Genomic DNA, 144,179 nt, shown 5'->3' with positions numbered 1-144,179 from the left:
TTCCGTTATTGTAACATGCAACAAGATCTCAATTGAAAAACTAACGATCACTTTTTTATCCTGTTGTTTTTATTTCTCATTCGTCTTACTAGATTGCTGCTCCCTTCATCCTATTAATATTGATGAAGTTTCCATTGTGGGATGTCTCGTATTAATCGCAAAATCTCTCTCTCTCCCTCTGTCCTTTTGTTCAGTAAGACAATAACATAGTATTCTTTTGGATTGCCCCTTATTAATTTGATATTTTTTTTCTCCTAATCAAGCTTAACTTACCTAGTTGCTCTTTGTATTTTAAAAGTATCAAGAATACGACTAACATGCACATCTGTCATTGCATTTTGTTGTTTTAGATGTCACTAGTAGTTAATCATCCCTGGCCATCTTGTCAAGTGCAGATCAAAAAAGTTTCTTTTTTTTTAAAAGATACTGATATCTATTTCCCTATGTAGTCAATTTCGGTGGTATACCAGTGGTATACCGGTGGTATTTCAGTTTTCGGTCCTCCACTGGTATACCGGTAAAGATTTTTGTCTAAAACTTCGGTACCGAGATTTTCGGTGAAATTTACCGAAATCTCACCGAAATCGGTCAAATTTCGGTGGTATACCAGTTTTTCAGTTTTTTTTTATAAATTTTTTATTAAATTATTTTTGTCTAAACAGACAAACAACATAAGAAACACTAAATTTTTCAAGCATTAACACTAACATCAAAAATTGACACTTTTAAGCTTGACTTTGATATTTAGATTGAGTATTAACTTAATATAATTGCTATTTGTGTGTATAATTGCAATCTTTTTGGTATATATATAATTATATATAATATTTTTCATAATATTATGATTACCGAAATACCACTGAAATAATCGATATTTCAAATACCAGTCCTTGACCGAAACACCGAAATTTTGGTCCTTAACTACTTAGCTATTTCCTAAATTCTTTGAAAGTCAAATTAAAAGCGATTGCATGATATCTGTCTTCTATGCAAGGTCGCACAAATAGGGTTATGAAGTATTGAAATAGGATTCCTATGTTACTTTCTTAAACTCATGAATTATCTAAAATCAGTAAAGCTGATACTTTTATATTCTTTGATGATAGAAATAACATATGAAATAATATACTATTAGATAAGTGGGTAGTTATGAGCATTTCATCATTCAACTATCTCTACAGGGTACAATATGGATGGATCAGGACATGGTGGGAGCAGTGTGGACATGTTCTTAAGGAACTATAAGCTTGGGAAGACTCTTGGCATTGGTTCATTTGGAAAGGTGAAAATTGCAGAGCATGTTTTGACTGGTCACAAAGTTGCTATAAAGATCCTCAATCGCCGCAAAATAAAAAACATGGACATGGAAGAAAAAGGTAGGTTTTAGTTGGAAAAAAATGTTGCGTTTTATCCTGCTTATATTTGAAATGCATTGTTTATGCTCTTTACGTCACAATATTATTTTTTATACTGCAATGTATCGGGTTTCGCATGAAAATAACTCACACTGTCTTTATTTCTCTTCACTTTCGCCAGTTAGAAGAGAGATCAAGATATTAAGATTGTTTATGCATCCTCATATTATCCGGCTTTATGAGGTTATAGAGACACCATCGGATATATATGTTGTTATGGAGTACGTTAAATCTGGTGAGCTGTTTGATTACATTGTGGAGAAGGGTAGATTGCAGGAGGATGAGGGACGAAATTTTTTTCAGCAGGTGGTTTTATTCTCAGCATATGCTACATTTGGTTGGTATTTACTTATTTTAATAATGTGGAACAATATTTTACTGCTTGGATCAGATAATCTCTGGTGTGGAGTATTGCCACAGGAACATGGTAGTTCACAGAGATCTTAAACCTGAGAACCTGCTTTTAGATTCCAAGGGCAATGTCAAAATTGCTGACTTTGGTCTCAGCAATATCATGCGTGATGGTCATTTCCTGAAAACAAGCTGTGGAAGTCCTAATTATGCTGCCCCAGAGGTACAGACTACAGATCGGTGATTATGGATTCCAAATGGAGGAGATCACAGTATGGGCAAGTCGGGTAACGGGTCAAAAAGAGTAGTTTTTTGGTACGCGGTGGCTGTGTTGAATTGGAATTTTTTTGTCCAAGATTTCAATTCGTTGCAAATAAGTAGTGTATCAAATATGATATAATAATTATATAATCCAAGAGTATTCTATATTTTACAATAACACAATTTAGGAAGTTTTATGCATATAAAGTACACTGGTTGATTTTTTTTTCTTTTTTTGAACTTTAAAGATGTTAAAGTTACCCGTATTGGCATATAAATATGTAAATGGGTCAGAATGCCACCTCCAGACTCTTGAAGTCATATTTATGTTATGAATCAAATTGAGAAACTCCTATCATTAACTACATTCAAAGGTAACTGATTATATGTTGTCGTTGGTTTTTGCTTTCAAGGTCATATCTGGGAAGCTCTATGCAGGACCTGAGGTTGATGTGTGGAGCTGTGGTGTTATCTTGTATGCCCTTCTCTGTGGTACTCTTCCTTTTGATGATGAAAATATTCCGAACCTCTTCAAAAAAATTAAGGTACTTTCATAGACGTGTATACCTTTTAACTTTTCTGTGTTCCAATTGATGGTCTTCATCATATTCCTGCAATGTTTTGAATTTCATTATTCAGTCTATTGGAAATGGTTTTTAATAATTAATAAGTTGGATGAGGTTTGCCATGCAGGGTGGAATATATACCCTTCCGAGCCACTTATCACCTGGGGCAAGAGATCTAATCCCAAGGATGCTTGTGGTTGATCCCATGAAGCGAATAACGATTCCTGAGATTCGTATACACCCGTGGTTCCAGCTTCATCTTCCACGCTATTTGGCTGTTCCTCCACCTGATTCTGTGCAGCAAGCAAAAAAGGCTGGTCCATCCTTTCAATTTACTGACTAATGACTATAATATATTGCTGCCTTTTCGTTGTGGGAGTTTAAGTAATTGTTTTTCTTTAGATGGATGAAGATATACTTTTAGAGGTCGTTAAGATGGGGTTTGACAGGGACACGCTCGTTGAGTCGCTTCGCAACCGCGTTCAAAATGAGGTAATTCCTTTTTCTTCTTTTAGAGTAAGTTAATGGGATTTGAAGTGATAATCATGCTGATTCATGCATAACTTCCAGGGTACTGTGGCATATTACTTGTTACTAGACAACAGGTTTCGTAACTCAAGTGGCTATCTTGGAGCTGAATTCCAGAAACCTATGGTTAGATTGTTTTTCTGGCTGGTTGTTTTGTCTTTTTAGGATGCGATTAGGCTAAGAAACGAGGGATACTTAATTTTTGTAATTATGTGTGCCAACCTCTGGGGAGCCAAATGGGTGGCTAATTTTTAAGGGTTGACACTGCAAAAAAATTTTGCAGATTGGAATGGGTAAGGATTACCCAAAAGCCAAAACACTTCTTATCGAATACTATAATATTTTTTCTGATCTGGAATAATTGGTGTGTCAAATATTGCTAGAAAAGATATTATCTCAATAATGATATAATTTTTTGATAAAATGATTTAGGAGGGGTGTATGAGAAAGCTACACATCTGGTAAATTTTTTTTATAGTTTGACCCATTAGAAATCAGATGTGACCTGAATCAGCCTAGTCAAAAGTATTGAAGTTGCCACCATGCATCATCTGTGTCCAAATTTCGTGCTTTTACTGGATGCAGGATGGATTCCACCGCATGAGTTCGAATGAGGCCACTGCTTCGACGATGCTGCAGCGCCCTACTACATTAATGGATTATCATGGAATAAATGTTAGAAGCCAAGTTGAGAGGAAGTGGGCTCTTGGGCTGCAGGTTTATATACTCTAGTATTTGTTTATTTAAAATTTCCGTAAACTTATAGTGTTTTGTCATTTGAAGTATTTGTCCGAACAGTTACCAATAGCCATCTTTCATTCATTCAGCTTGTAAAACAAAATAGTTATTTATCCATATCTTACTATACAACTCTCGATTCCTATTAACTACGGGTATTAAGAACTTATTAAAGAAAACAAACAGGCCCAGTTTCCTTGAAATAAGGTATACAAATGGAAATAAAAATGAAAAATTGTTAAACTCAGGCTGACTGCGTATATATTATTATTTTCTCTTGGCTGCTTAGTTAAACTATTAAAGTATTATTTTAAAATTTGACAGTCTCGAGCCCATCCTCGTGAGATAATGACGGAAGTCCTGAAAGCTTTGCAAGAGCTGAATGTGTGCTGGAAAAAGATAGGCCACTACAATATGAAATGCAGGTGGGTTCCTGGCAATCATGAAGGCATGATGAATGACTCTATGCAGAGTAACCATTACTTTGGAGATGAGTTGACCATTGTAGCCGACGGTGCCCTAACCTCCCCCAATGTGGTCAAATTTGAAGTCCAGGTAAAAGCGATTTCCAACCACCACAACCTATGTTCGCATATCATTCATATAATGACCATGTGGCATTTGGCTAACATATAGCTGTAAAATCAAGGACAAAAAACATTTTTGAGTCGACATGATCTTTTTATTATATTTTTTTCTCCTAGGGGGGTGTTTGGGCATGCTAAGTTTTGATACTCATTAGCTTATGCATCTTTCCAATAAGCTCAAAATTTGGGCTTATGCTTATCAGCTTATTTCTTCATAAAGAAGGTCATAAGCTCTTAAACAATAAGCTTTACCCAAATACATTGATAATTCAGCTTATATTTTACAGTCATAAGCAATTAGCTTAAAAGAGTCGCCCTCAAAAATATTAATAACTCTCTTTGACCCGTCATGATAATACATTAATATGGGACACTTGATTGCAGCTTTACAAAACACGGGAAGACAAGTATCTGCTTGATCTACAGAGGATCCAGGGACCTCAATTTCTCTTCTTGGACCTTTGTGCTGCATTTCTTGCTCAGCTTCGTGTCCTCTAGAAGACTAGTGACTAAGCATAATAGCCTAATTTTGGAGACCAGCTTTCTCCTTGAATCCATTTGTACTGGACTGCTTGCGAAGAAAAGCGATGCTGTTGTAAATACCATGTCTTCTTTCGATTAGGGTACTATGTGCATCTCAGCTTCTATCTGTATGCGACTCTTGTGAGCCAATATTTTTTCTGACTCACTACGAGTCCAGGCTCTGCCTCGGTTTCTTAAAATAGCAACTTTACTTTGCTGACATTTTTATGCATGGTGATGTCTGTACAATTATCCTCGCTTGAACCTATGAAGTATGAACGCAATTGCAATAGCCATATGTACATTCTTTGGCTCTCCTGTTCGATGCCAAGGTTCACATTGTCGTTGATGGCTTAGACTATAGATGGTTATTGATGGTGTATGATGCCTTTTCTAGTCTTTATTCATACCATCAGGATCTGTCATTTAATCTTCACTTTAGCATGTGTTGCCACTGCATTTCACAGTGATGAACTTTGATCTATTTATATTTCGTCTTGTCAGCTTTCCAACAATTTTCGTTGTAGAGCAAATGTTTTTCCTGCCATATTGTAAACTAGGTAGTTCAAGCCCCGCATTGCGGGGCAAAATTTAACCTTTTTTTGCGTTTTTATTCTTATATGCAATACCATAAACACAACATCTTATTTGTATTAACTTCCATATTAATAATTTCGCGAAACATAAAGTTGAAAAAAACTTTCAAAAAAGAAATATAAACACAAATACATTTACACAACATATACAAACGTTGTTACTTCATTTCAGACCATATGTTTGTTTAATATAGTATGTTTGCGGCCTTTTTACATGTTATGGCAAGTGACATTGTACCTATACACTATCAAGTTTATGTCACTCAAAACAATGAGGAAGAAAAAATGTTGATAAAATAAACTCAAAAGTCAATAGAAAACAAAAAAAAATTCAACTAAATATATATAAAACAAATAAATATCAAAATTTTGCTAAACAATATAACATAATATTTAGATTTTTTTTTTATAGAAAACAAAATGTTAAAAATTGTACTATTACACAAAAAAAAAAAGTTGTAAAAACCCCAAAAGTAAAATTTAAAAACAAAAACTTAAGAATTTTTTTTTTTATAGAAAGCAAAAAATTGTTACAAAATGTAAAAATATAAAAATTACAAAATACAAAATGTTAAAATAAGAGAAACAAAATAAATTAAAAATTAAAATTAAAAAAAAATGTTAATAAAATAAATATTACAAAACATATATGATTTCATGAATTTTAAAGTTTTAAGGTTTAAAAAGAAATAACAAAGAAGTTAAAGAGTTGCAGTAAGCATCTTCCAAAACAACAGGGGACATTATGTAACTTTTAAAAGTAACAAAAATAAGAAGGTTAATGGTGGGGTGGGGGGACTTGAACCAAAGACCTTTCTCATGTGGGGGAGAGGCTTTACCACCCAACTAACCTCAAGCTTTTATCAAATATTGACATATGTTTTATTTATACTGAAAATGCAGATGGAGACAAAAATGCCACTATTCACATCCACTTCTTTTATTAAAGAAGGCAATGGGTCAATTTGTATGAAATAGCGGGTTATATAATAAAGCATCACAACTTGAAATGTGGTAACAGTAGATATAGCTTATGAATATAAAAATGAAGTAAAATGTCAGCTTTATTAATTTAAAAAAATGAGGGGTTATTTAGCCAATAAGGTAATTTACTTTTTCGTAAGTTCAAATTACTTTCAAAAGTGATATCAAAATAGTTTATGATTATGATTTTAGACCTTATGAGTAGCCAAACAAAAGTCAGCGTCACATCAGCAAAAAACACTTCAAGGAATAATCCCTCAAAATGCACCTAATGCACTCATCTCTCAAGAACTAATCTTGGACCCACCAATTATTTAATTTTATACATTCAAAAAAAAAAATAACAATAATAATCTAACAATAATAATAGAAAGTATATTTATTTAGAGAAAAAAGAAGTTTATATATTGTAGGGTCATTTTTAAACTAACATTAAAGTGTAGGGTAGAAATTGAAAATTTTACACATAAAAGATAAATACATAAAAGACAAATCTGGAACCCTTCTTCTTCATTGAACTTCGGCTGTTGCTGCTCCATTTTCCGACCGCCGAAAAAAATTAAAAACTCACCATCTGCTGCTGCTGCTCTTTCTTCATTAAACACACACACATATATCTATCTATTTATGTATTTATGTATATATATAAGAAAGAAAAAAAAAATTAACACACAAACACTCGTCCCTGCAGGGACTAATCAACTGGACGAGACCCGCGCACGAGCCAGGGACGAGGCCTACCCAACGGTGTGAGGATGCCCAATGAACCCAGGGACGAATCCATTGGGTAGCCTCTAAGTGATGTAGGTATAAAATTTTATTGATTGGTTGAAGGGGTGAAACAGTCGTACATCCTTTTATTTTCAAATACCATCAAACCTAAAATTTGCAACACCCTCGAAACATGATACATACTAGTTGATCATTATGGGCTTATGGCTAAGTAAATGACAGAAAAATATATGACACTTTCATAAAGTATCATATAATTCTATTGTGTCATCAATAATATTTGATAAGTATAATAATCTAAATAAATTTTGATTTGATAATTTTTTTTAAAACAATCATCTATTAAAATTAAAAAAAATCTACAATTTTCTGACTCATGGATATAACGGACAGGCGCGTCATTTACAATCTTCTACTTATGCAATCTACGCTATACATTACTTCAAAACCAAAATTACTAAAGCTACACAATGTGTCAAGTTCTAAATGTGTACATCAGTAAAAACAACCATTCATCCCCAGTGCTAATTCAAAGTACCAAAATAAAAAAATTTACGAATAAAACATGCCAAAATGAAAAAAATTACCAATAAAATCGAAACATGGAGTACTTTTAAATAATTGTCTATCTATCAAAATCTATTCATTAAGCCAATTATAACTATATACTATATAGTATAAAAAGTATGGTTGAATCAGTGATGAAAACCTGATCTTTAGAGACGGAGGTAATAAGTTCGATCCTTATCCAATCAAAAGGTAATAAGTTCTAAATGTGTACATCAATAAAAACAACCATTCATCCCCAGTGCTAATTCAAAGTACCAAAATAAAAAAATTACCAATAAAATCGAAACATGGAGTACTTTTAAATAATTGTCTATCTATCAAAATCTATTCATTAAGCCAATTATAACTATATAGTATAAAAAGTATGGTTGAATCAGTGATAAATACCTGATTTTTAGAGACGGAGGTAATAAGTTCGATCTTTATCCAATCAAAAGGTCGTAGGCATTTTCTATTATTTAGGTAGAACATGAAAGACTTATATACTTGGACTTTATAAAGTTTTAATCGATATGTTCAATTAAACAGAAAAAAAGAAAAACATTAAACACATTGCTTATAGAAATTAGGATTCTAATACTACTCATTAACACTTGCGTACACGATATATGACGACATTTATTTATCTTATATAAATATAAAATAATAAACATAAAAATAAAACCCAACTGAGAACGACCAAATTTCCCTTAAAACGTTGTTGTTCTTTCATCTTATTGTGATCTTTAATTTCCCCCAAAATCAAAATCAATTCCCCAAAAATATCTAAAAAGGAAAGAAAAAGATCATAATCGGAATTTTGTCACCTCTGCTACTTCAGCGGAGGATGCACAAAAAGGTAAACTTCTTATTCAATTATTATTATTTTTAATATTTATTATACGATCTGTTACTTAAATTATGCATTTTTATTACTTGTTTGAAATCTTGATTACTGATATTAAGTTGAAACTAATACAGATTTGAGTTGGGTTTTGCTTAATTTGAAGTTATAGAGGTTGGGATCTAGTTTTTTAGTGTGACCCATAAGGAAAGTTTGATGCCTTTTACGATCATTAAAATTCAAGATTCCGGCAATAAACCGTTGTGCGTGGCGGTTGATGATTACTTTTAAGGGGCAGTTATACTTATGTGTTAGTATTATATAAAAAAAATGTTTGAAAGCAAAATGCTTAAATTTATTAGTAGTTTACGACTAGGCTAAGAAAGTTAATGCCGTTTATTATTCGAGATTTTAGCAATGCAAGTGTCTTCTGGTAAATAACTATTTGTAGCTAGACAAATGCCTGCGCGATGCGGCGTTGTGGCGGTGGTGGTAGTGGCAGGCGGCGATGGGTGGTGGCGGCGGTACTGGTGTGTTTATTAATGTAAAAAGTGGTAGTATAATTATTTGAAGGGTTGGGAGATGTATGTTGTAAATGATTTCATTAGGTGGAGATATATAAATTGGTGAACAAAGGAGAGAGGTATTTTGGGGTTATCAACTACATAGTTGAAAAAATTGGAGGGAGTAAATGCTTTATAATGTAGTATAAATATAGATATAGATATAGATATAGATTATAGATAGATATAGATGTATTTATTTTGGAGAATTGTTTAGTAGAATGTTTTGTAATTGGTAAGGTGTTTAAGTTGTACAAATTGTTATCATGGCATTAGGTGAAACCTATTCTTACGTAAGTTTAGTAAAAAGGATTTTTTGTTCGAGACGATGTGCCACTTTTTACCCTTTGATGCACCAGTTACACAATTGTTGCATTAGTTTGAAAGAAAGTATAATGTATCATTTTGGGAATAAGATAAAAAGTGCATCAATGTGTAAAATTTGGTGCATCAGTTTGTAAGAAGATAAATCTTTTTTACCTGTTTGACATCAAGAATCCTTTTCTTCTGAACCCTACTCTAGGATTATAAGCTACTTGTTGAAGCTAGACTCCGATTACTGAGTATACATCTAAGGGCTGATCTGAATATATGTCATTGATATGATATGAACAAGATATTATCTTGATCAGATGATTTATAGGGAGGTACATAGTATGCGACATATGTTGCATATGAAATTATGAATCTGTGCTATTGTTGGTTTCATCCATTGTTTATATTTCATTGGCATAACTTACCTGCATGTGTTGCTTGTTTATTGGTATATTTGGTCTTCAATTTGTGTTTACATTTAACATTTCTTGTGATTCTTGTTTTTCTTTTGAAGGTGGTTATGATCTGTGAAAATAGTTGTCATATTTATTGATAAAGTTGTCTCATAAATTTTATTAACAAGATGGGGTGTGCAAGTCAACAGTCTGAAGTAGTTACGCTTGCCCGAGACACAAATGATTGTTCCTGTACGCCCCCCAGAATGTCTTCAGCATTTATGGTTAATTCAGAAATCGGTGCGGTTTTAGCTGTAATGAGAAGAAATGTTCGATGGGGAGTTCAATACATGGCAGAAGAAGATCAGATAGAACACCCTTTAATCAAATCTTTTAAAGAAATAAGAAAAAAGGTCTTCTCATGGCAGCGTGAGTGGCATGTTGTCAGCCCCGTCATGTATCTGCAGCCCTTTTTAGATGTTATTCAATCAGATGAAACTAGTGCGCCAATTACTGGTGTTGCCTTGTCATCAATTTACAAGTTTTTAACCCTTGAAGTTCTTGATCTGGATACCATTAATGTTGCCGATGCATTGCATCTGATAGTAGATGCTGTGACGAGTTGTCGGTTTGAGGTGACAGATCCTGCATCTGAAGAGGTGGTGTTGATGAAGATACTTCAGGTTTTATTGGCTTGTATGAAGAATAAAGCCTCGGTTAAGTTGAGTAATCAGCATGTATGCAACATAGTAAACACGTGTTTTCAGATAGTTCATCAAGCTAGCTCGAAAGGCGAGTTATTGCAGAGAACAGCTCGACACACGATGCACGAGTTGGTTAGATGTATTTTTATGCATCTGCCAAATGTTGGCATTACTCAACATGAGCTTGCCAGGAGAGGCGGATCAGTTGTTAGTGAAGAGGTAATCCAAATATTCATGTTTGATTTGAAATTTACTTGATGCCATTCGATTCAAATTGCTTATTCACAGATCATGATTTACCTAGGTCAAAATTCCTTATACATGTAGCTAGAGGTGCCAAGATGGGCGGGTTGAACAGGTCAAAATGGGTCCGGGTTGGAATTGGTGATCGTGAAGTACATGTTAAGACAGATTGGTTGGGCTGACTCACAATATATATATATATTGGTTTTCTATTAATTAATCATTGAAATATTGGATACATTAAATAATGATTTTACACACAATAACACGATAGTTTGCATTTGTTAATTGTAAATTATGCGAACTTTGATCCATTTGAGATTATAACATGACCCAATTCAACCCGTTCTAAATAGAACATAACCCAAAACAACCCTTTAAAAGTTAATGGGTGGAAATTTCTAGCTCTACTTGTAGTTACTGGTGCCACAGTTGGTTGTCGGGAAAGGGTCAAATGTGTTAAGTTGACCCTGTCAGCGTGTTTTTCCTTTCGTTTAAGTTTCATAGATTTCATAATGTTTGATTTCTAAGAAACTAGGGAACATATTAGGCAACATATTCAGGACTGTTGTTAAGATCCATCTTGAGTTCTTTGATGAGTATGGGGTGAATGAGGTTATAGTGATATTATATTCACTGGACGGTGAAGATATTGATGCCTAAGATATAAGTTTGCAGACAATAAAACACTTGGCTATACTTGGAACGACTTTGAAACCATTTTGAAACATTTCCTGTTTACAAAAGTTTTCCTTACTCATTTGACCCGTTATCAGTAAACTGTAACCCAGATTGACCCATTATTCCTTTGCGCAGGTTGGCTTGCCGGATGAGGATCACTCATCAGCTAGTAAGCCACAGGACAATGGATACACAGGTTCAAAGATTGAATCTGTTGGCGGTTCTGTAGACCTTTCCACCGAGATGCCTGAAGTCAAGATGGATCATGAAACTATTAGTGAGGTTGGTCAGAGCAAAAATCATCTTGTTACAGATCCTTTCGGTGTTCCATGCATGGTTGAAATATTCAACTTTCTTTGCTCTCTATTGAATGCGGTTGAACACGTTGGAGTGGGTCCTAGATCCAACTCTCTGGCATACGATGAAGACGTTCCCTTGTTTGCCCTAGGGCTGATCAACTCAGCCATTGAGTTAGGTGGGCCCTCTCTTAGGGACCATCCTGAGATATTAGCTTTGATACAAAATGATTTATTTCATAGCTTGATGCAGTTTGGGCTGTCTCCGAGCCCATTAATTCTTTCAACCGTATGTAGCATCGTGTTGAATCTCTATCATCTTATGCGGGTTAAACTCAAGCTGCAACTAGAAGCCTTTTTCTCTTCAGTTCTCATGAAGATTGCACTTAACAAACATGGAGCTTCATATCAACAGCAAGAAGTTGCCTTGGAAACTCTTGTTGATCTTTGTAGACAGCCTACTTTTATACATGAGATGTATGCAAATTATGATTGTGATATCTCATGTAGCAATCTTTTTGAAGATCTTGCAAATTTGTTATCAAAAAGTGCATTTCCGGTTAATAGCCCACTTTCTGCTATACACGTTCTTGCTCTTGAAGGAATAATCGCCATGATTAGTTGTATGTCTGAATATGTCAGTAATGAAGTTCCGGTCTTAGAACCTTTTGCCTCAAACAATGAGGATCATGAATCATTTTGGAATGTGAAGTGTGACAGCTATGAAAATTCTGATTGTTGGGTACCTTATATTCATAAAATGAAGCATGTTAAGAAGAAGCTGATGATTGGGGCGGATCACTTTAACCGGGACCCTAAAAAAGGTCTACAATTTCTTCAAGGAATGAATTTGTTGCCTGAAACACTCGACCCTATATGTGTAGCAGGTTTTTTGAGGTATACTACAGGTTTAGATAAGAATCTTGTTGGGAACTATCTCGGGAATCATGATCAATTCTGTGTTGATGTGCTTCAAGAATTTGCAAAAACATTTGATTTTCGAGAAATGAATCTTGACATTGCGTTGCGGGTTTTCTTAGAGACATTTAGATTACCCGGAGAGTCTCAGAAGATACAGAGAGTCGTGGAGGCATTTGCTGAACGTTATTATGAACAGTCACCTCATATTTTGGCCAACAAAGATGCTGCTTTGCTGTTGTCATATTCTTTAATTATGCTTAACACAGATCAGCACAATGCACAGGTTAAAAAGAAGATGACCGAAGAAGATTTTATTCGAAACAATCGGCTAATAAATGGTGGTACCGATCTTCCTCGAGAATATCTATCCGAGCTTTATCAATCGATCTGTCAAAATGAAATCAAGATGACCCCCGAACAAGGTGTCATGACCCTTGATAACTGGGTTGGGCTAATTCACAAGTCCCGACAAACTGCTCCATTTATTGTTTGTGGGTTGGGAGAGCGTATCAACAATGAAATGTTTGCTATTTTGTCTGGCCCGACTGTTGCTGCTCTCTCTGTGGTGTTGGATCTTGTAGAACATGAAGACGTGTTGGAAACGTGTATTAATGGATTCATGGATGTTGCCAAGATTGCGGGTTGCTATCATCTTGATGATGTGCTTGACGGGTTGCTGGTTTCTCTCTCCAAGTTTACTACACTTTTGCTTCCAGGGTCTGATGAAGAATCGGTTCTTGCTTTTGGCAACGATGTTAAAGCCCGCAAGGTAACTGTAGCGGTTTTCACCATAGCAAATATGTATGGTGATTATATACGCTCGGGTTGGCGAAACATTCTTGATTGCATTTTAAGCTTGCACAAGTTGGGTCTTCTTCCTGCTAGACTAGTAGCTGATGATTTGGAGTCCAATTCCGAGCCAGATTCGGGTAGATCTCCTTTGGTCTCCCCAGCCAAACCTGCTTTAGCTCCAATCCGAAAATCGTCAGGCCTGATGGGCCGGTTCAGTGAGTTTCTATATTCCGATACGGAAAAACCTGCTCCACAACCATCTGAAGAAGAGGTTGAAGCTCGTAAACGGGCAACAGAAACTGTGAAAGATTGCCATATTGATAGCGTACTTACCGAGAGTAAGTTTCTTCAGTCTGAGTCTCTTTCCAGTCTTTCCCGAGCTTTGATTTTAGCTGCTTCTCGATCCCGCAAGGGAAATGAAGATGAGGATGGTGCAGTTTTTTGTCTGGAATTGCTGATTACGGTCACATTAAATAACAGGGATAGAATTATGCTTCTATGGCAAGGTGTTTATGAGTACATAGCTAATATTGTGCAATCAGCCGTGATGCCTAGTACTCTAGTTGAGAAGGCGGTTTTCGGGCTCATAAGAATTTGTAGACGGCTTCTTCCTTACAAAGAAGACCTAACTGACGACCTTCTTAAATCTCTTCAACTGATCTTAAAACTGGATGCTCGGGTAGCCGATGCTTATTGTGAACATATTACGCATGAAGTTATGCGTCTTGTTAAGGCAAATGTGGGACAGATAAAATCTCACATGGGGTGGCGTACCATCACTTCCCTCCTCTCGATTACAGCCCGGCATCCTGAAGCTTCTGAACCGGGATTTGAGACTCTTGAATTCATCATGCTTGATGGAGCTCACTTGTTACCTGCAAACTTTGTGCTCTGTGTCAATGCGGCCCGCCAATTTGCTGAGTCTCGAGTTGGAGATGTAGCAAGATCAGTCAAGTCTTTGGACTTGATGGCAGGTTCAGCGGACTGCCTTGTGAGGTGGTCACGCGAAGCTGTGGGGGAAGAACCAGAAGCAGCAAATCAACTTTATCAAGATATCGGGGAGATGTGGGTCCGATTGGTTCAAGGTCTAAGGAGAATATGTCTAGACTCGAGAGAAGAAATCAGGAGCCATGCGGTTTTGATGCTACAACGGTGCTTGACGGGTTTGGAAGGTATCCGTCTTCAAGATGAGATGTGGTTACAATGTTTTGATTTGGCAATATTCCCATTAGTCAACGATTTGCTAGATATTGCTGAAAAAAAATCTGCAAAAGAGTACCGAAACATGGAAGGTACTCTTGTTTTATCTTTAAAGCTTCTATCAAAAGCATTTTTACATTCTTTACCAAGTATTTCTCGCTTGATATCGTTTAGTAACATATGGGTAGGCGTTTTAACTTGTATGGATCGTTATACAAAGGTTAAGTTTAGAGGGAAACGGAGTGAGAAAATATACGAATTAGTCCCCGAGCTTCTAAAGAACACTCTGCTTGTCATGAAATCTAAGGGAATACTTTTGTCGACCGATTCTGCTCCTGATGGTATTTGGCAGCAGACTTGGTTACACGTGAGAAACCTAGCACCTTTGTTGCAGTCGGAGGTATACCCTGATGATGAATCAGAGTTGGTAAAGCCACAGACTTTGGTTCCCGAGGCTAATATATTGGTTCCTTGAGGTGTGTCAAACTTGTTGGGGGATTTTGGTGATTAAAGGTGTAATGTGAAGGTGTTGCAGGATTCCAAAAGAGTTATAGTTGAGAAGGTTTTCATATATGTATACCTTAGTAGTTTGTATAATGGTTGGTGTCAGATGAACCATGAACAAGCAAGTGTTTTTTTTTTTTCTTTTCTTTTTCCTTTTTTTTTGTTTGACTTTTGATAGCAGTTGCCCTTTAGGTCTTATCAAAGGGATTATATAGAGCCCCCCACCCCAAACACATTGTATTTTTATGCCCATTTTTTGGTAAGCAAGAGTTATATTTTAGTTCCCATTCTGTTTTCAGTTCAAAAGTTTGTTAATAAGATGTTTTGTGCAAGTATGTGCGGAGAAATAGGCTTCTGCCAAAATTGACCATTTTATACATCTTTATATTCACATGGATTTCAGGCTCACCTATGCATCTTCTTAACCATCTTCCTTAGTTTTTGGGTTATCATGCCAAAGACTTTTTGGCATTGATTTCTTTTATTACTCTGTTTCTTATGTATGTGAGTATGTCTACATTTTCAAGTTTTGGAGTATAATATCGATATTTATACTAATGCGGAATTTCGCGTTTGGGTCTTATAGAGTTATAGATCGAGGTATCCATCTCTCATTGTTTCAGGGCTCGAACCTAACTACAACTATATAGAATAGGAAGTGTCACAAACAATCAGACATTCAGTTCTGATGGTGGTCTGTGACCATCCACTCTTAACATCAAGTTATGAAAAAAGGGAGTCGTGTTGTGTGTATTTTATAACAAATCATAGTGTCAGACTTTTTTTTAAAAAAAAAATTAGAATTTATGTTTTAACATCAAGTCACTTAAGTGCGTTAAATAACCAAAATAAATTCCTAGAGATGGTATGTGATTTTATAACATATACATAGTTTATAATATTCCTAACCAAGATTTTGAATGTCGGAAAAGAAACATCATGAATAACCATGCTTTCATATTATTTATATCAATTTTAGTTTTGGATGGTATTCCATCAACCAATATGTTATGAGTTTAAATACCGTCTATCAGTTTATGTATACATTTTATATTATACGTTTATATAACTATTTTATAAGAATATTATAATAGAAAATTATAATTGATAGTAAAATAATAAAATGATTTATAACTTTATATAGGTTTTGTATGTTTTGACCAAGCTTTTGGATCAAGATTATGTTTAGGACCGTTTTTGTCTATAGTCTATACAAGATCGAGATTGAAAAATCCTACTTATATTTCCCTAATCTATATATTAAATTAAATTAAATGCTTATAGTTTAAACATCATAAGAACATTAGGTATCGTTCAAGGATAAAGAAGCAACACTAGATCAGTTTATTAAATCCCATAACTTACGTGTTGAATAACACACATAATTTTGTAACGACATTAAGCTAAACCCAATGTGCGACTTAAAACTAGAAAATTTTTAGGGAGTTGAGATATAAATGTGCGACTTAAAACTAGAAAATTTTTAAATAGAACACTATATTGGTTTTTCGATTAAAGACTAAACTTACATTTTCTATATCGAAAATCTAATCATAAACAGATTATGACTTCGAAAATCTTATAATAAACAGATTACGAGTTCTATTTTGGTTAAATCCAAACAAAAACCAAAATTTTAACTTAGTTCATTCTAAATTGACTTTAATTTATTTCAAAATTTTAGATAGATTAACCGGATTAATTGAGATCAATATTGAACACCTTGATAAAAACCGGATAAACTTGTCAACGTCGTCGTGTCATTTAATCCTATTTTATTTTATTTTATATTCTCCTCTACTTTCCTTAACCCTTTCAATTTGTATATGAATAAAAATTCAATTTTTATATAAAAAAAATCGACGTCGTCACATCGGAGCCACCGCTTAATTGACCGACCCGCCCACCTGAATTCTTATTATTCCGATCAATATTTTTCAGGTACGTTTATTTAATGATCCTTCTATATATATATATATATTAATCCTTAATCAAATCAAATCAATTCCTTTTCTTTATTTAACACATAATCAAATCAATAGGTAATTTTTCAGATTTATTTTTGTAGTGATTGTTGATTAAACATGAGTGAAACATTTGAAGGATACGAACGACAATACTGCGAAATTTCCGCAACTCTGTCCAAGAAATGCACTTCTGCTTCTTTACTTGATGGAGGTCTTTCCCAATTTCAAAACCCCCCATTAATTATATATATAAATCTACATATGTGTGTGTGTGTGTGTGTATAATGTTTATATATTATTATAGAATTTTAGCAACATCCTAGACGAACCTATGCGATTCGAATTTTACGCTTTAATTGATGTTATTAAACGCGTTGATGGTCCGAGGAAACGTTGGGCTTATGCTGCGGCTTTACTTAGGATTGTCGGGTAAACATGATCATATTTGCAAAGTTTCCGAATTTGGAACCAACTGCCTTAGGGATGGCCAGCCTGTAGGGATTGAACTTTGATCTCCGATCGAGATTTTAAAGCCCACCCGCAACTAATGGGCTATGCTGTTTTATTCTTTAGTTTGAATCGTTTGGCTTTTTATCTGTTTGAATCGTTGAATGAGTATACTTGATTGTTCTATCCGGGTGTTTGGGATTTTGCTCGTTTTGATAAATTAGCATGTACCAAACTGCTTAGTTTATAGTCTTTATGCCTTACGATATAAGCAGGTACACCATCCTTTCAGAATCTTCGTTATCGCATATATGCTTTTAAAGTGAGCAATTAGGATATACACACTTGAATAAGTGATTGGGTATAGTTGTTGTTGTTGCATTTGACTAAGCGATCCTAAACACCCGTTACTTAACTACACACAATTTTTTTCTTCTAGGATATTGTTACACCTATTTTATTTAATTATTTATATATATATATACTCTAGGTCCATCAAGAAACAATATTTCGGAATAATTCTATGTATTTATTCACGTGGTTCACTTTCTCTAAGATTTCTGAGGCTTGTTTCAGGCTTCATTTTACCAAGCGTAGCTGCGTAAGTAATGTATATGTACAATGAATCACTTAGATATGTGGGATTTGACATGAATATTGTTTAGTATGTTGGCATATAAATAAAAGAAAGGTGCATGTGGATTCCATAACTAGGAATCTTCTCCAAAACTTATATACTTACCACCACCTAACATGGATAATACTTGGAGAAGTTGGTTTTTTTCCCGGAAATATTCTTTAGCAATTACAATATATGAAGTTTGAGCATCCCACATGAAAATGTGTTTTTTGTTTGCGCTTACAGCTATAAACCAGAGACATACTTGCATTTTACCTTGCTAGAATTTAATGTGTGAGGAAGAGAGTCTGCTATTATTCTGCAAAACCGGTAGTTGTCCTATGAGACAAAGTTTCTTGTAAAACTTAGAACGGTGTGAAACTGTGAATTGACTTAGTGATTTTATATAATGTTTCCATGAACATCTTGATACTTCGACGTAATACCATGATTTAATTGGAACTAGTTGGAAATAAGACTTGGATGTAAAGGCATATTTTTATATTGTATTTGGCTGCGATAATTTACAATGCTTCTGATCAGTTTGAGGTTGTGGGATGCTCACTTTTTGTGATTTGAAACTTCTCAAAATTTGTTATCAGTTTATCTTTTGTTTTAGGCTCTCGTCTGGTTTTGGATACTATTTTAGTTGTTTGCAGGTTATTAATCATTGAGTCTTTCACTTCAGCATTAGGTTTTTCTAGTTAACTTAGCTCATACTCTCTTAGTTTATTACTTTTCTTTCCGCTTTAACAACTATTTTGACAATATAGAACAAAAGTTGCGACCTTTTTTATGATACCATGATTATCATACTGATGTTTATTGTTAATTTCAGAGCAAAAGAAGCAGAAAATATCTGAAGTAAAAGCTGGAATCGATGAAGCAGAAGCTCTGGTATTGTATTACGGAGTAGTTTATTATTATTGCTACATAGTTGATTTCACGGACATTATATGGTTTAATGTAATCTTTGTTTTCTTAATGCAGATTCGAAAAATGGACATGGAAGCAAGAAGCTTGCCACCTAATGTAAAGGCTGTGCTCCTTGCCAAATTAAGAGAATACAAATCAGATCTTAATAATTTGAAGAGTGAAGTTAAACGAATTGCATCAACAAACTTAAACCAGGCTGCCCGAGATGAATTGTTGGAAGCAGGAATGACAGATGTATCTGCGGTACGATAACTATGCTACTTCTTCTTTCTTAGTAGATGACTATAATGTATTGTTTTTTATAGTTAAGCCACAAACACCGTATATAACAGGTGTCAGCAGACCAAAGAGGAAGATTACTAATGTCAACCGAAAGATTGAACAAGTCAAGTGATAGAGTTAGGGACAGTAGAAGGACCATGCTGGAGACTGAAGAACTCGGGGTTTCACTTCTCCAAGATCTTCACCAACAAAGACAGTCTCTCTTGAATGCCCATGGAAATGTAATACTCTTACAAATATATAGTATTCACACTATATACTGCATGCTTGTAAACTTTGTTTATTGTTTGGATTTTGTATATTTCAGCTTCATGGAGTTGATGAGAACATAAGCAAGAGTAAAAAGATTATGACCAACATTTCAAGAAGGATGAGTCGAAACAAATATATAATTGGCTTCATGGTTGCCATACTTGTTATTGCCATCATCTTGATTTTGTACTTCAAGCTAAAGTAGCCGAAAGCTGCGAGTGGTTTGCTATATTATCTCTTTTGCTGGTTTTGTTTTTACTGCAAGTGTGCCGATTATTGTGGATTTAAGATGCTCGTTTTATTCTCTAAATATTAATTGCTGTTGTGGTTTTTGGGTTTACATATACTGGGAAAAATAAGTTGTTTTGCATGTCTTTCTCTCTATTATTGTACACCTTTAAACGAATTGAATTTAAGTCACTGATTTATTGAGTGTAGTATCTGTTGTATATCTTGATTTAATGTTTGCACTTAGAAAATCCTATACATCATAAGTTGTGTTCGAGTGACTGGAACACATCATGGTAGCTTGTATATAACGATCTTTAGTACCATACTTGCTATGTAAGGTTTAGTGATTTGGGAATCATGCAAAGATGTTTACACATATATCCAAAGTTGAGAGGGCTCTGTTGTTATAGTAGCTACAGAGCGGCTCCTGTGGCTTTCTTAGCATGTCTAGTGGTCATGTGTGAATCACAATGGTGACTCTTCTAAAATATGCAAAAGGCAAATTTCTTTCCAAGTATGATGATTGATATACGAGTACTTGATCAAGTCAGTTATCATTTTTGTATACAATTTTGTATGTGTTGAAGCAAATGAAGATCCATCTAATATGTGTCATTGCAAAAGTTTATGAACACGTGATTGAAATGCAAAGAGTGATCCAAGAAACTTGGAATTTTGAGTTAATAGAGCCATGATGTAGACGAAACATTATAACGAAATGGCATCTAATGCCCTTTTTCTTCAATAAAAAGGAACAATAACAAACATGGCGAATAATAATGCCCATTTGTTCACAGTATCTATTACTTGATGTCTTTCAGACCACAAATGCAACTTTATTGAACAAAATAATACGATAACATTTTCAAATGAAAACTAAGTAGCATTCAACTGACATATTGTTTTGTCATATCAAGATTTTTACAAAAGATTCTCTAAAATATGTCAAATCTTATTGCTATATAAACATTGTTAACACAATGTAAAACATCGGGGATGTAGCTCAAATGGTAGAGCGCTCGCTTTGCATGCGAGAGGCACGGGGTTCGATCCCCCGCATCTCCATTATATAAAATTTTTTCTTCACCTTATATATATATAAGGCAAACCAGCTATATATATAAATGTTAGATTTTTTTGCAAGGCAATATATGTCCGAGTTCTTGTTGCCTGAAAATCCATCATACACACTTTCGGGCCATCAGCAGACAACAATATCACGACAAACGTTGTATTAAAATTCCAACTTCACCTACTTATCAAGCAATCAAAGATAAAGCTACACGTTACAAAAATACTTACATATGGAACAATCAAAGAGTGGGTACATGGTTACAAAAACACGGTGGTAAGTGGTGAAGCACTAATTAAGCAGAATAGGGTATCCGAAGCGCCATTCTCTGGGACAGCCAAGGCCTTTCCGGGTTTGGGTCAATAAAACCATGTGACAAGAACTGTTCAGCCTCTTCCTCCATGAGTTCTCTAGCCCACGTAACCCGTCTTTCTGGGCAACTCCCTGGCCCGAAACATCTGCATAAGTTACCAAACACACTTATCAGAATTGACTCGTGGTAGGATGATTGAAGATCAGTTTTTATTTAATTAGAGGTGGCATTTTTCAACCCATTTTTATGAATTTATCGATTCAGGTTATCTCATATCTCTAACGGGTCAAATGGTACTCCTATATTAAAAAAAGTAGCATAAAAGGAAGAAACTCAAATGGGTCGTACATGACAAACAGAATCAACGTTGACTCATCAACGGGAAGTGTTTGAAGTCGACCAACCTCGTGATTACAAAAATATATTTTATAGTGTTTGATCAGTTACCCAACCCACCCATTTTGCCGCCTGTATATAAATACTTTTACCTGTACTCATAAAAGCAAGCAGTCCTTTCATTTTCAACTTTGCCCCAATTATTCCAACCATGATACTTGATGCATGAATCCAAGTAAGTATATGCAAAAATCACCCTCCCGAAAGGTCCCCATGGGCGTCCAAGATAAGCATAAGGTGAACCTCCATTGCCTGTTATGATGCATCTGTATTGATACCGATGGAAATTAATTACTTGGTGGAATGAAGTAAAAACAAACAGTCGAAATTCACAACCACTGTAAAATGTAGTTGAAGTGCAAACCTTAAGAAAACATAGCCAGTTGTCTCCAGACAAGATTTTCTACTTTGGGCAGTTATATAACCGGCCGACTTGCAATGAATATGACAATGTTCCAGCAGCGCGGTACTATTCCCAAAAATGAAGTCTACGCTTCCTTCAATGTAGCAATCTTTCAGATATTGCTTCCCTGATTGTAAATAAAGAGTACCCTACAAAAGCAATTGGATGTATTAAACAATTACAAGATTTGCAATTATAAAAAGTTAGACTTTGAAAATTCAAAACATGACACTTTAAGTGGGAGTCGACGGAGGTAATAATACTCACCTGCCACCCAAGAAATCTGCAATTATAAAAAGCACATCGATCCGCAGTTACTCTGATAGCCACTGCTTGCCCGGAACCCTGATTGAAAAAGTTATAACAATATTAAAAGTTTAAAAAAGATCGATAATACGACTTATTGAAAAGGAAATTAGTAAACCTCAGGAGCAGAGTTCTCAAATGTAATATTTTCACCAATGAAATCGTCTCCTTCAACAATGGCAGTCCCACACCCAAAGGGTCCTGTTCCGATCACTCGTGGTGTCTGTATGAAGTGTGTTTTGAGCTTTAAAAAACGTAATGAATTATGTAGTATATATAAGATTATACGCATTAAAAATATGCAATAGGCAATCACGTATTGTCCAACTATATCTATATCTATACTGTATTATAAAGCAAATAAGGTTTCAACTTTCAATTGAACATTTACTTTTCCAAAATGCCTCTTCTATCAATTATATATTACCAAACACCATTTCTCTCTCATTAAATCTCAACCAATCATCTTTTTTCTCTCTCATCCATAAATCATTTATTCTTCCAATTCGTTCAAAATCTTTTATCACACAAACCGTAATTATACCATAATTATAAAAATTATATGGGTATTTTTAAAATTTCATGCTCTTTCATTAGATATGTTATTCGATATACTTTTGACGAATTTTTAAATTCGAGGGCAGAGCCCGTACGGCTAAGACATTTAGCTATCACACTCTATGATCTATCACCCATCATCTCACCGCCGCAACGCACGGATACTTGCTCTCATATATACAGAATGCATCCCCTTTTAATTCTGCATTCTGTATATCCAACTTAAAATACCACCGCCTTTCAAAAAATATTTCAACTAACAAGTCATCTATATAAGCTATCAGTGGTACCAATACAACTTGTCATGTCAAAAATATTACTACCACATGTATATTACATATTGCAGTATAAACTTTTCAAGTCCAAAAGACTTGGTACGAAAGTTGAATACATTTTCAAACAATTTCGATGCTACAAAGAAATACCCACTAGATTTATTTTTTGAACAATCAGTCAAAATAAAACCCGAGGACACCTCACCATACATTGGTGAAGCCCAACACGTGTTATAGACTATACGAGATGTAGACCATAAGCAGTCACAAAAAAAATCTCACAAGACTCCAAATAGTCAAACCAAGACCGGTGGGGAAAACTAGGATGCGTCCACCCGTTGAGCTGACCCGATATATTAAACTATATAAGTATATATTATATAATTAAGTGAAGAAACATATATAAAGAGAAATGATAATTGTGTTTGAGAAAATGATTTATCCTCTTAACAAATTAACCTAAAAATCCTCCTAATAGCTTTAGATAGTGATACGTGGATACCATTTTCTAATCTCACCCCTGATTTTTCCACATATCTTCATCTAAAAATTAAGATGATTTTTAGGCTATTATATTGGGAGGATTAATCATTTCCCGTGTGTTTGTCGATATATATGATATCAAGAGTAGTACGAGTATTAATTAGTAGCAGAAAATGATGTCCGACCGACAGACCTGATGGTGATCAATCTTATTGGCGGTGTTATCCCAAGTAATAAGAGTGGTCTCAGGGATTAAGCCTGCAAGTGTAATGAAGTTTTTATTTTTTGGTATATATAAAGGTTGTCTATATATCCCTGGAGATATACGTATCACTGTCCGGAAACTGTTCCCGGGGGGTACGTCGTCTATAGCTTCTTGTATGCTCCGGTAACTAGCCCCGCCGTTTTTCCCCACCGTCAACACCCTTGACATCTTTGTTTATATTGTTTTGTTTGCTTTTATCTTCACTTTCCTCAACATGATGATATATGTAAAATAAATTTATATTATTATGTGCATGAAGTCGGCACTTGAGTTAATTAATGACTGACACGTGTCGGCTAATATTAACCCCAAATTTAGAAACGCAAAAGAACCTGATCCGACGGGCGACCTGAAAATACCCAATATTATAACCCGTCCGGGATCGGGATTTGGGTATGTCTGCCCTGACCAGTGACGAAACCAATATTTATGCTTTGGATGAACCAGAAACTAAACAACGAGTAACAAAATTGTTCTAAGAAACAAGATAAATAAAAAGAGAGATTAATTTACAAAGTTATTTAAAAAGTTTTAACTAGACGTGACCCTCAATCTAAGTCATTGAAATCATCTAAAATTGGATTTAAACTAAAAGTTTCGGCTATTTATTTCTCAAAATGTAAAACAAAGTTGGTAGTAAAACCCATATATAAAAACCCATATCAAAACAATCATATTAAAGATAAGTCTAAACAAATCAAAACACATATCTATAGATATTTATACAGATAACACTCATATACTGTATGTGTGTGTATAGCCGTATAGGGTAGATCAAAGTGATTAAGGAACAAAATTGAATGATTTACTCATAATTTAATACCTATATTATAATTATGAGTGATTAGTTTTAATATTTCATCTCTACATATACAAAATAGGAGATGATATTTAAGCTTAGGGATTGAACAGTCACATATTTACTTTATAAACCATAAAATTCATGAAGTCCCAAACATTTATTTATTAAACAAAAAAAATTAAAAAATATATATATTTTTAGAACGACATTCTAATCTACTCCTACTACTAAATTACACGCATGCTTGGGATGAAACCCAAGACTCTCGAAAAAATCCCTATTAATCCACCCCCACATATGTGGGAAGTGGGACTCGAACCTAGGTGGATCCCCCTAAGATCAAAGACCTTACTAATGGGCCACCAATGTGAGGGGTTTTACACCTAAGCTTAGGTGCCGGACAGCCTTAAATTCCCTTTTCCCATACAAAATATATCAACTAATTTTGTATTGTATTTATATTTCACAACTTGTACATTCATTTCTCAAATCATATAAGCTTTAGTTATTCAAAATTACATAGACATAATTTTATTACTTGACAAGAATAGTTTTGGGCACAACCTATGTTAATTATATGACCTGTCTTAATCTCTAAACTAAGTGGACTCGACACAAATCATTAACTCACAATAAGTTGTCTTACGAAAATTCAAATCAAATAATAGTGAATAAAATACTCAATCAGTCATATGAATTATAATCAAAAAAAACAATATTTACGCGACTAAAAGTAAAGTTCATTATGTAAAATTAACTAACAATTGTTTATCGGAAGAGATTATAAAAACCTTATCAAATAATAAAATTATGTGACCTATCCTATCTAATAAAGTTCATTAATTATATGACCTATCCTATCTAATAAAGGTCGTATAAAGTGTTACATTATATATATAGTGTCCTAAGAAGTCACATAATAGGACACCGCTTTCATAATACAAAATGGTTTTCATTGGACACGAATTGAAAAACAAAAGCAAATAATACTCGCAATTAGTAACTACAATTTAATCACATTTGAGATTCCAAAAGTCACTTCCATAACGAATCTTAACATAGTCAAGTCACACCATCAACACATATACGATATAAAGTTGGTCTCCATGGAGCAGAGATCAAAATAATGATAGTTACAGAATACAACAGTTTCAACACAAAGCCCACCATCAGCTACCACCATTTGCATCATCATATAGCCAGATATTGAGTAAGCTTGATCTACCATATCTTCCCTAGGTAAAAAACGTATATTGCTGTTTCCTATTTGTAATCGCTAGCTTTTAGAAAAGGTGCGCAGATTCAGCATAGACAAACAATTCAACCTCAAAATGTTGTTACACCTTACTACTTAGTAGCAACTGTGAAAATGGATGCCAATCAAATTGCGGAAATAAATATGCCAATACGAGAATGACCTGGTTCATGTACTGCTAAGAGTCACGTTTTCTTGGTAGATACCTATCATAATAAAATAAGACTAAATTATCTTTGCAAGAAACAAAATTATGATTTTCAAAGATTAAAAAAAATCATACTTTTACAGTTTTACTTCACATTTGTGTAGCTCGCTCCCTCTATCAGGAGCACACCCAACTTCTTCTCCAATACAACAATAGCCTTTTGGTAGATTTTTAATTTCTCACCTGCACGGATAGTTAAACATTTAGGTACCATTAACATTTCACAACTCTAGATGACAATGAAATAAGTTAATACTTCCAGAAATTATACTTACAGCATTATTCCAGCCTTATTGACAAGATTTCTTATAATTGCCCTGAAATATCCAACAACGCGAAAGAATGTAAGACCGATTGTAAATGAGATAGAATGAAACAAGAGTACAACACAAATCAAAGAACAAAAACTATGGATGTTGAAGTATCCGACTAGAAACATGAGTCAAGAATATAAAAAAAATATATTAGTAGTATTGGATAATAATAACTTGAATTGGTGTTGGCTTGGTGTGTCCCACAGCTGCAAATGCTAGAAGCAATGGCCTTGAAAGGTGAGGAATAAGATTTACTATCTTCAACACCTACGGTGGTAGGACCTTCATCGTCTTTTTCAAGTTGAAAGTCTTTCGATAATTTGCAGTAAGTTAGTTCAAATATTGTGCCTTCTAGTACTACTCTTTCGTTATAACAAATCTAAATCACTTTCACGAGACATCCATAGAACAAGAATCTACGATGAAATATCATGACTAAGCAAAATAAATACAACAATCAATCGATCCAAAACCCTATCCCTTCCTTCCTGTAACTTTATAAATACAACAATCATTGTAATTATGAAAACCTATGTCAAAAATAAATAATAAAAAACCTTTTTGTTGGGGTTTGAGGAACGATACTCAGTAATTGTTTGGTGAAGAAACTTGAATTATTGCTTTGCATTTAGCTTGATTGAATTATTGAAAAATAAGTATTTAACTTGATTCAGAGTGGGGAATGCCTCTCCTGGAGCTTGAAAATCAAATAAATATTGGGGCAAAATTAGGGGCGGCCTTTTGAGTTTTGAGGGTGGAAAAAATTGAAAGGAAAAAAGGGGCATTATTTTGGTGGTCAAATGACTTTTATTGAAATATTTTGACGGTTTTTAACCTTCATGCCCAATTTCTAAATGGGTAACCACTTTTTTTTTTTTAAAGTGATTCATGTCGTGATTCGACAGCAGAAGGTCTAACATACGTTGTTTTAACCAGGTTCGCGCTAGAGAGCTTCTTCGAAGTAGAAATGCCTATTTCAAATACCCGAAAGGGAGAAAACCCCCTATTAATTCGCCCGAAGGCACGACGATCAATAGAGGTAAACCCTGCCTCCTCAGACTTGAACCTGGATATATCCAAGCCAAGCCTTCATAGAAAGACTTCCTATGTACTTCCCAAGTCTTGAACCCAAGACCTCCTACTTGTAAGGCAGATGCTCAACCACTTGAGCTAACTAGAAAGTACAAATGGGTAACCACTTAGTTGTTTCTTATCGGTCATGAAAAAAAAATCCCATATTGTTAGTTTCTTTTATTATTATTTTTCTTTAAGTATCATTCATGTCAATATCTAACAAGCTTTTTAGAAAAAATAAAAAATAATAAGAAATATCTATATACATCTTAATTTATATATAATTTTTATTATATATAAAATTTTATAGTAAAACTATGATAAATGAAACTAATGTTTTATGACTTAAATATCATGATTCCTATTATGATATACTATAATAATATTGTTATGAATAAGCATTGTATAAAGATTACCTTATAAGACCTAAGTGTTATGTGTCCTATTAGTTATCTTATAATATGACTTCAACAAATAAGGGTTTTATAAAAACTGAATTTTATGACTCAAATATCAAATGTCATATTAGGTTATGTTATAATAGGACCCTTCATTGTCAAGTGTCCTATTACATTACCACATAATAACACCAACAACTAAATGCGTTATAAAGTACTTTATTGAGACTAATATAATAAGTGTCCTATAAATTTATATGATAATAGGACTAGAAAAAATCATTTGTCCTATTAAATAGCTTTTTAGGACACCACTTTAATAGCATGTATTATAATAGAACCTCCGATGCTCAACCAACCTATTAAGTAGTTTTTTTAGACACTATTTTAATAGGGTCCTACACAAAAGGTCCTATAAAGCCTTTTTTGTTGTAGTAATGTTTTATACTTTGAATTCTTGTATTATATGTTATTATTATACAAGAGTAACAAAAATGCCCTATAAAACAAATAAGCAAATAAACATCATGACCTAGTGATTGACCTTTAAAAAAAAAAAGACATTACACAAATGAGTTCAAATAAAAAGGAAAAAAAAACCTAACTATTAAGAAATTAAAAAAGTCTGACCATTGATTTTTTCTCTCAGAAAAGATTTTCAACAACGAGTTAGTGATAAATTTTTGATTATATGAAAGACTTTCTCATAAAGATGGTGCAAAATTTTACTTCTTTGCATTCTTTTCACATAGATAAACTATATATATATATATATTATAGTTTTTGTATTTACTTTAATTTGAATCTTAATCAATTAAGCCCTCAAAATTAATCTCGCTTAAGGCTCCTGAAAAACTTAAGCCGACACTGCTCGTGGGTCGGGTCTTTTGACGGGTCCACATCCCTACCTTAGAGTTGTACTTCGAAAGGAACCATGGAAGCCATTTACTGAGTAGCAACAAGTTCATTTCGTAAAGTTTCTATCTTATACATAATCATCATATTTGTACAGTACAAAATAAATAATTATACAAATGTTACATCATCTTTGATTCCTACTACAAATATTATCTAGCTATCAATGTGGAACTTGAAAGCAGACTTGGAATCATGTAGGATCTTCAACCGACGTGTATAATCATCAGAAACCTCGGAATCAGTGTTAGTTGTTTCAGTTGTCTTCGGAATGAGTTTAGATCCACACCCAATAACCCTATATCCATCATAAAGTGAGTCAATTTCTAGCTGTATAGCAGTGGATGTTTGATCCCACCATAAAGTGTTTCTTAATAACCCAAATGAAATATATATCATACATGTACTTGTATGTTTATCATTACGAGTCTCCTCCCAATACACGTAATCTTGCGTTCTCGTCGAATCACCTGTTAACTTCTCATGCTTCATACAAGTAGTTATCTTTGGAACATAAAAGTAACCATCAAGAACTACGCAGAATAAGAATCCAGAAAAGTGATTGTACCAATTCTCCGGAACTTGCAATGTACATCTCCCCCCTTTTACCACACGAGGTTCAAACCCCCTCGGAATCTCTAACCCTTTAAGTTGAAGGATCATACACCCACTTTTAACTGCCTTTCCCTAACAAATATTCAACACAAATTTTGATTTAACTTAACATTATACAGTAAGTAGTAAAACTATATATATATATTAGGCCTGACAATCCATATCCAAATTAAGAAAATTGGGTTTCTTCGGGTAATTTATTTATAGATTGGGTATAAATGGGCTTTACAAGAAAGAAGGGAGAGGGTCTTATTCCTAGTACCTAAGGCTGGCAATTTAGTACCTGTTAAGACCTGTTAAACTACCTGTTAAGTAAAAAACGTACTATGCAACTTTTTCTATTTTTAAAAATAATTGTTTTTAATATTTTAAAGTTCAACCTTTAACTTTTTTGATACATAAAACGAATAACTGTCAAACTCAAATCATCAAAGGCAAGTGTTAAATGAGTCATTTTCATGTTTAAAAGCTGAGAATTTTGTGCGCACCAAACCTGTTAAGACACGATTTGCCAGTCTTACTAGTAGTACCTGAAACAACTTTATAACAGTAGCGGGTTCAAACAGGTCTTAATGCGGGTCGAGCGGGTCTTCCAACAACAATTATTCTTGAGCGATCATGTATTATACGTTCCAGTGTTCCACTACCATTAAATAGTTCAGATTCTTTTGCGTTAATTCTTTAATCCCCATAATTTCAAATCAATTTTGTTGGCTCCTCTGTTCTTCAAACACATCAATAGGTGGGGTTTTTTTCTCTTTTTATTTTTATTAATTTTTTAATCATACAAAACAATAAACTTTCTTGTAAAATGTCCTCTCCTCAGTCAACTTCTTCTTCATTCGACTTTTTTTCCGTATATTTATAGAATCCCCGAGGTTTGAGTTTATTTATTTTAATTTTTTATATATATATTTTATCTTTGCATTTATGTTTGGAAAGTATGTATGGGGTTTTCTGGTTTTGTAGTCGATGGAAATTGAAAAATTGAAAAGGTGGATATACAAGAAATACAAGATAAGGCCAGATGTACAGTGCACGTGTAATTTCTTTGTGATATTCAGTTTGATATTTGTATTTCTTATTTACTGTAAAAGAAATTGTCATTATTTTTTTTTAATGTTTTAGTTTTTGGAAAAATTTTATATATAAAATAAGAAAAAAAAAAAAGCGGGTCAAACCCGCACCCGTTTGACCCGCATTCCTGAAATTACCCGCTTGGACCCGCACCCATTTTGACCCGTTACCCAAACCCGCCCGACCCGCCCATTTTGCCAGGTCTAATATATATATATATAGGCCCGCTTGAGAATTCAACACAACTAATATAGTAAGAACCCACAAATTAATATAATAAATATATATACCTGAAGCATGGATTCTAGTAGTCTCTCCCCACCAGTTATACTCTTTCCCCCTCCCCATATTGATACTTCACATAACCATTTACATCTTCTATGAGCTTTATCTTTAATCAGTTCAAGTGAGTGGCAATAGTCTGCATTGAGAATAGCTAAACTTGATGCGAGCTCAGGCAATTCAACAAGATAGTGGCATTTACTCAGGTGAAGGAATTTAAGGCTAGTAAGTTTTGAGAAGCTGATATCTAATCTTGTAAAATAATTCAATCCTAGATGTAGCTGCTGTAAGTTGGATAACTCACCAATCTCATTCGGTATGTCTCCATCTTTCAATCCACATTCACTCAGATCCAATTTTCTTAAGAAACGTGGCAGGCGAGAAAGAATAAGTTGTTTAATACTACTATCCAACAACAAACCAAGCCCATCTAAATTTTCATTGAAGAGATCTTTAGACAACTTCTCAAATTGTTTGCAGCCCTTTAATTCAAAATATTTTAGACTTTTCAAGGAATGAAAGGTGCCATCTATGCTCTTTAATTTGGAACAATCTTTCAACTTGAGCAAAGTAAGGTTGGTACAATATTCTCCGATTGGTGAGGGTAGGATTTCTATGCCAACATTTTCCAAAGATAACTCTATCAAGTTATTCATGTTTGCTTCAATCATTGGAAACTCAATAAGTGCTTTGCATTCTGAAATTCTAAGAACTTTCAGTTTGTCCATCTTAACAATGGTCGGAAACCTTGTCAGCTTGTCACAAATACGTACAGATACATGAACAAGATTCGAATGATTTCCAAGTGATTGATGAATCTCTTCTAAACTTTCACATCCCTCGAGTATCAACTTCTCAAGACATTGGAGTCCACCAATATCAGGTGTCTTGACTAGTGCTTTCATGTAACAGAGTTCCATCTCTTTCAAACATGGTAGATACTGATGCATACACAAGCCAAATTAAACTGAATCTCAATTAATAGTGTTGATTTTATGATAAGTATGGGTATAAGGCGATGCAAAAATACATTCTAATACATTGCATATATACATCTCATACACATATTTTAATGTCTATGGTCAAGTCAAGTCTATACAGAGGATAGAGGTTAAAAAGGCGACCCTTTCATATACATGTTGCTCAGCGAGGGGTCAGGGAAGCATATTTGTGGTACAACACACTAACACTACACACAAGTATATATGCTAATCAGCTAATCCCAAGTACTTTTTTTTTTTCTTCCCATGTTTGAGGACAATCTAATAGAGTGTTGAAAGTTTTAGTCTATTGTTATGTAAAGTGACTTTATTAACATAATCTACAAAACACTCAAGAAGTGTAAATTAGCCGGTCATGACTCATGATCATGCATTAACTTTTTATGTTAATATAAAAAGAAAGATAAGAACAAAAGAATAACTGAAGTACGTACCTTGTAACCCTTCCAAAGTTCTCTCTGCAAGCTTGTTTTCATTTTTAAAACGACAAGGTTAGTTGGTTGAAAACTTTCATGGAACAGACTTGCAGGATAACCTTCCCAATCTATATACCTTAAATCATTTGAAAGGAAACTGGGCCCTTCATCAAACGAAGTAGTAGCTACTTTAAGGAATCTTAGTTTCTTCATATTTGAAACAAGCATAATGAAATTGAATGAATGACCATCAGCATGACCTTGTATGGCCTCAATCTTATCATTTTCCTGCGATAAAAGGAAAATAAAGATGGGTTGAAGTATCCTATCGATATGTATGTATCATTCAGTGTTCATCTTGAAGAGCTAGTGTGATAGTTACCATTGTTGCATTTCTGGAACATATGTCTTTGATATCTTCTTCTCGCCAAACCCTACTATGTTTTTCAGGATTGTAAGGATGTTCCCCTCTAACAATGTAGTGTGCCATTTCTTGAACCAGATCATGCATATCAAACTTGCCATCCTTTGAAACAATTATTAGAGCCTTTTGTATCAACACCTTTACCCCTATACGAGGGTAAAAACCACAAGCATCAAGTATCTCCATTGCTTCATCTAGCTTCTTTCCCCTGTAAAAACATGCAATATCCAAGAACAACTCTTTCTCCACAAGTTTAAGTCCATCGTAGCTGATCTTGAGCTTTTGCACAATATCCATTTCTGGATGATATTTTAGCCTATCCAATGTGCTAAGCCACTCATCCTTATCCTTTCCATAAAGAAAAGCCCCTAAGATTTTAAGTGCCAACGGGAGGCCATTAACATAAGAAATCACACGTAAAGAAAGTGTCTCATAATCTTTTACAGGATTATGCTCTTGATATGCATGTCTTTTAAAGAGCCGAATAGCCTCTTCATGTGATAATAAACTAACGGGACATACCTCGTCTACCCTGTGAGATTTTAGCAGTTGTTTATCCCTAGATGTAATTATTATCCGGCTCCCATCACCAAACCAATTATGGTATCCCGCTAAAGCCTCTAGTTGCTCGAGGTGATCGACATCATCAAGAACAATCAACACATTCCTACGACATAACATTTGTTTAATCTTGTGTTTTCCTAATTCAACACTCTCAACTTGCACTTGAATCTTTAAAACAGTTGAGAGAATTTTTTCTTGCAGGCTTTTTAAACCATGTTGTCTGGATTCCTCCCGAATATTTTCCACAAAGCAAAAACCATCAAATTCCGGTGAGATCTCCATGTAAAGAGAAGTTGCAAGAGTGGTCTTACCGCCACCCCCGACCCCCCATATCCCAACCATTCGCACACCACCCAATCCAATTCTTAAATGAGATCTCAGCTGTTGCAATCGAGTTCCCATTCCAACGAGATTTTCATCCTCAACAACAACTGGATCTTGTTGAAGTTTTTCTTTAATGCAATGAAGAATCTCTTTAATACATAGTGCTTCATACCTGCACATTTGAAATATGCTATTTGCATTTATAATAAATAACTAGAGGTGCCAATGGGATTGGCGTTCATTGGGAAGGTATTTGACTTTGGGAGGATCCACCTGGGTTCGAGTTCCATTTCCTATATCTGTGGGCTGGATTAATTAGGGTTTTTCGAGACTCTTGAGTTTAATCCCAGACATACATATATGTAATTTTATGAGTAGGAGTACGATAAATTATAATAAAAATAAATGAAGGGTGTATGATTAAAACAAACACAATGAAGAAAAGATTACCCATCGGCGATGTTATCGGTTTCCCACCCAGCAATATAACTTGCCTCAACAAGTGCGTTTTTCCATGATTCAACTTTCTTCTTGCTTTTACACAACTTTTGTTTGGCGAAAGCTTTACCAAATTGCCCTGTCTGTTTTCTCACATTTGAGGGATCCACCTTATAAAATATGGGAATAACGATTTGGTTGTTATTCTCCTCCTTGCATTTTATAATATGTACAAGTTCATCCAAACACCACGAAGAATCAGCATAGTTTTTAGAAAATATAATAAGAGCAATATGTGTTTCATATATAGCGCTCAACAGGGCTGGGCCGATGATGTCACCCCGTTCAAGAGTTACATCATCCTTGTAAATTTGTATACCATGTTGAAAAAGAGTATAGTAGAGGTGATCAACAAAAGTCTTGCGAATATCTTCGCCTCTAAAACTAAGAAACACATCGTACTTCCATGACCGACGAGTAGACAAAGGTGATGATGATGACGACGACGACGATGATGATGATGACACATCATACTTTCGACTCGTGGAAAGTGATGAACATGAACATCCCATTATTATTGATGATTGACGACGAGTTTGGAATAATTGTAATAATAATAATAGGATACTAAGTGAAAATCAATTTCAAAGAAAATTGAAATGATGATGTGTGTTTCTTAGATATTCCTATAAGACATGAGAAAGATGACAAATACTGTAATAATTAATATAAATGAGCTTCAAGGAGGGTTGTTGTGATTTGTGAATGTGTACGAGTTGAACAATTTCTTGTATAATTCTTAGAAAAATTACAGAAAAAAAAGTTAAAACTGATTTGGATGTGATTGAATTTTTGAATAATGAAAGAATTGAAATGACTCTTTTTGGCAAAAAACTAATTTTTCTTAACAAAATAACTTAAAAATTCTCTTAATATTTTGAAAAGGTGATATACGGTATCTACTAATTCTCTTCTCTAATCTTGCCTCCTAATTTTTCCGATGATTAATCATTTCCCTTTCTTTTATTCACTTTCTAGTTTCTATCTCTCAAAACAGTCAACGCTCGATCATGGAATAATAACAAATGGAACCTTTTTCAAAAGATAAAGTAAATAGAAGTAGCCGGGAAGCTTCACTATAAATATCCTATATATTTTGTTTTGTAATTTTCTTTCTTTCTTAATGGCATAAAAAGAAAGGAATCTCAAATCCTTGTTTTAACTTACGAGCGTGGTACCCGTGCAATGTGGCGGCAGTGGTGGGGAAGACGGTCTGGCGGCGGCGGTGATAGAGTTTTACTTTGCTAGAGATGAAAATAGTTGAAGGGCATAGTTGGTATATCACGTGAGAGGGTGCTTAGCAAGGAAGATTATTTAAGGATATTTTTGTCTTATCAAGTTCTTAATTAAGCTAAGGGGAGGAACCCAATTTCTTTTATAAGATATTATAGATATGGCCCGAGACTTGCGTAAGTGTCCAAATTTTTACGGTAGCTTTGAAATCCGTTTTTTATAATGGTAGTGTATTAACTATACGAAGAACAAGACTCATACCCATCATTAGAGATATATATTTGCTTAAAAATCACTTAGATGCAGGAGAACATATGCAAGACAAATAAAGTCTTACTGGCGAACTAGACATTGCACAAAAACTACACGAGGTGTTCAATCTCACTTTCCGACAAAAAATTGCTCTCGGACCTCCTTGAAGATTGAAGTGGAATGAAAATGGTTAATAACAAAGACGTTGAAAGATGTTTAATAATGAAGATGCTTGAAGATGTTTAATAAAGGTGTTTAATGAAGATGTTTAAAGACAATTTGAAGATGTTTTATTTAATTTTTACAAATGTGTACTCAGAAGTTTAATCTATAATAATGTCTGACTGTTTTAGTCTTAAAAAGTCTAAAAATAAGCTACGTAGTAAAAAAAAAATGGTTTCAACATAACAAAAAACTGGTTTGGTCGGGTACCATCCATATTGGGTTGAACCTGACCCGGTTTTTGGTCAATCCCAGTTCGGGTACAAACCAAACCAATTATACCCGAACCAGGTTGTATACCTCTACTTCTACGATTGAGATATGACAGTGATATGATAGTTTGCTTGTTTGGATGATTTTGATTCGAGGTGGAAAAAAAAAAATTTCCCAGTCTTCTAAATTGCTTCTAAAGAACCTACAGGTTAATTACAATCTAAACGCTTATTACATGCTGCCACAATATCGAAATGAAGTTGGTTTAAAGAGTCATAGTTCCCCAATTCAAGCTCAACAAAAGTAGTTTGCCTATCCTGGCGAAATTGAAATGTACATTCCAAAGATTAATACCCAAAATGAGCAAAAATAAAGCATATACAGACTAGATCAAATGGTAAGTTCATCTTTAGGATAACATAGTTTTGGCATATCAACCAAAGTTGATGAACCTTATTAAAGGAATACATGTTACAGACTGCTCAAATATTCTTAACATGTATGAACAAACACGCATAGTTGTACAAGAAATTTGTTCTGATTTCCCAATGCTTCCCAAGAAAACAAAAATATATATAATGCAAAACACAAGTAACATAAGCTATTTAGTACTAAAACAAAAAACTTATCGTATTCGGGTATCCATCAGTTCGGCATCACAAATTCACAATTCTCTTCCCTTTTAACTATGAGAAGTTGATGAGTTAGTGGGAGAGTCCCCATTAGTTATGGCACCTGTGTCGACATCCTGGTTGCCAAAAATAGATCCAAATGAAAGTGGATTCGAGGTAGAGCTTTCCTTTTTAAGACCCTTTATTGTTCTCATCGCATCAATTGTCCGTTTATATACATCTGAAGTTTCTACCTTGACTGATGTGGTTATTGTATCGGACGTCTCGCCATCTGGTTTGCTAGACGATTCGATTACTTCAGCTTCTAAAGGGAAAAGGAGTTCAAGATTTTCCTCACACTCATGTACCAATCTGGTAAGAGGCTCTGTCGTGAAGAAGGGTTGACGAAGGGTAAGTTGTGTAAAATGTACACGTAAGAGACCTCCAGTCCTTTTGTCATACTTCTTCAAAATCTTTATAATGCCTAATGAGTAAAAACCAAAAGATGAAAAGATTAAAGACAACCAAATAACAATGGCAACAACTTCAACCAATGTATTTTCAGTAGGTTAGTGCAATAATACCAGTCTTGTAAGTATTCATGCCTTCATATGCATTATTTAATTATCTTAACTTTCAGTATGTTCATGACTGCAAAACATGAAGCTTTTTTTCTTTACTACAAACAGAAGTTGATTAACCTTGCGTATTACAATTCATTAACCAGATTATTAACGTTTTTTGTACTCTTCATTGAGTTCTGCAATATTTAAATTTGGATGCAAGTATTTAAATTTTTGATGTTCAAAGGGCCTACAATTTAACACAGCACATGGCCTCCAAAATCCACAAGATGGCTCTGCTTATAACTTTTTCTCAGACGGGTTGAAAGAAGCCCAAAGTGTTATTTTTAAATGCATAAAACCCTCTACATCATTTTACTAACAAACATATACTAATATATACTTGTGGATATAATGAACTTTTTTATTATCATAGTCCACACACTTATTAATAAAGAGGTTAGTACTTCAGATAAGCCAACCCAGGGCATCCAAACTTGTACCAAAAGTTCACGTGTTTTGACCCGTTAACCATACCTACTTTTTTTGTGTGTTTGTTTTTTGAACGGCAATTACCCAAACCTACTGACCCATTCATTATATAGGAAGATCATCTGCAATTGTGTAATCTACAGAGAAGCTATAAAATCCCTACAAAAACTCCAAAACATAGTTAACCAGGGTAACCTTTACCCAAAAAAAAATAAATCTTGAAGTTAAATTGAAGTACCTGCAAAATTCAAGGAGCTATAGTTTTTGAGAAGAACCATCTCCCCATGGATCGTGACAAAGTCTTTGCGAATCGCCATCATCTCATCACTGAATTCACTTTCCGAAGTAAAGTTTCCATCTTTCCAGCTTTTCTCCTTAACTCGCTCAATTCTTTCTTTTAACTCCTGATTAGAAGGACCAGTTAGATAAGTTTCATGATGCAGTCGAGTGGTTTCCCACTACGCCAACCAGAAAAAAAACTTCGAATAACAAGAGACACAAAACATGCCATCAGATAAAACACACATCATGCTATCTGTACATGTAACTGATCTGTTTCCGAGTCTGGATTGAACAGACCAAAATTTGATCACTAATAGCAAAATTATGTATCATTTAATACAACAACTATCACATAAAACTAATATCCAGGTATGTGAACCACCATCACGTGACAGGTAAACCAAACTCACTTAGCAGCCCATTCAGATGATGGCCTAACCAACTGATCCACATTCACCAAGAAAGGTGCCAGGTAGCTCCTTGACTCTAGTAGCGATTGAATCTGTAAATGCCCCCCTCTCCATAACCATGTACATAATGAGGCGATAACCAAGATTCTGAAAATTGATTGATAAGCGAATAGACAACTATTCCATACTTTGTATAGATTTGATTTATCTACTCATAAGGGCAATCCCTATCATAAGTAAACCATATATTCAGTGGCGGGGAGTCCGAGATTACAATCTATCACTTGTTTGATACTTTGATAAAACGTTTGTTGTACTCAGAACATTAGAAATTCGTATAAAAACACCGTAACCGATTGGGGGTGGCTACCCATTTAGTGTATACATTTGTGGTCCCTTGGCCAATCGCGGCCCCTTTTCCTGTCTTACTCGCATTTTGCTTATCTTTGATAAGCTCATTTTGTAGTTTATTTTTGGACTTTATGAGCTTACCATGTCTTGTAATTGCAGATAATAAGCTACAAAAATGGGGTTTATCATACATAAGCCAAATGCAAATAAGCTATAACCCAAACACCCCATGTGTATCTGCTTCTTGCTCATATATAAAGCCAATAACCAAACACTCTCCTCTAAAAAATACTTATATGTAATACACTTTAAAAACATTATCAGAAAACTGAAAAGTGCGTTAAGATAAGCAATCCGAAAGACCCCCTAATTAAAGTTACTAAATGAATATCACAACTCCAATTGGATTTTTCTGTGGTGTCTCGAATTCTAACTGCTAAAAAAAAAAAAAAATATCACAACTTTTTACAAACATAATAAAAATTATCAATCATATCATCATATATACAATTATTAATAACTAAAAGAAAAAAGATAGGAAAAAACAACCTTAAATCTGATGACAAATTCTTCTTCTTTATCAACATAAAAATCATTAAACTTTTCAATCTCATCATCAAGAACTCTAACAAACCAATCTTGCAGATCACCCAAGTGGGGTGGCACCGGAGGAAAGTTCCGATCGACGGCGGCAACATGCGGCGGCGGAGGCGGAGGAAGAACAGCAGCATCCCCACCAGGATGATGATGATGAAGATCAGGAAGACGTTGTTTAAGGAATTTTTTAAGAAGTTTGTAACATAAGTATTTGTCTTTCCATTCAGGTAATGTTTGTTCTATATGTATCCCAAATTCTTTCCCAAATTTCATTTCTTTTTTATTTTTATTTTTATATTTTTATTTAATTTAAGGTCTATTATTATAAGGATTGAAATTAAAGGGTTTGTATAAAAAGAAGATGGAGGAGATCATGGTTTTCAGAAAATTGGGATTGAATCAAAATGATGGAATCAAAATAGGAATGTAGACTATTGTAGAGAGTGGATGTGTGTTTGTGTATTGAAGGAATATTCTTTGTTGACTTCGATCAGATTTTAATTACAAACCAAAATATATTGAATCTTAGGAGGCCTTTTGCGTTCACAGTTTTTTTTTTTTTTAAGGAATTCAAATCTATCAAAAGAATTAGAATGTGGAGTAATTAAAATTGAAAAGTTTTAAAATTTGTCATATGTTTGATTGAGTGAATTCAACTAAAGAATTTAAAATAAAATTATAACAAATGACAAAACTACTTTTTTTAAAATTTTTATTATATTTCAATAAAATATAAACAATAACAATTACCATCATAATAAAACTATAATTATTATAATAACATATTAATTATAAATTAAATTAAAAATTATATTAAATTAAAAAATTCATAATAAGTTAATAATTATAACAATTATTATTATTATATAAAAATAAAAATTAATAATAATAATTTTTAATAATAATAAAAAATAATGATAAGGATAAATAACTAAAAGTAATAAATATTAATGTTAATATAATTTAATTAATAAATTTTAATAATAATAAAATATAACAAAATATTAATATTAAAATAAATAAATACAATCAAATAAATTATATCGTTATAAAACTAATAATAATTATTAGTAATAATTACAACAACAATAACAATATATTTACTAAATAATAAAAAAACTAATAAAAAAAGTAATAAAAATAGAAAAAAATAATGATTTAAATCAGTATAATAAAATAATATTATATATAATAACAATTAGATAAAAAATATTAAAAATAATAAAATGAAAGTAATATAAATAATTAAATAATATAAAAATAATAATATAATTCTTAATATAATTAATTTAAAAAATAATAACATATATAAAAATTTACTATAAATAATAACAAAGTTAACAATATGAAAAATATAACTTATAATAATAGTATATTAATATAAATAAATAATATAAAGGTAATAATATAAGTAATTAATAATATAAATATTTAAATTAATAATAAAAAGAATAATAATATAAATTATTAAAAAACTAATGAAATAATAATATAAATAATTAATAATACAAAAAATAAATAATATAACAAAAAAGATACAAATAATTACTATAAATAATAATAATAATAGATATAATAATAAAAAAATATAATTTATAATAATAAATAATAATTTAATAAATAATTAAATAAATACAAAATAAATTAATATAAATAATATAACAATAATAAGAAGAAGAAATAAATTAAAATAATTAAAAAAATTTATAATTTATAATAATAATAATAATAATAATAATAATAATAATAATAATAATAATAACAACAACAACAACAATAATAATATAACATGGAAGGGTCATTTTGTTAAATATTTAAATTCCTTTGGAATTCAAAACATTCCATGGGTTTTCTGATGAAATTCTAAATTTCATGTTTTAAGGAATTTGATGAAAAGTATTGAATTCCAATTCCATTTATTTGTCCAACCAAACATAGGAAAGCTTGGAATTCAAATTCCAATTCCAATGAATTCCTTATGATTCTGTGAATCAAACGCCCCCTTAATTCAAGAACAAGAAAGATAGAATAAATCTGATCTCAATCAGATACAAAACACACAAAGTTTACCCCCGATAATCGGTTGCAAACCTATTATCTAACTTGATAATAGTTCTATTACATACTTTAATCAAAGAACAAAACTGGAGAGGAAGGTACAAAACTCAAACAGTAATATTCTTCTTCTATCACTCTCAAGAACCCTAAATGGGTATAATGATGTATATATAGGCAGCCCATTCTTCGGTTACACTCTCCTCCCTCATCTTTCTTCTTTTGACACTTCTGGCGCCAAACCTGCAAGAATAACAAACGAACAAGAATGGTCCCTCAGGTTTATAAGGTTTCAGTTTAAGGCTATAATTTTAATAGACTTGGAGTTCGAGTAACACACACAATTACAGTACACAACCTATAAATAAAGATGGCAACGTGCCTAGAATGGCCGGTAATTTGACTAGTTTTCGATTCGGATCTGATAGAGTTATTTGGTAGGGTTTAACGGGTTATGTACATAGTTTTTAAACATTTTGAACTTTTCATTTAAAAAATTAATGACACAACTTATTGTTCATTTCCTTTCTATTTTTGTGTAAAATTTTTAAATGGAATGAAATTAATGGAATAAAATGGTTTTGTAGAAAAAACTATTCCGAACCCGACAAATCTTCGTTGTTGGTAACGAGTAAAAGTGATCCTGTAAAAAAAGTTTTACAAAAATTGTTTACAAACTTACAAATATCTAAACTATTTATTAAAGAAAATACCCCCATTTTGACTTATAACCCTTTAAAATATTTTCACATACATTATTCCATTAATATTAATAATTAAATTACACCATCAATCAAATGATCAATATCTCCATTAACTCTTTAAATCAATTACTTTTATATGAATTATTTACACCACTCGACGTCGTCTCCACCACCACCACTTGCCCCCACCACCACACTGTTGCCATCACGAACACCGCCACATTGTGCAGGTACAATGCTAGTTTATGTAATTTATTTTAGAGGGTTGTTCAATCAGCAGTTCGTTCCGTAATTCTAATACAATAGTAACGAAAATATTATTATTATTATATAATGTAATATCAATGAGTTCGGAACGACTTTTATGTATACGAGCTCACTTCCTAAACCTTCCTCGAGGCAGCATAAAAATTTAATCATCCCAAATCTGAACTCATACGAAAAAGTTGTATATTTAGTTTCCCCTCGGATACATATTTTCTTTCGCAATCTGATGGTAATTTCTTTTCGAGTTTCACTTTTTTGCCGACTTCATTATCAGCAATAACGATTAACTAGTAAAATTCGGCCCCGCGTTGCGAGGCTTGAACTATTCTGTTGAAAAAGTTGCATTATCTTATAATAATTGTGTTGAACTCTGAACGGTCTAACTAAAAATGTTTACGTCATTGATAAGTTTGTTTCATATATATATATTCATTTAAGGTCAAAACCATATTAGGTTACTTATGGGCATTACGTTGTTTCAATTATTGTAATTAGACTTTGTTATTGATGATGTGCGTTATATATGTTAGTTAAAAACTTTAATATATGAAATACATATATATATTTTTTTTAACGGCATGGAGTCGGGTACCACAGGTATCCGGACTGGTTACCGTGGACCTACGACCCGCTTCCCCACCCCATGCCCCCCGCCCGGAAAACTCCACGAAGACCCGCCAAAGGCAAGATCTATACCTCAATATAATCACAGTCCAACCCTGCAGTAGGAATCGAACATGCAACCTCAAGGATAACAACCGGGTGTCCTACCACTAGACTAAGTAGTCAAGGACAAATGTAGTACATATTTGCTTAAACTAAGTACTACAAACGATTCTAAAAGTATATATTAACAACTACATATATTTTATAGGTGCAATAAACCAAAAATTAAAATTGAAAGAAAAATGTTTAAATGAAAGTTCTTAATAATTGTTAAAACTATCAAAGAAAAAAAGTCTAAGAAAAACTAAATAGTGATACATAATGTTTCGGTATATGACAACGAATTTTATAGGTGCAATAAACCCAAAATCAAAAATGAAAGAAAAATGTTTAAATGAAAGTTCTTAATATTAGTTAAAACCATCAAAGAAAAAAAGTGTAAGAAAAACTAAATAGAGATACATAATGTTTCGGTATATGACGACGAAAAAGTTGCACTATGTTGGTTGGAAACGTAAAGGGAAAAAACTGTAAAGAAAACCAATAAATAACCTGTATTTGAAAATAAAAACGAAATGCAATATGGCAAAATCTGATTAATGATTTAGTATATGCGGTAAACGAATAGTAACTCGCCACATAGGCGGTTACTATTCATCAAGTATACTGTTCATGATTCCATTTGTATTAATATAAGGATATAATGTGTTACTACAAGTATTACATGTAACACCCGTCATTTAAAAATAAGGATTTTCAAAAACTTTTGTCTAACGGCGTTAAAAGAAGCGAAATTAACTTTAAAAGTCAAAACCAGTAAAATCTGTTTGGTTTATTCATTAAATGGTGTTACTAGCCATATCATCAAAATAAATCTAAATGGAAAACCATCGGTTGCCCAACATTAAACAACCGAGTACATTATCAATACAAGTCATTAATATTTAAACATAAAGCAAATGTCTAAAGCGAGCAGCCACTATGGGTAAACTATAGCTAGCTTCAAGATCATCTACCCATGCCTCACATCTTCTCGCATCTACCTGCTCACTATTGTTGGACCTGAGGGCACAACACATTTAAAAGAGCAAGTGTTAGCTAACGAATTAGCTAAGTAAGATAACACATAAGTTATAAAACGTTTGTCCATTTAAAACATTATATAAAAGTCATATTAAGTCGTTAAGGCACATATCCTCAAACATATCATCACACTTACATATCATATCATCAACATCATTCATATTAGGATGGGTCATCCTAAATGTGCCTAGTCATCTTTAGCATCATCACATATCACATTTGAACATCTTTATAATTGTGACAAAAGTCACGCATCTCATATAACATATGCATCTCGTTAAGTGTGACATAAGTCGCACCTGACTAGATGAACCACCATTCAGTAGTACATCAATGTCGTTAAGGAATGGTGAGCCAATCCAGGAGTAGTCCGTATGTTCAAAGACATTGGTGGGTAATCACTCCACCCGGAGATACTCAAACCACGTAATTACGTTGCAAGGAGCCACCCAAGCAACCATATACGCACTCACCGGGCAAGGACAAGTATGGGTTAAGCTTAACACTTTCATATCATATACGAGCTCGGTTTTCATCACATATAGTTTAGGTGTCCACGTTACCTAAACATCATCACATATCATCTTTTACGTTTGGGCCCTTAAACGTGCACGTGTCATGGCAACTTAATAAGTCTAGTGAACTAGATGAACAAGCCATGTAACCATGCACATTTCACATATCATCATCATACATCACATTTCATAGCATTTCATTTCATATCATCACATCTCATACATTGTTACATCACGTACATCGTCATATATCATTGCATATCGTATATCGTTACAACATTGCATAACATTTATCATCTTAGATCGTACATCATTTCATATCATATCTTCTATTAAGCATACATAACATCTCATAGCAATACGTATCATTGGGGTAGCATTTCAGGCTTTTATATGCATCTACATAGTCCATATCACCTCCCGTATAATCCCGAATACCCATAAGCAAACAAGATACCATTTGGGATGTTATTATATGAAAACTATGTTTATGTTGAACCCTCAGCGTGTCAAAGTAATGTATCTTACCTCAATGGAGTGCAGAAGAAATGATAACGTAACTTACCGAGCTTTGCAAGTATTCCGACTACCTATAATCATTAAACGACATAATGAGCTAATAAAATACCCACTTACTTATGGTCATAACTCAGGTCTCGATACCTATAAACATGACCCACGACAAGACTTGATGCATTGGAGGTTCGATTAATGCTTTAGAACTTACATAACTCGACGGAACTCGACATTCACTCACTAATTTAACCTTTCTGAACACTTGAAATCATCATCATCTTTTAAAAGCATAACCATTAGAAAGTAGACTCTCTCACAGTTCCGTGGATAGCTTATTTGTCAAAATCGGAGTTACGGTTCAAAAGTTATGGAGTCCCTAACGGGAGTTACGAAAATATGTAACTGGAGTTACAGGCCTAACGGGAGTTACGAAAATATGTAACTGGAGTTACAGTGCAGGTGTATCACAAGTTACCCAGCTAACGGGAGTTACACAATCGTAACGGGAGTTACGACGACCAGTCGTGAAAAACAACCCCAAAACCTAACCAAACACATCCCAAACAACCCCAAACCTTATGAACGACTCTTGTACCTCAAAATTCATCATTTTATGATCATAATGATGCAATGAAATCATTGATTAACCCTTAATTGATTTGCATCACAATAACAAACGTTTTAGGTTACCGAATCGATCAAAACACTTGTTTAAGACATTTATTGATCCTTTAATGACCTAGATCAGTTATGGATCTGATTATATGATATAAGTGATATACAATCAATTTTTTTTATACATTTACTACATGTAGATTACAAGAAGGATGCAAAAGGCTTGATCAAACACACCCGAAATCACACATTTTGAAGGCTTTTGCAAAGGAATCGAATGGAGAGGAGGGGGAACAGTTTGGAGAGGCCAACAACTGATATTTTTGTTTATGATTAGGGCTAAAGGAACCCTAATCAGCTGGACCAACCTTTCTAAAGCTTACACTTAAGCCCCTCAACTTTACATCTTCACATCTAAGGCTTAAACGACTTAACGGGAATACTTACTAACACTTTAATCACATTTAATCATCTTAAACACATTAACACATGAATCATTAAGGCTTTAAAACCTTACACATAGTGCACATTAATCACACATAAACATTAAATCTCTTAGAGACTTAACGGACACGTTGTGTTGACTTAACGATTCAAGTCAACCGTTAATTAAAAGTTCGGGATGTTACATTACAAATATAACATGTAATGATATATGTGTGTGTGTGTGTGTGTGTGTGTGTGTTTGTGTGTGTGTATAGGGCGGGTTAATTTGAGACCACCCTTGCAAAAGGGACAGGGGAATCTCAGCCACCCAATTTTTTTACTATTTCCGTTTTACTTACACATGTGTAAATGACTTGGTGACATTTACGTAAATATTAACTAATTTTATTAATAACACACGTATAAATAGTGCATTTTACACATGTGCAAAACAATATTGTTCAAAATCAACACCACCACGGTATTTTATTATTATTTTTTATTATTTTAGACATCATATACATAACGGTAAAATCTTTTATTTAAATATCATAAGATAGTAACGGTATGAAACAAAATATTTCTAACCAATTTTTAAATACTGGTATATATCGGCATGTATTATTGGTAATATCGATATCGGATGGTACTTCGGTACAACTATCTTGGTGTTTTGTTTGGTATTTTTATTATTCAATAATGACCGGTATTTTTGGTTTTACCGTTCTGATATTTCTAGTATTCTCATTTTTTATTTTTTGAATTTTTAAAAAAATTAATATTATATGACTTTTATGTTATTTTTTTTTTTTGTAATTTGTTGAACTTTAAAACTTACATTTTGTTATAAATTACCTAATTGGTTTTATTTTTGAGTAGATTGTAATATATTTTGACTATTTTTGTGAAATTGTAGTAAGTTTTATTACATTTTTATAAAAAAATAAAATAAATTAAATTATTCGTACTGGTCGGTATTAAATTATATTCTCATATGTAGATATATATATATATATATATATATATATATAGATTTTTTGATTTGAGTTTGTTTTGTTTTTTTTATTAAGTTATTGTTTGGAGGTTTTTGATTAAACCATATGGACAGATTTTGCACTTAACTATAGGCACATGAGGGGGGTTAACGGATCAGAGGACGAAATGCAAACCACATGATTGATTTGGCCAAAAAGTTAACAGCGAGGATGAAAACTACAAAATCGAAAAACCACATGACGAAAAAAGTATGGTGGAGCCTGAGACTGAGAGGTCCTTGGTTCAAATCCTAGTGTAAACAAAATGCTCCCAGAAATGGAGACACGAGTTTTCTCATAATGGGTTTCTTATGGAATTAGAATTGGTATATGAAAAGGCATGCCGCTGAACTCAAATTTGCTGTTAAAAAAAAAACTCTTCAATTTATTAAATTAAAAAAAAATACTAAAAAGAATTTAAAAAGGAAGTATATGAAATCATCAGTTTAATTTAATGGTTTTATTTAAAACTTGAACTTCATTTAAAGTCATGAATTCTCTAATTATAAATTAGAATATTTCTTTTATTATGTGTATATATAACAAGATTTTATAATCAGATACAGAGGTGGTTTTGGATTTATGTGGAGAAATTCAAGTTCACTCTAATGGATCGTTTTTGGCAATAGAAGCAAATCTGAAAGTGCCTTAAATGGAAAAATCTGTGTCTTTGTCTGCGTCTTGAAAAACAATTGGTCTCTATTGGAAGAAAATTATGGAGCCTCCTGGTATTATTGTTATTGTCCTCATCATCTTTGTCAGCTTGTGAATTACTCATATTACTGTTTTGAAATGCACCAGTCTAACAACTATGGTCTCATTTGATGTTATACAAGCATGTTACTCACGTAATGCAATAGCGGTGACGGGACGACAGTCTAAGTTGTCTAGTGTTGTCGATGACGATATTATTCGTGGTGGTGACAATGTCAAGTGGGTGTTTATTAAGAGCAATTTAGTACTTTTGTATGTAATATTTGAGTAACACTTTCTATGTTGAAGGGGTGAAAATTTTTTATAAAAGAGTATAGAAGTATAAAAATCCCAGCCCGCTTTCTCCATTTCGAGATGGTGGATCAGACTTGAGCTCTCTCGTTAGGAATGGAGGGACGTTTAAGAAAAATTTCCTTCCCTCCCTTTTTAAATGGCCTTCTGTTTTTTTTTTTTTTCTTTTCTTCAAAAAGTGGTGTTTTCCAGTGTTTTTAGTATACCACTCTATTGAATTTTTGGAGAGAAATTCGTTATTTAGACCCAACCTATAAAGGCGACATATGTGGTCTTGGCGACATATGAGGTCTCAATAGCCATCTTGTCGCCCCTACAAAACCAGCAAAACGTCACAACATTCATTCTTGTTAATATCATAATATGTCGACAAGGGTCCTTTAGCAGTAGCTTTTTTTGGTGTCATTCTAAAAGTCCAAATCTGAGACCACTCATGCTCCAGTACAAACAAACAAATAAATAATGAGAAAATCACGTGGATACTTCTTTCGCACTCATACGTGTACAAATACATCTTTACTAAAATGAGTAAAATCATAAACCAATCTTTTAACAAACAATTTGAAAAGTTTTTGGTTTAGTGTCCAGAACTGTAATGAATTATGATGAAATATTTATGTTAGGTAATGATCTACTCGAGTGTCTATGTAATGTAATGAACTCGTTATTATGTCTAAACAATGCAACGAGTAACCTGCTGAATAGGTAACAGGTTACAGTTTTTATTTTCGTTAATTAAAAAGGTGATATGGCTGCTGACTCAATTGTTTAAGTTTATATGGCAGTGGACTCACCCGAATAAATACTCGTATATAACACACTGATTCAGCCAATTCATATTTTATTTGATATATATAGATATAAACCGGTAAACTCTTCCTCTTTTCCGACGGACCACCCACTTCATTATATATACACATTTAGATGATTGATCGAAACCTTAAACAACAACAAAAAAATAGATGCTTAATAACATTAAAATGGTTGAGTTGGAGATGATTGATTGGTTCATCTATTGTTTGATAGGTTGAATTTGTAGATTTGGCGGTTGAATTTGTGAATGAAAAATTGAAGGTAGAAGATGAAGTTTTGTTTGTTCCGGTTTTGCATTTGTATATATTTTGTGAAAGCATAAAGTTATTGATCCACGCTTGCCTTGAAGAAATAATGAACACTCTGCATTTTTGTTTTTATTTAGACAGCAACATTCTACATTTTACATTTCAAGATGTCTAAAAAAGTTAGAATGTTTCTTTGTCAGCAAGATTTCGATTCAAATTTTTAAATTTCTTAGTTATTATTACGGAATACTTTTGACATTAATTATTGGGTTTATGGCATACAAATGTAACCACCTATGACCAAATGGTTATGTAATGTAGTGGCCTATTCATGTGGCTATGTAATGTATGCACTTATGTTTTCTTGGCTATACTATGTAAAATATGTACGGACTTTACATAGTATAGCCATAAAAAATACATAGGTTCTTACATTGATTGACCCAAATAAAAAGAACCTTACATAGTATAGCCAAGAAAACATAGGTGCATACATTACATAGCCACCTGAATAGGTCACTACATTACATAACCATTTGGTCATAGATGGTTACATTCGTATGTCGTTATCCATTTATTATTTGGATCTGACATTGTCTCATCTATATATGAAGAATCTAGATTGATTTTTTTTTTGCCGGAAAAAATGGAGTTACCGGAAGTTGGCTGGAGGAGATGAAAAGTGATTGGAATTCATTGGAATTTTAAAAAATGTAAGGAACTTTGCTTTGAAGTCTATCTTATGTATTCAACTTAGCATCTGAATCTAACTTGTGATCTGGTGTGGCATTAGGTGACATTAACTTATACTTACCCTGTACCTTATATTAAATAGACAGAATACCCGAGTTTATTACATTACATAACATAAACATTCGGTCATAATTCATTACAACACTAATCCCAAAAGTTTTTGCTAGTCAAACAGGAATAATCAAGAAGAATAGAACATATGAAATAACTCGAAACACACCATTTCAAAGAAAGAAAAAGTTGATTACATCGGTCGTCCTTGTGGTTTACCCAAAGAGAATGTAGAAAGACTCAAATTGATAAAAAATAAATAAATAAATAAATAACAATAATTTATATAGTAATTAAAACCAATAAATAAAGGCATGTGGAGTTATTTTGTAAGCCTTTTTGCTATTGTAGTACTTGTGATCTTAGGGGCAAGAGTAAGTGCCAATAATTTGGCAAATTGGTTAAATTGGCTAAAAATAAGCCAATAAGGAGATACTAAGTGTCATAGCCAAAAACTTGCCAATACTAGCCGAAAACTTGCCAAATTTGTGGGTATAGTTCCAAAACTTGCCAATTTTCCAATTCCAAAAACTTACAAAACACACCCTAAACTTTTATTAAATTAAAAAATACAATAGAAATACAAATTAAAACTAGGAATAAAAACACAATACAACTAGAAAAGAAATAACAAACTAAAACTAATTATCACATGGCCACCCGTAATTTTCGGCGATGTCGCGTTTGCGTTGCACTTGTATGCTACGCATGGGCTGTACCAAATGTTCGTGAGGTTGGGCAAAGATTTGGAGGTCTAGATCCATCGTCTTTTAGCGTTGAAACTCGAGTTGGGATTGTAGCAACGCCCGCGCAAGGTTTTCACGTTCGACGGTGGCTTCCCTCCTCCTTTGGCGTTTAAGCCTCTTTTTTTCTTTGTGTGCAATACTCACCTCCCTATACTCTTCAATCAAACCAAGCAAGCTTTCTTTGTTTTTGGTCGAACTCGTGGCCTTACTACGTGATTTGCGAGCAAATGAGGCCATCGAGTCCTCATTCAAATCGGGAACTCGAGTGTAGTGGCTTGAAGACTCATCGATCCGAGCCCTTTTCTCACTTCCGCTAGTATCTTCGGTGCGAGGAATGCCGGCGATAGGAGTATTATGCTCGGTCGAAGTAGGAGTAGTACCAAAACCACTCGCCAGTGGAACATATACAAACTTGTCATGTTGCTTCACAACTTTCCAAGCTTTAATATGCTTGAATCCCTTGTTCTTTTTGTGTTTCACCTACTCTTCCAAACTTTCGGACAAGGTTGTCTCATCATTGGCACCGCTAGCCCATTTATGTTTCTACAAACAAATAAAAATAACATATATATTTATAAACGTCGAAATATATATATATATAACGTATACCAGAAGTATATATATATAGATAAAACATAGAACAATATATATATATATATATATATATAACATAGAACAAAAGTATATATAAGAAAAAAAATTAACCATTTGTTTGTAGATGCCGGTAAACTCGTTCAATAGTGGTTGCATTTTCTTCCACTTTGTGTTCACTTGATGGTATGTTCGTTGATGTTTTTTTTGTTGGCTATTGTAGTGTTCAAGAATCCTATTCCAAAAGGATTCATATCTTTGTTAATCGCCGGTGGTGGGATCCGTAGAGATATGGAAAAAGCTCGGGCCAACAATTCTTCATCGTCGCCACTCCACGCGATCGGGGGTGCTCTCGTTCGCCTTCCCACGACCGGGTGGAGGTGGCGCCCACCTCCTCGCTAGAGGTGTCGCGCACATCGTCATACGCCTCGTCGGGTTGCGCTTGGACATCATCATCGTCTTCAAGAAAAGTGATCGTGGGTTGAGTGGGTTGTGAAGGAAGTTCAAAGCGGCACGTGTCGATTCTTGCTGATGGTTTTTACCGATGAAACAAGCCGACTACACCCTTACCCTTTATGAATTTACAACATCTAATGGATATTGCCAACTCATTTATCAGGATTCATCTAAAGCGGTTTGCAAAGTTTCATGTGTAGGATGGTTGCCAAATGCGGTCAAAATTTACCTTGCTCTTTTGACCCATAGGTTATAAACCAAAGCCCATATTGTTCGAGATTGTCACTTTCTACTAGAAATGAGCATCCTTTCGAGTTTATGAATAACAAGGTCTTCAATTCAGATACGGTTCTCAAGTGAAATTCAAGTTCGCTCTTATGGATAGTTTTCGACAACAGAAGAAAACATGAAAGTGCGTTAAGGTCCTTTTAAATGGTCATCATTGTTTGAATCTCGTAACTTTATTTTATTTTAATTAAATTTGAATTTATAATTAAATAAATTAGGGTTTTGTTTAATTAAATTCAACTTGATTTAATGGTTAATTGAAACCCTCAAATCAAGTTTTGATAATATGAATTGACATGTTTATTTGATATATAATGCATGTTATGTACCTTTTTATATTTAAAATTGTTAAATAGAAGTAAAAATCATAAGGAATTCATGCAAAATTCTTTATGATTATTACTTAGATAGAGAGATATAGTTTGCTTAGCATGATGTTCCAATAATTAGGGTCAATTATTAGATAATTGTATATCTATGTGAATTTTTCGTGTAATTTTTCTACTTTGTGACAGTTCACTAAACAATTCATAAAAGATAAACCCTAATGAGTTAGGACTTGTTCTTCGGACCGTAGATTCACAACTCATAGGGCTACAACTTTGTAGTTTTGGTTGAAAGCTGAATCGGACCAGAAACAGGTCTAAACAGGTCGTGAAGCTGCTAAAAATTTCCAATCAGCAACTATGTGCTTATATAATAATTGATTCTTTTATATATCTTTACTAGATTAAACCCACACGTTGTGCGGGCTAATTGGGAACATAGATAAAAAAAAACAAAATAACTCATAGTTACATTATTATTCATAATTTATGATAATATAAAAACAGTCATATTGGGACTGATTCAAAGAATAAAATTATAGTTTATGGATATATGATATACGTCAAATATGTTAAAGCATGACTAATAAGCATAAACATTTATAAATCATAACAGAAAAATTTATAATATATATTCATTAAATATAGGGAAAATGATCTATACTGCACGACTTTACCTATCTTAAATACTGTTATGTTAAAAAAAGTTACCAATTAAACCTTTAAATTTGATAAAGATATATAACCTCCCTTGACTTTTACATATTCTCTCCCTGAAATGCACATGTTTTATATAAAATAGGTACTACATGTTTTACCTAAGCTTTCTCTTAAATATAATATAATAAATACTTTTCAAAAAGATATACATAATATAATAAAGAATCTCAATAAAAAAAATATCTAAAAAGTCTTTTTATATTTATATATCATAAGACAAAAATTTATAATATATATTCATTAAATATAAGGAAAATGATCCGTACTGCACAACTTTACATATCTTAGATACTGCTATATTAAAAAAAATTACAAATTAAACTATTGAATTTGATAAACATACATAACCTCTCATGAATTTGACATAATCTCTCTCTAAAATACACGTGTTTTATCTAAGATATGTACTACATGCCTAAATTTTTACCTTAAATATAATATAATAAATACTTTTTCAAAAGATAAACATAATATAATAAACAATCTCATTATAAAAAATATATCTAAAAAATATTTTTATTACATGAGTGTCATATAATACATTAAAATAGTAAAAAAAAAATTACTTATTATATATAAATAATGAATTTGAAGGCATAATTAAATAATTAAAAGATCTTACAAAATTAGTTACAATAAAGAAGATAAGATAGAAAAAAAATAAAAAAATCAAAGATATATACTTCATATAACAAAATCCTCGTAGAACATATTTTAATATAAGTTTAATATATTAAATTAAAAATAACAATAATAATGATAAATGCTATTAAAAGAGATAGACTTTTAACCACAATATTACACATAAGAAAAAAACTTACTTGTCAATATAGAAGATTAGTCACATAAGCATTTAGCTATACTCTCTTAGTAATATAGAGAGAAGGCTTACGCAATCAAGACAACTTGATGTATGTGGTCCTCTTTTTAGGAAGAGGGAGCTGACTTAGACATAAATTACAACCATAGAGACATGTTTAGGTGGCCTACCATATGTCGTTGCATGATTGATAGCTAATAGATTAGTAAGTTTATTGTTTTGGGTATTTACGAAGGTATACATTGTGATGCAAAATAGTTTCTTGGAAAAATAAAGGGATTATGGCATGACGATGTAACCAACTATAGCCGAAAGGTTATGTAGTGTAGTGACCTTTCAAAATGGCTATGTAATGTAAGGACCTTTTATTTTTGTTCTTTTCGTGTATTCTACCGGTTAACTTATTATTTTTAACCGGTAATGCCACGTGGACTTCAATAAGAAAATATAAAAAGCCTAAAATGTTAACCTTTTTACCAGATTTTATTCCCCGCTCCTACTTCCATCCTTTTTTCTCCCAATTTTCCCTCCACCTTTTTCCATGGCATCGAGTTCATCATCTTCTTCAAGGAATCAAGCTTTTCGTTATATGAAGTGTTACTGCGGATCGAAGATGTACATATTTACATCATGGACAATCAAAAACCCAGGTCATCGATTTGTCAAATGCCCTAATGTAATAACCCTAATTTTTTTGTTTTCAATTAATGTTGAAATTAGTTTAGGGTTTATGTTTATGTTTATTGTCTTTAAAAGTAACTAAATCCATGTTTTTTATAGGTTAAAAGTAGGTCCTATACTAGATTCAGGTTTATTGATGAAGAACTTCCAACCGAATATTACAAGGATTTGATGTATGACCTTCATCCACAATCTCTAAATTCAATCAATCAGGCTCCAAAGGATGATGAAGAATCGAATTCCAAAGTCTTGTATATTTTGGTGGTGGTTGTAGCTTTTTTGTGCATTGTGGTAGCTGTTTTAGTTATCTAAGAGTTGCAGACCAAGTCTTGTAATGTTATCTTTGTTTGTTTAATGAAATGGAAGTTAATGTGTTTTTATCAAGACAATGTTGTTAATTAAGCAGAAAAAGTTTAGTGTAATTGTGCAAAAATAAGTAAGCAGAAAAAGAAGGAATTTAAGCAGAATTAATTAAGCAAAAAAAGAAGGAAATTACAGTGTAATTGTGCAGAAATAAGTAAGCAGAAAAAGAAGGAAATTTAGCAGAATTAATCAAGCAGAAAATAATTAAGCAGAAATAATCACAAAGATCCCAATTGTCATACATAATTAGGCAGATGCAGTGTAATTGCAGTACATACCAAAAGACTACCAAATTACATGTTCAACTTGCCAAAAGACTACATATCACAAGTTTGATCATACCAAAAGACTGCTTAGCTGCTAATACTGTTATGAACCAGTTACAATACATGGGATCAAAATACATGTTACAACTAACTACTCCACAATCATTGCATCATCTTCAGTTAGTCCAGGCCCAGGTATTACTTTTGCAAGCTTTTGCCTTAAAGCTCTTTGACTTGGTGGCCTTTTCTTCACAACTTGCACTTTCTTTGCTTTCTTAGCTCCTGTATGAACTGATTCTTGGGTCCCAAATGGTGGTTTGGCAAGTTGCAGAGTTGAGTTAGAGATCCTGTCTTTTGTTTCACTTGCTTTTGGTTGGGTGTTGAATGTTCCCATCCCAATTTTCCTAATTACCTTGCCCATTCCAGATGGTGGTCCAACTTTCTCTTCAAAAACACAACATTTATATTAAGTAATGCAGAAATAATCACAAACATGTTTATTAAGTAATGTAAAAGTGTTTATACCTGAAATTGAGTTACCATATTTGAAAATAGTCCCTGCAGTTACAAACTTATGCCCTGCAAGTGTGTATCTATACCTTCTGCCTAGACTCAATGGTCTTTCTTCAGTTGCTTCAGTTGTACTTGCAGCATTTGACTCAAATTGTTAACTTTCAAATGGCTGACTTTCAAATGGCTAACTTTCTTGGTGAATTGGATGATTTTGAGATTGACTTGGTTCATTTTGAGACTGGTTTGGTTCATTTTGTGACTGGTTTGGTTGATTTTGACTCTGGTGTGGTGGATTTCTACTCTGGTTTGGTTCACTAGTAGGTTTGGGCTTTTTCTACCTTGGTTTAGGGATGTGAGCAGGTCTTTCTTTTTGTTCTGCAGTACATGTTCTAGCATTGTGTCCAACTAATCACAATTCCTACAAGTCATCTTAATGCCATGTTTTGTCACTTTTGTTGATCCAATTCTAGGCTCATGTGCAGCCCTAATTCTCTTCTTTCTTGGCCTGCCAGGCATTGTTCTTGCCTTTGGGGGCAAAGGTTTGGGTCTATCAGTACTTGGCCAGGTATCCATGCTACCAACTGGGTAAATAATCTTGTTATATGCCTCTTGATAAATCAATTTCCTAAACCACCCAGAAATATAGTCCTCAGGTTCCATGTTACATTTATATATGGCCTGCACACCATGTACACATGGTATACCACTAAGTTGCCACATTCTACATGAACAACTTTGTTCATCCATATCCACAGTGTAAGAATCATTGTACCTTCTAACCTCAAAAATATTAGCACCTGCATGAATAACAGACCAACAGGTTCTATCCCTCTTGATTTCATCTAATTTTTGCCTAATCATGGGACAAACATCATGCTGCTAGCTCTCACTTTGTTCCCTTATGGTCTCTAACCTAACCATAACTATGATCCTTAAGGCTTCTAACAAAGTTATAATGGGTTTGTTTCTGACTTTCAATAAAACTGAGTTCCAACACTCACTAAATCCATTTTCAACTGCTTCACAACCTCTATGAATCTCAAAAAAAGCCCTACACCAAGATTTAGGATTTCTTTCCATAAGATATTTATAAGCATTAGGGTTAGCTACCTGGATTTCTTTCATAGTAGCCTCATACTGTGCTTGATAAGATGACTTGGCAGCTTTCCAGAAGAGACAACCTGAACTCTACACCACTGTACACTTTTCTGAAATTCTCATAGATGTGCCTAGCACATTGTCTATGTTCAGCTCTAGGCATAACATCTTTTACTGCTTCAATTAAGCCCTGCAAATGATAATTACATATCACTGATAATTACATATAACAAATGAGTGCTAGCAAATGATAAAAAAAATGATAATTAAATGATAAATAAATGATAATTACATGTCACTGATAATTACCTATAACAAATGGTAATTAAATGATAATTAAATATGACAAATGATAATTACCATATGTTGGTCTGATATCAGGGTCAGCTCTGCACCATCAGGGCAATAAAGATCATGACTTAGCAGTGATAGGAACCAAGTCCAATTTTGTTTGTTCTCCACATTCACTATTGCCCAAGCTATGGGATAAACTTGATTGTTTCCATCCCTTCCAACTGCACTTAAAATCTCACCACTACAAGGTTTCTTCAAGAAACACCCATCCAGTGCCACAACTTTTCTACATCCATTCCTCCATCCTTCTTTCAATCCAGCAAAACAAGTATAAAATCTATCAAAATATGTCTTCCCATCTGGATTTGTTGTCACACCTAATTGAACTGTGGACCCTGGGTTTGTTCTTAGAATTGCCTCACCATATGACCAGAGCTGACCATAATGCTCCTCTAAGGTTCTCTCAAACTCTGTCAATGCATAAGTTCTTGCCCTTCTGGCCTGGTGATGTGATATTGTACATCTGTACTTCTTCATAACCAAGTCTTGAATAGCACAAAGTTTGATTTCAGGCTGAGCTCTAATCCTGTTAGCAAAATGTCTTCCAATCCATTTATAGTTAATGAGTGACCCATATTTGAAGTTTCTTGCACAACTGTGCTCATCTACTAAACTTAGTATCTGCATGGACCCCTTATCTGGCATCCACTTTGCATAACATCTGAAAGTGCACTTCTGCTGCTTAGCAGGAAATCTCTTATTCTTCTTCTGTTTGCCTTTCTCTGGGTCTGATATGTTTGGAGGCCTGGTTCCACACCTAGCAATAATGCTTGTTTTACATGATCTCTCAAACCAAAGGGAGTACCTATTAGCTAGGGTATAGTAAGACAGACATTCCCTTAGCTGCTTATGAGAAGCATATAATTCACCCGAAATGGGCCTTTTCAGTTTCCAATGTGTAGCATCATCATGAATTGGGAACTTAAGCTTCTCTGGTTCTGGTGGTCTCATTGGGTCATTAAAACTGTCCCCATCTCTTGATTGCATTGCTTCAAGAAGTTCTTTTAAAAAGGAATCATGTTCATCATGAACATCCTTCTTAATGCTTTCATCATCATTTGAACCAGGCTTGTTGCCACCAAGTTGAGGTAATTGGTTTGAGTTGGGAATTTTGGCTATTGAGTTTCCTTTCCTCACTGCCTTTACTTCATCTTCACCTTCACTTAAATGATCAAGTGAAGCAAGAGAATCAACATCAGAATCTAATGATTCATCACTTGGGAAAACCTCTTCATCCTTACTATCATAATCAACATCATTTCCTGGTACTCTGCTACTTTCACCTTGCTCTGTTTTATCCTCACTATCACTGTCACTATTTCCCCTTTTACTTTCACCTTGTTCTGTTTTATCCTCACTATCACTGTCACTATTTCCCCCTCCTTTCACATAATCAGTCATATTTAATGATAAGTAATCAACATAGATATCTACTTCCTCATACGTATCTAGGATGTCCATTAAAACAGTAGTTTCTTTTTGATTACACGCACTTAAAAGATTATCAAAACCAATATTACCTCGGATATAATAAAGGCCAGATATAGGACCACCTGTTTCCTGTTCGATGAAATGCACCAACTCTTCATGAGTCAGTTTTGGGCATGTCAGAGAGATGACTTTCTCACCGACATAATCTAGAGGATGAAACGTAAAGCCGCCATCGTAATGCACAATTAGTTTAAAAATTTTCATCTTTTTCTGCAAAACACAAACAAAAAAGCAAGAAAAGTAAAGATCCATCAGTAAATATCATGGATTATTTTAAAAAAATTTTTTTTTTTAAATTAAATGAAAAAAAAAACCCCTAGAATTTTGGTAGGTAAGTAGAAATCAAGAAGACGGAAAACAAATTAAAGGATTACATACCTTCATACTAGATGATTATGATATTGTATGCTTGATCGGGCATCAAAACGTCTTTGTCAGAGGAAGAACAATGGTGATTTGATGGGCGGGAGTGTAAAGGGGAAGAAGAAAGGGTTTTTTGGAGTCTAATGGGTATATATTCTGTATATATATCAATGTATATATCATTTTTTTATTATTTGTAAATTTATAATTGTTTAATCCACATAGCATGCCACGTCGACAACTTTTAAAATAAAATAAGATTTATTACCGGTTACCGGTTTCACAAGTCATTCGCTACACGAAAAGAACAAAAATAGAAGGTCCTTACATTACATAGTCATTTTGAAAGGTCACTACACTACATAACCTTTCGGCTATAGTTGGTTACATCGCCATGCCATAATCCCAAAAATAAACTTGACTAAAAATAATCGAAATAGAGATTTTTTTAATAAAATTGGAGCCTCACAACCTTGAGATACACCGGCTCACCCATTTGAACAAACTATAAGAGAGGTATAAGCCAGAGTGCGCTGGCCTTCTAAAAGGGCGAGTTTTAATTGCGTCTATCGCAAACCTTTGCCCTTGTGCTTCTTTGTGCGTTCAATTGGAGCTACCGAGCTCTCTTGTGCTGTTAAGATTATACAAATGATTTTATTTAACATTATGTCATGAAGATTTGCATGAGTCTTCATACATAAACTTTTGATTCACATCAAATGCATTATTCATTATAAGTTAAGTCATTGTCACCCACTTTGCTAAGAACATTTGCCAGTGCTTTTCGACCCTACGTGAAACCGTAGGCGAATTGCATCTTTTCAAGGTAGATTACTACTCCTTGTGAGACCAGTTGTGGACTATTTGCATGTTCTTAATTGGGCGACTTAAAACGAGTTAAGAGGTGAGACCTTAACCCGTGGCATGAGATGGAACCAAACATGTTTACAAAATACTTTGAACACCCCTTTAGTGTTGTTGTAAGTTCCATAACTCTAGGTGTTGCATTAGATATGCAATTACTAATCGTTACTTACCATTTGAATACATCATTTCTAGCTGATCAACAGATGAAATGATGGTATGTCGAGTTGAATCCTAGCCTGAATGAAATTAATTGTTAAATGAATTTAACATGGGTAAATATCATTTCTTAAGGATTATTATTAAAAATACCGATAATTGAACTTTTTTGTCTGTTTTGTAGATGGCAACAACAAATCATTTTCAAAACATACACCAATCGGCTTTGAGGTCGATGCTAGAAAGAGAAAAACTTTCTAGACCAAATTTCAATAACTGGTTTCGTTAGCTGAGAATAGTTCTAAGAGCGGAGAAGAAATATGAAGTCCTTGATGAGCAGACACGCACCAATACGAAATCAAGCACGAATGCCCAGCCTCCGCCTTATAATTAACGACGATTACCCATGGAAAAACCCATGACTTGTTTGATGCTAGTATGTCAAGCTCATCTGCGAGATCCATCTTAGACTTTGGAAGGATAGCGGAACAGAAACAGTCAAGCACTCCAAGGGTCTGTACAAGACTACCTGTACCTTTCTAATGCTGTAGTCTGATTGGATGGAGGTAGCTCGTATGATAACGCCTTTAGAATTTCATCATTGATTTGTTCTTTTGCTTTAATATCATCGATGGCAATCAGGTCGTTTTTGTGCACGATTAACCCAAAGAGTTATGACAACACTTGCGATCTCGTAACTTCATGTTCATACACCTTCTTAGTTATTATTACGGAATGTGCTTCTTATCTATCTCGTGAGTACTTGTGTCTAAAAAACTGCATCTAAAACGAACACCAAAGCAACACCCGTGACAAAGTAAACAAATTTCTTAAAATATATGAGTAACACGGTTGCATCCCTCGTCTCATTATAAGTCCTTAGGGAACGATTGTTATAGCACTCATACTTTTTATTACGAACGAAAGATGGTCTCAAACAGAATCATTGGTAGTAAGACATACCACATTGTCGAGAGCGCTCGAACGCTCTTGATACTTATGACGATGTCGGGCGTGCTCGAAAATATCACTTTTGATACTTACCCCTTTGCGGCCCGGCGCGGTCGACAATGGGATTAGTCTTACTATCAATGATTCGGTTTTGGGGCATCTTTCGTTCATGAGACAAAAGTATAATGCTATAGAAATTGTGCCCTAAGGACTTATAACGAGACGAAGGATGCAACCGAAGGCTTCATAGTTTTTAAGAGATGTGTTTAGATCTTCATGGGTGTTGTTTTGGTGTTCGTTTTATATGTGGTTTTCTAGACACAAGTAACAAGGGATGAATAAGAAGCCCATTGCGGTAAAGCTCATTAACGTGTTTCTGATCCTAATCATCAGTGATATATGCAGGAGGCGCTTGAACAAGTGTTGTCATAATGCTTCCGAGGTTAATCGTGGACACAACCAACCTGATTATTTGCTGCCCTCAATGATATTAAAGTGAAAGAAAAAATCAATGATGAAATTCTGGAGGCGTTATCATACGGGTTACCTCTATCTGATCTGACTGCAACATTAGAAAAGTACAAGCTAGCTTGGTACAGACCCTTGGAGTGCTTAACCGTTTATGTTCCGCTCTGCTTTCAAAGTCTAACACCGATCTTGCAAATGAGCTTGGCAAACTAGCGGCAAACAAGTCATGGGTTTTTCCATGGGTAGTCACCCTCATAAGACGGAGGCTGGGAAATCGTGCTTGATTTCGTATTGGCGTCTTTAAGTTTAGAACAAAGTTGTTTAGAAAGACAGTTAGAAAGAAAAAACTTAATAATTAATTTCAGCAATTATAGAAACTTCAAAGTTTTTTTCAATACATAAGGTAGTTTCTTAATTTGTTAACTTTATAGATAATTCCAGCAATTATATTTAACACACACATTTTGCCCCTCTATTGAAAATGTAAATTAATGCGCCTAATATCATTTTGGTGACTTGTGAACTAAAATCATTAAATAAAATGTAAGTCATGAACCATGGCATAAGATAGAAACCTCTTTTTAGTCTTGTGTCCCAAACACTATCAAAATTGAGATCTCATACCCACAGCTAAATGTTTGCACTAAGATGCTCGACAGTGAATTAGTATAAGACTTCTCAGCCACCATTTATTTGAGTCAATGCCAGAGGCGGAGACCGGGGGGGGGGGGGGGGGGGGGGGGCTGGGTGGTGCCAAGCCTCCCCCAATAGGCGTAAACGCAACGGATTTTCTATAGCTCGGCCAAATATTTTTCAAAGTTTATATAGTACGACCCCCTCCAATGAGTCAAAAACATCGATTCCCGGCTCCGCCACTGGTCAATGCCTTACCCAAAGGTTGGTTATTATAAAATAAGTATTAAAATAAAATAAATAGGACAAGATCTTAACCCTTGGATCATGATAAAATTGATTGATGAAACATAATGATGCACGATTATTTTCACGCACGGTATTTTTCAATGAAAAGATCCCTATTTTATTTATTTACTTTAATACTTGTTTTATTAAAGAAAGACAAATAAAAAGTAGATCTTTATTAACTGAAAATCATCGTGCATCAACATATATATGTGTGTGTGCGTGCGCGCGCTTTGTAAATATTCATGTATCAACTTTTTCATGATAAAAGGGTTATGATTTTGTCCTATATATTTTATTTGAATACTTGTTTTCCAAAAACAAACTCCATATCTATATCTATATATCTATTAAAAAAATAGGAATTCTAGCCTTTTAAAGCATTCTTCAAAATTAAAACTATTCTAAAAAATTGCCACGTAGGATTTATCTTACGTGTTATCTTCATGTTTTTTTAATAATATTTTATCTATGTATCTAATTTATATATTTCATGTTTTTTTAATAATATTTTATCTATGTATCTAATTTATATATTACCAAAAAATAGTAGAAAATATTAGATATTTATATGGAATAGTAAAAAGATTCTCATAACAAAATTATACAAACGATATATATGAAGAGGTATATTCATTCCTTTATTTTTTTTAAGGCAAAGATATTTCATATGGATATTATCATATTATAAATATACTAAAAACCTATATAAATATAAAAGTACTTTATGCTTAAAATGTACAAGTTTTTAAAGCACATACTAATTTTAACTAAATTTCGTTATAACCCCTTAAATTATAACCAAATTTCGTTTTAACCCCCTAAACTTTTACACTAAACTTTTAAGTTCTCATGTTTTCGTTAAACAACTTTCACACAGTTACAGTTTTACTTTTAAACATTTGGTCTTTGATTATTTTCATCTGTTTTTTTATACATATAACGTTTTCATTATACAATAACTTTTATCATCGTTATGTCTTACAATTATGTTACATTTAAAACATTAATATAGTTATTGTTTATGTTTTTATATATCTTAATATTCTTTTACATTATTTTTATTGTATTGCTACATGTTTAGTTGTTTTTTTAATAAAATTTTATCTTTTAACTTGTATCCCACATCAAAATTTTCGTTTTCATTTTTATTGACACTAAACTTTTGAAATCTCAAGTTTTCATCATACAATTTGCACACAGTTATGTTTTTACTTTTAAACATTTGGTTCTTGATTATTTTCTTCCATTTTTATAAATATATATAGTTTTTAATATATAATAATTTTCATTATGCTTACGTCTTACATTTATTAAACATTTAAAGTATTAATATAGTTATTGTTTGTGTTTTTTTATGACTTATTATACCTTTACAATATTTTTAATGTTATTGCTAGATAGTTAATTGTCATTTTTAAAGTTTACGAACATTAGACTTTGGAATAAGATTTATATATGTACTTCTACAGATTTTATGCCTTAAATCTTTAATGCATTATTATATATTAGTTCATGTAAAAATATAGAATAGACTTCAATCGTATCGTCAAGTCTTTAAAAGTCAAAATCAAATATTTAAAATCAAAATTATCATCGTTTTTTCCTTGAAATTTTAATGAATAACCATGTCAAAATCAAAACAAAAAACAAAAAAATAAAGCAGATTAATGAAAAAAATATAAACTTAGCATCTAATCCTCATTCACTTAGATACAGAATTGAAGAAATAATTATATGTATATATATAAACACAAAAACAAAAAATAAACTCTACACATATATTACATATATATTAAGCATTTAAGCGTACCTAATCAACTAGCTGCAGGAACAATTATTGCAATAAACTTTTATGTTAAAGAATGCCAGTTGAGATTTTGCTTCTGGTTCGGTTGTTTTTGGATGGAATTCAGCTTCTAGAGAAAACTAGTTATTGAGTTTGCGCGTTGCCACGGGGTACGTTTATTATACAATAAGGTTTTGAAATATTTATGTCAGATATTCGAACCCAAATTTTAAAAATGACAATTAACCATCTAACAATAACATTAAAAATATTATAAAGGAATAATAAGTCATATAAAAACACAAACAATAAATATATTAATACTTTAAATGTTTCATGAATGTAAGACGTAAACATGATGAAAATTATTATATATTAAAAACGTCATATATATGTATAAAAACATAAGAAAATATTAAAAACCAAATCTTTAAAAGTAAAACCATAACTGTGTACAAATTGTATGATGAAAAACTGAGAATCCAAAAGTTTAGTGTCAATATAAATGAAAACCAAAATTTTTGATGTGGAATACAAGTTAAATGATGAAAACTTTAATTAAAAAACAACTAAACATGTATCGATACAATAAAAATAATGTAAAAGAATATTAAGATGTATAAAACATAAACAATAATTATATAATGTTTTAAATGTAACATGAACGTAAGACGTAATGATGATAAAAGTTATTGTATAATGAAAAGGTATATGTATAAAAAGACAAATGAAAATAATCAAAGACCAAATGTTTAAAAGTAAAACCGTAACTGTGTGAAAGTTGTTTGATGAAAACATGAGAGTCTAAAATTTTAGTGTTACGAAAATGAAAGCGAAAACTTTGATGTGGGGTAAAAGTAAAAAATAGAATTTTTAAGGGGTTAAAACGAAACTTGGTTAAAATTTAGGGGGTTAAAACAAAATTTAGTTAAAATTAAGGGGTTAAAACGAAATTTAGTTAAAATTAATTTGTGCTTTAAAAGCTTGTATATTTGACGCATAAAGTACTTGTACATTTACATAGGTTTTTAGTACCGTAACTGTGTGGAAGTTGTTTGATGAAAACATGAGAGCCTAAAAGTTTAGTTTCACGAAAATGAAAGTGAAAACTTTGATGTGGGGTAATAGTTAAAAAAATAGAATTTTTAGGGGTTAAAACGAAATTTAGTTAAGATTTAGGGGGTTAAAACGAAATTTTGTTATAACTTATATATTCTTTAAAAGCTTGTAAATTTCACGCATAAAGTACTTGTACATTTACATAGAGTTTTACTATATATATAATATAATAACTAGAAAAATACCCCGCGCGTTGCCATGGTTTCGGAAATTGAATTTTCCGCTAAGTCTTGGTAGCTGAAGTTGAAAAATTTAAAGTTATGTGGTAAAAAGTTTAAAAAAATGAAACTTTGTTGACAAAGGGAAAATCTAAAAGTTATGTGATGAAAAGTAAGGAAAAATTAAAGTATCATGACAAAAGTTAAAAAATTGAGAATAATGTGACAAAAGTAAAAGAAATTAAAGTTATGTGACAAAAGGTAAAAAGTTTATTTGATAAAAAGTAAAAAAAATGAAACTTTCGTGGCAAAGTTAAGAAAACGAAAGTTTAATAACCAAATAAAACAACACTTTCGTGATAAAAAATAAAGAGAATGAAACTTTTATGGCAAAAGTTAGAAAAACAAAAGTTTAAAAGTAAATAAAACAAAAATCTTGTGCCAAAAGTAAAAGAAATTAAAGTTATGTGACAAAAAGTAAAAGGTTCAAAGTTTTAGTGATAAAAAGTAAAGAGAATGAAAACTTCGTGAAAAAAGTTAGATAAACGTAAGTTTAAAAGTACATAAAACTATATTTTGGTGTTAAAAGTAAAAGAAGTTAAAGTTATGTGATAAAAGGTAAAAAATTTATTTGATAAAAAGTAAATAGGATAAAACTTTTGTGACAAAAGTTAAAAAAATAAAATTTTAATAACTAAATAAAACAAAACTTTCATTTCAAAATAAAAAGAATAAAATTTTCGTGACTGATATGAAACGATTGAAGTTTTCCCACTTCAATTGTATTATATAATAATGCGAAAGTAACATACTGACTATCTCTGTTGGTCTCAGCCCATTGGCCCAATGGTTCATTTGTCCCTTGGATCCCTTCTCTTGTAAGAAGTAGTCGAACAATCAAGTAATCAACAATGTATTATAGAATTGCTGAAAACAATACAGTATATAGTTTTGAAACAATAATGTTAAGATTACGAGCCATTATCAATTCTCTTTACTGACTTTTGCAGATAAATTATATATTTTGAAACAATAATGTTAAGGTATTATATTGTTTGCATCTGGATTTATTTAGTTTAATTGACCAGTTTGTAATTTTGTATATTTTTGTTTATAAATTATATATTTAATAATAATTAATCATATCATGAAAATACCCTAAATATCCAATGTATTTGATACGGATCTAAATTGAGTTTACAATATTATTTCTAATCATTAATCATAATCATCAATTCATCATTAATTAATAATAATAAAAATAAAATGAAAAGTAAAAATTAAAATAAAAAAGTAAGAAATATATCCGTATAAATGAAGTCTAACTGCATCTTGAATTAAAATAAAATCAAACTAATGTTATCATTATATCTTTATTCTATATATAGATGGATATGTATATATGGCAAAATTTTCTTTTTATTAATATTTTTATTTTAATTAATTCTTTTCTCTGTATGTAAATTAGAGAAGATATTTGTTTTACCTATGTGACATTTTTAATTTTTTGTTACTTTAGATTTTTTTAACAAGGTATCATTTTTTCTATTGAAATTGTTATATTTACATTGTCATGTATGATGTTAATAATCAATCATAATCCTAATCATAAATATTTATTTTTTTATTTTAAATATGGGTACAAAGATGTTTAATACATTATATCATAAATATTTATTTTTCTATTTTATATATGGGTACAAAGATGTTTAATACATTATACTATATTTTTATATTAATTTAATGATAACTACCTTTTTTCTTAAAAATGTGATTGTTTATTATATTATGTTTTTTTTTAAAGTATATATTATATTATATTTAATAAATATATATCATGAAAAAGATTTTTATGATCTATAAATATTTATGTTTTATTAGTCATGCTTTAACATATTTGACGTATATCATATACTTATAAACTATAAATTTAGTTTTTGCATTAGCTGTAATTTGACAGTTGTATATTATCATAAATTATCAATAATAATGTATTATCAGCTATTGTATTTTTTAAATTATATTCTTAGTCAGCCCGCATAACATGCGAGTTTAATTTAGTTGCTTATATTCAAAGTCGATAAACAATCCCAGGCACTATTCTATATATATATATATATATATATATAAACCACTACTTATACAGTAAACAATAAGCACTTTAAAATAAAGGCGTTAAGATAAGCAATCCAAAACACCCCTTAAGTAAAGCATATAATGATATAAATGAAAATCACAACTTACAATCATAATAAATTTAGTATCCGATCATATCATCATAGATATAGAATAGAATATAAATATGCATGAATTTGATTATTGTAAAATAAATATTAAAATAAAATAAATAAGATCTTGAACCTTAAATCGTGATAAAGTTAATGCATAAAGATTCACATTCATGATGTACAGTGATTTTAAGTAAAGAAACATATACTGTTTATTTTGTTTTACCTTAATATACTTATTTTATTATAACTAGAAAAAACGGTTATATCTTTCTTTTCATTTTTCCAAAAAAGTTATGAAATAATTATATAAAAAAAAAAGAAGAAAAGAAAGAATGGTTAAGGATTGTTGAGCTATTTTACCTTTTGGATCTTTTTTTTATCCATTTAGATCGATTAGATTATTGAGATCAACCGAAAACCATCTTTGATGTGGTGTTGATATGGTCAGTCGCCCGAGTGAAGGGTCAGGATTTGTTGGGAGTTGCAATGTTTTGGCGATCTGTTGAAGGGGCTGAACATACATAAAGTGTTTTGAGTAGTATAAAAAAATGATACTTAGGGGGAAAGATGTGATGAACAGGCTGCTTCAAGTTATGAATGGGTAGATAGGGTAGGTGATATATTAAATGTTGAAGTTATGATGTTAGGTAGTGTTAAAATTTATTGTTGTGTACTTTTTTTTAACATTAAAATTTAATGTGATCGTTGGGGGTAACCTATTAAAAATTACAATTGATCACATATGTAGGGTTAGAGCGAGTTTCATGAGTAGGATTAGAGCTAGGATATCGTGTTTGACACGAAACGATAAGACATGAACACGAATGGGCTAAACACAAACACGACACGATAAGTAATCGTGTCATTTTTTTAAACACGAACACGACATGAAAATTAACAGGTTACACGATAAGCAATCTGTCAACTAAAAATACACAATGTGTTCAATAATCAATAGATTCAATACTTACACTACATTCTTGAGTTTTTTTAGACGAGATAAGGAAAGAAATGATAGGAAAAAATGTAAAATCTTCTATCTTGAGTTCTTTTTATAAAATAAAGGAAAAGAAATAATAGGAAAACTTATGGAATTTTGGTCTTATTATTCTTGCCAAATTGACATGATTTGGAAGGAAAATAAAGGTTAACTATGTAAAAGTACTATTTCACCCTTCAATATATTTTTAATACGAGTAATTTATTTAATAAGGGATATTTGTAAAACTTTATTTTTTTTTCTTTTCCTTTCCTTTCATCTAAACTCAAGAATGTAAATAATATTTTTGATTCTTTTCTTTTCTTTCATTTTTTTCTAAAACTCAAGAATGCATGCATACAATTTCTTTTCTTCTCTAACCCTATCCAATCTTATCATTTCTTTCCTTTTAATTTTTATCTCGAGAATGCAATGTTAAAGTTATAACTAACTGTCTATTCTTTTTTTCGAACATCACAAATGATATCTTTTTATAGAGAGCCCCAAAATCCATCTATAAATTTTCTGATTTTTTCATACATAACAAATTAACAACTGATAAATCGTGATTAAATTTGGAAATAGATGAAAAATATAAGTGATATATACATTAATAGATGGTGTAAACGTAAATCGCTTACATTGAATTTGAGATTGTGAATTTTGAAGTGATGTATAGATTAACAGATGGATAAAAGATTCATAAATGATAAATTGCGAATTAGAGATTTAAGATTTTAAAGGTTTCAAGTTTCATTTAAGGATTGGAAGTGTGAATGGTGGTGTTGAACGATGGATAGAAGTTGGAAGCCAGGAGGGTAGTTGGACTTTGGAGGCAATAAAAGGATGGGAAGTGATTTAGGGTTTCATTTAGCAAGTTTTTATACTGCAGTCTTTTTCGTGTCTCAAGAGGTCTGGTCCGTTAAGACACGAAACCTGTCAGGTCATGTTGTGTCATGTTAACACGTTCGTGTCAGAAATTGTCAGCTCTAAGTAGGAAGTCCGTGTCAGGAATTGTCAGCTCTAAGTAGCACGTCCGTGTCAGAAATTGTCAGCTCTAAGTAAGAAGTCCGTGTTAGAAATTGTTAGCTCTAAGTAGCACGTCCGTGTCAGAAATTGTCAGCTCTAAGTAGGATGGTTGCCAAAATGTGTGAACGACTTTAACTTGGGTCAAATGGTCAATAATAGGGTTTTGTAGGATGTTCATAAAAGCTAATTAGCGGGCTCAAGACATAGGGTAAGTACTCGAGATTTAAGCATGGTAAAAAAAATGAAAAACATTATCATTACAACCTGTTGAACTCATCTGGTTTGTTACCTTACTTGTTTGACCCATAGGTTATAAACCAAAGCCCATATTGCTCGAGATTTTCACCTCTGCTAGGAATGAGCATGCTTTATGATTTAGGAATAACAAAGTTTTCAAGTGACATACAGAAGAGGTTCCAGATTTAATTTAAGAAATTCATGTTCAGTCTTATGGATGGTTTTTGGCAAGAGAAGCAAACATGAAAGTTCGTTAAGAAGAATGGAAAATTTTTAATGTTGGTCTCTTTTAAATGGCCATGGTTGTTATAATCTCGGTCAGTTTCTTAGTATTCGCATTAATGTTAAAATCTTTACCCAAAAACCCATCCAGGCAATTCACAAAGTATTGTGTGCATCTTGAAAACAATTGGTTTTGGAAGTTGTTCCCCATCTAAATTTAGATGAGAAACACCTCATATTTGGTTTTTTAATCATAAATTTCAGGGGGCATGGTTTTATTTAAAATAAAAAAATATTAAAATATTTGAATGTGAAGTGTTCTCCATCTAAGTTAACGGGAAAAACCCCATGTTCACTTTTCGCATATTATAAAGTCAAATATATTAATAACACAAACATGATGTTTCTTAGTAAAGTTAATCCACCTCCATTCTCCTCTATAATACATGGGTTTCATTTAAGGTTTTTCAAACATAAATCTTGTCCGTTTCTGCTATCAACATTTTGTACCTTCAAAACCTTACATGTTCATGTAGTGAAGGAGCCACTATAAAAAAAAATTACCTGAAATTTATCATCCGAGTCTTACAAAATTTGCAATGTTCACTATATGGCCCCTACTTTGAGGTCCGTCCAAAAGAACCACAAGCTGACCTCTAACAGAATATACACATACGAACACGCACAAAGCACATAATATAGGGTTTATAATAAGACCAACTAATAATCTTACGAAATAGCTAGAAATAATCTAAAGTATATTTCTTAAGCATAATTTGCATAACATATTTACAAATCTATACAGCTACTTTTGACAAGTACATTTGCAAGTTTCGGGTTAAGAATGAGATGTTACAGGGATAGCTATAAGACGTCAATCAACACTCATTGAGTGTTAATTTATAACATGCTGCCAATTGCTTAACAGTTCCATTGCCTTGTGCCCCATCAATCAGCTCATATTTCTTATAGTTTGCTCTCAATGTCTCGTTCTGCTGATTATGCAGCTTCTCTTCCTTTGCAAGTTGCAGCTGCAAAATATGCATACATTCATTTCCACTTTCAAGTCATACTCAATGTTCAAAATCATTTCAATTTTGTGTCACAAATTACATATGTAAGTAGGTTATAAGTGACATTCAGAGGTACCATCATCTAACTGCAAAGCGTAACATACATATAAATTTGGAACAATGTGGCTTATGAAATATAATATAAGCACTAGACACTAACACCACTGCCTTAATTTCATCTGTGTTTACGCTAACATTACCTATCAATACAACAGAGAATACTCGATAGACACTACTCTGTTGATGATGGGGCAAAAACCTGTTTCCGTTGCTCTTATTATGCAAACGCAGAAACCTATATAGGCTACCCATGCCTAAATGCATTTTCACCCTGTAAGTCCTTTATGTGTGTAAGAACTTGAGGCACTACAGATTCTACAATAATGATGTCCGTAATATCATATGGCACCACCCTGACCATAATAACTGCATCTACTTGGAGTTACTTGACCCCCTCAAGTCAGTAAAACATAATCCATTTTTGAGCAAACTGTCACTTACTTGGCTGGTAGCTAATCTCAAAAGTTATGACCATTTACAATTGTACAAGAACAGAAGTTAGATACGAAAAAACACAACATATTTGCCAATGATTGGAAGAATAATTTGGACATATGTCTAACCAGTAGAATTTTTATTAAAATTTATTTAGGGGGTAGACTGGAGAAGTTGCTTCTGTCAAAAATCATCAAGGGCTGTTTCTCTCCTCTATGTGTAATCAGGTCTTAAAACAAATCGAGCTTTAATTAAGATTCTCTAGCTCGGCCCGAGATCAAGGTAATGGCCAAGGTTTTTTCAAATTTTAGACATTTTGTAAATGAATTTTGCGACTAACTTTAACTTCTACATATAGTTGAACAAAGATTAGGTTATCCATAATATTAATAACTCTTTACTCTTAAATAAACATTCGAGCTTTTAGAGCGCAGCTCGAGCCACATCTTGAATAATCCTGCAGCCAAGTCTGAGCCTGCTTAAAAGCTCATCGAACTATTGATCTAAGCCTTTAGATTAAAAATATGAAAATATGTGATTGCAAGAAACAGCTCTGTGAATGAATGGAAAAAAAGCAGGACACAGGTTCCTATAAGACTGAGAAAAGCACAAAAGCTTATTATTGGTTCAATCATAGCATCTTCGGTCAATGCATTTTTTTAGCTACCCTCGACGTGGCATCGAAGCATAACTATTGACCTAACCCTATTATAGCCTAAAGTAGTTTAGCTGAGTGAGGGATACAACATTAAACTTATTTAGATGGACAAGAAGAACTGAACTCATCTGGACCAAGACACTTCTATGCAGCTCCGTTGGTTCTAATTTCAAAATCAATCTTGGTTCTTATTTCCCTTCCATGGTGCCGCCAACACCTCCCTCTCGGCCCATTATGATACTTTAATCTCACTTATGGATCTAAAAGAACACACCTACTAGTACAGTAACATTTTTCCAATGAAGGGAATCAATTGCTCGCCAGATGCTTATATTAAGATAAAATAAAATAGTTACTAGCTCTTACCTCCATCATAAATGCGGCCTCAGCTGCATGCTTTTTGGTCAATTCTTTGATCTTCTTAGCTGTCTCAAACTTCTGATCGTTTGGATCCATCCACTGGCATATGATCTTCTTGTTCCGTTTCTTAGGGCGATCATCAAACATTTCCATTTCGGCTTTTTGAGCTCTGACAGGCCTTGGCATACCAGATATCATAAACGGACACTCACTCATCTCGGAAACAATCTCGTCAGCTTGTTTCACAGACGACATCTCCACAAGAGCAGCATAAACCAGAGACGACGCAAAGTAGGCAGGAATAAGCTCAACACTAACTACAGTTCCAAACTGACCAAATGCAGTTTCCAAAACAGACTTGGTGACCTGATTCGAAAGATTGTCAACGTACACCGTCTTTTTCACCTTTTCTTCAAATGCAGCATACGTTTCTTCCAGTGATAGCTCCATCGGGGCGATCAAAGTGCCGAAATTGATCTATCCAAAAAACGCCCAACAGCATTAGATAACTTCTTACCCACAAATTTTTTTTTAAGTACATCAAAAGGATAGCCCTTGATTATATCAAGACTGAAAAACCTAGATAACCTAAACAAGAATTTATTTTAATTTTTTTTTTACTTTTTTTGTTTTTGAAGGGCCACATCTACTTCTACTCCTAAACTAGTCCAAATAATTCTAAAATCACTTATTTTTAATATTGAACCCTGAACTGCACCCACAAGGCAAGAACCTCTACCAATTTGAAAGCCCTAAAGTTAAATATATATATATATATATACACACACACACAAAAGAAAAAACGAAACTCTACATATATATATACCTGGAAGAAAGATTAATCTGACTAACTGCAGGAACAAAATTTTAATTTTGCAATGGAAATTTATGTTAAAGAGTCAGTTGTTGATATTTGCTTCTGGTTAATTTATTTGTTTTTGGGTGGATCTCAGATTCTAGAGAAAGTCAACATACTGACTGACTATTAATCTAAGCCCATTTGTTGTATTTGGCCCAATGGTTCGTTAGTCTCTTGGAAGCCTTCTTTATGACACAAAGTAAAATCAATCTATATTGAAACAATAATGTTATCAAGTTAGGTAATTTTTAATAATCTTTTTCATTAAAAGGGTTTTGTTGAAGGGTCATTTTCAATCTAAGTTTTTTTTAACCACTTCTAAAATGAGAGGTATATAATTTTTGTATGAAGAGTAGAGATAATGTAAAAATTTGATGGCATGCAAAAAAAAAAAAAAAGTGATGTATGAATCACAAACCAAATAGATACTATGGTAATATCACATTAAACTATCCTTGATGTAGGCTCAAGTGTGGAAAAACTAGCTTTTATGGATTTAGACGGCTAAGGTAGAGTAACAGAAGGTACTTACAAAAAAGGTTTCGTTTTCAACATATAACCAGTCAAAATGACCGTTGAAATGAGGAGAACGTTTCTACAAACGACGTAGGTCGTTTGGATCAACCTTCCGACCCAAAAACTCCTTTTTCTATTAGTTTTCTTTTATATATATATTTTCAGTTTTATTAGACTATCTTTTTGGCCCAGATGTCAGCCCATTTGTCTTTTAGAGCCATTTGAATTTTGTCTTTTATTTTATTTTATATGTATGTAAACCAATGGGGAGATCATCTAAGAGCCATTTGAATTTTGTCTTTTATTTTATTTTATATGTATGTAAACCTATGGGGAGATCATCAATTGATTAGTATATGAAAATCATTTAATCTCCAACCATTATTGTTAGTGTTATAAATCCTGATTATCGGTATTTTTAAAAACCAATTATAATAATAATAAAAAAAAATCGTTCCTAGTAGTTGTTTGAATCGTGAGATTCAATTGTTTATCCCATTTATATTCTACATCAACCTTTTTTTCGAAAATTCAATCGGGATACGATGGAAATCTCACCATAAATTATGAAGCCTTGCACATACCCTAAACAACGAGATGTTGACCATATGACACTATAAGTATTCAGAGACAATGGACCCAAAAACTCGTCATTTCTGAAAATCAAACTCAAAATTTTAAATAAGATCGAAAATGTCTATCAACAATTGGGTTGGGCATCATTGAAACATCGGCCCCTTTTTAGTTTTTAACATGCATATATAAAAGCAAAATTTAAAACCAATTGGGTTGATTAGTAGTTGGAGCTCTTGCCTTTGAAGACAGAGGTCATGGGTTCGATCCTCATGCCCAGCAAGGCTGGAGGTCCACCTAAAAGCAGTCTTTCTACCTTTGGTAGGGGTAAGACTGTCTACATCTCAACCTCCCTTATATACCGTCGAAGACAGTATTTGAGACTCAAAACCCGTAAAAGACAGCATTGGGAGTTACTTGTATAAAAACAAAATTTATAATGGAGCATTAATTTCAGTTCAAGTGCTAGGTGATGGTCCAGCATTTAACAAGTGCCCCTTGAAGGCACGGTAATGGGATCCCCCATTGGTTTCAAAGTTTGCCATAAACTCAATGGTAAATACAACCTTTATAGCCCATAGTCCCACATATTCAACACTGTGTTTATTCAAGTACAACGTCAACAACAATGTATAATCCCGTCACGATAAAGTTGAGATGTACTCAATTTTTAACATCGTTGAACATTTTACTAACGTGGGGCCTCAACCAATAGTTTTTTCTGTATGTAGTCCGTCAATTGAAAAACCGAAACTACCCCTTAATCATTTTACGGAGTAAAAGCTTAATTAATTTTTTTAATAGTTGTTTGTTGTTTTTTGTTTTATGCTAATACATAAAAATTACCTATTGTATTATCAATGTTTAGAACTGACAAGTATAAACTACAAGGGAGCAGGGAGCGGTAGCTCTCGTGGGACGGAGCAAATCACCATTTTAGACATTAAACCCCACCCACAACTTCCCCCTCTTCAACAAATATGTTTATAAGAGAAGAAAAAGAAAAGAGGATGATGAAGGAATAAGAACATGAGAGTTGAAAAGAATATGGGTAATATAAGAGTTCATTTTTTCAAATCAAGATTTTTTACATTTTTCGTTCCTGAAGCAGGGGCAGAACTACATTAAAGGGAGGTGTAACCCGGCTACGGGTCCGCTCAACCCATATCGTGTAAATTTTTCCGAAATACGTTGATTTTTTTTATTGGTACTACGGGTTAACGAAATTTGGGATACGGGTCAATGTGGATGACTTTAAACTTTTAAATGATTTTTATAGCAACAAGCTTATACATTTGTATTTTAGTAACTAAATGGAAAATATTAACCAACAAAAGTGCTAAAACTCTTATAGCATACTAAAAATGGCAAAAAATCGTTAAAAATGTTTAAAAATTGTCACAATCTAGTAATTAGCGTTACTTTGCATTAATATGAAGCCAGTGTTAAAAAATTTGTGCTACTGGTGACGGGTCACTCGTAATCCTGGTTTCGCCACTGTCCTGAGGTTGTTTATTTATTCACTTTTGGTCTTAAAGGTGAAAATGACCGAAATACCCTCACGTGTTTGTCACGTGAGGGGGGTTGACGGCCAAAAATGGATAGTGTTAGGGCGCGGAGTGTAAACTGAAAAAAATAACCAACTTTAGAGGGGTTTTTGTAGTTAATTTCCTTAAGGATAATAACTGAAAATCTTGTAAAGTTGAAAGACCAAAAATATAATTTTCTCATTAAAAAAAAAAAAAAAAACTTGCAAGTGAAATGGTGAGGCTTTCAACGAAAACCACGATAACTTTACCAACATTATTAAACCGTTTTCAACGCAAGAGTATTGTGCACAATAACTTTATTTTTGGATATGCCTAGCATGAAAACAAGACCAATCTGCCATTCTACCAATCAAGTACAATACATAAGTTGGGGTATCATAAATAAATTTTTGAGCAAAGAATTGAAGTGATGGTTATATCTTGTACTAAGTTAGTTACCATTACAAAAAAAAAAAAAACCCTTTTCTTTTTGTCTCCGTTATTAATGTAAAATGTACTTCTAAAAGATTGACTCGAAAACGGTTATCAAATATGCGATAAGAGGATTGATTAGATTGCTTAATCAAACAGAATATCAAAATCGTGTACTTCCTTTTATTCCTTTCTATTTCAGTTGAACTTGTTATTTATGTAATTGGTAAGTTTTTAAACGGCCAAATAACATAATTGTCCGGGTATTCTATACAGAATGATCAATTGGCGAAAGGTTAACATTAGTTGGCCAATCCAGCCGTACAAAGCACCAAATTACTCCAGATGCCAAAAATACCTGATAACTCGCTCACCCTTAGTCACATTGATGAGTTATTGGTAAAAACTCGCTTTATCAAGCCGGATCTTTTATCATTGGGCTCCACTCCATGTCATTTCAGGCTAAGCCCGTTTGACACGTACTTGGTAATAAATAAATATAGAGCAATTGAAATCGAATAAGTAAGATGTAAGAACAATCGTGTACGTACATGGTAATAAATATAGAGCAATAACAACATTTAATAGTACAATGGAACAATCTATTATAATGGGCCGCTTTTATAGGTGAATAAAATCCGTAACTAATAAAAAACATAGAAAAGGCTAAAATGAAGACTCCCGTTCACAAAAAGTGTCAACCAAGTCTTATGAGTGTAGAGTAATTTAATAACAATTACGTATTTTTTAAGCACAACTGAAATGATGTTTAATTCATTGCATCCTATATTGTTTCGCATGAAAGATAATCTTTTATGAACGAACAGTATTTTGCTTCTCAAATTTTGTAATATATGCTGAACATATGTCACATAAACCTGACCATGTTGCAATCCGACCACTAATTAACTTATGCAAGAGTTGTCAACTTGTCATCCTAATTAGAGGAGAAGCAACTCTTAATTAATAATCCCAACCTAAAATCATGATTTAGAAACATCGTTATATGAAACATCGTTCTCTTGACTCAAACCTAATTATATATCAAACCCTTGACATTCGCCAATTATCTATGCACTACTAGATATATAAACGTGGAATTTATGGGTTTTTATGTAAGTAATAGACTAATTTAGAATTATAATCAAAATTTTAGCAACCATTAATTTGTTAAATGTAATATATATTAAGAGAAAAGCTTCACTTACCAAAAAATTCTTATAAAATAGCTTGCATTCACCATTCTCATGATAAAAAAAAAATGGAATGAAGAAGAAGAAAAAAAAAATACTCATTTAAATGAATGTTTTTTTAAGTATATTAGTCTAACTTATCTTTCTCTGCATTCACGCAATCTAGCATACTACTGAAGTGAGCGAAAAAAGACTTAAGAAATAAGAAGAACAAGGGACTAGATTATATATGTACGAACAATTTATTACGTCTCTAAGTTACGGTGGAGGGAGTATACGTGTATGTATGTATATCCGTATATCATCCACCCCCTCCCTCATTTATGAGTTGTGACACTATTTCCACCCCTCCCACCCTTAGACGTCTCCCCTTCCTTTCCCAATTACAAGGAAAGTTTCTTCCCTCCCATTTATTTTTTTTAAACTTCAATTTTTATTTAAATATAAATTAAAAACCAATACAATAATACTAAAAATATTAAAACAATTAGGCAAAACTAGCTGGTGGCTAGTTTTGGCTAGTTTTGCCTAATTGTTTTATATACAAGTAGTTGTAGTTGAAGTTTTATATATTTATACTTTATTATAAGACAAACTATTATCTCATCTTTACAACTTTCTACCTTTAAAATACTCAAAATACCTTTAATTTTCAACACATTCTTAATTTACACACTAAATTTATCCAATCTATCCCTAAAATATTTTTCAACTATAATTATCCAAACTATATATCTTCTTTATTCATTAATTTAAATATTTTCATCTTATATTTCTATAATATTCTTAATAAAATTATTTATAAAAAATATATCGCTTAACTATAAAATAATTGCACTACCATTTACATTAGTTACTTTTAGATTAATAACCACATCGTTACCACGCACCACCACCACCATCACCACCCGTTGTCGCCGCATTGCGCGGTACCCATCTCATATATATAGATTTAGATTAGATGTTTGGCATAACAATATAGGGTTTAGTATCTAGGGGTGTAAGTAACTTTTACACTTTTTTTATTTTATGAATGTAACTTTCATTTGGTTCATTGTATGTAACTAACCCGCTAAATTGAACGATTGATGTAAAAGTGTATATGTGGTGCACCATACGAGTTGCCACGTAATATTTTTTTATTGGTCAACGTACAAATTTTACATTAATTGCAAATTTAGCGGGTTAGTTACATACAATAAACCAAAATGAAAGTTACATTCACACAATAGAAAAAATATAAAAGTTACTTACACTTCCAAATACTTAACCCTAACAATATATATAAACTGACAAGAATAAATATCAAGTAAAAATATACTCTTTGTGTCCCATTTATGTATCTTAGTTTGACTTTCAAAATATATAAATAGATTGAGTTTTTAATGTATTTTTGAATAATAAAAATTTCATCAACTATTATAAAATACAAACAAATATCTTTACGGTAAAAATTAAAAAATAAGATTAAAGTTAAGCTATGAGACGCATAATAAATATTCTACGTAAAGTTTAAGGTACGTAAAGTTTAAGGCAATATAGTGTACATTGTGTCAATTAATATTTTATATCATAATGATTAATTACATTACACTTTATATAAAACTTAACATCATATTTGACATAAGAAAAATATTGTGTTTTTTTTTCTTTGACAAATACAATGATGGCAGGGATAAACTTGAATATCAGGTCACAGACTCAGACCCTCCTTTCTATTCACATTCTTAATATACAATACTACAATTTTATTTCTATGTCTAACAAGAAAACATATATTAATAAATATCGAAGGTCGTTAGTTGTTGCTATATAGTCAACCGTATATCGTACGAGTATTAATATTAGTAGACTAAAATCATTATTTTTAACGAAATTAATTATCATGGAAGAAAAAAAAATTCAATTGAAGACGAAAAGTAAACTAAACAATTGAATACGAATCGAAATGCAGAATGAAATGTTAAAAAAAAAAAAATGCAGCATGAAATGAGTTTATGGTTCAAACTGGTTTCACCGTGGTGAATTGGTTACATGTCATTCTAAAAGTCTGAATTTACTCCAGTATAAAAAGGGTTTCTTGCTCTTATTGGATTTTTCATGTATGGAGGCGTTGGGCTCGATCCCCATATAATACATTTTGTGTATTTATTAACTTAGGAGTAGACTAATAATATGCTGTTAAAAAAAATTATATATTGTTTATGTGAAGAGAAAGTTCAACAAACGATCCTATAGGTAGTTTATGACTTTAGTGTATATATTATATAAGAAACAGTTCATATAAGAACAATTTGATTTGAAAAAATCCTGAGAACTTTTAAATTATAACTTATAACTTGGTATGTTCATATTTGTATGAGGGGACACTTTTAAAAGTTTGTTATACTTATAAGAGTCGTATCCGATAATGTGGACAAAATTGGGTCCTAACTCGGGAATAGAAAATGAACCATCAAAAGAATTTTGTTCCTCACACCATATGTAACACTTATATTTAAAAACTACCAGTTTTTTTTTAATATATATAGACAACACACGACGGACATAATGCATAAAACCTGAAAAATATAGCATTTTATGAAATAACTAACTTATATATATCTTTCCTACATAACTACTATGATTATTATAATTAGTTTTTTTTGTGATAAATATATATAATAACTTGAAAGAAATTAGTTTTTCCATAACAGTTACACTATTAATGCATTACACATTTTTACATACACAATTAAAGAAAACTTTTTCTTTAAACTTTCTTTATTTTTTCTATTGAAAATTACTAAAACAACTCAAGTTTTTTATTATCCCAATAAAAACGACAATCTATCTCAAAATTAATATTTCGATGACTAATGACTTCTAAAAAATATGCTTATGACAACAAGGATAATATTTGTATGTATGCCTATTTATTTTTTCTTATTTGAAGGGGAAAAAATACAAATATACCATTTAAATTTTAGAAATTTACATTGTAGCAAAATTGGAGTGAGGGCAGCGGGTCAGTTGCCCCCATAGTAAAACCGTCCCTTGATATGAAGAGAGCCGTTGAGAGTTTCTCCGACTTCTCTCTTGATATGAGATAGAGAGATCTCCTCTTCTCCTTCGTCTTTGCTCTAGTTAGCCGTTGAGACTATTTTTTCACGGGTAATTCCCTAGGCCAGAGGTCCTTACATTGGATAGGGATAAAGTTGTTTACGTCATACTTATTATTACATATGTTTATATGTGAATGGAGATAATGATTCTCATATGAACACTAACCAGACATGTATGTGTGCACAAATAAAATGCATCTAATATATTAAATATTTTGTTGTAAAAAAAATATCCAACATTTTTCTTGAAAAATAAATTTTTCCTAGAAGGATACTTGGTGCATTAGTTATAACTTATATTGAATGAGTGCCTTTACCACACATACTAGAGAACCCCATTTAGCATGCCTATACGGTAAATTCATAATAGCTGCAAATTTGTTCGAATATGTAGATCGACTAAATAAGTTTTGTCCTCCTTCAAAAAAGAAGTTTAATTAGAACTTTTACCCTTGGATTTTTCACACCTCACCACAAGTATTATATTATTCTAAATACACTATACACATAGAAATGTATACATATATCTTTTAGATTTCAACATATATACACACTTACTTACATATATAAACAATAACTAGTAAAGTTCATAAAATCATGTCCCATTGGACCTTTATTAATTATATGGAATAAGACGTGGAACTAACCGCTATAAATGCCTTCTATTCTGTGAATTGTAAATGCACTTCAAATAATTCATCACTATTCTTTCATTATTATTATTATTATTATTATTATTATTATTATTATTACTCACTACATAAGGAGGGTCTGTTTTCTTATGACGACAGAGACACAGAGTATTTAGTGACACATTAAAAGTGTCACTAAATAATGGTTTAATGATATTTTTTTAAAGGGTAGCTAAAATATTTGAAATCCGATATAGATACTCGTATTGTATATGTTGCCCCAAAAGTATTTTCAAACCTGAACTTTAGTGAGTGTAGTATAATTTTTTTCCAAAAGTATTATTAAATCTGAACTTTACTTAGTGGCATTCTCAAAAAGTGTAGTATAACTTTTCACTATAGTTTTTCACATACTCATCGTAAATTTTGATCTGTTAATCTAACTTTGGATTTCCTTCTGAAGATTACCTTGGATGAAAATTATGTAATAGTAATGTTTGATTGTTTGACTATATTATCGAGTACAAATAATACAAAGTTATAGTATTTAGATGCAACTTTAAGTTAAAATATACCTTTTTACATTAGAAATTCCGAACACAGGCATAAATATTGAAATTAGAATTTCGAAAAATTAAAATTTTTGATACGGGTAAATTAAAGAGCATGACTAATGCACTAATTAGTAATTCTCCGTAGAAAGCAATGCATGTGGAAGCATAGGAAAAAATAAAAAAGGTGAACAATTGTACAATATATAGAAATAATTGAAATCGAAATATGGATCATCAATTTGGAGTACTGGAACATTTTTTACCTAAATTTTTCCAAAAAGTGGTTGGAAACTTTAATATTGTTTGATTAATATTGCAACTGGTTAGATACATACAATTAGAAGATCTAGATAGTGCAAGAGATTGAAGATTAGGGCTAATATAAACATTTTGTAGATAGTAAGTAACATAAGTTTGAATTATTACACACTTACTAAGCTCAAAAAATCCTAGAAATTAACATGTTTCTTACAACACACTTGCAAGCGTTTCAATCTGATTGCTTTTGGTCTGGGAAATCAACAACAAAAAAAAAAGGCTAGTGATCGATGGTTGGTTTTCTAAAACATTGGTGGTTCTTGTAGTGAAGAATTCACCAAATCAAGAATGTTGTTCCAATAATTCTTGTTATTGTCTTCGTAGTAGTTGTTGCTGGCTCCATTGGGTCCGAGACTAGTGCTTGATTCACCACTAGCAGCACTTTGTAAGTTACGATGATTGTTGCCAGTGCTCGAACTGCTTAATAGAAGATCTGTAAAATTTTCTAAAAAGTTTCCACCAGACAATTGCTCATTCTTGCTATCATCTATGAATGGCATGTTGATTCTATTAAACCCTGGATCTGATTTTTCCGCTTGATTTTCGCCTTTGTATTCCCATTCCTCCCCACACTCTTCACCGGTTGTGTCACAAGATCCTGCAGAATTCCCACCAACAAACTCGAAAAAATTAGTGGAACTTTCTCCCACACATGTGGTGGAAATTGTGGAAGTTGGTGATTCCAAATCGCCGTTTCCATTCCAACCGTCAACGTCATTGTGCGTTTTGCCGCAAACCCTATTCCATGCCTTCAATATGTCAAGACACCTAGTAGGTGCCCTAGACTCTGACGCCAACAAATTAATAGAGGCCGACGGAGATTTAATTTGTCCTACCTGATTTTCAGTTGGGATTGTACACTGAAGCTTAGATTGTTTGACCAATCTAGCTTCAGCCTCGAGCCTGGCACTCTCCCACTGTGCCATGTGGCTCAAGTTTGCCACACTCTTTGATTGACCATCATTAGACAAAAGGGTGTCATTTTTTGGCTTGTGGCTCACTGGATCTATACCCATTTTCGTTAACCTTTTCTTGAGATGAGTATTCCAATAGTTCTTTATTTCGTTATCTGTTCTTTTCGGCAAGTGAGTTGCTATAGCCGACCACCTATAAACAAACATTATCAAATTAGACTTGTTATATCATATATATAATAAGTTACTAGACATATTTCATGATAAAACAATGGTTAACTATCACCAACAAATTACAATCTATATTGTAGCATGAAAGTTTAGTGTATATATGGTTTTACTATAATTATAAACATATCAACAATGTATTTTTCAACATAAAATTACATATCATGCTCTAAATGCTATACATTCTAGAATTAAAAAAAAAGGTTAGCTAGAAATCAAGTAAAAATACCTATTACCCAAGAGAGCATGAAGTTGAATAATAGTTTGTTCTTCTTGAAGGGTAAATTTGCCTCTCTTAATATCGGGTCTAAGATAATTCGTCCATCTTAACCTACAACTTTTCCCACATCTTTGCAACCCTGTTACATATTTTTCATATCAACATTTTGTAAGACAATGCAATAAAAATAAATAATTTTGTCTCTCATATATAATACATTCAATCAAAACATATATAAAAGCTAGCTAAAGGTGAGTGAATAAAGAAAATTAACCAGCTTTAGTAGGCAATGCTCGCCAACTTCCATGACCATTTTCTTCAATGTATGCTAGTAGCTTTTGATCTTCTTCGGGAGTCCATGGTCCTTTCTTTAATCCAACTTTATCACAACATGGAGATCTTCCCATTTTCTTATATATACTTTATTTTATTTTTTTTAATATATTTGTAAATATGTATACACTACTATAAGAAACATAAAAAAGAAGTGATATATAGTCACCGAAAACCGTCGTTCGTCGGCTATATATTTTGATTTGCCTTTGTATTTCAAAAGGTTAAAACAAAATGTAAGGTTTGAATTATTTCCATTTATACACTTGCAACTACACATGTCCATAATTTACCAATGTATATATAGTACATGCCCTTAAAGGCTTACAATAAAGACTATTTGACTCCACAGTCATGGCTCATGTGGTCATGAATATATATGTATTATTTTAACATAAACTTACAATAATTTAACTATAAATGATTATTTATAAAATCATTTACTAAAGTTAGGTAATGAATCTGTTCATATAATGAGTTCTGCAAACCATTTAAAACCTAATTTATGTGAAATAATGTATGCTGCTAGTGATGAGTAATTATGTACAAAAGATAAAAATTATGTCGGTAGTATTATATGTGATTATCAACCATTTGGACTATCAAACTTCTTTTTTCCCCTAGTTAATAAAGAGTAAATTAACTCCAAATACCGTCTTCTACGGGTTTTGGGTTTCAATACCATTTTTGACAGTGTATGGGGAGGTTGATATGTAGAGAAGCTGCTTCCAGGTTCTATCAAAGATAGAAAATGATCTCCAGCCTTGCTAAACATAAGGATCGAATATATGACCTCTATTTCCAGAGACAAAAACTCCAACCACTGATCCAACCCAATTGGTTTATATTTATGTTTGAACATTAATTAAATTGTTTTATTGCTGACATATTAGTCCTATTTTTTTTAATTAGTTTTGTTATTATTTTTTTCCCGAACAACAAACTAATTTAAATACTCGGCACTTTTCCAGGTTCTTAGAATATTAAAACACTAGATTAAATAAAAATATAATACCTGATAGTTACATTATCATTCACAATTTATGGTATAGAAAACTGTTAAATTACGATTGATACAAACAATAAAATTATACCTTATGAATATATGATCACGTCAAATATGTTAAATCATGAATAATGAAATATAAATATTTGAAAATCATGAGAATCTTTTTTATGATATACTTGGTTTGTTTCCCGCGCGTTGCGTGATTGTTAAAAAATCTTTTAATAAAATTCGATACAAACATTTTTAATTTATTTACTACTATATTTTAATTTTTTTTAATGTGGAAAGAAATAAAACAAAGATAAAATATCAAATGCATTGAGCAATCTAATAACATTCATATGATGAAAAAAAATTAGTATTTCAATAAAGGGAGAAGCAACAACGTTGTTGAAAAAAAAGTCGGATTTTTATTATGTATGATTGATAATACAAACTTACTAGTAAAACGAAGTATTATTCAGACTAATTAGTGAACATTATAAGTTTTATTGTGTTGGTTTAACATTTAAAAACATGTAAACGTACATACACATGGATAATTATATAAATCAACAAATTGTATGATATTGAATACATGTTTAATATGTCAAATGAATAAAAATAATGAAAATAAAATAAATTGTAGCACATTATTTTGCTAGAACACAATCATATTAATGGCATTGGGTATTGGGTGTTGTACGTAAACGTTTCATAGTTTTTAAAATTGTCATGTCATCTTTAATTCTATATAATGGCTACATATAGAATAATTACGTACAAACATAAAAATAATCAATACTTTGTTAAAAAGAAAATGATACGAAGATGATATGATTAATTTAGTTAAAAGATTTGAATGTAATTATTATAAATTAATTTTTGTTTTTTTATACGGAAGAATAACAAATCTATTTATAAATATTTTCTGCTTGTCGTGCAAATAATTTTTTTTAGATTACATGCCTAGTTACTTGTCATATATAATATGTCTAAAATATAGTTAATTATTTTGAAATAATTACTTTGATTACAAAACAAACGAATTTCAATTTCCATATTGGATTTTGAAACAATTTTTATGTTTAAAAAGTTTTTCAATTTCCATATTAGATTTTGAAACAATCTTTATGTTTAAAAAGTTCACATACAGATATATCTAACTTGATAAATAAAGAATAAATATTGTGAAAAACATATGAAGATGACACATAGACTAAATACTACGTGGCAATGTTTAAAGACAACTTTAGGTTGAGATGGATAGTTTTAGAATGTTAGAATTCCTACTGTTTTATTATGTGTATAGATATAGATATTTCTTTAAATATGATATAATAAACACTTATTCACAAAAATAAATATAATATAATAACCAATCTCATTTGGAAAATGATGTGACTAATTTATACCCATTACCCACATCGTTATTGACTATTTTAATATATGTTTTTAGTCGTTTTTGTATGCATTTGGCGCGTTTATGGTGTTTGTTAGTGTTTACCAGTTATAAACGGGTTACGCGTCCATTTGGTACATTTTCGAGTGATTATTGACCAGGAAGTACGTTATATTGATGAGAGTTGATTTGAGTGGATGAGACGGCAGAGCTTAGCAAGTAATCGAGACCGAAATAAGTTGGTTCTGTACAAGCTCTTGACTGCGCCGCAGTAGGGATGCACTAGCCTACTGCGCCGCAGCCCAGATCCACGGAGTTTATTAGGATTTGCCCCATTGCGCTGCAGTGGGGATGGCAACAGAAGGACTGCGCCGCAGTCTGTTTAAGAAGAAAAGAAGCCGTGGATTCATACTGCGCCGCAGTGGTGATTACACGAACCACTGCGCCGAAGTCAAGGTCGACCAATACCTCACTGCGCCGCAGTGAGGGAAGTCTTAACCCCACTGCGCCGCAGTGGGTGCACGGGGGAATCAGACCTGCCTTCTTTCTGCATCAGATTTTGGAGGAGTATAAATAGAAAATCCCTAGGTCGAAAATCACTATCAAAAATCTTTCTAGGAGCTATTCTACAAGGGTTCTTCTTCCTCCAATCAAGATTATTTCTTAGGCGGATTCGTTGAAGATTCACGGGCACCCATCTAGATCGTATCTACTTATTGTCTTGCATTTTATTTTCTTCAAACAATTGGTACATCATGTTTCTCTTCTATTTTATTCATTATTGTGAATTGATCATGAGTGGCTAACTGTTTAATCATCCACCTTGATGAAACTAGACGGATAATGTGATTGCAAAAATTTTAATTCAAAAGGGTTTATTTAATTATCGTTGTTTAGTGATCTTGATGATATTAATTCTTTTCATTAATTAATTTCGATATTGGTTGCATATGATTCTTCGTTGGTGGTACCAGTTGAATGTGTATGTGATTTTAAAATGGTTACTTGTCTATAAGTAATTATCACTAGTTCATGGTATGGTAGTGAATATCGTTTTTAAGAAAAGATTAATTTTGTCAACGTGATTGATATCGGTTGGTGGTACCACGTTATTGTCACATAGGTTCAATTGATGATTTGATAGTCAATAAAACTGATTGTTAGAAGAATTGTCTCGGTTTTGGTGGTACCGGCTTGGGTAATTCGACTAGTCGTTAGGTGATTCGATAATTTATTCATGGTTGGTGGTACCACGTGAGTAGCTTAACCTTGTCACGACTATCTTTAAATTCTAAAGAATTTGTCCTTAGTTAAATGCAATCACATTTGAAGTCGAGGGAAGTCAAGGTGGATGACTTTTAATTATACTGTCTGAACTGTTCTTTTAAATTTATGCAATCATTTTGCAAACCAATTTATTTAATTGTCAAAAGGAATTTCGAAGCAACACCCGTTTTCCAACCCATTTTACAAGCAACTAATCATTTCACAGTCCCTGAGAACGAACTCAGACTTACCTCTCAACTATATTCCAAACAATCGGGTCCACTGCCCGTGAGTGCGTAGTAGTGAGTTTTTGGGTAGTTTTAGTTTATAAATTTAAACCTCGATTTTGCACATCAGAAAAAAATAATTATCATTGAATTAATAAGAAAAAACATAATCTCTTATATAAATATAACAAGATTATTTTTAGAAGTGTTTTTTTATGTGTCATGCCAACAATTTTTCCTAGACTATTTTCTAAAAATATAGGATGTCATAATAATTTTTCATTTCTTTCAAAAATATTTTTTATATTAGGCCCTCATATCCTTTTTTTTTCAATTTACTATTCTAACCTTAGTTTTTTTAATTAGTATGAAAAATGATCGCATCCTAGCTCTTTATTTTTAATTTTATATCTGTTATTAATTTATGATAGTTACTTTTTATTTTTTTATCACCCTAATCGGTTTTACATATTAATGTTTATCTTTACATGTATGTTGCTATCTCCATATCAAATTATAATGTATCGACAACAATGCATACATATTTCTATATATTTTTTTTTGTTAAATTTATAAAAAAAGCGGCCCGGGTTTAACCTGATTAGCTAGTATAATGTATATAAACATCTTTATACTCATATAGACAAAATAATAAATATTGTAGTAATTAGGATTATAATTGATAATTAGGATAAAAATTGATTATTAATATCATACATGGCAACATAAATATAACAATTTAAATGGAAAAATGACACCTAATTAAAAGTTCAATGTGATAAAAACTAAAAAATTCACTTAGAAAAAAAAACAAATCCTCTTTTAATTATATAGAGATAAATGGTTGCTAAATAAAAAAGATTTGCAAATTTTAGAGATGGGCACAAATTATTTGCTAGCATCATCAATGTGATACAAACCTTTTTAATGATTATATTTAGGGTAAATTACAAAAATCATATCTGAGGTTTGTTCAAAACTACACTGGTCATACCTACAATTTAAAAATTACGCGAGTCATACATACTGTTGTCAAAAACTTATGCTAACCATACCTATCGCTGACGGTCGTCTATTTGACCGTTAAGTCAAGCCACGTGTTATGCATGTGAGGTATCAAAACTGTAATTTCGTGGATAATTCTGGTATTATCCTTGTAATTTATCATAAAAATAATTATTAAGAATTTTAGAGTTTTGTTTATACTTCATTTATTAAGTTAGGTAGATATGACATATATTATGAAACAATAATTTTTATAATGAAAAGTATATCGAGAAAAATAGTTGATACAAAAATACATTTATTATTAAACATGTCATTATTATTTTGTTATATGTGTATAATAAATATAACAAGAGTGAGAACCATCAAAACCACTAAAATTTTTACTTTTATATATTATTATTATATTATTATTATTATTATTAATTTATGATTTATTCTTTTTAATAAAAACCTATTTAAAAAAATATAATTTTAAAAAGAAATATAATTTTTTCGTATGGTTTGTTGACATCCCCTTTAGATTAGAGGGTAAAGCAATATCGAATACTCGTTACGATTTTAGAATATATCTTAAAATTAGCAATTTGTAGTATTTTGTGTTTAAAGTTCCAGGGTTAATCGTTAGTCTAATCTTATAATTTCTAAGCCTAAACTTGTATCATATGATGACATCCTTTTATAATTTTTATAATTTTTATTTTGAAATAGATTTTTTTAAATATATATATATATATGTGTATATGTATATATGTGTGTGTAAATTTTAATATAGAATATTTACCCACTTTAATAAATGAAATTTAAATATAAATATCTTAATAATTTTTATTAAAGTGAATTACACAAATGATATCTGAAGTATACACAAAATTATGGTTTTGATACCTCACATGCACAACACGTGACTTGAATTAACGGCCAAATTGACGGCCGTCACTGATAGGTATGGTCAATGTAAGTTTTTGACAATGATGAGTATGACCCGCGTAATTTTAAAATTGTAGGTATGACCAGTGTAGTTTTGAACAAACCTCAGATATGATTTTTATAATTAATGCGATGTATACTTTTTATCCTAATTATCGTAAATATTTTGTGCGATGTATACAAACATTTTATCTTTCCCCTAGTCTACATTGTCACATATATATGAGCAACGATAACTAGATATATATCGTGTCACTGACGAAATGAAAGCAGTGTGCATGTGACACACTCATTTGGGGTAATGTTATAACTTGCGTGGAACATTATAGCTATGAACGTTATGTGTATGATCGAAACAAATATTTTCTTCATGAAAAATAATTTTTCTTGAACATAAATAATTAATTATTTTTTTTAAAAAAATCACCTAAGATTTGTGATAGTAACTACTTTAAATATATTTGTGCTATTAAAGACCTACACAGAAAAACTGCGTTAAATTCGTTAGTGGTAAATATGTTCGTCAATAATCCCACTGTAAATGACAATACCGTAACTAAATATTAGGTGATCAAATCATGGTTGGTGAGTCGAAGATCAAAGATTAAAGATTACTTAGAGTACGTTATTACAATTAATTTGTGTAAATGTATGCTTTCCATTTGAGTGTTTTGGCAGAGTAGTACATATATACTTTAAGATTTGGATCTGAAAAACATAAATTAATATCATTTGAACCATTTTTAGTATAATTTCTCGTTTAGATTTTTTTCACAAATTAAGAACATTAAACAATACATTTATCATAAAATTCATCAAGTGACATATTAAAGGTCTCTTTCAAAATCAACATCTCATTATTATAGTCAAGTGACATTAATTACGACAAATCTGCACTAATCTCGTTTTTTTTTGTCACAATGATTAGGGATAACATATGAAAATTGTTGTTTCTATGAGTGTGACTTCCTTAAAATAGATTAGTCGCTTGATCAGTAGTGCCAGTCTTATCTCGCAATTGATAAATTTACTCTTTATAATTTATGTGTCATTGTTAAACGCGTTAAAGTTACTTTGTAGCACATATGTGTGGTTTAAAGAGTATGATTTTGAATCAAGGCAGTGCGTAGATTATATTATCTGATTGCGAACTGGCAGTTTATTTAGTATTTTATTTGGTACCAAGATATTAGAAGTTGTCTCTGCTCAATACGAAATGACAGTCTAATACTCGATCATGTCTTTTAAGACTGTGACAGTTTATTAATTATTTGTTCATAACGATATATATATATATATATATATATATATGAGTGAGATATTTTGAGACCACCTCTTATTTTAGGACCAACTAGGACCATTGATTTTTGTACACTTCGGCGATGGACCCACAGAAAAATCATGTGTAAGTTAACTTACACATGTGTAAGTAACTTACACATGTGTAAGTTAACTTACACATGATTTTCTGTTGGGCCCGTCGCTAGAAAGTCTTAGTGTTTTTATAAAAAAGTCTTGTATATTGTAGTAGATAATGATGGTGGTGTGTAAGTTACGAAAATCAATGGTCCTTTTTTGGACTTTTTTTAATTGGTCTCAAATTATCTTTTATATATATATATATATATATATATATATTATTACATGCATGCAAGTTATTTACAGTATTTTAAAACGACATGATATATTCTTAGAATGAAGTATTTTATTATAATTAAACTATGAATTAACTAACGTTAGCTGACTTTTCAAGATAGAACAAGGCATCAACCTTTAAGATGAAAGCAGTTTAGTAGCCGATGAAGACTATCTTATTTTAGTGATATTAGTTTATTTTAGATTATGTTTTGGTTAGTTTATATAGTATTTGTAAGACTTTCGTATTTAAGTTTAAATTTTTATAGGTAGTCATTAGCATTGGAATTTAGACTGTAACATTCTTTCTCTCACTGTATCAAACAAAAAAAAATAATTTTTTTTTAAATACTTATTCTCGTTTTCACTCTTTCATTCTCCTATTACATTTTTATTTTCTAATTTCCACGTACCAAATACTCCTAAGAAGAGTTTACGAGAGGATAAAGGAGTCATTTCTATGACCTCATCAATGTTCATCATGTGCATCCAAAGTAACTGGACAACCCAAGTACATAACTTGTCCAACCGGGCCCCAACCACCAATGGACTATAAACGATTAGCAACCAGCCAACCACTCTATTGAAAATTTAATTAAAAGAAAACAAACTTGTAGAAAGATTGCCCTTCTAACAATCAAAATCATCAAATGTTGATTTTTACCATAAGTTAAAATGTGCATATTTGACATTAAACCTTCACATTAAAATGTTCGTAGTGGTATCAATAGATCCTAATAATAAAAAATCGTGATATTTAGTGTTATACTAAAGAGCTATATGCGTAATCCGTCGTTGGCGATGATATGATGCATGGTGGCAACGGTTACGACAATATTTTTGATATAAAAGTAATTGATATAGAAGAGATATTGTAGTAATTTAGAAGTTGAAAAAATTGTAATTATTATATTAAGGGTTTATTTTAATACATTACTTAAAAGAGGTGGATGCTAGGTTTTTGTTAAGGAGTATTTTGATTTTATCGGTTCTTTATACATTAAAAAATAGGAGTAGTTTGTTTTATATATCTTTACTACCCAAAAATCTTTGGGTATAAATGTTAGACATTTAAATTATGCAAATTTCTAAAATATAAATTTTCTTTTAGCCATAACCAATCCCATATTGTGTATATTCATATTTCCAGTAAAATTGTGATCAAACTCGTGATCCTAGAAACAATAATGTAGCAACCTATATGTTTTGGTAATATTGTCACCCTAATTGATTGATCAATCTTACGGTTAAAGGTAACCATAGTATCTCACGCCCTCTCATTTATATCTGTTGCCACGTGTGGATATAGATATGAGAGCCTAATCAAATGAGAACACACTTAAAATGAAAATATGGTGAGAACATTTAAAAACTTCATTTTGATACATTTACAGTCCATAAAACATAGTGTGTAACTAATTATTAATATTTAAGTGTTTAAAAATACATTGATCCGTCAAAATCGAGAAAATCATGTTTTTTGTTTTGTGCATCCATCTTGGATGTAGAATCATCAAAATGGATGCACAAAACAAAAAAACGTGACTTTCCGATTTTGATGATTAATGTGCTATTAATTGTTAAACACCTAAATAATGATAATGAGTTATACATTATGTTAGTTTTATAGACTTTTACAAAATGATGTTTTTAAGTATTTTTATTATAATCTCATGGTAAGGATGTCCCACTGGAAAACCATCCTATGATGTGATACGTTATGTAAAATTCATCTTTACATAGTTTAATTGAATGTCATATTTCATTGTGCGATATGAATTTTTTTAATAAGATTCTTTTAACATGAACTTACAAGACACATATTTAAGATGAACTAAAAATTTCTATATATAAAGATAACTAAATACATTTAATAGTATAAAACTTACCCCTTTAAGATTAAGATTTTTGTATTTCTTGAATACTAGTTAACTTAATTCAATGCTTTTATAGATGCGCGTTATGGTACAGTTAAAAAAACAGGAAATGATAAATTTACAACAACTTTTAATCATTTACAGCAAATCTTGCATAGTACAGTTGTACACTGTGCAATAAGTTTTATACCTTTGATGTAGATAGCTAAAACTTGTTGTATAAATATCACTCTATATTCTTTTACTTCTTTTAGAAACTTTGGTTGTTACATAAACAGAAAGTTCAAAGATATTGATATACTCCTAAACAGGCCGGCTTATTAGATTTTATTCTTTGTGCTTATGAACGTCATGTCATCTTTTTGTTCAATGTTAATTCGTTTGTGTTAACATGAAATGATTCATGTAGGAAGAATCATCTACTTGATTTATAGTCGATAAATTCTACTCTTAGTAAATTTACCTAAGTGCATCAACATTATATATGCATCAAAGTTAAGGCAATGCATATCAAGAATAAATATAACAAATGATTTAGTTCGTACACATTTGTATATATGATTAAAAGTTTCACATTTTGTTCAGAAGTTATAAGTTCACTTAATATATATAAATCAATATAAAAAAAAAATTCCAGCTTGCAGATTAATATTATTTGAATTCTATAGTTCTATTATTTTGGAAAGGATTAAAGTACTTACATTATCCGAAATTAGTACTACAATGCTTTCTCAAAATTCGATTTGATAAGAATACGAGTCAAGTTAATATGGGCAAATATACATATCTTTTTCCATGGATAGAGAGTATTTACTGGGCGTCACTGTTAGGCCAATGCTCAACAATAGTAGTAGAGTGCCCAGGCAAATTAAATGAGAAGTGGTGCTCTGTTCACGATAAGAATGTCTTTTTCAAAATGAATGAATAAATTCACTCGTTTCAATTTATTAGACTTTTGTAAAATTAAATACTCCGTATATTTATTTTTGTAAGGTACTAATCAAATATCACCACGCAAAGTTGTTTTAACCGGATCTATTTCACTCTATACATAATAGGAGGAAAACCTCCAATATTCTATTCAAAGACACTATTAGAAAAAACCGTATTTTTAAGACTTGAACTTGATCTCCTCAAATTTACATTTTCATGTAGAGACTTCCTTACCATTGACTAATTAAGCCAATGGTATGTATTTCCTTTTTCCATACTTCTTGAATCAATATAAAATTACGTGCTCAGAAACGAGGAAAAAAAATATAATGTAATCTAAGTAGTGTAAATAAAATGATGATGATCTGTAAAGCATCATTCTTAACCGTATACGGTCCCAGTGGCGGTACAAAACGGGGGGAAAGTGGTCCAATGTTCCCTTCATATTTTAAATTTTGTCATGTATTTTTAAATTTTTTAAAAACTTTTCATATATTTTTAAATTTTCCTATAGGTTTTGAACATTTTGACCCTTTTAGATTTGTTTTTCATCAATATTTTTATTTTGCCCCCTTTAAGATTTTTTCCTAGTATCGCCTCTGCGTACACCACCATACATTCTTCATATTATTGTATTGCACAATACCTTAATGCATGTATGGTAGTGTACGGTTAAAAGTTGTTGGTACAACTCACCACCCTAATCAGAAACCCATATATCTTTTTTGATGACCAATTAAAATAATGCCTGCACGCCCCCAATGGCTAAAAGTATGCATAACCTAGCTACTATTTTTAATGTACGAAGCCTTTATCCCACTTAACTTCACGATTCAGAGAAATTTCATCAACTCATGATACGCCCTTAAAGTCTTAAACACGACGATAAATTAATTGTAAACCCGATGCTTATTAAGATTTGAACTTGAATGTTCCTAAACCAAACTCTTATGGCAAGACTCTCCTTCAAAAACCTGTATGTTTATGGACAAGAATAAAGCAAACACGTACCAATACCTACATTATAAAAATACATTTTTTTCAATATATAACTAATCATCCTTGATTATTTTAACCCTAAAAAACCCATATATGTATATTGATTTTTAGTGGGGTCAAAACAACTTTTCTAAACTAAATTTTTTTATTAGTAAGACTGTTTGCATCATATATCTTTCGTATCTATTTATGTCGGGATTAAATTGGTTGGACAAAGCATTAAACTCTAGTGGCTGCAAAGCTGTATGTACGTATCACCAATTTTACTAGCTAGTAATGAAATTTTGAGAGGGATCGCTTGGGCCCGCTGAAAGCAACACTGTATCACCAATTTCAGTAAATATATTCATTATCATTGAATATGTTTTATGATGCTTAGTACGTGCTTGATGACGATCCTTTCTTGAAAACGTACTAACTGATGATAACTAGAAATTGATGAACAAACTAAATCAGGAATTATGTCATATGGGTCAAAAATTTTATATACGACAAGGGAATGTATAAAAATAATTTATGATGGCATAATAATTACGAGTTCAATTTGATTGATGATTTTTCCGTTGAAGAGGTTTATGTGTTTATCCATTGACTAGTTATGTATTGATCACCCAATATTTTCATCGGAGTGACTAGAATGATACAATTAGAATACATAATCTCTTTAAGTCAAAAGATCGTTGGTAAAAAGATTTCACTTGGAGTTTTTTAAATCTGAACTTTTAGAATTTTTTTTTTTTTTTCTTTTTCTTAAGAAAGGTGTATGGCATATTGGCATTTAGTACCCCCATCAAAGGACGTGGATGGAGTGAAACTCGAACGTACAATTCTCTCCGCCGTGAATCCGTGTTATTATTTGTGCAAAACTCCAACGGGCCCATTCCAAAGAAGTGGACTAAATAAATTGGTTGATATAAGCCTATTTGTAATTTTGGTGATAGCCCATTTCCATATTCAATTGTAATCCAGTGAATTTTTTGGGTATGTATTTATATATATTTTAAAATTCAAGTTTGGTTTGTGAGTAAATGTTACTGTTCCTAATTATTACTCTTTCTTATGTCTTATGTACAAATAGTTACTGCATGACACATACTTCATTATATTGCTGGCCACGTGTTTCTTTCGGCTTACGTGTCCTATTCTTTCCCTTTACGGTAGAAAACTAATAGTAACAATCCGATTTTTCTTTTTTGTCATAACTTTTTTCTCTCATTCACCACATATATGTCTTTTTATCTTTCTTCCATTTGCACAATCTTTAGCTGTCTGTTTAAAGTTATATACACCACGTATGTATTTCTATCCGTTCCTTTTCTTTAATATAAAACTTCGTTTATGTCAAATTACGACATGGCTGACTTTCAAAGCTTCATCTTTTATAGTGTTTCTGTATTATATTTATGTATTTCTTCTATATGCTTTACTTATACAGATGATTTATTGTAGCCTTGTAGGTAATATCAGAGTCGGCTTGAGGGTGGCTCATGAGGTGCATGAGAGCCAGGCCCAATCACAATTAAGGGCCCACCAGTTTTTCTTCTATATGCATATTCTTTATACCATTAAGACTTCATCATGTTTTGACGACCTAAAATCTTTTTATGGCTTTTTCAGTTTCTTCAATATATAATATAGCTTTTGTTTAAGCCAAATGTTGTTTCAACCGTTAGCCCTGTACTCCTAATATCACTATCGATTTAAATTTGTTAATCACTTGGTATTGCCGAGAGTTTTTTGTACACGAGTCCTGTATTTATTTCAATCCAATTTCAATATTTATATTTATATATATTTAAGTAATTCATTTAATTGTTTTTCAATTTAAGACAAATTATAGTTTAAGCTTCATCAATTAAAACGTGAATAGTTAACTATATAACCAACTCCACTTAGGTGGGTTGGTTAGGAGTATCTTCTAAATCAATTATGTGGGCTCCGGAGGTGAGTTTTCCCCAAGGTCTCAGGTTCGAGTCTTAGGTTTCTCATCTCAAGGTATTTTCCATGAGGAGAGGGTTGGAGGTCCAACGAATTGTTGATTAAAATTGTCTCCAACACGTCTGAATCGAAACTAACTTACAAAAAAAAAATTTTATTATTATATATTTATTTATATTTAAGTAAATATCATGAAGTTTCAAACTGATACTTTAGATAAGTTTATTCAAAAACATCGTTATGGTTCATACTTTGTTTTTAATGTCGAAAACATTTATTCCTTTTATATACTTTATAATTGACGGATTATTTCTAGGGCCTACATTTTATCTTCGAGCCACTCCTCAATTTTTTTTTTTTACCTTTTTGAAGACGGCACTGGGTAACATGTATATTGGAGTTTTGCCCATAAGGTACTTGATGAAATGCATATGTAACTCATTTGTATAGTTTACTATATATACGTAGTAATTACTTTTACATTTTATATAATTCCTTGGTTGTTTTGTCTACTTGATATGATGGATACATATCAAAAGATTTCCATATAGAGCTTTACCTCATCGCGATATGATGGATACATATCAAAAGATTTCCATATAGAGCTTTACCTCATCGCACTTGAAATGCTTCTTAGTTTCATAGATATGATTTCCATATAAAGTTATTTGATGCTTAGTCTTCAACATTATAGATAGAACGACTGCCAAACATAGATTCTCTTAATTTCTAAGCTGATATTGTTCCTTAAAGTCCACTTACGCCACCATGAAGCGCGGGTAACAATACTAGTTAATATTTGTAAAGCATGTTAATCTCCTATATTCTGATTGATAAGATTTTTTATGAAGATAGGAATCAGATTTTTGTGTACTTGACTTATGAATTTATCAACAACCTTTCACTATAGATTTTTTGTGAGATTTTCTTGTACTTGTTAAAAGCAAGACGGGATACTGATTGTTTTCGATACGCAAATTGGAAAACCACAGGAACCGTTCTTACACTAAACTCTAATTTTATTTTATTTTTATGAATTTTACTATTATACTGTAACAACTCTCAATCTCAAATTAGGACTACTTACTTATATTTATCTAGGTTTCGATCCCTAGAGGTTTATTAAGAGAAATTGCCTCCTAGATATTCAAGCATAGTGATAATTGCCCCCTAGTACAGTGAAATGCCTTAGAAATACCCTAAACAATTACTATAATCATTCAATACGATCTCAAGCTATAAATTAGTTCTAATCAAACTTGGTGAAATGTCAATGAACCAAAAATTTTATTTCGAGAAGTTGAGTTACATAAATAATTGTACAAGACTCACAAGTTGTGATAACAACCAAAAATCTCTATAAATGTCCAAAAATTCAAACACAAAGCTAACTAAAGTACATTTGAACACAAAAATATAATGACCATCTTGAAAATAGATTTATAAACTATTATGTACATAATAGTAAGCTTGAATAATAATAAGTACATAAATATATTGCAATATTTGAATAAGTCTTCCAATTAAAAGATATGCATACAACTTAAACTAATTATAAATATAAACTCTTATAAAATCCACCAATCAACATACAACTAACCCACTTATTCTTATACTCACACACCCATAATACATACATATACTTATTTGCATGTCTTAACACTAGTTGGGAACTAACCCAACACCTCACCCCATGAGTTAACCAACCCATGTCTTCCCACCACACCTCTTAACCAATAAACTCACTCCATACCCTTTATTTTCTGCCATAGCCACGTTTTTTATGCCCCAAGACCATGCCACTCTCTCATTTCACACTCAAACACAACACATACACATGCAATGGGTCTCTCTCAACTCTCCTAACTTTCCTTCTTTCTTCTTCTCTATTTTCGGATTCTCCAAGGCAAAATGGAGCTTAAAACTAACTAATCTAATGTAATAATAAGTCATATGGATCATCTATCACCTAGAGTCATGTATGGTGAAAGCTTGGAGGTGATTTGGAGGCAATAACCAAACGAAATCAGCCCTTTAAGGGGGCTGATCGACAGCAGCAAATATGGGCCAAGAACAACCCATAAACTCATGATTTAATCATCAAACAATCAATAACTAACAATAATCTTGTATGGGGTTAAGCTAAAATCAATGGGAGCATGGATAGGAAGCATCAATAGCTCTCAAACGGCCATATATGTCAAGGTTTTCATCATCTAAGGTTGTTCTCTCAAAACCGATTTCAATACATCTTTATCTATAAATTTTTCAATGATCCATTAACGCTTTTGAGTTTGATTATCAGTAAATATGTGTTTTACAAGTAAATAATGCATTTTATGTTGAGAAATACAAGATCTTTACATGCATGTTGTTTTTAGGATGATCAAAAGATGTTTTGGCAAGAATCATGATTATCAATTATGTTTTGTATAAGTTCAGTTGAAAATGATGATGAATGATCTTGAAATTCGTTTGAAATCTGTATATTTGATGTTAAGAGATACAAAATTAAGTAATAATCTTGTTGGTGGTAATTTAGAGGCTAAAACAAGCAACCAAAACCATTGGTGGGATGCATTAACCAATAAACTTCTGACAGAATTGGTTTTCTGTCTTGTACTGAATAAACTGAGCATGTGAGGTCCGTTTCAAGAAAAACTTTCAAAATAAAAGTTGTAGAAAAATGAGTTATGTTTAATCTCCAACTGGAAGCACTCAAATATCCTGAACCAAATGAAAGATATGATTTTTCTACTGAAACTGGTCAGAACTGTAATTTGGTATGAATATTTTATAAACTTTAACAATTTTTATCTCCGAATTCATGAGGTTCCAGGAGGTCATACTTGGTGGAAAGTAATTTTAATGTGTTTGGAACTAAAAATAAAATCATGGGATTTTTCTAACAATCAGAACATTGAGAACTTTTATAAAACTTCTGATGTCGCAAGCAGTGCCCATTCGGGACAGTTTGTGTTTGGATAATTTTTAAGGACACCAAATGTTATCTAAAAATTCACCAAAAATTCACAAAAATACTAGACACATATAAGTCGCTATGTGAAAATCATGAAGGTCCAAATAATTCGTCTTGACCCCAAAATAGTAGCCAACATTTCCTAAAAATCTGAATTAAAAAGATGAAATTTGGAAGGAAACTAACCACTTGTATAATGGGTTAAAACATGCACTAAAGACCATAATGGGCTAACCCGGACCAAATACTAAACCCATTGAACCATAAATCAGTAGGCCCACTTGGCCCAACAAACCATAAAGTCCAATAACCAATACAACCCATTAAGCACCTAACCCAAATAAGGTAAAGCCCAATAACTAATGTAAGCCCAAAACATTTAAAAGCCCATGACACTTAAGGCCCAATTGGTAATGGCCCATAACACTTAAACGAATTTCATGAACCAAGTAATCGTAAGACAAATCGAGGAATATACGAGTTGAAGATAAGTGTAATCAAAATAAAACAAAGATATTTAAGTGAGATTGACATAAGTAATTATGTTAACCAAGCTATATATTGATATCACAAATGTTAATTCACGCTAAACTCGGTTACACAACAAATGATGAATAAGAATAACATAACTTAATATGGCATATCTATATGATAACCTAATATATCAAGTGAAACCACAAATGAAGCCAAGTTGCCGAAAATCTAACAACTTATAACTACGCATGTAATGAAAGTAACCTTTTACACCATCAATCTCTACAACCAAAACGATGCGAGTGTTACCAATATACTTGGACCCCACAATTGATAGCAACATAATGAAAATGGCATTTCTAAGTGATGACTTAAGATAGGAACTTATGTATATTAGTCCTATCGTAGGGATAGTCTTGGCTTGAAATATGATGGAGGAACATAATGGATATATGGTCAAGGAAGCTATAGATGGGAAGTACCCATTTTGGATAGATGAGTATAATATGCGGCATATCAAGGTGAGTCATAGCCCCCTTTCAAACTATTTTATATGTTTAACTATCGGGGTGAAAAGCATGATATGTAAATGAAAATTGCTTTTATATACATATATATGTGAAATGATTTTTGATAATATGATTATGAAATGAAATTGTTTCGTATGTTCAATGTGATAAATGCTTCATGATGAGCTTGAGTTCTGTCAACCCGTTTTCTTTCGGTACACTACTATTTACTCCGAAAGTGGAGGCCTGTAGTTAGATAGTTGCGCAACTAGGATTTGTCCACCCACCCAACGTGTAACGGTGGGATGTTTGGTTGCCTTTGTGACGGCCATCATTCCCAGTCCGACCACGCGGTGTTCTAGGTACCTTAAATTTGAATGGTCGTGTCCATGGCACGACCCTATTATTATTAATACGGCACTTGATTGACAGCTTGTGCTATGAAACGAATTATATATATATATTGTTGGACTTGATAAAATGGTAGTAGTAGTGGCTCAAGCATTTACTCATCAAAATTATGTAAATTATGCCCTTGTGGCTAAATGAAATTGATATTGAATTATGCCCTTGTGGCTAAGTGAAATTGATAATTAATATTGTTGATAATTGGAAATTGTTTGAACATACGGATTGGGTATCGTCCCTCATATGATATTTTGAAAGACGTTGAAATTGGTGATATTAAAATGATTTTGGTAACCGAATGATTTTGGTATGATATACGATTAATCAATTTATATACTTTTTTTTCTCTCATGATGATTTGACAAATGAAAACCTGAAATTTTACTATGGATTCTTTTTTCAAGTCTTGATATGACATTATGGTATTTGGAAACTTGATAACATGATATGAAAATTTTGTCGATCATATGGTTTGGATATTTGGAAATGTAATAGTAATCGGTTTTCTAAGTATTAAAACGGTGATGTACCAAGATTTATATAAAAACCTATGCACTCACCAACTACGTTTTCGTAGTTGACACTTTTTCTTCATGCTTTTCAAGAATTAGCATAAGCTTTGAGGATTTATATGCATCATGATTGTTTGCATTACACTTTGGAGTCGAATCTCAAACCTTGTGATGGGCAATGGAATCCGCCTTGATCATTGTAGTTTACTATTTCATGTGTTTGTTATTTGGTTCGTAGACTTAATATCCAAGTATGGTGGACGCATTTGTACTTGGAAATTGGTTCACATGTTTGTACATTGTAAATTATTTTTATTAAATAAAGCTATGGTGAATGTTATTTATAATCCTTTGTTTTGAATACTCGACTTTCTGTACATCTCATTGTTCCGCCTTAGTTGGGGTGTTACATATACTTTTTTATATAACATTTCAATAAAATTTAAAGTAAAAATGATTAGTCAAAATGAGTTCAAACTAGTTTAAACAAACATTAATATGTATTAGTATAAACTAAACCAATATCATGGTGAAAGGTTGTTAGTAAATTCATAAGTCAAAAAAGTATACGAAAATCTGATTGCTATCTTAACAAGTATAAGAAAATCTCACAAAAAAATCTCATCCATAAGTAAAACAAAAAGTCAAAATGCTTGCAATCTGCATCTCCTCCTTGCGGTCTTTTTATTTTATGGGTATTATTTGTGAATTCGAATAAAGTTGGGTATTTTCGTATATTGAAGATGGTTTTTGGTTATTTAAGCTATTTTGAATTATTACCCCATAGAAAGGTGTATGGCATATTGACATTTATTACCCAATCTAGAGGACGTGGACGGAGTAACCTCAACGCCTCAGAGATTCATGGCTGTGGAACCACGACTCCTCTGGATGTTTCACTGTAATATCCATGAAGAACAAAGTTCAATCATCTGCTCATGGCCCCCATAATTGGCAGTTTTCCTGGAATAAATTGGCACCAATAAAAATAAATATCATGGGATGGAGGCTTGAAAGGAATCGCTTGACTACTTGCTGATCAATTACAGAAAGAAATATCCAATTAATCTCCCAAGATTGCCCTTTATGCCGTTGCCACAATGAAACGACCAGCCACATATTTATCCACTGCTCTTTCTCGAATGAACTCTGGTCTCTTATCCTAGATTGGTGCAACCTCCCATTCTTCAAACCATCCAGTCTAAGAGAACTCTTTGAGATGCATGAATCGATCATAGTCAATCCCACAAAAAGAAGCTACGTCCATCTAATCACACTCGTCTTTTGCTGGGTGATTTGGAAATCCAGGAATGAGTGTATCTTTCTGAACAAACCTCCCGGCCTGCGTTTTGCCATGATGGATGTAAAAGAACAAGCTTCCTTTGGATATCTAATCGATCATCGAACCTGGACCTTGACTGGCTCGAATGGTGCAAATTTAATTTTTGATTCTCCGAAACTTTTTTTTTTATGTTTTATTTATGTATCACTGTATTTTTTTTTTTAAAAAGAAATCTTCTAATTTTATTAGAAAAATTCAAACGTACACTTCCTGATTTTGGCCAAACAATGGACATGCCCATTGTTACCACCTATAATCAATCTGAATTCACCAAAAAATCTTTACAGTAGCTCATTAAATCTTTACAAATCACAGACTACACTATATATATTTTAATGTCAAGTAGTCCATATGTATCATCTCTATTATCCATAGTAGTCATTCTCTTTGTTCAGTTGTATCTAACTTCTATTCCTTTCCACCATCAATCAGCATCCCTTCTTCAAACAAAAGCCAATCCCACCTGCAGAACCAATTTTTCATAATCTTGGTCTATGCTCAGTCATATTTATTTCCCAATCAGCATCACTGTATTATGTTATATTTTTCTTTTTAATCCTGTTTGTAATCTAGCTTCTTGCTAGCTCCTTTTATCAATAATATACCAGTATCGAATGTTAAAAAAAAAAAAAAAAGTGAAACTCCAACCTACAATTCTCTCCGCGTCGTGAATGCGTGATATTATTTGTGCAAAAACCCAAGGGGCCATTCCAAAGAAATGAGCTAAATAAATTCGTTGATATAAGCCCATATGTAATTTTGGTGATAGCCCATTTCCACATTTAACTGTGATCCAGTGAATGTTTTTGGTTGTGTATTAATCTCCTATATTCTGATTGTTGGCCTTCTCATGTCCTTAAGGCTGTGTTCTCAATTGAATTTTAGGAAGAGAAAATTAAAGTCAAGTTAGAGAAAGCGGGGAAGTGAAAATGCGGAATAGAGTAAGTTAGTGCTTTGTTAGTTTGTTATGTGTTCTCGAGATGGAAATGAATGAAAGGGAGATTATGCATTCACATGTACAATAAACTAACCACCATGAAATAGTCTAGTGATAAGGAGTTCTGGTTGCTCAAAAAATCCCCTCAAGTTTAAAATAAGTTGAGGGGTAAAGTTAGTGCAATCTAAACCATTGGATTAAAATTAAAAGTTAAAATTGAAACACAATACTTCAATCTTGATCAATGATTTTAATAGAAAGGTTAAGATTTACTTAACTTTACCCATCAAGTTAATCAACTTGAGAGAATTTCCATCCTAAAAAATCTCAAGTTAGAGTCTTATTTTAGGTAAATTTAGAGGTTATTATGGATATGTTATTTCCACTAATAGTGAGTCTGACTGAGTTGTCTCTTTCAGAATCAGGTGATAGGGCTTCTAATTGAGGGTTTAATTTAGACACTGCCGACTTAAGATTTTACGGGGTTATAAATGAGATCAAATTTAATAGCCTACTACATTAGGATATTAGTTAAAGTAACAAAAGCGGGGGGAAAAAATGGTAGCTTAATTTATGTTGTTAAACCACTAATAAAAAATGTGTATATGTTGATACAAATACCAATAAAAGTGATGCTGTATGTAAATTTTCTAATGGTATCTATCAAAAAGTCCAAACGTTAAGTCTGTTATACAAAAAGTGAAGGCCCCAGATTTTTTGGGGCTTAAAGCGATTGCTTAGCACCTAATAACTATTGAGCCGCATATGATTTGGGGGTTCATTCTTCGAGGGTTTCGAGGGTGCTCTTTAGTGTGTACTAGATTAGACATTGTATGCTATATATATCTCGCGTAATTCGTAAATAATTCACACCTTTAAAAAATATTTTAGTTTTTTAATACATGAGAAAACAAATAACACAATAAGAGACAATTTTCTATACATCATCCATAAACAACAAAATATCATTTATGTTCCTTTATAAAACAAATTACCTTTTTTCTTTTTCAGCTTTATGTTTTTTAAAAACTCAAATCACCTTAAACCTTCAACACAACGTACTAGATTCACCCAAAATATCCCTCCAACTCTATATACTCAATCTTCATTCTAATTTATTTACTAATTTAAATATTTTCATCTAATATACATATAAATACTCTTATTGAAATTTTTTTTAACACTAAAAATAACTACATCACTTTTTTTACATTAATAATCACACCGTTATCGCCACCACTACCACGTAGGCCGCATTGCGCAGATACCCCTCTCGCGCGTATATCCAAAGCATATTCACTTCCTATTTTGTTTTCTTTATGTATAGGACTTTCGAAACGCTTTAACAAGTTGCATAGTTTGTAAGCATGTTTCGTCATACGGCCAAAAATAGCTTTATTCCGTTTTAGATGAAGTTCAAATGACAAATGGGCATTGGTGGAATTCTCCTCGGTTGTGATTTAAGGTGGCAAGTTGATGTTATATAGATGTACGTTGTGCACATCAATATTAAAGAATTATCATATGATAATATCTATTACATGATCACAAAGTTATAGTACTCCAAATTGTTTTCTTTGCGAGTAACCTTTGTCCGTCTCAAAAGAAATGTCTATATTCAACTGATATTTGAGAGGCCAACCCACCTTTGGTTAGGTTTGACCCTTCGGGTAATTCCTTAAAAAAGGTGTTCGTGACAGAAAGTAACAAAGTGATCGGAGGTCATCAAACGGATAATATAATAACGAGAATGTTAACATTGGTGGTAAGTTAAAAGGAAGATAGCGTAAAGGAAAGCAGGTAAAAAAACAAAAAAACTGTTAAAAGACTTAAAAGGGACGAAAACTGTTATTTAAACAAACTATAAATTTTATTTGTGACATGATGTTTACATGGGGAGATAAAATATAGACTCTAGATTACACGAGTCACTGTCCCATCGACCAAAAAGTAAATAATGATGCAATTAATCGAAATAATAAACGACATAACAAAATGGGTAGTGATATATATACAACAGATTTTGATCATGTACAACGAATGTACATATTATACTACATACTATATAACTGTATAAAACATGCATTGTTGTATATGTCCAAATAATGTTGTAGATTTATCCCTTACCTAACAAAATTATAGTGTATACAAATTAAAAAAAGTTGATATTTTAAGAGTTAAACCCTATCCCATATGATTATCGACTACTCTTGACAACCTAAAAAATGTCCCTTGCACAAACATAAATTTGTTAATTGTTGAAAGCGATCCCTGGTGAAAAAAACTACGGAGCCACAACCACTACTTCGACATACGAATTTTTTTTACTTGCGTTGTAACATTTGAAATTTGAAAAACTCTGTATTTGCATATTGAACCCTTATTCCATATTTTACTTTTAAAATAAATTACCGTAAAACTGGATTGAACCGGGTCTAGATCAACTGTAAGTCCTGTATGGTCTTTGAAGACGGGCCAAACCCAAGAAACTAGATTTTAACAAACAAGTCACCCTACTGTTTCTGGGTTAACCCGGTTATATCTGCTGGGTCTATAGTGATATACCACTTACACTATGTTCTTGAGATTTTTTAAATGGAGAAAATAAATGAATTCAAATGCTTATAAAATAGATTGAGTTCTTGAGTTTTTTTAAGGAATGAAAAGAAATGAATTGATATGATTTGAAAGGATTTTTTAGCTGTTTTTAGACTAAAAATCTTTTTCATATTTTTGGGATGATTTAAAAGGATTCCAAATCTTCTATTCTCATCAAATCATTTTATTTAATTTCTTTTAAATTTCAACCGAAGAACAGAGCATTAGTGTCTATAGTGGGTCTATGTCTTTTGTAGGTACATATACTGATACACCACTTAAGTTATGCTCAATTGGTACAAAATTACTATCCCCTCCCACTTCCTCTTTTCAATACACTTCTTAACATACTAAAAATAAATATTTACTCATAAAAGTATATGATAAAAAATAAAAAAATACATAAGTTAATTTGAGATACTATCATACAAAGAGTTAACCGTTAAGTTACATCATATTTAAAACCTTATAAAGATGTATGTATAATGCATGATGAATATAATCAAACAACAAAGATTCATCAACTTCATTATATGTATGTTATAATCACCTTAGTTTCTATCTAAACATTATAATGGACCAAAAGGGTAGTAAATATAGATCATCATTCAATATGCGCTAGTGACAAGAAGTTTACTACAAACCTTTTCATGCAAAAATGTACAAACTCAGTAATTCCAAAGACAATCAACATTTTCTGCCCCAACTGAATCCATTGTGTAATTTTGATCATTCTCAAATTGGATCTTTTGGATTTGTCTTGTGTTTGTACGATTATCGTCATTCATCAAGAACCTTAGGACCGAAGGGTCTTGGTACTGCAAGTATTCAATGTTTTGAAGCATTTGAGCATTTGGAAACAAAAAAAGATTATCATTCATGGAAGGCGTAAATTCAATTGATTTGTTGAAACTTTCAATCAAGTCCTCGGTTTTAGGCTTGTTTTCTTGGATAGCATCAAAGATTGGTTCACTTTTGGAGCTCGAAATGTCCATCAATTGAGGCAAATTTGAAGAATCAAGTTCATCTTCATAGCAATCATAATTCATACATGGAACCCCAGATGCCGGAATCTTTTTCCCTCCACAATTTTTTTCGAAAACCTTACTAATTACCCACTCGCCCTATAAAAAACATAGCAAAAAATGAGCATATAACAGAACAAAAACGGGTAAAAACAGAACGAAAACAGGGTAAAAACAGAGCAAAAACAGAACAAATGTTACCTTATTTGTTGATTTTGAGAGATTTTCAAAGGCTAGTTTGCCTTCTAATCTAAATTCATGCATGATCCAATTAGTCTTTTCGCCTTTTGGTGCTCTACCTTTATAGAACACAAGTGTTTTCTTCATCCCTATAAGCGTTTTCGCTTTATAAATCTCTTTATCTTTCCCTGTAGCCTTCCAATACCCCATTTCTGTAGCTCTATTAGTCCTCATACCAGTGGGGTATTTTCTATCTCTTACACAAAAGAAATACCATTCTTTTTCACCGAATTTTGCCTTCACTTCAATTCCAACCATAAGTTCAAAATCAGCAAAATAAGAAAAAAAAACATAAACTTTCAAAACAACAAAAATTTGATGCATGATCAAGAACTTACATGGAAGATCCCACGGCTCGAATTTATTCAAATCAACGTCTCCAATGGCTTGGCTGACAAAAGAAGCATCAAAAACTTTTTTGTATAAGTAGTGAATTATTAGCTCATCATCCGTGGGACGAAACCGAAAACCTGGAGGCAATTCTATTTGCTCTTCATAATCGTTCTTGCTTAAGTTACTTTCCATTAAAACTTCTATAACAATTAACAATGTAAGGATATTTTTGTGGGCTATAAAGTTTCAAAGGTGTTGTATGGAAGAGTAGAGATTTTAAGAAGGCATAAATAGGATTTTATGAAGGAGAAGAACAAGTGGTTTCCAAGAATTTTTGGGTTGTTTTCATATTGTTTTTCTGTTTTGAGTTAGACAAGTTGAGGGTGTTAGTTTAAAGCTTTTTTGCCTTTTTATTTTTTAGATTAGTTCTGTTAAACTGCAACGTCATGATAAAATGATAACAAATTTTAATTTTTGTTGACTTTAGGACCAATTCTTTTTTTTTTTGTAAACAAGAAGACTTCTTGCAGGTTGTTTGATTACTAAAGAATGGTTATGATGAGCAGAAAAAGTTGAAAATATTGTTGATAGTTCTTTGACTTAAATTGCAATTTGCAAATATGAAATGATGAATGTAAACTGAATAACTGACTCCTACATACTTTCTTGTTAGTTAATACTACTACTTTGTAAGTTTGTTCAGTTTTTAAAGAGTAACTATACATATGTAGACAACATTTATGAAATATTACGCACATTTTTGGATTTCGTGTAATAGTACATTTTAGTGTTGGGGACATACAACATAAAAGTGGATATCAACATTTTAAATCGCGAATTTATGTTTCTTTAACCATAGTACTGTTATATGATTTACTTGTTATCACGTTGATTTGAACAAAATTGGTAAGGGCCCATGCATAATCACTGCCGGCTCAATAGCTTTAGTGGGCCAAGCAATAACTTTAGGCCTCCACTTTTTTAAGGCCCTTAAATTTTTTAATTTTCGGACTTTCAGTTTTTAGATCAAATAATGTAAAGTCTTGTTACCACAAGAGTAAATGAATAATTGTTATAAATATATAAAGAAAGCATATAAAATAAAACTAACAACCCCATATAGTTGGAAAAACACACACCACGACCCTAAGTCAAAATGAAAATCTCAATCTATGGTTCACAATTTCAAGCCCAACTTAGCGCAGTTAGTCCGACTTTATTGTTTTTGTGGTTCACAATTTCGAAGACTAAGAATCTTTATAATTCGAAGTTCCAAGTGCGGCTGATTTAGGTGGTTCACCATTCCTACGAATCAGTATTTTTATTTTTGTACTCTAAAGTTTTCTACAGATTTTGTGATTTGTTTCATTCAAAAATGGAAAAGACTTCGAGTCCGAATAAAAAAGAATAGCTTTTTGCATAGACTTGAAAAGGGCCCCCAAATATGGTTCCGTTTAAGGCCACCAAAAAGGTTAAACCGGCTCTGTGCATAATGGGTTGGTTATCAAGCACTATTGGATTTCTGTTGTATTTATTTATTTATTTTAATAGTCATTAGGTAATTTTTGGTTAAAACAAGTATTTTTACCTGGGCTTTGTCCCGAGAGAAAAACAGAACTCTGGTGATAAAAGATAAAAAAAAACATTAAGCTGGAAAACAAAATTTACGTGACAAAAGTTAAGAAATAAAAGTTGTGGTCAAAAGTTATGTTGTATAAGCAAATAAAAGAAAACACTCGGAGCGAGACTTAAAAAAAAGTTTTGTGGAAAAAAAATACAAAAGTTAAGAAACTTATATGTGAAAACAAAGTTTGTCTGGTAAAGTTTAACAAACAAAAGTTCTGTGGCAAAACGCAATAGGGAAAATGTAAAAAAAAAAGTTTTGTAGCAAAAGTTTAAAATGTAAAAGTTATGAGGTAAAAATAAGAAAAATAAAAAATAAACTTTTGATGTGAAAAGCTTTATGTGAAAAAAAAGAAACTAAAGCAAAACTTTGGTGACAAAAGTTAAAAAAATGTAACTTCAAAACAAACTTCGTTAAATACCCTTTTGTAACTACCGTTAATTAGCTAAGCAACACTTAAACGATCGTTAAGTCCTTTAACAATTTTGGATACTTTAATGGGTTGTACCTTATGCTTCAAAACAAACTCCGTTAAATACCCTTTTGTAAGTACCGTTAGTTAACACTTAACGATCGTTAAATCCGTTAATTATGTTGGATGCTTTAGATGGTTGTACCTTATGCTAAAAGGGGTGTACTTTTAGCTACAATAACACCCCCTCACATTCCAAGTTTACTTTTTATTATATATATATGTATATATACATATATATATATATAATTAACTAACTCTTCGTAGAAGAGTTGGCCACCAGCTGATACTTTTTAGGAGCAACCTAGGTTCGAATCTTGCCAGAGGCAGAATTGAATTTAAGTGGTTGAATTAACTTGACACTATCTCTGCTGGGGGTTTTGTAGGTACCAATTTGGTACATGAGATCAAACGGTTCCTATCAATCTAGCATTTTTTTTTATAATATAAAATTCATATGTATTAGTATCTATACTCGCACCGAAACGCATGGCCACTCACTTTGTTTTAATCAATTCTTGTGAAACATACTAAACACCATAGCTGTCGACTTGAAATTTTTTATTCGACCGAAAAAATATTATTTTTTGACTCGTGACTCGGAACGTGACTTAACTCGTAAGAGTCAGAACATTTTTAAGTACTAAATAATATAGTATAATAATACATATATGTGACGTCTTTAAAATCAAAATATAAGTTCGTTATCTTTATAAATTTACCAAAATAGTACATATTTAATAATTTTGGCATATAAATTTACAATTTATCTTTAGATTCTTAATAAAATGATCAAAATTACACATGTAACACACAAAATAATGTAACAAACTAAATATAATATATATATATATATATATAACCATAATGTCAAACTATAATAGTTATAAGTTTGCAACTCGTGACTCGCACTATGTTTACACAACGACTCGTAAGAGTCTGTACAAAAATGAGTCACTTAACGAGTCGACTCGTTTATGGTGTAAATCGAGTCGACTCGTAAGAGTCAGCTTGTGACTGGTAAGAGTTTAACAACTATGCTAAACACTACCAGACTTGTTATAAAAGCTCAAGACATACTTAAGTAATCAATTCGTTAAAGTATCAAGAAATCCCAAAAGCTAAGTGTGAACATTTTTTATTTATCGAAAGACGTGTTTAGTTACAATCGAATTATTGTACAACATTTGTTGCAAACGCAGCCATTTGGCTCATAAAATACTAATTGTATGTTGCAAGGAAGATCACACATATATGTAAACAAGAGTGATAATAGAATATGTTCATTTAGAGTTGCAAAGAGTTAAAATAGAATATGTGTGTTTACATGCAACTAAAGTGTGATTATATAATCGACATATATATTATTAGATTAATAAAGATTAGAGGATATGACACAGTGCACATGGTCACCATTAAGGGATATTTTTGATTAGTTAGTGGATTGGGAGACATGATTCAATTAATCTCAAATTCTCAATAATTTCATTACCATAAAACTAGAAACAAGCAAAGTGACTTGTTGATAACCCTAAATTTGTCTTCAACATATATAGTAACATTGACCACTTAATTGTGACTTGTGATATAATTCACAAGACTTTAACACTAATCATTGAGTATACACAAACACACAAATGTAAGATATTATGATTGACCTGGCAATACGTTGTATTAAGAAAAAGTTAGTGTTATATATTATCATTTTATTGTATTTAATGTTATTATAAAGAATTAAATAGGCTATTAACATAAAGATTTTAAAAGTTCATCCACAAAAGATGAGATGAGACAATTATAGTTGACCATGCATGAATTTGAAGGATAACAATCTTGAAAACTTCTGATCTGCATTGCCAACTAGTTTGAATCAAATGAACAACCACTTGTTATATATGAATTTTTGGTGTTGTATTGTGGTTGGGTTGTAGCCGGCCAGTACTGAATTTTGGCTTGATATTTTCACATCTATATGGCGATAAAACGTTCCAAGATGAGCTCAAAGCTTCCCTCGATCAGTTGGATCATGTAATGTATAATCATTTTCCTTGTATTAATTTACCTTCAAATCGCATTAGAAGAAGGAGTAAGCGAATGTATCAATATTTCAATGGAAAATGGCTACCTTTTATAGAAGTACATACATTACAATGTAATGTTATGTGGTACCAATACTTCGGGATATTAATGTGAGGGTTAGGTCGGAGGTACTTTTGGAAGCAAGCTCACTGTTTACATCTTACCTCTTTCATACCCCGCGAGTGATTGGGTACCGTTGTTGTAATATGAAGGTTAATGATAAATATAGTTCAATTTAATCGGTGAATTGTTAACGTGTCATCAATATACTGAATTTCGGTATGATGGAATAAAATCTTTAAATGAGTCTATATGTGAAATACTTTTTTTTTAAAATTTATTTAATCATAATTCATTTTATGAACGCATGACAAATGTGAAAGGAATCTCAAATTAATTAGCACAAATTTCATTACAATTATATATCACAATGGGTGAAAGATCAGAAATGTACAAGACAAACCAACACAAGTGAAAAAGAACATACAAACTTTGAAATACTCGATCAAGAACCAAAACAATAACGAATTAGGAAGAACGAAATCAACGTCGAGCAAGAGCCACACCCGAAAGCAGGATCATAATAATCAACATAACGACTGCGGCATATGACCCAATCAAGGATCCAGACACCCGTTTGCAGAAGTCATTATACTGCTGACAAATCGCGAACCAGTTAACCTTGTTGTTACCATTGTGTGCCAACTGCACTATAGCTGTTGCTGCTGCTGAACCAGCCATTAGTAAACCCATAGCCGCCTGCCATACACACACATAATAAATGCGTAACAAGTTAGTAACAAAAACACTACTGTCAAGTGAATATATATGAAGGACAGCCAAGACTCACCGTATCAAGGAAAAGCAAGAGGACCCTAGAGTTCACCGCATAAGACTTCACAATGTGTAAGATTGAGAAAGCTAGCGAAAAAATGAGGTATGCGCACACTATTGAACTCGCCACTACAAAAAACCTGGTTGTAATGGCCAAATAAATCATCAGTGCATAAAAACAACTATTTGATAAACTTTGGTTAAACTTTCTTTTGATAAATAGACTTAACTTGTTAATCTCCTGAAAAGGGATTAGTGCGCCGGAATGCAACAAACTATGCGTAAAAGGTTATAGTGTGCACGAACTAACGTTTTTTTCTATTGTATACATAAACTTTGTAAAAATGTTCAAATCATGCAATGTGTATACGTGTACGAGCTGCCACGTGTAAATTTTTTTTTTGAATAGACCAAGTATAAGGTTTTTATTGGTCGGTCACAAAAAGTTGCATGATATAAACTTTTTTATCAAGTTTATACATACAATAAAAAAAACGTTAGTTCGTGCACACTATAACCTTTTGGGCATAGTTTGTTACATTCTGACACACTAAACCCTCCTGAAAATGTATCCCTTTGTAGCCCGAATTTTTAATATGTGTATTGAGCTTTCAAAAAATAGTTATCGTATGTATCTACTAACATTTTTGCTAAATGATACATACGAAAACAATATTTGAAAGTTAGATACACGTAATAAAGCGTTCTGAATTGCATACCTACAAACATTTGTGATATATATAGTTATGATCACTTACGTGAAGGAAGGGAGATCATTGAACTTGGCTTTAAACCGGATAAATTGAGAGAAAAACGGAAGTGTTTGGTTGGTTGTAGCCATAGCAATAGCACTAGCTAATGTTCCAGCAATGGCAATGAGCCTGAGGAAGAAGTCGAGTATGGCAATGCCTCTATTCGCCGGTGGTGCAACACCAAGTTGAAACGCACCTGCCTTCGTCATTTTTGAAACTTGATGTGTCTGGATCAAACTTGTCGATAATCAACAAGATGATTACAAGATTGGATAGTTGATGGAATCAAAGGATGCATGAGTTATATATACATGCACGTTTAAGATAAGTATATGATGTAGATAAGATAGTGGCTGGAACAAGTAGGTTGATAATACTAACCTGCCCTCACTTGCTCATGAAATTCCAAACCCATGATTCCATTCCAAATGTGGAGTCTCACATGATTAGCCAGTTTTGGAAGTTAAGAATTTTGGTGGGTTTAGTGTGTGTCTTGTAATAATAATTAAACAAAGAAATAAGAGTTGCTGCTAATGGTAACTTTGCTACGCGGATTGCACACGGAGATGTATTGTTTTATTTTTATGTTATTATAATTGGAGCAAGTTTATTAGAGTTCGATTTATGTAGTGAGAACATAATTAAATTTTCATGGTTTTTACTTTTTAATGATATATATTTGAAGACCTTGTATTTTCAATTCAATGTAATAATTGAAATCTTGTTTCTAGATTCCAACTACTATTACAATTAGGACACTTAGGTCTTCAAATATCATTATCATATAATGACTATATTCTATTATGTAGTTTGAAAATATTTTCAGATATCTAGTTCCTTTTATAAATCTAACCAGTTTCTTTTATACATATTTCACTTATTTGACTTTAAGCGAAAACATAATCTGACTCAACTCTTGATGAATATATATGAGACTAGTCCCAATTGGCTCTTCGGTTGAAACCAAAGGGCTCTATTTAGTGAACCATAGGCAGCGGTCTTTCACTCCTTCGGATGAATCATTAATTTGGCATCAGTTGGTTAAGCGATGAGGAAAATTACATGTGTGTATATATGCATGAGAAGTGTGTGCAGTGTGATTAGCAATGATGTGTCAGTTTATAAGTGTTAATATAAATAAATTTGGCTGACAAAACTGATGAATAAATTAAAGAGAATATTGTTAGGAATGGTATAATTATACATTACCATGCACAAAATTCAAAATTTCATGGCCACACACTTATTACCTAGGAATTACAATTTAGGCGGTGTTTGTTTTTACTTACATGAAGACATGCAGTTTGTTTATTAAAATTGCGAAGATCTTAAAAATGAATCTTAGGGCATAAAAAATGCTTTTTCCTAAGAAGATTATAACCACCCTCCAATCCACGTGATAGATCAGAAGAAGTGATAAATCATAAGGGTGATCATTGACAGAGCGATTTAACTATGGGCGACGGTCCTCAGTCGTCATGGCTCCGTGATGGACTGCCATGGATTAAAGAACTAATATACAACTTAATTATCACCAACAAGCATGGTACCCGTACGTTGCGACGGATATCATAGACGACGGTGACTAGGGTGTTTGTGATGATGGACGACGACGGTGATTATTCACGGAAATAAAAGGGTGTGTATTGTTATGGTATACCATAAGGAAAAAATATTTTGTGTGTTGTTTTGGAGAGAGAAAGAAAGAATGGGGATATTTATGTTTTGTTTTAAGGGAAATGGTAAAAGAGTAAAATCTCATGTCCCAAACTTGTAAACTTTTCAACACCCCATATAATTTTTAATATGGAGTACTTGTTAACTATTTCTAACATACACTAGGGTTAACAAAGATTTATGTTAATAATAAATTGTTACTATTGACATAAATTATATAGTATTGATAGAAAAAGAAATAGTTGAGCTATTTCCCAATCGACAATGCATGCTAGTGATAGTTGCATATTAGCGCTTCCCACACTACCTAAACTATTAATAAAAATGTAGAAATTATTAACAATCATTCCATATATTATTATTACTATAACTCTGCCTATTTGGGTATCTAACAGATGTTGATGGTGATCCCCTACTATAAGTACATTTTTTTTAGAGTTTAAGAGGGATGAATTACTGAATTTGATTAAGAAATCTGAAAAGAATAGATAGATTTCCTTACTTTTGATATAACACCGGTTTCTGAGATGGTGTTGCAAATAGTAAAGTTTATCAATTGTCATACTTTTAAGGTTAAATACCTTCTAGATTATTAATATGAAACTTTAGCTGCTTGAATTTATATATATGATATTGCATTTATAGTTATGAGTTTTAAGGTCGTGGGTTCGATCCTCATCCCATGTAAAGGTTGGAGGGTCTTTTCTACCATTTAGGTAGAAACTGGAAACAGCCTCTCTACTTAGGTAGAGGTAAGGTCTGCCTACATCTTAACCTCCCCCATACATTGTCAAAGTATTGGGGTTCAAAACCCGCAGAAGGCCCCATGTAAAGGTTGGAGGGTCTTTTCTACCATTTAGGTAGAAACTGGAAACAGCCTCTCTACTTAGGTAGAGGTAAGGTCTGCCTACATCTTAACCTCCCCCATACACTGTCGAAGTATTGGGGTTCAAAACCCGCAGAAGGCGGCATTGAGCAGTTACTTACTAGTTATGAGTTTTAAACTATAAAGCATTCCATAAATTTATCCTACCTTAACATTTTATTAACACGTAAATGAACTAGAAAATGCTGGTAGGACCTTTCAACCTTGATCCAATCCTAAGATTCCGATCTCGTAGTGCCAAAAATGATCTAAAGTAAAATCTCGATATTGAAAAACTTGCATTTTACACTGACAAAGTGACAAGTATATAAAGAAGTAAGATTGTCGCGACCACAGTGGGTTACTAATCCATAATCCTTTTCTGTACCCTATGTTTCTCATATATGTTTACATTGTTTGAAATGAAAGAACACATTTGCCATCATAAATGTGAAAGTGATATAGAATAAAATGTACTCCAAAGAATATCACAAATCATGATTACAACATAAACGTTAAAAAAAATGATAAAAGCAAAAACTGAAACCACTTTTTTATTAGCTAGATAGAAATAATTTATGATATCCACATGCTTTACACTTGACCATTAATGGATAAGCAAATCAACAAATCCTATCATTGTTATGACCATCAACTAATCCATATATTTAATCTTTTGCATGCAATGGGGTAAAGATGCAGTGTTTGTCACAACCATTGTTGATGGTTATGACCTGCCAAAAGTTTCTAACCTTTGGCCCAACACAAAAAGAAAAAAGCTTTTCTCTAGTTGTGGTAGTCAGTGAACCAGATCTGTTTATTTACAAAATATATCATAATCATATATTTTTTTTTAATCTGGCTATCACAATGTTTACATACATTCGGATTAACATGATAGCCTTAAATTTATACATTATTCCATTAGACGCAACCTACTAAGGAAGCAAAGCTTACAATCGACTAAACCCATCATCAAGTTTACCTGACCTAAAATTCGTTGGATCAGCTATCAAGATTTGCTTTTCGGAAACTCAGTATTACTTAAAGTGGTGATGGTATATTGAACAGACAAATAAAGTAGTAACACTTGGCGTAAAGCATATTATAAAAATAAGCAAATGTAAAACCTCGGCTTCACAAAAGAGTTCATAGTCCTTAGTCGTATATGGTATTGTTTTATCTAAAGAAACAGATTTATATATGAATATCCATCACGCCTGGAAAAGGCTTCCACAGACTGACAGACACAAGGTCAGGATGATAAATGATAAAAACCAAAGATAATGAAGGAAATAATAAGTGCACAGCCAACCACCAGTATCAATAATACGTACACAGTTAAGCACTAGTAGCAATAAATTACTTAAGTGGTTTCAATAAAATTAGCAGTATGGTAGAGCAAGGACCAGAATAGCGAAATCCCTAGAGTTATTTCCATGAGAGAAAGATGTAATGACTAAAGAAGAGAATAAATGATAAGGGTCTCACCTTCTTTCCCTTTTTAATCATCCCATTTTTGCAATAAAAAGTTTGTAAAGCAAAATCTCCTATATATCCCCCCTCGATTCCTACCTCGTGCTTTATTTTAATTTTTCTTTGAAATAAAAACTCAAGAAGACTTTCATATTTAAAATCACTTCACTTTCTTTCCTTTTCCTCCCTAATGAAACTTGACAACACACTCCCAAAAAATTTAAGTGGACTAACAAAGAATTTAAATAACTGGATTCCGGAATGCTTTTCCATCAGGAAATCCATATTAAACCCATATTAATCTGCTATATTATGTAATATGTAGTTGCCAACTAATTTAACTTACAATTCCCCTTCTACCCCTCTGTTTATAATGACAATAAAAAACAAATCGAAAAATAAAGTCCTATAGTTGTTAGGCTTGTACGAGTCATGAGACATCTCGTACAAGTCATATCAAAACACACAGGTAAAGTAATGACTCGGTTCTCAGCTTTCGAGTCGTGAATGAATCACAGGTCATTGGTCAACTCAAGCTATGATTTTCTCAGAAAAGACTTAATAGGTTAAATATATTTACGAAAAATAGTCATGAAGAAAACAAGTTGGATGAACTGTATTAGCTGAAACACACTCAAAGTCTATTTTAATAAATAGATTTTATCACAAGGTTATTACAGAAATAAATGATTTTTGTATCACACTTGACACAAATTATTTATCAAAAAAAATTGAGTTACTAGACAAAAAGCGTTTCAGGTTAACCGACTGGACCTTGACCCATTTTAACTTGTTACCCAACCACGCTTTATGCAACCTATGGTTAAGCAGATTGCTGGATGCCATAGAAACTGCAAACAGCTATTATGTGCTTTGCAAATATTAGCAAATAATCTACCGAAATAAAATTTAAATGCTCAAGACTGCTATTATATAGCAAGTACCACAAACTGTTGTAGGATTGAAACGTTGGACAAGGCTAGGTTCTTTGGAACAAAAGAAACGGAGTTTGGAAAAGTAGAGTCGGGGGATGGGCAATAATATCGGTAGAAAATAAAATGACCTTCGAACAATGGTCCGTTTTGGAAATCATAAGAGGTGAGCCATAAGTTTTGTAAGCTCTGGTTCATCTGGTCTTCTGGTTTAGGTATAAGGCTTTGTGGGCTGGCTTCAGGCTTTGAATATCGCAGCTGTTATAGTGAATGGAAAGGAAACACGGTTAATGACTTGATGTAAACAGAATAATTATGTACATGGGAGAGGAGGGGCTTTACCGGGTAGGCTGTCATAGATTTGGTTCATGTTATGTTAACGTCAATAAAGAAACATATATGAACTACCTTAAAAACCACAAAACGTTAAATATCATAGTTCACCTGTGGGCTGCGGCTCAGAGGATTCAATAAGGATGGTATCTTCTCCTAGAGGGAGGATCATGCCTAGATCCACTGGCAACAGAAGACAATAGTTAGTGATAAATTACAGTATGGGATGTTTTCTAGCTAATTCATTTACAGATTACTACTAGCAGTGATCACAGCCATTTTTGATATTAAATTATCTCTAGTTATGCCAAACAAGTAGATAAAGAACATTCAACAACAGTACATTACCCATAAGTACTACTACGCCCTGAAGAATGACCACCATAGGCTCCATAATCAGCAGCGCTAGTTCGTCCCTGAAACCATATATACATAATTACATATAAATGTAAGAATTATAAACAAAACCTATACTAATTGATGAAATATCCACACTGGATGTAAACCAGATGATGTCAGATACTTATAAACGAGTATTAAGTTTGAGTCAAAGTTGTGATGACATGAGAAGATCAGGTATGATGGAATATATAATCAACGAATAGAGTGGTGACCATCCACATCCACATCCTAACTTCCTAAGGCAACAAAAAACAAAAATCATTGGGAATTCGGGATAAAGATTTTTCAAACTAAGACAAACAAAAAGATAAAACTTTATTTGATCAAAAAGTGTTTTAACACGCAATTTTCGAAGGTAAGTTAGTTTCAAATTTTTGAATAAACAAGGATAATTTGAAGATCATGTGGCAACTGCACTACCTGTGAGCTGTCATAGCCTCTGTACGCATCATTATGTGGCAGATCAGTTGATGAACCATATCTGCCAGAATAAGAATTTCCACGTCCATGGCCTTTGGAGTCTCTTCTTTCATACCTTGAAATTTCAGGTGCTTCAGGTGCCATCGGAAGATATGGAAGAACAGGAACAAATGTAGACAAGGCGCCTTCTCTTTCAAAAAGATCACCCCTTAATCGCGTGGCTACTTGTATTAGTGCATCTTTAGCAAGATCAAGTTCGGCAATAATCTTGTGAGAAGATGACACAAGGGTTATCAACATATGCTCAATATTTGAATATGTAAACCATAAATATTAACTTATATATAAATATTTTTACCTGTACCATCTCGTCATCATCTTCAGCAACTTTGGGAATGTTTTCTTTTGAAAATATTTTAATATTAGCTCTAGTAGTTCTCCTCATTTCAGTGATTTTTGCTCCTCCTCTCCCAATTAGGCAGCCAATTTGAGAGGTTGGCACAAGTAAACGGGTTGTATATGAAGCATGACCTGAATCTCTTTCAACTGTATCACTGCACCTGGGTTGCAGGCGTATTGCTGCTTCTATAGTTGGAGAAAATGAATCTTCAAACATCTATCAATAAACGTATTTCAATCAGAAAAGGCACTGTACTAAATTGCTAGCTTAAATCCTACTTTAGCCCAAACTTACCTCCTTTGATGAAATAGATATTATGCAATCTTCAGCATCAGCTGCTGAAGAATTAACATTGATAGTTGCTCCAGATTCCTGTCTGATTTGATTGATTATGGAACCCCCCTTGCCAATTACAGACCCAACACTTGCAGCAGGACAAATTAAACGAAGAGAAAATTCCTTTAAAGAAGAATCCCGCCTTGGAGCTGGGTAAAGGCTACGAGCCCAATCTCGATCTTCACCTTTATAGCCACTATATGGAGCAACTATAATTGGAGCACCAGTTGTTCCCATAACAGAACCACCAGAAAGATACATATTAGCATTGGAGGAAGTGAGTAAGTGCTGAGACCGTGATGGGTTGTGATGAAGACGAGATGCTAGTTGGAAGAGAGCCTTTCTCACATGAGAAGCTTCACCAGATACCTGAATCATCACAACAGGCGGCATGTAAGCTTTAACATCAACGGCATGCCAAAAAGAAAAAGTAGACGATCACAGTCTAGTGTGAATCAATAATCATCACACAAAGTTATATCAAAACTATCATGACTCAAAGTCTCAAACAAATCAAAGCTTCCTATAACCAATTGGACATATGCTTTTTGTGACTGTATCTCTAAAAGTAAAATAAGCCTGGTGTAATTCGCATGGAATAGAAGATTAAGATTCCCTTTACAAGTGACAAAACTCAACATAGTAAGATCAACATTTTTTTTACCCAAAATGTAACATCCCGAAATCCAAAATTGATTATCAGGTGACATAAATTAGTAGTTAGCAACTATGTGGTGTATTTTCTATCAACTGACTCAAGTGGAAAGTCTATATATATATATATATATATATAGGAGTAATGAATTTAAAAAGTCGAGTCGATGGCCATCAGTCAAATGACTAAATACCATTTCGAAGATAACTGAACAGAGAATTATAAACATTGATAACTTATGCAAATAAGTTGTATAAAATTATGTTTACAACACGACATAAAAACACATAATGGTGTGACCAAGTCAAACTCAGAGGAGGTTAAAAAAAAAAGCAAATGATCTTAGGGGAAAATTTGCCATAAGGCATAGTTAAATGAAGGGTCAATGAGTAACTTCAGTTAGAATGCGTAGCTGGAAGAAATTAGAAACAGATGAAGCATTATCATTTGTTCCGATCTCTACCCACAAGTGTGTGTGTGTGTGTGTGCGTGCGCGCACGTGTGTTGAGAACAAACTTACAGTAAAAAAAGCTCATCAAGGTAGCAATTTCGGAGAAGAAACAAAGAGATTGCTCAACAAAAAACATAGTAAAATATGTGTGGATTAGAAGAAAGTTCAAAACTTTAACTTCAAGAATTACATTCTAGTCTTTTGGTGGTCAAATGATGTCAAAGTTTGGAGGTTGTCAATCTGCCTAACTCACACTTTTGTTCATGTAGAATCATTTTTGTGGTATTGTCATAGTTAAAAATAAAAATGTTTGATAACACAATTTCATTTTAAATCGAGTTGTATTATATATGTATGGATCTAAACGAATGGGTTAGGTCACATTGATTTAATCCATGACATTGTTTTAGTAGGTTAAAACAAAGTAAAATTGTGCATAACATGTTTATAGACATTTATATTTCATGCTGTAAATAAGTTGTGGATGTTTTTGCAAAGTTTGGTGGTCATTTATGTGCACTTTGCAGACAAGGAAGAAGATTGTGGTGCATGCTTAAGTCATCTCAAATGCAATCTCACATTAACAAACCTGAATTGTCTTATATAAAAGACAGAAATCAACCATAACTCGAATTTAAGCATGGTTTATACCGTTAAAAACAGTAAAAAGTTTACCTTAACATAGAAAAGGTTATATGAACAGACTGAAAATTTAAGTTGGTCAAAATCTTATAATGACAAAAAGTGTCCTTCGCTCCTTGCCATGTATCAAGTTTGTTGTTTAGAGCAGTTTAGGGGCTGTAGGTCATTGTTACGCGGACCTTAAGATGCTTTTAAGTAACTTACAAAAACCTAGGAATATCTAAAACATATGGGGGTTCATGTGTGGTATCACTGTATTGTATAAAGTATTAGGTTTGTCATATATCGAGTATATAACGAATCATATTAAATGTTTAGGTGATCATTAGTTAACATAAGAAATATAGCTTCACATAATGTACAATATAGAAACAAAGACGTTAACATGTAACAAGTAATGCTAGCACATACATCCAATTACCTGCAAAAGTTCATCAGAGGGCAACGCACAAGTCGGCATATGCCTATCCCTCATAATGCGAATCTGTGCACCCGTATCACTCCTAATACTTTCAACCACATGTCCACCTTTCCCAATAACACATCCAATCTGATCAGTCGCCACAAGTAAACGCGCTGTAACCTGTACTGCCGCCGCCTCCTCCTCCTCACCATCATCATCACCGCCGTCACCAGCCACATCAACAACTCTATCATGAACTTTAAACAACGCATCTTGAGCAGGGCAAACTCGCTCGTCAAAACCATCAATATCATTCGTTTCATCACTAACACTATATATAGTAATCACACGTTCGTCACACCCTGACACCGTCTCACCAATGTCGAGCTTAGAATTAGTCTCGGACCTCAATTGCTTAGCGATATCCCCACCTTTTCCCATTATAGTTCCGATTTTCTTAGTGGGACATAAGTAACGATATACTGTATCGTCTGCGGCTATATTTATCCTTCCTTTAAATTCACCTTTACTTCTTCTCTTACTTCTATCATTTTTATTACTATCATCATTATGTTCCGATCTCGAGCGAGAACGCTTTCCGTACTCATTCCTTTCCCCAGCCATTATAACTACAAAAACACCAAATTCTTTTTCCTTTTAATTCTTCTATTCAATATCATTATATATATATATATATTTTTTATAATGTGATGAGGCAGTTACAATTTCATGTACAAATTATAAATAAATAGTAACAGAATTTATCAGATCAATTTAAGTTTAAAAACTAAGCAAAATAATAATAATAATAATAATAACAATATTGAAAGGCAAAATTGAAAGAATGAGATGAATTGATGTAGATAAAAGTCGAATAATTTTACCTTTGCGAAGTGAAAAATCGACAGTAAAAAGAGATTAAGAATTTGGGGAATTAGGGTTTCTAATTTAGGAAGTTTTTGTTACTGGAGAGACATTTGTTTAGAATTGTGAAAAGAAGTAATATACAAAGTAAAAGGCCCGTGGTAATTGGATCTGTTACAAACGGATCCTCCAAGTTTTGTAAAACTGACTCTGTTAGTCTGTTCTTAAAAATATCATATTTTGAATAGGAAAATTTTTTTTGATAGTCATTTTTTCTTTGTAAAAATATAAATTTAAGGAAAATGATTGATCAATCTAACCAAAACAACCTAATAATCAACTTAATTATATGATGATGACACTTGGCATAATCAAAGGAAGAGATTGAAAGAAATAATAAATGGATTACACATGTCATGTGATAAAAGCTTTAGATTAATTATTAGATTGATCTTTATCATTACTCTAAATTTAATATTAAACACTTTACGAAAATATTTTATAGATGGTCAGGTATTTTTTTTATTAAGATGAATCATTAGTAAGAAAAGAGTTGAACTTGTTAAAAAGCAAAATGTGGCAAGGTGGGGTATATATGAACCAAAAGTGTAATTAGCTCAAATAGTCAGATTTGATCCAACACGTGTTCAATTATATATCTTCTTACTCTTCATCTATTTTTATTCACAATGATTTGTGTTCCTCTTCATCCATCCTTCCAAGATGCACCATTTTCCTCTTTTGAATGGCATCATAAGGTGTCACATGATTACACATGACACAAAGTTCATCTCTTCCAATGTCTCACTCCTCTCAATCTTTATGGACTAGCGTAATCATGAAAAAAATAATTATTTTGATATATTATTGTTTTTCTATAATGAAATAATTTTTATTCAACACGATGTTTTTTATTATTTATATTTTTTTAACTTGATATGATATGTTTTTAAATTTTATATTAATGCTGATGCGGCTAGACAAACTGTGTTTTTTATAACATTATCCAATCCCGTTTAATGTGTTTGTTCCATATACTTGATCCGTTTGCTGAGATCGATGTGCTTGAACAATTTCAAGATACCAGTGCAGATGGTTTAAGTTTGAGTATCTTAGAAATAAGGATCATGACATGGTTATATCTTGGTAATTCGGTGTATCTGGCTCTTGATATGCTAGAATCATTTCTAACGTTGATCTTTGTATTTATTTCAACTTTTAAGATCACATCGATAATGCAAAATAAGATGTTTAGTGCGACAATTGGTGACCAAAGGGTTTATCTAATTTTGAGATGATATGTACTAATGTATTGGTGAAACGCTAATGCATATGGTTCAACTTTTTTCGAAGCCGGAGGTTTACTGAGACAATTGGTGACCTGAGAGTTGGACTATTTTTTATTTTTTATATTATAATCTTTTAAAAACAACATATTGCTATTGGTTTAAAAACATGCATGGAAGTCTTAAAGAGATTGGTCTGAATAATATGCACACAAAAAAGGTATGCTGATGTTTAGGGTAAAGAAAAGTATGATATCTAAAAGACAAATTGGCCAAAAGTATATATTGTAAAGTATGAATTTTGAGAATTATTATGAAAGATTGATTAACTACTTTAAGAGCTCGGGTCTAATGCCGGTCACAAGATCACAATCTCTCTATATAAGAGAGGATATGTTTTTTCCTAGTTGACACTTCTCTTTTTGTGCCAATTAGACTTGTTTTTAGGTGTCATTTTCTAACAATTTTATTGTTTTTTTTAGATACATTGACATTTAGATTTATATTTTTTAATGCTCATGTAGCATTTCATTTGTCACGCCATTATTTGACTACGTAGACATTTATTTTTTTATTAATCTTAAATAATAAATAAAAAGTCAAATACAAAATTAGAACTCATGACCTCTAACTTTTAATAATATGTACAAACCACTTGATATAACTTAATATTTGTTTATATTTTACAAACTACGGTAGATATTCATTGAATATTGAAATTAATTAAAAGACATCGATAATATATTGTCGATTTTTGTAACTTATTTCTTTCTATTTTTCTTTATAATTAATAATCTTTATACGTGGAATATAATATATTTTAATATAATATAAAACTAGATTATATTGATAATTACATCTAATATTTACTAACCGATTATATTATCAATGTTAAATTAGATATTTATTTTATCAGTTTCAAACATATATCTTTGATATGTAAATCTATATTTGTAACTTATCTTCATATAACTAAGATTCCGTATTTTGATAATATATGAGCGCAAAGATGTTTATATGTGATTTAGACCGCGTCTTTTTATTAAGCAAAATGATCAATCCTCTTAAAAGAATAGCCTAAAAATCCTCCTAATATCATAGACATTTAACATATGTAATAGACATTTGACATGTGTAATCCACTCATTATCTCTCTTCACCCCCCCCCCTCTTTGATTTTTCCATGTGGCATTATTTACTTATTAGGTGGACTTTTAGGCTATTTGTTTATGATGATTAATCATTTCCCTTTTATTAATTCAATGATAATTATCATTGCGCCGTTCAAAAGTGTAAAATAAATAAATAATGATCATTGTTTTCGATGAGACTGTTTTTTGTATTATATTTAATACATATAGATCATAGAAAAAGAATTTTATGATTTATGAATATTTACATTTCATTAGTCATGCTTTAACATATTTGATGAATATTTATTATATAATTATAATTTTATTATTTGTATCAGTTGTAAATTGATTATTTTTTTATACTATCAAAAACTATGAATAACAATGTAATTATCAGTTAATTTTAGTTTACATTCTCAATTAATCTCGCACAACGTGCGGGTTTAATCTAGTTTTGTAATATAAAGCGTACGTATTAATTAAAACCCATAACAATCGAAGTACATGAATTTTCTAAGCTGATTGTTTACCATCATCTATATCATCTATCTATATATATATATCTATAAGGTTTTTTACCCGTACGATATACGGATATTAAGTTTATTTTTTAAAAGTTTTAATATTGAAATTGAAATCAATAATATATATAATGTTCAACATTTAAATACCAAAAAAAATTTAAACTTAGTTTAACATATTTAGAAACCTAATGGTGTTGTGATACTTAGATAGTGAAAATTAGTTTAAATGAGATTAAGTTTGTATATAAATATCTTTTTTATTTAATATTTAATGGATAAATATTGTCAAAAAATGTGATAATGACACATATGATAAAAACCTATAATTGAAATTAAGATTAAGCATTTTTTTTCATTCCCATACTACCCTTCACATTTATTTTATATTTTACCCATCATATTCCTAACTACCGAAATTATCCTTACAAATAAATTAAATCCACAAAAATAAACTGATCTTTGATTCTAATTTAATTAACATTGATCTTTCTATATGGTTTTAAAACAATCGACAGAATCTCATAATATATATTTTTGACACATTATGTAACCAATGTGTTCATCCACAAAATTAATTATAAAATTACGCCGCAACGCGCGGGTACTATGCTCGTAACCCTTAAAACATATTGACTTCTCTTATTTTAAGAAATTCAGCACTTTTTTATACCTAAAATACCCTTATTTCTTAATCCTAATTTCCTTATACATCTAATCTATACTTTTATACTATCTACAACCACTTATAAAGCACATCTCCAATAATTCAGCACTTTTTTATACCCAAAATACCATTATTTCTTAATCCTAACTCCTCTATACACCTAATCTATACTTTTATACTATCTATATCTATAATCCCTTATAAAACATATTAATCTTTCTTATTTTAAGAAATTTAGCACCTATTCATACTTAAAATACCCTTATTTCTTAATGTAATATCCCGAACTATTTTATCCTATTCCGTTAGCTTTGTCCGTTAGTCAATGTTGACCTACCGTTAAGTGGCGCCATATTTTGTATGATTGAATATGGTGTTAATTTCTATGTGTTCTGTGGATAATTAGGTAGTATTTAGGTAGAAAATGATGTGTCTTTAATGTGGATAATTTTGGGTACGTATTCCCATCTGGTGTGACTAAAAGTCTCGATAAGTGTTTATCATTAAAGCTTGTTAAGATGATATGTATTTCCTACAGTGTCAAGTGTATGTTAAATGTAATTAAGTGATATTATCCGAGGTAACCATTGGTTAATTAGCTGGAGGGGTGTTAAATGTTTATTCAACGAAACCCATTTAACTAGTTAGGGATTCACGAACTCAAGTATTATATACTATAAACCCTAATGTAAAATATATATATACATTATTGAACCCTTATGGATCTAGCCGTCTAACATATATAAAAAAAAAGAGAGGGGTTTCGTCAGTTGGGATCGTGTGCCGCAAGGAGAAAAATAAAGGGTTATTTGCTTTGTGTCTATAGCCGCAATTCATTATCCTCCAGAAAACAAAATTGAATTGTTGTCACCTCTATTGAAAAGATAACGTGGTTTTGTGGGTCACAAGAAGGGAAGGAAAGCGTAGACTGCAATATATACTCATTGTGTTGGAGCCGTAACATATTAGGAGAAAAAGGTAGAATATGTTGTGTCATTGTTTACTTCTTTTTATTATCAGATAATATTATATTGATAAAACATCTGTGCTATGAGATTCCTAATGGTAAAATACTCTCTTTCAAGTACCTTTATATGTAGAGATTAAAAAGATAGGATATAAAAATAATTTGGATTTGTTAACTTTTGCTTAATATTCGAGCTAGTCAAAAGAATGAAAGAAAAATTGAGTTGTCTTCATGCTCTAGTAGCATCTACACATAATACTAATAATATATAATATATTTAGACATAAGGTTTGTCCGTTTATTTAATTGTGGGTTGAAAGAAGAATGTGCAAAAATCCTTTTCTTTGTATCATGTGTTGTCAGCAAATAAGGTCATATACTAAAATATAACTGTTCTTGTGAGGGTATAGTGTTAATAAAAATTACAATAGCTTTGGTGCCTTGGTGGTTGCCTTGGTGGTGGCCTTGTACTCGTCCAGCAAGCAGAAAGGACCACCATTATTGGCCTTCTATCTTTTATCATCATAAAACAATAATATGTCTAAATATATTTATTTATATATAATAGTTGTGCAAAATGACATTCATAAAGGTTGAGATTTTTGTAGTTAATATAATAAAGAGACATATTTTGTTTGTTGATGTCTATACGAGCAGCAATAATTATAAAAACTAAATATTTAGTTTTTGTGATACAAAGAGTTAGTAGTATTTAGTGTTTATTCAATTATTAATTTATTGTAATCATTGTCCGTTTATATAGGTTGTTGGGAATACATAACAAGCTTGGTAAACTATTATTATTTGTGATTTGTGAAGCTGCAAAAGATAAGATAACTTACTTTTGACATCTGGGGACACAACAAAACTTAATTTTAATAATTAAACTCCCTTTTTATGTTGTTTCAACTATCTCATGCATATGTAGGGCGTGGGATATATGTGGGAGGTTTATTGGGTGTTGTTAAAGCATGCTTGGGTAGAAATGAGTTTAATGTTGTACTGTTGATATATGTAGCTTGTTGTTTGTGTGGTAGATGATTTATGTGGACTTGTACACATAGTACACTAGACATGATTTAGGTTGCCATGTCACGTGCACGTTTAAGGGCCCTAAAATATTATGTAGATTTTGGTGTGATATATTTTAATATATCTTTTGGTGAAAGTCTCGAGCATTGGTGTAAGAGTTAAGCTTAACCCACATGACGTCTATTTAGGCGGAGTGTGCTATGGCGTCACTTGGAACCCCGATCAGGTTCTCTTGTGAATACAACCTATTGTTTAGAGTATTTCGGGTGTCGTGGTTGACCACCTAGTGTTAACGGAATACTCATGGATTTGGTTATGCCTATTCATAAAGACATAGATGGACCACCGTAAGGTCTATCCATCAAGTCGGGTGTGGGGATCCATATTTGGCTATTTAGCCGCCTCACACAACCTTTATATGTAGTTTATTATGGCATAACCTTTTGTTGATTTATGCAGCTTATGTAGTTATGTGAATATTGGTGGCTATGGAGGACTGCTAGGCACATTATAGGATTTGATAATCCTTATTATGCAGTTTATGTTTTGTTATTTGTGCCTTTATATATATATGCATGAGTTGATTTATTAAAGTGTTTTAATTGGCAATCCTTTTATATATACTAACCGGTTATCTTACTCAGCTTTAATAGCTGACACTTGTTTTGTGAAAATGTGTTGTGCCCTCAGGTTAGGTATTGATCAGTGGCTAGTAGCTTGCTTGTGAGATGGGTAGCTGTTATTGGAGCTTTTGGACGTTGGCTTTAGTTACCCATAGTTGCACTATTTAAGTAGACTTATTTATTTAGTCATTTTGGCTTTTATTACATTGACTATCTTTATTGAGGTTGATTATGGATTTCATTTACATTAGTGTGATGATACTGGTTGGTAACACCTTTTTAAGACATTCATTATGTTTTATTGGTTTCGTTAGGAATCAATTGGGATTTTTAAAAGTCGCTTCCGCATTTTATAAACGGTGTTATATTCAAAGTTGAAATTTTTTTTTGAAATCCATATTTTTATAAAGCAGGGTGTTACACTTAATCCTATTTCCCCTATACACTTAATCTATACTTTTATACTATTTAATAAATAAAACAACCATTTCTTTAAAAGTTATAGAGGAATTATCTAAAATAACATTAATGATTAAAAAGAAATTATTACAAATCGTCCATGTGGTTTGCTCGATTCACATTTTCATTCCTGTACTTTTTTTTTATCACTAAATGTTCCTGGACTTTTCCTTTTCATTGCCAGACATCCTTTTGACAAACGTCCGTCCCTTTTTAGCCGTTAAGCCCCTCACGTGCTTGCCACGTGAGGGTAAGATCGTCCATTTGGTAATCACAAGGACTATTTGTGATAACAATATATAATCCTACAAAACCCTTTTTCTTCTTCCTCCTCCTCCTCTTTCTTATTCTCTTTTTCAGCCACTACCATTATCATTCATAACCACAACATGGACTATTTTTGATGATAATATAAAATCATTTTTCCCGTTTGTTTGCAAAATAAAAAACCAACAATCACAAAGTGACATAAACTAAAGGACTCATACACATATCCATTTTTTCTTTTTGGCCATATTAGTCCAAATGACGATGATTCCGCTTTTACTCACCATCATTTTGCTTCCCCATCCTGCAACCTCCAAAAATCAATATGAAATTACCTCTTTATCCGGTCATGGTAGATATTCAATTATCAAAAAGTTAAGAAAGAAATCAATAGATGGATTGCGGCGACGGTGTCAATGGCTGTTGCGGCGGCCGCTGAAGCCCGAAGAAGTAGATCGATGGATGGATGGATGGTGGTGGTGGATGGCGAAGCGAAGAGAAAGAGAGGTGAGAAACTCATTTCCGTCACGACAGAAATAAAAATCCACTTCCAATTTCATACCCGATTTATCATCATCTTCATCATCATCATCATCAAATATTGACACAGATTTTGACCGTCGATTTCAAGCACTTAGATCCAAAAACCCAGAACCCAAATTTGTTGATCTTTTTACCCAATCGCTGTTAATTCTAATTATTAAATTGGTGATGATAATGATGAATAAGACAAGGTTCGGAAATGGAAAGGCTGTGGTGGTTGTAAATGGTTTTTGTCTGATGGGATATTCAAAATGAGTATTCATTTTTGATGAATTTCTTTATAAGAAATTTCATGTTTTTGTCTGATGTGAATAAATCATTGCCATTTTTATTATACTAGTTAATATACTATACATATATTAGTGATAGGTTTTTTGGTGGATTTATTGTTGGATCCGGAAGGAAGAAAGAATGGTGATGGTGGTGGCTGAAAAAAAGAACAAGAAAGAGGATGAGAAAGAAGAAGAAGAGTAGTTTTGTATCCTTTTATATTGTTATCACAGATAGTCCTTGTGATTACCAGATGGACGATTTACCCTCACGTGGCAAGCACGTGAGGGGCTTAACGGCTAAAAAGGGACAGACGTTTGTCGAAGGGACGTCTGGCAATGAAAAGGAAAAGCCCAGGGACACTTAGTGATAAAAAAAGTACATGGACGAAAATGCGAATCGAGTAAACCACAGGGACGATTTGTGATAATTTCTCATGATTAAATTACAATATCAGTCATTTATCTATAATATCTCCATTAACTTTTTACATCAATTACCTTTACATCAATTATCTACATCACTCGACGTCACCTCCACCACCAACAGTCACCCCCATCACCACACCGTTCCTGTCATAACCACCGTCGCATTGCGCAGGTACCGTGTTAGTAAATTATAAATCCTTTTTGTATATGAATAGTAATATCTATGTATTTCACGTGATGGTGAATACTCGATGAAGATTTTTTCAATTCAAGTTATTCGATGAAAACGAATCTTTGACTCGAATGTATGCAATCTAATTGGGATATCCCCGTAAGGCCATAACCATATCCAAATCTTTTCCTTGTTGATTGGTCACCTTAAAATATTTACTTGGAGAAATTTAGACCTGAAACTTCTTATATCATTAGTCGACTAATTGACTGAACATGTCCGGCTGCTAAATATAATACTAGCCATGTTTGATGTGAACATTTGGAAAGATAAACTTGAATAGATTGCACCATATGAGAAAATTCCAACACTACTTACTCATTTTATTGACTATGATCATGTCACTTTCCAATATAAATAATTTCTTGCCCAAACTAAACTCCCAATGATAGTAATAAATCAGAGACAAGAACCAAATAGGAAATTGCTAAGTAATGACCTTTTTTCTAACTTTTATGGTAAAAAAGATTTGTTATTGTATTATATCTTTATGTATATATAGGATGCTTTACAAGAATCCAAGGGTGAGTGGGTGACTACAAAATTTGGTTTTTTGTTCCTTTTCAAGTAAATTTAATTCAATGTGGACTAAACAAAGTGGAAAAGAAGTAAAAAAGAATAGGAAACTTCGTAGCAAAAGCACCAAATAGACTAGGAGTAGTTTTAATTTCTCTCTTTCTCAAAGTTAGAAAACCAAACCAATATATTATTTGTTTGCCAGAGTTTTCATAAACTCTTTCAACTTAATTGAAATCATTCCAACATATATTTTTGTTTAAAAGCTAGTTAAGCAAGAACATTTGACTTTATGGCTTTGATATCACATATCTAAAACGCTTTTTTAAAAGGTTTAAGTTACTGGATGACCAATGTATTTTATCTCATTTATATGGTTGCTTATTGAACTGGATTATATATGTGTATTACCCATATACTTTTCAAATTACTACATGGTTAACCAACTGATAACCTGATGACCTGGTATAACAAATTAACTTCTTCTTCCTTCTCTCTCATGATTATATATGCTTCTCTCTCATCTCATAGTAGCAGATTCATCTTTTTCTTTCAAATAAGTACATATTTGTATTAGTGTCATAAACTAAGGATTAAAATTACACCTCCTATCATAACCTAAAGATTCCTATCTTGTAGTTCTTGCCGATCCCTTTGATCAAATCAAAAACCAAAACAATTACATCTTCTCACTTGAAGAGACACACACAAAAATATGCACAATCAAATCCCTTTGATCAAATTAAAATCAAATAGTTACCCTTTTCAATCGAAGGAGTAATAAAGGGTTTATCATGTGGTTTGTGGGTTAAAGACTTGGATCGGTTAAGGGTTTGGAAAATAATATATATTTGATTTGACTGGTTGTTACTTACTTTGAGAAATAAATTTATATGATTTTCGAGATATGCAAATAATTTAAGTTGTTCATATATGAAGATATGATACATACTGTTCAAGATATATAATACGTGATACATACTCTTCATATATGAAGTTTGTTTCAGTTTAATTTGATTTGCATTTGTTTCAGTTTAATTTGGTTTCCATATGTATACAATTTTTGTTATTTGTATGGATTTTTAAAACTACTTTTAAAATTATTGTTCAACTGATGAGATGAATTTTTGAAAAAAAAAAAAAAGAAAATGATATTAACCTATTATAGCAGGTCATAAGATCATCAGTTGGTAAATTATGTAAAAATTTAAAAAGTATATGAGTGATATATATCAATAATCTAGTTCAGTGGTCAACCATGTAAATGAGGAAAAATACATTGTTCAGTGACTTAACCCTTTTTTAAATTACTATCCAAAAGATGACTGAATATGTTTTGGGAAACACTTCACTTCACATATCATAATTTTAGATGCATTAGAATCAAATAATTATTGTACTTGATATATAAACTTCCCTGTAATTTCTTATCTTTCCAAACATGACTATGTCATTGTCAAGTTGTCAACCTAACCCATACATAATCAAATCATAAAAGTAATAAAGAATTTAAGATATAATATTCACCATACATATGAACAAACAACTTAAATAGCAGGCAAATCTGTCCCCACCTCCCCATGACCTTAAAATCTCCAAGAAATTAGCAAGAAACTTCCTTTGAAAATTCTACTTAAATCACAATATTTTTTTGCAACCATTTTCTCTCAACATCTTTTGACAGCTGACCCATATACTTACATATATAAATATAAATGCATGTCCATAAATACAACACATATCAATTCTTCATACATTCAAACTCACAACCTTTTAGTAACATTTAACTAACTTTCATATTTCTTTGTTCATTTCACCATAAAATCACATATTAACCAATAACTATGACTTCCATGGTAGCTGAATTCATCCAATACTTATTTTCCCAAGTCATTCAAAGCATGATTGTCTACCACCTAATCGGTTTTTTCTTTGACCACTCCAAGAGTCAAGTCGAAAAGAAGGACATTCAAGAACGCAAATTACCGAAAAGATTGCCTTCATTTAAGAACGAAAGCGTACGAGGGTATGAAGTAGAGATGGTGATGAGCAGTTTGGGTATCTTTAGGAATAAAAACGAAAACTTTCCAAAAAATTTAACTTCTAATGATCTTTTTAACATTTTTGAAGCAGAGCAGCCAAGGTTGCATGAAGTGAAGGAAGCTTTCGACGTGTTTGATGAGAATAGAGATGGGTTTATTGATGCAAGAGAGTTGCAAAAAGTTCTCTATGCTTTGGGATTGAAAGAGAGGGCAGGCATGGATGAGTGCAAGAAGATGATTAGAGTGTTTGATGACAATGATGATGGTAGAATAGATTTTAATGAGTTTGTCAAGTTCATGGAAGGCACTTGCTGTTGAATTGAACTCCATCTCTTTATCTATACGTACTATATATATAGTAATTTTATCAACCTAAATTGTTCATTTGTTAAGAATATGAAATTGTATTCAAGATTAACAATTCAACCTATATGACACACCATGGACAGAAACTTCGCGAACTAGTTCGATTATATGTATAGGAGTTTATTATCACAAACATGACAATCAGACCATAAACGTTTTGACTTTTACCAGGACTTTGGCCTTCTAGAATTTACATCGGCACCATAAACTGATGATATTAGTCATAATCGAGTTCAAAAGTATTTGTTTATTTTTTAGACCCCGTATATGAAAATGAACAGAAAGTTCATCCATTTTTAGCTTGGCCTGAACCATTACTCGATCTGAACCATTACGTACTTAAGCTCTTTTGCAAAGCACACCAGATGGGTTGAGCCGGGTTGACCCAATAATATTTCTTTCTTGGGTCTCATTTATAACCTTTCCCTTCCAAACAATGAATGTGTTAATATAACTAATTAATTACAATACAGCAATAATCTAAACCTCAAATAAAGGATTTAGGACGATGCACTAACAACAACCTTCGGGCGACAATCAATCCATTTGAGTATTTGACACATTTTGATTTCACCCGTTTATGATATAAAACAACCCATATAACCCTATTTACAGATAATGAGATCAAATTGACACCTCAAGTCCTCGAATTGAAATATCTACTTTAATACCAACTTTGTTACCTTTACACTGAGTTCACGGAGCTGTAAGCAACTAGGTCCTCAGATCAACCTCTCTGTAATTGATGAAGTCCGTCTGAATCATTCAGCAAACCCAAATAGGATCTATTTTCTCTAAACACTGAAAAAAATATATCTCTAAATCTTAGGGCAGCATATATCAAGCACCAAAAAGAAACTCCATAAATGGCCACAAGTCACGCTACTAACCAGTGATGCAAACAATTTAGTCACCAATAATCTACACATGAGCAACTGCAGTCTTGAAAACGATGGAAACGCTTAGCATCTCTTACAGTTATCACTCTATTTGTAACTTTTGAGATTAACTTCATAGCAGAGTGACAATCATCGCAAATCCTTAAGTTCTTAGGATACGAATTGGTGCCCCTTCATGTGTTCTCAATAGTGCATATGCTACTGCAAGTTTTTCACTATGATAACCAACATAACCTTCTTTTTGTTCTTCTTCAATATCATGTTGCACGTTAGAAGTATCAACCACGTAACCATGTTCTTTAATCTTACCAAACAATTCCTTCAACTTTTCTTGAATTTCAACAAAGTCAGGATGTTTGTTGTCATCTGAAACAAATACATGTGTTTGGTTCTTGATCTCCAACCAACTCAAGCCTGGCTCTTTCTTTATCTTCCTGGTTCTCATCAAGTTACTGATTTTATTAACTCCGTTCCACTTATTAGCCTTGGCATGCATATTTGACAGAAGGGTATATGTTCCCGCATCTTTAGGGTCAAGATCCATAATAGTATTCCCAATTTCAATGCCAAGAGTATAATTTCTATGAACATTACAAGCATTTAGCAAGGTACGCCATGCTACGGCATCCCATTTGACTGGTGTTGATAGCATAAATTTTTTAGCTTCATTCAGTTGTCCAGCCTTGCTTAGAAGTCCAACAATAGAAGTATAATGCTCTAAACTAGGTTCGATACCCTTTTCTTTCATTAACTCATTCAAAAAGTAAAACCCTGATTCGACATCACCCAAATGTCCACAAGCCGTGAGAACACCAACAAAGGTCACATTATTAGGATCTTCATCTGTTTTCAACATTTCTTGAAACAAATCCAATGACTTTTTACCAAGACCATGATGCGAATATCCATTTATCATTGTATTCCACGTAACAACATCACGATTAGTCATACTATCAAATACTTTCCTTGCAGCTTCAATGTCACCACTCCTTGAGTACATATCGATCATAGCATTCCCAACATTCTTATGACCCTTAAATCCTGTTTTCTCTGTAAGTGCATGCAATGAATATCCATATCCTATAGTCGATAAACCACCACTAGCATTTAACAGTACACAAAACGTAGACTCATTTGGGGCAAAACCCTCACGTTGCATATCTATAAATAACTTTAGCGCCTCTTCAAAGCACCCATCTTTGGAGTAAGCAGCCAACATTGCCGTCCATGACACCACATTCCGATCAAGAGACATATGAAAAACTTTCCCAGCACTCAATACATCTTTACATTTCCCATACATATCCACAATCGCACTGCATACAAACACATCAAACTCAACATCACTCTTCACAATCTGATTATGAACTTCGCGTCCCAACCTCAAATCTTTAAACCGAGCACAAAGCCCCATACTATTAATATAAGTAGCCTTATTCCAAGTCACACCCTCATCTACCATTCCCCTTAAAATATCCAACGCTTCGTTCAAGTTACCGATTTCAATAAGTCCATTTAAAATCAAGTTATAAGTACAAGTATCCGAACCAGAAACCGACCCCAAAACCTCCAAAGCCCCTCCAACATCCGACAACACAGAATACAACCGTACAACCGCATTTGTCACATACTGATGATACACTAAACCGGTTTTCAAAACATACCCATGACACTGCTTCCCTAACCAACTATCCCCAACATTAGAACACGACGAAAAAACGCTTGCAAATATATACTCATTAGGCTGACACATACCCTCATCACCACTTTCCGAAATCATTGATTTAAACAACTTAAGAACATTAAAATCAAACCCATTCTGGAAAAAACCAGACATTAAAACACTCCAAGAAACTACAGTTCTTTGAGGCATTTTATCAAACAGTTTGCGGGCATAGTCAAGATTTGAACATTTAGAGTAAAGATCGATGAGAGCATTAGTTTCGAGAAGATTTTCATGATGGGGTTGTTTAGATACGATCAAATGTGCGTGAATTACTTTACCCAGTTTAAGTTTTTTAATTCCGGCTAAACGCTTTATGGTCTCCGGGAGAAACAATGGTGGCCGTATAAGCGAGGACATTGTTGTTTTTTTGGCTAATAATCATGTCATGACTTTAATAATTAACTTTGTATAAATTAGTAACAATGAAAAACATATAGTCTCAACTTTCAAGTGTGATATGATAAAATAAAAAGGCTGACGTGTAAGACATTGTCGAAAGTGGGATATGTTGGGAAAAAGTGCATTTTTCCACCACTTTGGACATCAATAAATATATAGTCGTGTGACATATATTGCGAACCGTTTAGTGGGTTTTGTAGTCTCTGGTCAAGGCTACGTAACAAACTAAGATGCGTCCAAATTGGGTTAAAGGTGAATGAGATATCGAGTCTCAAAGTTATGTGTTTGGTGCATAAGTTGGAGTTGGAAAAGCTTTGTCCCACATTGGTGTGGGATATAAACTTTTACTAGTTTATAAGTGGAGGTTTCTAAGCTATGTCAAGATCTTGTGTTGTGTTTTACTCTGGCTCCTACCCGCGCGCAGGGGGGGGTGCAGAAAACGGGTTTCTGGGTCAAAATTCTCTGAACCAATGCGTGTACGCGCGACCTGCGGACACGAATGCAGCTCTAAATATATATATATATTTAAGGAATTACATATTGTTATTATACTGTTATTTCCAACAAACTTAAACAGACTAGTATAATAACAATTCGTGTTATTAACTTGTTCTATTCGTCTTTCAGAATGGAATCTCAACCCATGTTTTCTGCTATTCCCACTTCTGGTGTCTCGGAAGCTCCTGCTATGTCTGCGATTATGACATCTACTGTCTCTGTTACCTCCATGATGGTTCCACCATTGCCTACTGCGGTGGCAACTCAGGCTGAAAAGCCTCCAAAACTTGATGGTGGAAACTTCAAACGTTGGCAACAAAAGATGTTCTTTTACTTGACAACGTTGAACCTTGCGAGGTTCCTGACTGAAACCGCTCCCCAAGTCTCTGAAGGGGAAATGGATGCTCAAACTGTGAGCGCGATTCAAGCTTGGAATCATTCTGAATTTTTGTGCCGCAACTATGTCTTGAATGGCTTGGTTGACTCGCTCTATAATGTTTATTGCAAAATCAAGACTGCCAAAGAACTATGGGAGTCGTTAGAGCGAAAGTATAAAACAGAGGATGCTGGCACCAAGAAATTTGTGGTGGCTAAATTCTTGGATTTCAAGATGGTTGATTCAAAAACTGTCATCAGTCAAATTCAAGATTTGCAGATTATGCTCCATGAAATTCATGCTGAAGGAATGACACTGAGCGAGACATTCCAAGTTGCTTGCATGATAGAGAAACTGCCACCAAGTTGGATTGATTTCAAAAATTATCTCAAACATAAGAGAAAGGAGATGACCATTGAAGATCTCGTTGTTCGTCTTCGTATTGAAGAAGACAACAAAATTGCTCAAAAGCAAAGCTATGTCCCAAACTCAGCAAAGGCTAATGTTGTTGAAAGTGGTCAATCTTCACGTGGTAACAAAGGCAAGGGATGGGTTGAGAGGAAAGGCAAAGGGAAAGGTCCAAATCTTGGAGCCAAAGGTGGAATTGTGAAAAAGAAATTCCAAGGCACTTGCTACAATTGTGACAAGCCTGGTCATAGGGCAAATGAATGCAAGCAGCCCAAAAGAGAGAATACTCGCCAAGCTAACATGGTTGATGTGGATAATCTGGTAGCTATGGTCTCTGATCTCACTATGATGATCTCTGAAGTTAACTTGGTTGGTTCTAATACCAAGGAATGGTGGGTTGATACTGGTGCCACCCGCCACGTCTGCTCTGATAAGAATCTGTTCAACACCTTCAAGGAGGTCACTAATGGTGAAAAGCTCTTTATGGGAAACTCCGCCACTGCTGATGTGAAAGGCGAGGGTAATGTGATCTTGAAGATGACTTATGGAAAAGAACTCACTCTGCAGAATGTGTTGTATGTTCCAGAGATTCGCAAGAATCTTGTGTCTGGTTATCAGTTGAATAAGTTTGGTTTCAAATTGTGTTTGAGTCTGATAAGGTCGTGTTGACCAAAAATGGTTTGTATGTTGGTAAGGGCTATGCCCTCAATGGTATGTTCAAAATGAATGTAATTGCTATCAATGGAATGAATAAGACCGGTACTAGTTCTGCTTACTTGCTTGAGTCTTCTAATATGTGGCATGGTCGACTTGGTCATGTCAATTTTAATTCCATTCGTCGTTTAATTAAATTGAATAGCATACCAAATTTTCATATTGACTCAAATCACAAATGTGAAACTTGTGTTGAAGCCAAATTAACAAGGGCACCATTTAAATCGGTTGAAAGAGCTACCGAACCGCTTGATATGATACACACAGACGTGTGTGATCTAAAATCCATTCCCACGAGACATGGATTTAAGTACTTCATTACGTTTATCGATGATAACACGAAGTATTGTTATGTTTACTTACTGAAAAGTAAGGATGAGGCAATTGAGACTTTTATTGCCTACAAGAATGAAGTTGAGAATCAACTTGAAAGGAAAATCAAGGTTGTACGAAGTGATAGAGGTGGTGAATATGTCTCACCTTTTGCTGAGTTCTGTTCACAAAATGGAATACGACATGAGTTCACTGCACCTTATTCACCTCAATCAAATGGAATGGCTGAACGAAAGAATCGAACCTTGAAAGAAATGGTGAATGCCATGTTGGTGAGTTCTGGTGTCAATCAGAACATGTGGGGGGATGCCATTCTATCAGCAAATTATCTTTTGAATAAGATACCTCACAAGAAAAAGGATGTGACCCCATATGAGTTATGGTGGAAAAGGAAACCATCCTATGAATATCTAAAAGTGTGGGGGTGCCTAGCCAAGGTAGCTGTTCCACTACCTAAGGCCCTAAAGATAGGACCCAAAACTGTTGATTGCATTTTTATTGGATATGCTGATCAGAGTAGTGCATACCGTTTCCTTGTGCATGAATCCAAGATTCCAGATATACATAAAGGATCAATAATGGAATCAAGGAATGCCTCATTCTTTGAAAATATCTTTCCATGCGTTGCAAAAGAATCTGGAAATTCATCTAGGGTAGTCAATGAAAGTGTCCAAGATAAGACACCTAATGAGCCAGTCCCAGAGGAACTGGAACAACCTGAGGAAGAAGAGATTGAGCCTAGACGAAGCAAAAGAGCTAGGACAGAAAAGTCTTTCGGTCCTGATTTCTACACTTATGTGGTGGAAAGTGAACCTCAAACTTACCGTGAAGCGGTAACTTCCTCAGAAGGGCCTCAATGGAGGGAAGCCATCAAAAGTGAAATAGATTCTATTTTACAAAACCATACTTGGGAGCTAGTGGATCTTCCTCCGGGATGTAATCCACTAGGTTATCGATGGATCTTCAAGAGGAAATTGAAGTCAGATGGCTCCATTGACAAATATAAGGCAAGATTGGTGATCAAGGGTTACAAACAGCGAAAGGACTTTGATTATTTTGATACATATTCGCCGGTAACTCGAATAACCTCGATCAGGCTGGTACTTGCCATTGCCGCCATTAGAAATTTGGAAGTTCACCAAATGGATGTGAAAACCGCTTTCTTGAATGGAAATCTTGAGGAAGAGATTTACATGGAGCAACCTGAGGGATTTATTGCTCCTGGGCAAGAAAAGAAAGTGTGTAAGCTTGTTAAGTCTTTGTATGGATTAAAACAAGCTCCCAAACAATGGCATGAAAAATTCGATAATGTCATGCTTGAGTCTGGGTTCAAGATCAATGAATGTGACAAGTGTGTATATGTGAAAGACATACCAGATGGATATGTCATCTTGTGCCTATATGTAGATGATATGCTCATTGCTGGAAGTAATGACAAAATGATAAAGTCTACAAAAGATCTCCTAAAGGCAAGGTTTGACATGAAAGACATGGGTTTAGCAGATGTGATTTTAGGGGTTCAAATCACACGAACCCATGATGGACTTGTTTTAAGTCAGTCCCACTATGTGGACAAAATACTTGAGAAGTTCAATGCAAATGACTCTAATGTAGCAAGGACTCCTATTGACACGAGTCAACATCTTGCGAAGAACAGAGGAGAGCCAGTTGAACAATTACAGTACTCAAGAATTATTGGCAGCTTAATGTATTTGATGAGTTGTACAAGACCAGACTTGGCATATGCTGTTAGCAAGCTAAGTAGATATACAAGTAACCCAAGTTCAAGTCATTGGAACTGTATGATCAGGTTACTTCGGTATTTAAGGTACACTCGTGATTATGGCTTGCATTATGGCAGATATCCAGCAGTAATTGAAGGACATTGTGATGCAAATTGGATATCTGACACGAATGATTCCAGAGCAACAAGTGGGTATGTGTTTACACTTGGAGGGGCAGCCATATCATGGAAATCGTCTAAGCAAACGGTTATTGCTAGATCCACGATGGAATCAGAGTTCATCGCTTTAGATAAAGCGGGTGAAGAGGCAGAATGGCTACGTCAGTTTATTGAGGATATACCAAGATGGCCTAGACCGGTGTCGGCCATATGTATACATTGTGATAGCCAATCGGCAATTGGTAGAGCTCATAGCACAATGTACAATGGTAAGAATAGACATATCAGATGTAGACATAATACAGTACGACAACTAATCTCTACAGGAGTTATCACTGTTGACTATGTGAAGTCATCGCGGATCCGCTAACAAAAGGCTTAAGCAGAGAGTTAGTTCAGAAGTCGTCAATGGGAATGGGACTAAAGCCCATGAAAGGCTAAGCTTATATGAAGGAAAACCTAACTCAGCTGACTGGAGATCCCAAGATCTGAGTTCAATAGGAAACCTAATTGTATGAGCTGGCGAGGTCACTGTGGGGGGATTTGATAAAACCCCACGCGTTACAAGGGAGTTTATTATAGGGCATAATAATCTTCCTAGTCCATTCCTAAAAGTGACAAGTTATAAGGTTAAGCCTATGGCTTTTAATGATTCGGGTAGCCTACGTGGTGAATCACCTATGTGAGAGAGAAGTGGGGTCGCTTCTTAGGGTATTGATGGGGGCACAATACTTAACAGCTCTCGCAGAACCAGGCGCATGTCCAGGACCATAATGGACATAACTATGAGGACTTGACTTTGTCAGGGAGAGTCTTGTGTGAAGCGTATTGTCGCCTACACAAATGGCAGACGAGTTCAAAGACATCGCTGTCTACTCAGAGCCAGTAGACTAAGTGCGTTTCATGAGCAAAGGTTCAAAGGGTTACACCTACCTTCGTATGCAAGATTCAACTGTTGAAATTTGA

General features: G+C 32.5%; 13 protein-coding genes, 1 long non-coding RNA gene and 2 other non-coding genes across 18 annotated transcripts in view; 5 read left to right on the top strand and 11 right to left on the bottom strand.

The window, feature by feature from the left end:
• LOC122578658 (SNF1-related protein kinase catalytic subunit alpha KIN10-like) overlaps nt 1-5,404 on the top strand; it is a 6,644-nt gene extending 1,240 nt beyond the window's left edge. Inside the window, exons 2-11 of the mRNA XM_043750664.1 lie at nt 1,182-1,376; nt 1,537-1,721; nt 1,807-1,989; nt 2,441-2,572; nt 2,721-2,906; nt 2,996-3,085; nt 3,164-3,247; nt 3,707-3,838; nt 4,184-4,414; nt 4,831-5,404. Of these exons, the coding sequence (XP_043606599.1) occupies nt 1,190-1,376; nt 1,537-1,721; nt 1,807-1,989; nt 2,441-2,572; nt 2,721-2,906; nt 2,996-3,085; nt 3,164-3,247; nt 3,707-3,838; nt 4,184-4,414; nt 4,831-4,944 (1,524 nt within the window). The 5' untranslated portion in view covers nt 1,182-1,189 and the 3' untranslated portion in view covers nt 4,945-5,404. The remainder of the gene's footprint in view (nt 1-1,181; nt 1,377-1,536; nt 1,722-1,806; nt 1,990-2,440; nt 2,573-2,720; nt 2,907-2,995; nt 3,086-3,163; nt 3,248-3,706; nt 3,839-4,183; nt 4,415-4,830) is intronic.
• Nucleotides 5,405-8,506: 3,102 nt separating this feature from the next.
• On the top strand, nt 8,507-15,572 carry LOC122580400 (ARF guanine-nucleotide exchange factor GNOM-like). The gene is made up of 3 exons (XM_043752668.1): nt 8,507-8,688; nt 10,066-10,869; nt 11,710-15,572. The coding sequence occupies exons 2-3, from the start codon at nt 10,135-10,137 to the stop codon at nt 15,256-15,258; spliced, it is 4,284 nt and encodes a 1,427-aa protein (XP_043608603.1). The 5' UTR covers nt 8,507-8,688; nt 10,066-10,134; the 3' UTR covers nt 15,259-15,572.
• A 1,530-nt stretch (nt 15,573-17,102) lies between these two features.
• On the top strand, nt 17,103-20,241 carry LOC122580401 (vesicle transport v-SNARE 13-like). Its single transcript, XM_043752669.1, has 6 exons — nt 17,103-17,228; nt 17,356-17,465; nt 19,159-19,217; nt 19,311-19,499; nt 19,589-19,759; nt 19,846-20,241. Exons 2-6 carry the CDS (start codon nt 17,372-17,374, stop codon nt 19,993-19,995), a joined length of 663 nt encoding a protein of 220 aa, XP_043608604.1. The 5' UTR covers nt 17,103-17,228; nt 17,356-17,371; the 3' UTR covers nt 19,996-20,241.
• Nucleotides 20,242-21,013: 772 nt separating this feature from the next.
• TRNAA-UGC lies at nt 21,014-21,086 on the top strand. The gene has a single exon. It is a non-coding gene; the product is annotated as a tRNA-Ala (tRNA).
• Nucleotides 21,087-21,228: 142 nt separating this feature from the next.
• LOC122578877 (pectinesterase 31-like) lies at nt 21,229-24,260 on the bottom strand. The gene is made up of 6 exons (XM_043750925.1): nt 24,021-24,260; nt 22,630-22,734; nt 22,473-22,550; nt 22,167-22,354; nt 21,895-22,068; nt 21,229-21,551 (listed from the first exon to the last, which is right to left on the bottom strand). Exons 1-6 carry the CDS (start codon nt 24,258-24,260, stop codon nt 21,389-21,391), a joined length of 948 nt encoding a protein of 315 aa, XP_043606860.1. The 3' UTR covers nt 21,229-21,388.
• Nucleotides 24,261-25,913: 1,653 nt separating this feature from the next.
• On the bottom strand, nt 25,914-27,213 carry LOC122578878. Its single transcript, XR_006320558.1, has 3 exons — nt 26,633-27,213; nt 26,433-26,540; nt 25,914-26,355 (listed from the first exon to the last, which is right to left on the bottom strand). It is a non-coding gene; the product is annotated as an uncharacterized LOC122578878 (long non-coding RNA).
• Nucleotides 27,214-29,110: 1,897 nt separating this feature from the next.
• Nucleotides 29,111-33,839, bottom strand: LOC122580656 (TMV resistance protein N-like). The gene is made up of 4 exons (XM_043752926.1): nt 32,832-33,839; nt 32,468-32,737; nt 31,041-31,973; nt 29,111-29,745 (listed from the first exon to the last, which is right to left on the bottom strand). Exons 1-4 carry the CDS (start codon nt 33,837-33,839, stop codon nt 29,215-29,217), a joined length of 2,742 nt encoding a protein of 913 aa, XP_043608861.1. The 3' UTR covers nt 29,111-29,214.
• A 2,726-nt stretch (nt 33,840-36,565) lies between these two features.
• LOC122580189 (SPX domain-containing protein 4-like) lies at nt 36,566-39,947 on the bottom strand. Its single transcript, XM_043752465.1, has 3 exons — nt 39,438-39,947; nt 38,084-38,249; nt 36,566-37,274 (listed from the first exon to the last, which is right to left on the bottom strand). Exons 1-3 carry the CDS (start codon nt 39,756-39,758, stop codon nt 36,862-36,864), a joined length of 900 nt encoding a protein of 299 aa, XP_043608400.1. The 5' UTR covers nt 39,759-39,947; the 3' UTR covers nt 36,566-36,861.
• Nucleotides 39,948-71,182: 31,235 nt separating this feature from the next.
• Nucleotides 71,183-73,942, bottom strand: LOC122579413. The gene is made up of 3 exons (XM_043751585.1): nt 73,852-73,942; nt 73,032-73,502; nt 71,183-71,470 (listed from the first exon to the last, which is right to left on the bottom strand). Exons 2-3 carry the CDS (start codon nt 73,473-73,475, stop codon nt 71,318-71,320), a joined length of 597 nt encoding a protein of 198 aa, XP_043607520.1. The 5' UTR covers nt 73,476-73,502; nt 73,852-73,942; the 3' UTR covers nt 71,183-71,317.
• LOC122580730 lies at nt 72,538-72,694 on the bottom strand. The gene has a single exon (XR_006320872.1). It is a non-coding gene; the product is annotated as a small nucleolar RNA snoR2/U65 (small nucleolar RNA).
• Nucleotides 73,943-82,787: 8,845 nt separating the features above from the next.
• Nucleotides 82,788-84,675, bottom strand: LOC122578210 (transcription factor MYB16-like). The gene is made up of 3 exons (XM_043750119.1): nt 84,372-84,675; nt 84,107-84,236; nt 82,788-83,842 (listed from the first exon to the last, which is right to left on the bottom strand). Exons 1-3 carry the CDS (start codon nt 84,502-84,504, stop codon nt 82,978-82,980), a joined length of 1,128 nt encoding a protein of 375 aa, XP_043606054.1. The 5' UTR covers nt 84,505-84,675; the 3' UTR covers nt 82,788-82,977.
• Nucleotides 84,676-108,058: 23,383 nt separating this feature from the next.
• LOC122610013 (NAC domain-containing protein 92-like) lies at nt 108,059-109,180 on the bottom strand. Its single transcript, XM_043782982.1, has 3 exons — nt 108,994-109,180; nt 108,617-108,897; nt 108,059-108,514 (listed from the first exon to the last, which is right to left on the bottom strand). The coding sequence occupies exons 1-3, from the start codon at nt 109,178-109,180 to the stop codon at nt 108,059-108,061; spliced, it is 924 nt and encodes a 307-aa protein (XP_043638917.1).
• Nucleotides 109,181-113,538: 4,358 nt separating this feature from the next.
• LOC122610014 (casparian strip membrane protein 1) lies at nt 113,539-115,922 on the bottom strand. 3 transcript variants are annotated; one of them, XM_043782984.1, is made up of 4 exons: nt 115,131-115,922; nt 114,756-114,986; nt 114,014-114,137; nt 113,539-113,922 (listed from the first exon to the last, which is right to left on the bottom strand). In XM_043782984.1, the coding sequence occupies exons 2-4, from the start codon at nt 114,956-114,958 to the stop codon at nt 113,707-113,709; spliced, it is 543 nt and encodes a 180-aa protein (XP_043638919.1). In that variant the 5' UTR covers nt 114,959-114,986; nt 115,131-115,922; the 3' UTR covers nt 113,539-113,706. The 3 variants fall into 3 exon arrangements, with proteins under 3 accessions (XP_043638919.1, XP_043638920.1, XP_043638918.1); XM_043782985.1 differs by having other exon boundaries at nt 114,756-114,976; XM_043782983.1 differs by having other exon boundaries at nt 114,756-115,922.
• A 2,387-nt stretch (nt 115,923-118,309) lies between these two features.
• Nucleotides 118,310-124,715, bottom strand: LOC122610012 (KH domain-containing protein HEN4-like). The gene is made up of 8 exons (XM_043782981.1): nt 124,626-124,715; nt 123,760-124,370; nt 121,549-121,959; nt 121,213-121,470; nt 120,855-121,121; nt 120,381-120,448; nt 120,144-120,215; nt 118,310-119,957 (listed from the first exon to the last, which is right to left on the bottom strand). The coding sequence occupies exons 2-7, from the start codon at nt 124,363-124,365 to the stop codon at nt 120,167-120,169; spliced, it is 1,659 nt and encodes a 552-aa protein (XP_043638916.1). The 5' UTR covers nt 124,366-124,370; nt 124,626-124,715; the 3' UTR covers nt 118,310-119,957; nt 120,144-120,166.
• Nucleotides 124,716-135,281: 10,566 nt separating this feature from the next.
• LOC122579402 (probable calcium-binding protein CML46) lies at nt 135,282-135,962 on the top strand. Its single transcript, XM_043751574.1, has one exon. The coding sequence runs from the start codon at nt 135,394-135,396 to the stop codon at nt 135,907-135,909; it is 516 nt and encodes a 171-aa protein (XP_043607509.1). The 5' UTR covers nt 135,282-135,393; the 3' UTR covers nt 135,910-135,962.
• Nucleotides 135,963-136,366: 404 nt separating this feature from the next.
• On the bottom strand, nt 136,367-138,939 carry LOC122580352 (pentatricopeptide repeat-containing protein At5g39680-like). The gene is given in 3 exon segments (XM_043752623.1): nt 136,367-136,758; nt 136,848-137,010; nt 137,013-138,939. Coding segments are annotated over 2 exon segments (2,070 nt in total). The 3' UTR covers nt 136,367-136,758; nt 136,848-136,867.
• Nucleotides 138,940-144,179: the final 5,240 nt, after the last annotated feature.

The sequence above is a fragment of the Erigeron canadensis genome, chromosome 8 (assembly GCF_010389155.1).
Source record: "Erigeron canadensis isolate Cc75 chromosome 8, C_canadensis_v1, whole genome shotgun sequence".
Taxonomy (NCBI): Eukaryota; Viridiplantae; Streptophyta; class Magnoliopsida; order Asterales; family Asteraceae; genus Erigeron; species Erigeron canadensis.
Note: the sequence above shows the minus strand (reverse complement) of the source record. Positions and strands in the feature narration are given on the sequence as shown.

Coding starts and splice junctions, on each gene's coding strand:
- LOC122580400 (XM_043752668.1), top strand. CDS start 10,135: ATGGGGTGTGCAAGTCAACAGTCTGAAGTAGTTACGCTTGCCCGAGAC. Junction 10,870..11,709: donor GATCAGTTGTTAGTGAAGAG/GTAATCCAAATA, acceptor TCCTTTGCGCAG/GTTGGCTTGCCGGATGAGGA.
- LOC122580401 (XM_043752669.1), top strand. CDS start 17,372: ATGAGTGAAACATTTGAAGGATACGAACGACAATACTGCGAAATTTCC. Junction 17,466..19,158: donor TGCTTCTTTACTTGATGGAG/GTCTTTCCCAAT, acceptor TGTTAATTTCAG/AGCAAAAGAAGCAGAAAATA. Junction 19,760..19,845: donor TCTTGAATGCCCATGGAAAT/GTAATACTCTTA, acceptor TGTATATTTCAG/CTTCATGGAGTTGATGAGAA.
- LOC122578877 (XM_043750925.1), bottom strand. CDS start 24,260: ATGTCAAGGGTGTTGACGGTGGGGAAAAACGGCGGGGCTAGTTACCGG. Junction 22,735..24,020: donor ATAAGATTGATCACCATCAG/GTCTGTCGGTCG, acceptor CACTTCATACAG/ACACCACGAGTGATCGGAAC. Junction 22,551..22,629: donor TTGAGAACTCTGCTCCTGAG/GTTTACTAATTT, acceptor TTTTTCAATCAG/GGTTCCGGGCAAGCAGTGGC.
- LOC122580656 (XM_043752926.1), bottom strand. CDS start 33,839: ATGGGAACTCGATTGCAACAGCTGAGATCTCATTTAAGAATTGGATTG. Junction 31,974..32,467: donor AACTTTGGAAGGGTTACAAG/GTACGTACTTCA, acceptor TGTATGCATCAG/TATCTACCATGTTTGAAAGA. Junction 29,746..31,040: donor TACTAGAATCCATGCTTCAG/GTATATATATTT, acceptor AATATTTGTTAG/GGAAAGGCAGTTAAAAGTGG.
- LOC122580189 (XM_043752465.1), bottom strand. CDS start 39,758: ATGAAATTTGGGAAAGAATTTGGGATACATATAGAACAAACATTACCT. Junction 38,250..39,437: donor AATTTGTCATCAGATTTAAG/GTTGTTTTTTCC, acceptor CCTTCTAATCAG/GAGTTAAAAGAAAGAATTGA. Junction 37,275..38,083: donor TAGCTCCTTGAATTTTGCAG/GTACTTCAATTT, acceptor TTTACTCATTAG/GCATTATAAAGATTTTGAAG.
- LOC122579413 (XM_043751585.1), bottom strand. CDS start 73,475: ATGGAGCTATCACTGGAAGAAACGTATGCTGCATTTGAAGAAAAGGTG. Junction 71,471..73,031: donor AGGCCGCATTTATGATGGAG/GTAAGAGCTAGT, acceptor CATATTTTGCAG/CTGCAACTTGCAAAGGAAGA.
- LOC122578210 (XM_043750119.1), bottom strand. CDS start 84,504: ATGGGAAGATCTCCATGTTGTGATAAAGTTGGATTAAAGAAAGGACCA. Junction 84,237..84,371: donor AGCATTGCCTACTAAAGCTG/GTTAATTTTCTT, acceptor AATATGTAACAG/GGTTGCAAAGATGTGGGAAA. Junction 83,843..84,106: donor CATGCTCTCTTGGGTAATAG/GTATTTTTACTT, acceptor GTTTGTTTATAG/GTGGTCGGCTATAGCAACTC.
- LOC122610013 (XM_043782982.1), bottom strand. CDS start 109,180: ATGGAAAGTAACTTAAGCAAGAACGATTATGAAGAGCAAATAGAATTG. Junction 108,898..108,993: donor CGAGCCGTGGGATCTTCCAT/GTAAGTTCTTGA, acceptor TTGGAATTGAAG/TGAAGGCAAAATTCGGTGAA. Junction 108,515..108,616: donor TCTCAAAATCAACAAATAAG/GTAACATTTGTT, acceptor TGTTTTTTATAG/GGCGAGTGGGTAATTAGTAA.
- LOC122610014 (XM_043782983.1), bottom strand. CDS start 114,958: ATGACGAAGGCAGGTGCGTTTCAACTTGGTGTTGCACCACCGGCGAAT. Junction 114,138..114,755: donor AATGATCTCCCTTCCTTCAC/GTAAGTGATCAT, acceptor CATTACAACCAG/GTTTTTTGTAGTGGCGAGTT. Junction 113,923..114,013: donor TCTTGCTTTTCCTTGATACG/GTGAGTCTTGGC, acceptor TGTGTATGGCAG/GCGGCTATGGGTTTACTAAT.
- LOC122610012 (XM_043782981.1), bottom strand. CDS start 124,365: ATGGCTGGGGAAAGGAATGAGTACGGAAAGCGTTCTCGCTCGAGATCG. Junction 121,960..123,759: donor CCTCTGATGAACTTTTGCAG/GTAATTGGATGT, acceptor GTGATGATTCAG/GTATCTGGTGAAGCTTCTCA. Junction 120,449..120,854: donor GAGGCTATGACAGCTCACAG/GTAGTGCAGTTG, acceptor ATATGGTTTCAG/GGACGAACTAGCGCTGCTGA.
- LOC122579402 (XM_043751574.1), top strand. CDS start 135,394: ATGACTTCCATGGTAGCTGAATTCATCCAATACTTATTTTCCCAAGTC.